The sequence below is a fragment of the Nymphaea colorata genome, chromosome 7 (genome assembly GCF_008831285.2).
Source record: "Nymphaea colorata isolate Beijing-Zhang1983 chromosome 7, ASM883128v2, whole genome shotgun sequence".
In the NCBI taxonomy this organism is placed as follows: domain Eukaryota; kingdom Viridiplantae; phylum Streptophyta; class Magnoliopsida; order Nymphaeales; family Nymphaeaceae; genus Nymphaea; species Nymphaea colorata.
The window spans coordinates 1,586,455-1,730,633 of NC_045144.1; the positions used below are offsets into that span (position 1 = coordinate 1,586,455).

Here is a 144,179-nt window from a genome sequence, read left to right on the forward strand (position 1 = left end):
TGTGAGGGTTTATTTTCATTTGCTTACGGCTGGGAATGATGTCCAGCTAAGGGAAACCTACGCTTCAATGTACATGTTAATGCATAATGCATGCATATGTCGGTTTTTCTTGAGTTGCAAAAAGTGACCAAGTCATATTGCAACGAGAATTTGTAAACCTCACTTAACTTCAAAAGAAAACACAAGCAATGCATTCTTAATCTTGGCCAAAGTGCGTTTGAAAAACAACATGTTTTCTAACAATTTGGAACCTATGTTCTTTCAAAAGAATGAATTCTACAAATCACATGATTTGACAAAAGAAGAGTTCAAAATCAATTTTGATCATAAGATGATCATCATCATCTAGAGTTCACAACAAAGAACTCAATTCCAAATCTTCAAAATCCTCAAGAATTATGTGTTTCAAATAACACCAGAACAAAGGTTTTTAAACCAACTTGAAAACCCCCTAATATTCAAATTCATTTATTCAAAAAAAAAAAATGAATTTCGGTTCTTGAATCCAAAACCTCAATGTACAAGCACATAGGATTTGCATCAATAACTCGTATATGATCCAAATGATCCTTACTCCTTGGTCTAATTACCCCTATTAAAGGCGGCAGGAACGGTTGGACCTCGTACCGATGGGCGGATCCCTTTCTCTTGAAAATTTTCTCAAAACCACAATTTTAAAAGAATTTTGTTGACTCTCATTTCGACCTCCTTAAAAAAGGAAAGGGGTGCGAACTGATGGCACACCCGGTGGGACCCGTCATTATTTGTCTAAGGACTTATTTGAATCATATACAAGTTATTTCACAATGTCGGATATGCATAAAAAATTTTCGCATATACCGGCATCATGTAGTATACATTGAGGAGATTTCATGAACCTCTTTCATTTCAATTTATCCTACCCCTCCTCAATTTAGGGATTGTATGTAGCCCATGTATGCTCTCAAAATTTCAAATGTATCTCTTAAGAATGTATGCAATAGAGCCATCTATTTTGCTTCTTCTCATTAATTTTGAAAAACAAATCCTTACCTATATCATATCCCGGTCATCATGTTGCAGGGCTATTTCTAGGACATTAGTCCAAGATATAGCCTTACAACTAGACCACCCAATTGGACTGAGAAGTTCCCCCATTAGTACCGAAACGGACAATAGTCCCGGTATATCGATGGGTGAACAAGGACAAATGGAGAGCCCAAATCTAGAAAACCCTTGGAGGAATCTATGCCAGTACCATAAATTTGGTGTATAGGCATATCATAAAATTTGGATAAATAAAGAACCATGTACTCATTTATTCTCCATAGATTCCAAGATCAATTTTCAAAATAATGCATATAGGCAAGAGTCCTAGGGATTGCATTATCAATTTTTCATTTGGCTGCTTGTTTGGATGCATGTGATGTTTTACTTTACCTCTAAACCCATGCCCAATGTCAAAGCCTTTCTTGAGTCTCTATTGGGTCAATCCATGTCAAAGTCTAATACTTTCTCTTGTCCAGATGGACTCAGAAAGCATTTTTCCCATATGACCACATCCTATTCGGGTCGTGTCAAGGTCGATCCGGACTTCGCATCATCCCAAGTGGAGTCTACCTACCTTAGTGGTATCTTTCATGGTACCCATCTTTTCAGTGTATGGTTCCGGACCACTTAGAGGATTGCGGTCTTGAAGAAGCAGTCAGTCTTGCCATGCAACCTATCAATGGCAATCTAATCCATGCAATTACTGAGAGATGGAACCCAAGGACCAACACATTCTGGTTTCCATGGGGTGAAATGACAATAACTCTTGATGAGTTCTCCAACATTATGGGTTTGACATAGCCAAAAGGTGATCCAAGAAGTCCAATTAAAGACCAGTTCCTTGTAAACCAAGGTCAAGTCAAAACTCTAGAAGTGATTCGTAAACTCACAGGGAAACAGAGTTGGCCTTTTCTAGAGAAAGATGGACATCAATATCTTTAACTACAAGAGCTTGGTGAAACATATTCCTAATTTGTCAACCCTGCGTCACTATCTATAAGTGTTGCAGACAAGTACAAAAACTCCATGGTGACTTGTACCGTGGGTCTTATCTTCTTCAATAATGAAGAACACATAATGGATTTTCACATAGCTCGCCTCTTTAGAAAATGGGGGCGGGTCAAAGTCCGTCATATTTCCATAGCAATGACAGCCTTGGCATTCCTTTACAGAGGGTTGACCAAATTTTCAATTGGAGATGCAGACTCGATAGAAGGATGTGTCTTCACAATGCAAGCTTGGTTCTACAAACACGTGGGGCCACAATCATGTCATTTTCAAAACACAGACGGTCAGTTATCCAGTATGGAGCACTATCACAGAAAGATGGAGGAAGTTGATGACTCCACCATCATTTGGGACTTCTTTGATCGAGAGGTCATCAAGTCAAGATACACTTACAACCCAGTCAGAGGAAATCTGCTATTGGGACCGTTTTTCATAATCAAATATCATCCAGAGCGTTGCCTCAGGCAATTCTCACTGCGTCAAAGGAAGGCATATCCAATTGAGTCGGTTGAGTCGGAAGGAGCCATCGTGGAGTGTAAACTAGACACTGAAGAGTGGTTCGGGATATACACCTTTGCCCAGCAACGTTGGGAATCATTTGCTCACTTGTATCTTGTCCTTGGTCCAGGAATGGGTCCCGAATATGTAAAATGGTGGGATGAAGTCCGCCCATCTATCCTTCTGTCCTAGATTGTCATGTCTAGTTCAATGTTGTCAAGCCAAAATTTGTCAAGTTTTGTCAAGTTATGTTAAATTTGTCAAGTTTTGTCATTCTCAGCTTTCTTTCAATATGCAATCAAAATTTGTCATCTCTCATCAATTCACATCCTAACATTTTCAATTTTTCTTCTTGCAAGGTGAACATCCACTTTATGGTTGAAACCAGAAGCCAAAGCAGGAGAAGGAGTGAAATGGAGCTTGATCAACATTTTATAGGAGACAGGGGAGAAGAATCCTCCTCAGAAACACCTCCCAAGCTGGAAATAAATGACCCAGAATTTGAGGAATACAGAAGATTCTGGAAATACATGATCATGTTCAATGAAGAACAAGCCCAGGTAGAAAAAGCCAAAAAGAAAGGGAAGAAAACAAGAAAGTACTCATCAAGCAGTTCAGACTCTTCTGAAGACGCTACAACAGAATCTAGTAGTGAGGAAGAACCAAAAACTCTCAAGAAAAAGAAGAAGGGAGAATCCTGGAAAACAAAAATTCAGAAAGTTGAAAAAAAGTTAAATGCAATACAACTTAAAGGCAAGAACAAAAGGAATTTCACTTGCGAAGATTTCTACGAAAGCTTTGAAAATGACAAGCACATAAAAAACTTGCCCAAGAAATTTATCAAATTTGATGGTCATGGAGACCCAAAGGCACATTTGGCTATGTTCTTTGCTGAATGCTACAAATTCCGTCACAATCACAGGGCCCTCTTTCGATGTTTTCCCAGAAGCCTAGAAGGAATTGCAGCACAATGGTATCGGGAACACATCAACTCAGTGGAATTGAAAAATTTTGACATGTTAATCAACCTTTTCATTGAAAGGTTCATTCAAAATGTTGAAACTGCACCAACGATCACCACATTATGCTATCTAAAACAGAGGCCAGGTGAAAAGGTGAGAGGTTTTATTCAAAGGTGGAGGTCTTCTTGCAACAAGATGAGGGACCCAATCTCTCAATCCCATGCACTGGGATTGATCGTAAACAATTTGACAAAACCATTAAGGAGCCTCATTTCCAATGCTCCAATCAAGTCTTTCATCGATCTCATTGAGAGGGCAGAATGCATTGAAGCAGGAATTGAGAATGGAGCTTTTGATGCTGTCATCCTGGTGAAAGTAAAGAAAGATACAAAGAAGAATAGCAGAAGTCAGAATGCTCCAGCCAACATCGTGGCCAACGCTGCAGCCTTCAAGAAAGAAAAGTCCGAATATCCCAAGAATAAAGGGGTAATGGACAGAGCTAGTGGCAGTAGTAGTGGCACAAAAAACAAACATCCTGGATGGGGGTACGATAGAAAATTCGCCCCATTACAATAGATTTATGAAGAGGTCATGCATATGCTAATCGAAAGAGGTACTCTGTTTCTCCCAAAAGTCTCCAACCCCCCACCAATGATGGGAAAAAACAAAGAGCAATTCTGCAAATTTCATCGTGCTCCAGGACATGATACAGAAGACTGCCTTGTACTTAAAAATATTGTGCAAGATGCAGTTGGCAAAGAAATAATCAAAGAGGTCAGTGAACAACCGGACATTCCCAAGAATCCTTTTCCTAAACATGGGAAAGGAATAGTTTCTATGATCAGATTTTCAACAGGTCATCAAATTATGGTGACAAACAAAAGGGATACAGCGTCCCTGGATTTCTTTGGATTACTTTTCAAACATGATAAAGGATCCATCAATGCACAAACCGGACTGGTTAAGCAAGACCATCTGACGGAGATTGATCAGAAGTCACAAGCGTGCGACCCTAAACCGTTGGAATCCATTTTCAAGGAATTAGACCCCTTACCCGAAGTCAGGAAGGGAGGATTTAACCCTAACCAAGGAAATGGATGGACATTTGAACTATGTGAAAATAGTCCGATCATATTCTCTGATAAAGATCTACCAACTGGAGGTGCATCGCACAATAACGCCTTGCACATAGTGGTAGAGACAAGGGGCACCAGAGTCTCCCACGTTTTAATTGATGATGGAGCAAGCCTGAACATCTGTCCACAACAAACAGCTCGTGAGTTGGGCATAAGACACGACTATACTCCATCCACAATTTTCATCTATGGATATGACGGGACAGGACAACCAGGCCTAGGATGTATATGTCTGGATTTGAATATTTCTGAGACGTATCATCGGGTTTTATTTCATGTGGTGGATATAGAACCATCCTTCAACTTGTTGCTTGGCAGGCCATGGATCCATGCTACCAATGCAGTTCCCTCCACTCTACATCAGTATGTCAAATGGACTCACAACGGGAATTCTATAAGCATCTATGCGAAGGATAGGCAAAATCGTCTTGCACACCCAATGATTCCGATGCCAACATATGCAATCGAGGTACCAAGTATTCGAGTCTGCAAAGAAGAAGAGATATCTCAAAGTCTTAGCAGATTGGCCATTCGAAAACCAAAACAACAAATGTGGGTAAAAAAGGGTACAAAACCTGAAGCAAGTTACAAAAATCATCCTTTATTCAAGAAATTTTGTCAGAATGAGAAAGGATTGGATTTGCTCATATGCCATGGCTACCGACCGTTTACTGGCCTTGGCAAATACGAAAATGGAATTTTGGAGCCAATTACCTTGACAGGACAACGAGGCACTCAAGTCTTGGGGTGCCAAAGCTATGAAAAAGTGGATGTTGAGGAAGAATTCAAGCCAGTACCTTTCGTCAAGAGCAATACCATAGGCGGATGTTCACCATCAATTTGAATCAACAAATCCGCCATCATTTTGTCATTTTGTCGTCATTGTACTCCAATATACCAAATGTCTTCATTTTGTAATACCTTCAAAAATACAATGACAAATACAAATTACTTCCATATACAATGTCTCAAATTTCATCTAACTTCTTTACAATCTTTAGGATGACATCTGAGGATCAAACATCAAGAGCTTTTAAGGAGATAAATCCAGAACTCACTGAGGCAGAATGTCCAGAGTTCATCCAAATGAGAAAGCAAGATCAACCGTCACCTTTGATTAATGATCCGATTGAGAAAATTAATATTGGCACGGAAGAGAGTCCAAAGATTTTGCAAATTGGAACAAGTCTCTCAGCAGAAGAAAGGAAAGAGCTGATAGACTTCCTCAAAGAACATCAAGAAGCCTTTGCTTGGACTTATGAGGACATGCCAGGACTTGATACAAAATTAGTCGAGCATCGACTACCATTGAAACCAAAATGCAAGCCAATCAAACAAAAGTTGAGGAAACTAGACCCTCGTCTTGAGGGACAAGTTAAGGAAGGCCTAGAAGACCTACTAAAGGCAGGGTTCATCCGAACAATCGACTATCCTGAATGGTTAGCAAACATTGTGGTAGTCCCAAAGAAAAATGGCAAAATTCGGCTTTGCATCGATTTCAGAGATTTGAATAAGGCTACACCAAAGGATGACTACCCACTCCCAAACATTGACTTGTTGGTAGACAGTACCGCAGGTCACGCTATGTTCTCCTTTATGGATGGATATTCTGGCTATAACCAAATTAAGTTGGCTGCTCAAGAAAGCCAAAACATCATTTACAACCCCATGGGGTACCTTCTGCTATACAGTGATGCCATTTGGTTTGAAGAACGCTGGGGCAACATATCAAAGGGCTATGACAGTTATTTTTCATGACCAAATGCATCAAATCATGGATGCATATGTAGATGATCTACTAGTTAAGTCAAAAACAATGGAGAATCACATCAACATTCTTTCTCAAGTTTTTGATAGACTCTTATAATACAAACTTAGATTGAATCCACAAAAATGTGTATTTGGTGTGGAATCCGGTAAGCTTTTGGGATTTATGGTCAGCAAAAAGGGAATCGAGATGGATCCTTCCAAAGCAAAGGCGATCATCGAAATGTCACCACCAACAAATCTTAAGGAGCTACGCAGCTTGCAAGGCAGAATTCAGTCAATCAGAAGGTTTATATCTAATCTTGCCATGAAATGTGAACCCTTCAACCATTTACTGCGGAAAGGAGTCAAATTTGAATGGGGGCATGAATGTCAAGCCTCATTTGAAAAGATCAAGAAGTATCTTCTTTGCCTACCAATTTTAAAACCTTCAATTTTGGGGAAACCTCTACTCCTTTACATCACAGTTAACGATTCAGCCTGTGGTGGATTTCTGGCTCAATGTGAAGAAGGATGTTGAATAGAACATGTCATTTATTATATCAGTAAGACATTTGTGCAGTATGAAAAGAACTACTCGCACATGGAAAAAAACTTGCTTAGCCTTGGTGTCAATGTGTCAAAAATTAAGGCATTATCTATTGGCTTGCGAAGTTAAAATTTTATCCAAACTTAATCCACTCAAATATATCCTCGAATAGCCATTTCTGAATAGAAGGATAGCAAAGTGGCAGGTTTTGCTGATGCAATATGATTTGGAATATGTGTCACAAAAATCAATCAAGGGGCAAGCCATTGCATACCAATTGGCAGATTTTCCTCTATATGAAGAAATGAGAACAAATGATGATTTTCCAGATGAGCAAATCCTGACGACTGAACCAGAGCCGATTTGGGAGATGTACTTTGATGGATCTAAGAGCACAGTTGGGGCAGGCATTGGGATACTTTTCATTACACCAGAAAGGGAAATGATTCCTTACTCTCTCAAATTGAATATTTCCTGCACGCATAATATAGCAGAGTACGAAGCCCTAATCCAAGGACTCAAAATGTTGCTCAAATTTAAAGTGCAGAAAGTTCGCATTTTTGGAGATTCTCTCTTAGCTGTCAGTCAAGTCAATGGAAATTGGCAAGTCAAAGATCAGAAATTGATCCCATATCAAGAGTTAGCAGTTTCCCTCTTAAGACAGTTCGAGGAATGTCAACTCTTACATGTCAAAAGAGAATTTAACCCAATAGCAGACGGTTTGGCTAGTTTAGGCTCTACCATTGCATTCAAACCTGGAGAATCTATCAGATCTTTTGAAGTCGGAAGACTCGAACAACCTTCTTTTGTCATACCAGAACATGTATTACAAGCAGAAAGCAGAGAAACACCATGGTATCAAAACATCAAAGATTTTCTCCAAACAGGAACACTTCCACCAGAAATGTCTCGAAAAGAGCAAAGAGTTTTGAGACACATGTCTTCAAGATATTTCATTTTAGCCGACATCCTATACAGAAGGGGATTCAACACAGAATATGCTAGATGTCTCGATGCAAATGAGGCACTAGAAGTCATTCAAGAAGCCCATGAAGGAATTTGTGGGGGACATGTAGGGTATCAGACGCTCATCAAGCAGATAGTCAGAGCAGGGTACCATTGGCCCATAATGCAAAGAGACTATCACCAATTTGTCAAGAAATGCATCAAATGTCAGTTGCATACACCATCAATTCATGCTCCAGCAGCGTACCTTCATTCAGTCAGCTCACCATGGCCATTCTCTATGTGGGCCTTCGACGTGGTCGGTCCAATCAATCCACCTGCCTCAAATGGACACAGGTATTTTCTTGCAGCTACAGATTATTTCACCAAATGGGTGGAAGCGATCACTTTAAAAATAGTCGAAGGACGACACGTAGTGTCCTTCATCCACAAAAATCTTTTGTGTAGATTTGGCATCCCACATGATATCGTTTCTGATAACGGTACTCATTTTAAAAATGAGAAAGTGCGCAATCTTTGTCACAAACACAACATACAACATCACTTCTCTGCCCCATATTACCCTCAAGGTAATGGTCAGGCAGAAGCAACCAACAAGATTTTGATTCGTGTCTTAGAAAGGACTGTTGAAACAGGCCGAGATTGGCACGAGAAAATGCACAATGCACTTTGGGCGTATCGAACCACAATTCAGACACCCACCAATGCTACACCAGCAGAATTAGTATATGGAACGGAAATTGTCCTTCCATTACATGTCCAAAAACCAGCAATGAAATTTGCTGCTCTCATTGAACTCCCAATTAGCAAATATCAAAAAAAGAGACTTGCTCAATTAGACCTCTTAGACGAGAAAAGACTACAAGCGGCAGAGCATGCCGAAATCTATCGTAAGAGAGTCGCCCGACATTATGCCAAATCAGTCATTGAAAGAAAATTTCAGGTAAATGATCTTGTTTTAAGATCCATAGTTCCACTCAGGAGTAGACCCAAAAGAAAATAGGCGCCGAACTGGGAATGACCATATGTTGTCAAAGAGGTTCTACCTCACAATTCTTATCGGCTGATTGATGCTGATGGGGTTGAAATCCCTGATCCAATTAATGCTTTGCATCTCAAAAAATTCTATACTTGAATTTGCAATTCAAAAAATTTCAAAATAGTTGTGCTTTGATAAGCACATTTGTAACAATTTTCGAACCAACTAAGGGGCATGGTATCCCTTAGGGAAAAGTTTTAAAAATGCATCAAAATTTTCAAACTCAGCCCATGTCTTGAGGACAATTGCAAGGGCATCGGCTTGAAATATGCAAGAAATTTCACAAACATTGAGGGACTAATGTATAGCAATTAATGTTGGTCCCGACAATCGGCATTTGTAAAGGTAGATGCCATAAGAAAAAGTCTTGTCACCTAAAAGACCTTGGCAAGATGCTAGAAAAAGCTATCAAACGAAATGAGTTGAGCAATGAGCTCGGGGTGAGTGTAGTTGTTCCTCTGGTTCAAAGCTCAGCAGGCGCGGGTGGGCATATGACCTATGCTTACGCCGTGAAGCTAAAAAGCAATCCATGAACATTTTGCTTATATTAAGTCTCCTAAAGCCTTCTGAATTCGAGCAAGTAAGCCCGGGGAGTGTTTTACATTTGGTACCCTGAGGCCAACTGGTCTAGGAGTTACCGGCCCAAAACTCGGTACAAGGGTTCAGAAGAAAGCCCGATATACTTGATATTGCACAAAGCAAACTACACAAAACCATCAAAGTAGTGGAACTCCGTAGTAGCTTTTGGGGTGGTGACAAATTTCTCCCAAGAGTGAAGGGTGGCTCAAAAAGAAAATCAAAATTCAAAAATAGAAGCGAGTATGTGAAAAACTAAGTGAAAGGAAAGAAAAAGCACTTGCCAATGGTCTAGAAGGCATCAAGAGCTAAGTTCTCCAAGCATCAAATGCAAAAACTTTAACAATTGCAAAATTTTTCAAACAACATTAATTCCTCTATAAAGTCTTCAATGAGATGGAGAAAAATTTTTTTATTTCAGGTCTATGCCTAGCATTTCCCCTCGAGCGAGGATGGTTCAACATCATTTGAAAAATGGATTTTCCAAACGATTTCCAAAAATTTGGTGCGTGAATCTTTGCTATTAAGCAAATTATTCAACTTGCTTAACAGCAAAGAGGGGCATCTGTTAACACCCCAAATTTTTCCACATCAAAATTGAAGCAATGTGAAAATTTCACAAAAGAATTGTGAAAATTTGTAATTTCAAAGCCAATTTCGAATCTAAAGAACAATTAGATTCAAATCGTGAATTTAACCTGGGACACGAATCCCAATGTAGGATTACGAGTCCAAATCCAATTGCAAATGTCATTTGAAATCCAAATCGAATTGCAAATGTCATTTGAAATTCAAATTCAATTGCAAATGTCATTTGAAATTCAAATTCAATTGCAAATGTCACTTGAAATCCAAATCCAATTGCAAAATTCAAATTTTGACTTAGATCCAAAAATTGGATCTAATTCAGTCTAAAATGCTATGTGGGACCCACGTGTGGGCCCCACCTAGCCCGTGTGGTCAACAGCCCCCCCAGGGGCCACGCCCCCTCCATTTAAAAAAAATAAATAAATAAAATAAATATTTACTCTCAAATTAATTGAAGAAAAGTCATTTTCAAGGAAAAATGAATGAAAAACCTAGGAAAAGTGAGACATTTATGTCTCTCTCTCTTCTTTAACCACGTCCTCTTTAAAGAGGAGCTAATTTTCAAGGAGCAATAACTAGGCTGGTCAAATTCACCTAACCTAATTAATTCAAGTAGGTTTGACCCGGGTGCACCCAAATGTGGTGCCAATCTTAGCTAGGCTCAGTCAACATGAGCTCATCTTGGCCAAAAAGTAGGTCTGTCTCATGATCCAATTAATGGACGAAAATAGACTTTGACCGAACCAAACCCACTTTGACTAAACTCAGTCAAAGTACAATTTAGCTCAATTAAGAGCTTTCTTGACCCAAATTTATCAAATTACCTCAAACAAAGTCAAACTACTCGCAAATGAGCTTTGACTTTGGTCAGTTGGTCGAAATTGATCAATTTGGACAATTTTGCCCTTCTGCGGTCAAATCGAGATTAAAAAGCCTAAATTGGTTCATGAAAGGAAAATAAACATTTGAATTTGTCAAATACATGAATACAAAACCAAATTTAAATTGAATATTTCAAACGAAAGTTTGATCCAGTTGAAATCTAGTTTCAATCAAGTTTTGGACGAAAATACCCTTTTCGAACCAAATTTGATAAAATTTTCGAATTTTATTAAAATTTAAATTGAATTATCTTAATTCAATAACATTTGGAGCTTAGTAAGTAGGTTTTAACCTTACAAGCTCGATTTCAAACAAAAAATAAATAAATAGTACAAAATAAGGGCAAAACCCTATGCAAGGGCTTTTTCGTCCAAAATTTTGGTCAAGTTGGTCACCTAGGTCTGAACCCATGTTGACCAAACCTAGCCCAGCCTACCTAGCTCGTGGAAATGGGCTGAGAAATGTTCAATTAGAGAGCCTTTAAAGCCTATTTAACTCATTTTACAAGTCCCCAAGGTCTTAAGCAAGTTTTCAAGGTGAGTTAAGAAGGTGGTTGAACACATCTCCTCCTCTATATAAACCTCCCCTTGGCCACCAAGGAGGATGACGAATTTTTGGAGTATTTCATCAAGTGTTGCAGCCAAGGATCTTGGAGAGCCAAGGAGGAGCAAGAAGATTCGTCCAAGCTTTCTTCTCCCCTTTCTCTCATTTTCTTCTTCATTCTCTCTATCGAGTTTGCTAAGTTAGGGTGCTTAAGTGAACCCTTACTTAGGATTTTTGTGGAGAGAAGCTCTCTCAATCTCCATTCCAAATTCCAGCAAGCGAGCTATTTCTTATTCATGCTTTGCTAAGCTTGAATCCACGGTTGGGTTCTTATTTAGGATTGCTCGATTTAGAAAACAAGTGAAGATGAAGGACAAGCATCAAGACCGACCGCAAGGTAGGTGATTTTAACTCACTTCTCTTTTACTTTAGCTTATTGTTGATTTATTTTAATTCTTGCAATTCGTGGGAGGGTTTATTTTCATTTGCTTACGGCTGGGCATGATGTCCAGCTAAGGAAAACCTACGCTTCAATGTACATGTTAATGCATAATGCATGCATATGTCGATTTTTCTTAAATATGAACCCACGTATCAAATTTTGAAATGGGCACCAAGGCCACGTCCCTTTCAAAGGAACCAACTTAATACCATTTTGAACTCCCTACCATGAGAGAATCCCACGGTGAGAGATTGATTTTGCTGCATCATGTATGATGAAAATGCCTATAAGGGATGGATACGTTCTTATGAATGTGATCCACTCTTACATGGTGAAATGATGGACGAATAAGTTTGAGCATGGTTTTATTTTCTTTTTTATTCACAGTCATTTTGATTCATGTCTTTCAATTTAATTAATCAAGGGTAGTAGGGGAGATGTGCAACAAGTTTTCAATCTTCCTACATGAAAATGAATCATCATGATTCATGAATCATGCGGTCCCTTGATAAAATTTCATTTTGAAAAGTAAGGTACGTATATGTATACATTGTTATATATATACATATATGTATCCGATTTCTTGTCAAAAATTACATTCCTCCCTTAAAATCAGGTTGGAACATGTTTCCAGACCAGTTTTTAAGGAAATGAGCAATTTTTATTGATTTTCCTAGTGCAAGGCTATGAATCATTTTCATTTCATTTTTACTTAATTTCAGCAAACCCATACATAAGATGTATGTATGTTGTTGAAATCAGACCATGTTTCATAGAAATTGGTTTAAGAATATCAAAATTTACATATTTGAAATACCAACTATCCTAGAATCATCCAAAGGAGTTGACTATTTCATTATTACCAAATCTGGAATTTGAATCTATTTGAAAGATTTGTCATTTCCAGCTAAGAGACAAGATATTTATTGGAATCAATGTCCACAATTTTCAGCTATTTAAATCAACACAAGGTCTGATTTTTAGCTATTTTGAAACAAAAGTGGATGTCATCCACGTCTCCCATCCATTTCAAAGATACAACTTTGCATCATTTATATATTTTCATCATTTTGAAACACAAGGTCTGATTTTTAGCTATTTTGAAACAAAAGTGGATGTCATCCACGTCTCCCATCCATTTCAAAGATACAACTTTGCATCATTTATATATTTTCATCATTTTGATAATTTTATGTCAAGTCTCAAGCTTATAGACTACATCTCTAATTCATGTGCTTAATCATATAATAAGCACATATAGAGAAAGTCCTACATTTTAATCAATCTTCATGCATAGATTGTATGACGTGCAATATGGACTTTGAGAGATTATGAGAGAGGGAAGAATGTATGTTTTATATGAATGAATCTTGAGGGATTATGAGATAGAGAAGAATGAATATCCATATAGTTTCCCTTCCCGTTTCATGCATTCACCTTCACTCAAAATCTATAGCACCACATGCACATTCTCAAGACGTTAAGTGATTCAAATTTACATTGCAAAAAGTGACCAAGTTATATTGCAAGGAGAATTTGTAAACCTCACTTAACTTCAAAAGAAAACACAAGCAATGCATTCTTAATCTTGGCCAAAGTGCGTTTGAAAAATAACATGTTTTCTAACAATTTGGAACCTATGTTCTTTCCAAAGAATGAATTCTACAAATCACATGATTTGACAAAAGAAGAGTTCAAAATCAATTTTGATCATAAGATGATCATCATCATCTAGAGTTCACAACAAAGAACTCAATTCCAAATCTTCAAAATCCTCAAGAATTATGTGTTTCAAATAACACCAGAACAAAGGTTTTTAAACCAACTTGAAAACCCCCCAATATTCAAATTCATTTATTCAAAAAAAAAAATGAATTTCGGTTCTTGAATCCAAAACCTCAATGCACAAGCACATAGGATTTGCATCAATAACTCGTATATGATCCAAATGATCCTTACTCCTTGGTCTAATTACCCCTGTTAAAGGCGGCAGGAACGGTTGGACCTCGTACCGACGGGCAGATCCCTTTCTCTTGAAAATTTTCTCAAAACCACAATTTTAAAAGAATTTTGCTGACTCGCATTTCGACCTCCTTAAAAAAGGAGAAGGGTGAGAACAACATGTAGCCTCAAAAGATCAAACAGTTGATATCTTTACTAAAGTCGTGCTTATTATGGAGTTCTCTAGATGTTGTGTCAAGTTAAGCATGATTAACATCTATGCTCTAGCTTGAGGGGGAGTGTTGAATAATATTTATGTTAGGTGGTGTTTTGAATATTTAATAGTTTTAGGATCAATCATTTATTAATAGTTGTTTTAGTCGTGCACTTATTTTGTAATTTGTTGGTTTCACCCTAATTCTCATTTAACATGAGATTGAGGTAGATTAATGAGTATCATCAGAGTTCTCTCTCCCTCGTCTCTCTCCCTTGGTCTCACGTAACACATACCATTAATGTTCTTACAATTTAGTGCAGGAAGTACACCCCAAGCTCTGTAAGCAATTGTGGCTGAAATTGAATGAAGCTATTCTAGCATCATTAACATCGCATGCACAACTGTTCAAACAAAACTGTCTCGTCTATAAGATAATTCTTACTCTTAGAGTACGTGGAATTTGTTCATAGGGTTATGTGGTTTCAGAAATGGCACTTTCTCACAATCTAGACCAGCATGTACAAAAAATACCAGGACAAAGCTTCCTCAATGAGGTCAAGCTTCCATAATACCTCCATGCTTACAATTATTCAAAGTCATAAAAAAATCATTATGACCTTGTGTGCTTTTCAACTGTCATACTGGCACTTCCCAATTTAAAGAATTTAATAATACTTTAGAACATGACATCAGGTTTTGCTCCATGAACTGCTAAAGTTGGTTATCAAACTGCGAATTCAACCTAGTGCTTTGAATAGATCGTCAAAGGACCTCAAAAGCAGCTTAAAGAAACATGTAAAGAAACATGTGCTTTGAGAAAGGAATAAAAATTAATAAACTGACCTTGCAATAATGTGTCAAGATGGCATTAGCACCAAACAAACAGATAATGATAACAGGTTTTCCAAAATAATAATGAAAAGGAATCAGGATACACATCACGGCATACCTGCAATGGCAGGATGATTCGCCATAGTGTCTTCAGAAAAAAATAACGAGAAGATAAATAAAAAATATGAAATGGAAATATGAGGACCATAAAAGCAGCAGTGTACAGGAGTACCTGAAAAGGTTCAGAAGAATGCTTAAACAAATCAAGTATCAAAATTAAAAAAAAAGGTTAAAAAACAGTTAAATCAAATTTATTTAACCACTTAAACCGGTTTAAGATTCAAATCAAATAGAATGAATGCTACAGAACTATGACTGCCACACAGAAGTATCATTTCAATGAGCTTATACCTTAACTTGTAAATATTATGTCCTGCAGCTGAATTCTATAATTTCAATAAACACAACCAAACAGTGCAGCACTGTGAAACATGTTAAAGGACTTTTAGGGCTGACAGTCCAAAGCTCAAAAAGTAGTTTTTTCCCAGATTTATGTATTAATCATTTTTTTTCTTTAACCAAGCAACACTTCCTAGGTGCATTTTTCATGTAGATATGATGTAAATGTCATATCCTGCAATGGAATTATATAATTTCAATAAACACCACCAGATTGTGCAGCAATGTGAAACTTGACGGAAGTCACTTGAGGGTTCATACTCGAAAGCCCAAATGTCTAGTTGTCTTTTTCAGTTTTGTGCAGTAGTTTCGTGCACTGAGAAAGTAAAAAATGTGATACAGTGAATATATGAACTGACTTAGACAACACCCTACTGAAATGTAAAGCCCATCTCAGGTATATTTTGCAATCTAGCAGAAAATTTCACAAGTCAAAGATATGAGAAAAGTAGAAGACTGATAATTGCTTTAGTAGCAAAGATGTATGAAATAAGGAACTTAAAGCAGTGCTGGAGTGGCATCCTCTAATCAGATAGATGGTGAACTGCTAATCATTCTTGAACCTATGACTTTTCGGAAGAAATAAGACAACAAGACCAAAAAATCCAAACCTTGTTGAAATTTGACACAGAAAAGGAAAAAATGTCTTCCTTGCCTGAGATGACATCTTTTGTAAAGGTTAGACCCACAGTAGCCAATATTGCAAGTATTGAGTGCATAAATCATTCTTCAGCATCATGAAAACATCTCATAAAGTTGATGGGTCAGCGAGTGATTTTTCAGGAGACAAGGTTTGAAATTTGAATCAAGAAAAATTAATACGGCTACTGTTTTTTAATGTTGCCTGTGAACTGTGAAAGTAAAACACAAGAACAAGATAGCCAAAAGGGAAGCTTACTAGCTTAGAGAAACAACAATGAAGTATGAAGAAAAATGGTTTCAAGGCACATCTGAAGCAGCCAGCTATGTGCAAGTAAGAAGTTAACAAAAACCCTTTAATATACGAAGTTAAGATCTATGTAAAACTAAGTACATAATTTTCAATTATATATGTATTTATATATCATTAGACATTTAAGAAGTTTTTTCCAGATCTCCCCAGACTGAGCAAAATAGGGGGGCATGTAACAGGAATGCATCAATTTGACCTGTTCCAAACACAATACATGTTGACACAGTCTGATAAACAGGGGATATGATTAAATCCTTTTTGTCTTAGCTTTTCCTTTTCTCTTATTTCTTAATGTAGAAACAAAATTATTTTGAATCTTTGATTGTCACAAGTATTCCCACTTCTCAAAACTTCAGACTAAAAATGAACCAAGGAAAGTGGGAAAAACATCAACTAAACGCCAATCTTAAGATTGTCACGTTTTTCACGTTTTTCACAATGCGGCTGGAGGTGGAGCCAGGGGTGCGGCTTTGACATGCTAGTGGATGCAGATAATGAATGCCCGGCACGGTCAGCTGCACCCAGACCTAGACCCAACGTTGTCTTCTTTTGGATGTGGTAATGTCACATCCTGCCTAATTTTTTTAACTTTTTTCTCTTCCCTTCTCTTTTTTTTTTTCCACACACTTTCTTTGCCTATCACTGACAATTCTATATCCTTTCTAGACTCTTCACTCCCTCTTTCTCTAACATTATTGTGATTTTTTTTCTGTCTTGAGGTTTCTCTTTATTTTTGTCTATTTTCATGTCTGACCGCACTATATCCTTTACATAGAAGAAGGCAGAGGTGTCTTTTTTAAAAGAGACCAAAAATGCACCCTATCAAAAGACTGACAGGGTGCACCAGGACACAACCTATTTAATTGAAAAGAGAACCCTGTCCTTTTCTCTAAAAGCACAATAACGATACTAATTTCTAAAAAGTGACAACCAATTTTATTTTAAAAAAAAAAGATTTTTTATTGAGTGTTCAATTTTGAACTAACATAGCTTTATATAAAAAGGTTGACTAAAAACTTGAAAAGAAAATATTGTAAAATTAAGACAATGTAAAAATGCGTTATTTTTGAAAAAATGCGAAATTAATTGCTGTTTAAAACTTAAAAAAATGCGCTAAGAACAAAAAAACCGTGTTTTTAACGTGTTTTTTCACGTTTTTTCTCATTTTTTAATACCAAACAGTTTTTTTTTATTTGTTGCTAATCTACTTATCTTTTGATGTCTATGTTATTATTTTCTCACTTATTTTATTTTTCCTCCATTTTTAGTTTTTTAAATTCTTAAAAATTTACCATATTTTTTTCATATTTTTCCCATATTTTTCAAGCTCGTCGTATTATGCCTGAGAAAAATATTGCTGTTTAAAACTCCGGAACATTTTTGTAACTATGCTCTTTATATCCTTTCAATACAAGAGAAATAAAAAAAATAAAACAAAAATATATAGGCATTTTGGTGTACCAAATGCAATTTTGATAGCCAGCAATTTCAAGTATCTCAACAATATTTATATATATGGCAAAAAAAATGTTGGATATTTTGAAGAAAATTTTACAACTAAAACACTCATAGGTAAGAAAGAAGTTTATAGTGACGAAAAGAAAACAAATATACCAAAATATTCAGAGATATTCGTGCGTGACAAAACTGGAATTAGTATTGTGAAACCTGTTCAATTGTTTCTGGTATTTATAGTATAGCTTACATCTGAAGATTATCGTGCTATTCTCAGTACATCACAATGCCAGATACAAAACAAATTTAAAAAGATGACAGTCAATGAACATATACATGTACATGTCTCTATAAGAATATACCAAAGTTCTGAAAAGCTTGTAAGACCAGTACATCACAATGCCAGATACAAAACAAATTTAAAAAGATGACAGTCAATGAACATATACATGTACATGTCTCTATAAGAATATACCAAAGTTCTGAAAAGCTTGTAAGACCAAAATAAAAAATGTCATGTTATTTAACATATCAAATTTTTTATCAATGTCCAACAAGAAACTAAACTTACACATGTTTTATGGTGTCCTATGGCTGCACTTTCCTATTCTAAGGTTATAATTTATTTTAACCATTAAACGAACATACTTGGTACCAATGCAGCAAAGATACATTAGTTTTATGGGTTCAAGGAGAGATCCTTACACATTGTGTGTGTGTGTGTGTGAGTGAAGACAAAATGAACACAAAATGTGTACAATAATTACCCGTATAAGCATGTCGAGCATGCAACGGACAAAATGAAGCAGCCAAAGACACTTCTCCATGAGTATAAATAAAGGTATGCAATCATACTTGTCGGAACAATAATGGTCATTCATGTTGCACACTGCAAATATACCAAGAAAAAAGCATACTTAAAGTGCACCATTGGAAAACTTCATCAATTGTAACTTAAGCTGCTAACTAGCAAAGAAAGATAAGAGCCAATATTGCAGACAGCAGATAAAAACCATGAAATAGCAGAACTTTACCAGTCAGTTGCATAAAAAAAAATGAAGACAATGAGATAAGAAATTCTGGCACAAAAAAGATAGAACACCTTCAAAGAAGAGCATTAGCTAAAATAGAACAAAACAATTGTTGTTGTGTACTTATAGTACCTGACCTGGCCAAACAAGTACTATGGGACACTTGAGCAGCCAGTCTAGGCATTGCTTGGGAAGGAAGGGAGATCATAATTGATGTAGAGTTGAGTAGAAAGAGACGAAGCAAATAAGTGCAGATTGACAGTTTCTTGGGCTTTGATGTCCCATCGAATGGTGTAACCCTCATTGCATTAGGCTTTATGTAACACAGAAGAGAGTACCCGCACCGTTCTAGTACGATACCCGTATGGATATGGGTACGTACTCGGGTATGCCCTGGGTACTGATTGACCATATGTACCCGAGTACGTATCCATCCATTTTTAAACTCGGTCAAAGTTGACCAAGTCCAAAAACGACCACTGTTAGGATTTAAATTTTTAACGTGGTTTACATTTTTTTACGTTAAAAATATCATAAACGTTAAAAGATAATGCAGAGCCTTCGACGGCTCTGCATTGTCACCCATAACGACTGACGGCAATGGTGATTATCTAGTGAACGCAAACAGCGAGAACAAGCTCCACTCTGGCGTTTTCACCCACAAGACCGACGACAAGAACAAGCTCCACTCCAAAGATTCTCCAGCGAAAGGCGAACTGTGGGAACAAGCTCCACTCTGACAATTCTCCAACAAACGATGGGAACAAGCTCCACTCCGATGTTTTCACCCACAGCGACCGATGGCGGGAACAAGCTCCACTCCGGTGATTCTCAAGCAAAAGGTGGGAAGTCGGAACAAGCTCCACTCTGGAGTTTTCACCCATAGCGACCGATGCCTTTTTTAATGTTTTATGTGTTTCACCCAAAGCAGAGTCATCGACCACACCGATCGAAATAAGGTTCTCCATCGCCTCACCCGCCGTCCGACGGCATCCCCTATCAACCGGTAGTAGGTATTTTCATCCTTCGTCGACTTTTTTTAGATGGTTTGTGTGTTTTTCTAGTCTACTATAGATAATTTGTTTTATGTTTTTTTAGTCGCCTAATATGACATGCACTTACATGATGGAGCTCCAACAGCTGCTTGTGGCAGCTCCAGACCAACAAAGCTACACCATTTTTTTTTACGTGCTTGAACTGCTGATATATATTTCCCATTATTGGTTATAGTTTTGGTTTTTCAGACATAAGTTGTAATGGATGATAAAGGAAAAGGAGCGATGCCTACAAGTGGAAGTGAAATATGGCAAGCAATAGTAGTGTTAATATCGTTGTTGCAATAGAAATGGATTCATCTCAGCTTCTTTGGCGCTATGTGACTAAACTAGGAAAAGCTAGTGATGGTGGTAGGAATACCATTTTTTTTTGCAATTTCTGTCATAAACATTTTACTAGCTCTTATATGTGTTACAAGACATATTTATTGCATATCAAAGGCCATGGAATTAGAGGTTGCAAAAAAACTAACAAAGAATCAATGAATGAATTGAAAAAAGAACAAGATGCAGTCGAAACGAAAAAATCTTCAGTCATGTCAAGTGAACTATCTGTTCCTCTTTATGCTATCAAAGGAGGTGAAGATGCTTCAAAGAAAAGAAAAATAAGTATGGGGATGAGACCTACCAAAACATTAGCACAAACATTCAAAAATATTGGAAGGGCAAAGATGCATAGAGAGTTGGAATGTTTTTTTTTGAAAGTTCACTTCCTTTTAATGTAGCCAGAAGTCCTTATTGGAAAGATGTTGTTACAGGTTTGACTAATAGCATCTTGGTTGGTTATGTGCCCCCGAGTTCAGAGAAGTCAAAAACAATAATTCTTGTAGAAGTGAAAGCAAACATCAAAAAATAAAGAAGAAGAAATTTTCATGAACACAATACGGAATATCCATTGTTTCTGACGAGTGGACTGATATACAAAGATGGCCACTGATAACCTTTATGGCTTACTCACTTAATGGACCAATCCTTTTGAAGTGTGTTGATGCATCTGGGAGTATAAAAGATGTTGAGTATTTAAAATTGCTATTTATGAAAGTCATCAAAGAAGTGGGTAAAGACAATGTTGTGCAAATTATTAACTAATAATGCTCCAGTTTGCCAATGAGCAGAGATGAATTTGGCAAGTGATCCAAGTATAGTCACATATTCTAGACTCCTTGTGCGGCACACAGTATAAATCTAGCACTTAAAAGTGTTTTCAACCCATCAAAAGAAGATGCAAACATTGTTAAATTGCGTTCATGGATTGAAGAGCTTGAGCATGATGTCAGAAACATCAGAAATTTTGTTGTAAATCACTACAATAGTCTTGCTATATTTAACAGCATTCTGATTTGAAATTGTTGAAGGTAGCAGAGACTCATTTTGCGTCCATTATTGTAATGATGAAAAGAATAAAACAGGTGAAACAAACATTAACACTTATGGTGATTGACAATGAATGAGAGTTTTATCGGAGTGATGGCATTGTGAAGGCTCAAGAAATTAAAAATTGTATTTTAGATGATGAATGGTGGGATAAGATTACATATTTTTGCAGTTTACAAAGCCTATTTAGCAAATGTTGAGAGAAGTTGATAAAGAAGGGCCCATGCTTCATAGAGTTTATGATATGTGGGATAACATGATTTAAAAATTTCAAAACATCATTTTTTAACATGAGAAAAAGAACGTTGCACTTGATGATTCCAAGTTTTTCGATCATGTGCATAAAATTTTAGTAAGAAAATGGAATAAAAGCAATAACCCTTTGCATTGTATGACACACTCCTTAGTTCCCAAATATTATGGACAAACGTAGTTGACAGGAGGTACTCGTCGTGTTCCTTATAATCGAGATCCAGAAATATCAAACAATAGGAAGATATGTTTAGGAAGACTATTTTCTGATTCTCGTCAGTTGAAGATAATTAATAATGAGTTTGTGAGCTTCTCTGGTAGAAGAAGTGATTCATTGCAAGTTGCAATGGCAAGATATGAAGAAGATCATGTCAATTGGTAGTTATGTTTTGGAGCATGAACACCAACAACAGCTTGCATTGAAGTTATTATCTCAACCTGCAACCTCTTCATGTTGCGAAAGAAATTGGAGCACTTATTACCAAATTCACAACATCAAGAGAAACAAGCTAACAAATAAGCGAGCGGGAAATTTAGTTTATGTTTAATCCAACCAAAGCTTACTTTCACATACTAAAAAACTAAAAATGGAGGAAAAATAAAATAAGTAAAAAACTAATAGGACAAATATCAAAGAAAAGTAGATTTGCAACAAATAAAAAAAGAAAATAAAAAATGTCTGGCATTAAAAAAAATGAAAAAAAGAAAAAAAGTGAAAAGAAGAAAAAATGTTTTTTTTTCATTTTTAACTTTTTTTTTAAGTTTTAAACATTTTTTTTATGTTTTAAACGACCATTTAATTTATTGCGTTCTTTTCGAAAAAACACATTTTTTGTGACTATCAACTTTAAATTTCGCATTAACTTAAATCATATTGTGGTTGTGCTGCAACCTGCGGTTCAAGATCATCAAAGTATTGGCATGTTAATCCAGAGGACGTTGACATGGAACTTGAAGGAGAAAATTATTTTTGCATCCTCTTAATATGGACCTTACAGAACCAATTGTTCATTCTAATCTTGATGATGCGACTGAGAAGAATCAACGAAACTGATATATTTTGTATGTTAATTACTTCCATACCTGCACCAAAAGTGCATGGATTGGGCTAATTCCTCATCTTGACGCATGCATGAGGCACATGGTTGTACAAGTGAATGTTCAGCATCAAGTAATGTGACAGTCAGCATTTAGTTGGTAGCTAGCTTTGGTCAGAGACTTCCTCCCAAGGAAGTCTACCCCCAACCAGATTTCATATGGAAGTACTTGGAGGAATGACATATTAAGACCTGGCAGGTGTTATTCGTCAATAGTCACTATGGGAAAAAAAAGCTTTCTGCAACTTTGAGGGAGAGACAAGCTGGCTGAAAAATTGGGGCAACCTTTAGCACCACATGGACCAAAATTCGGCTTAAAGTTTTGGCCCATAACAATTATTGCATAACCTCTAAAAACATGACAATCTATAATATCTCCATTTGCAGCATGCTTGAGAAACAAAAAAAGGCATGTGAGCTATGAAATTACAAGAAAAGGGAAGATCAAGCAATGCAAATATCGACTCATCGTATTCTATAATATGTGCTTCAAACCTTCAGCTCTGAAAATCACATTCAACTATTCAAGAGAGAACCTTTGTAGAAATACATTGATGGATCCAAAGCCTCCCCTTCATCAATAAGGTGGGCCAAGATATCAAGGAGCTAGATGTGGATGAGAGACATCAAGCACTCCAACTAATGTGTTAGATCATCTTTAATAGCATAAAATTGAGTATCTGTGTCAATCTATGTAACACTGACACCCTGCTTAGAAGGAGTGCCTGTGTCAACACGAGTCCACCTGGGTACCAGTACTTGTACACCATCGAACACGGCCTAAACATTGGATTGTCCGTGTTCGGTGTAGTCAAACCCTGGACTGTGTCCATCCTTTTTTGAACTCAGTCAAAATATCTTAAAATTGGGGCCCTTTTTAATCACACCGTTTATATATGTATGACAGCTTTGCTTATATTTTCTTCAAATTCCTAGATAAATAAGTTTGTAACTGTATCACAAATATCACAATATTTTTGAAAATATAGTGATATTGAAGAGAAAATGAAAAAAAAAATGTGAAAAAACCACAATATTTTGAAAATGGGAAATTATATTGACCGCATTAATTCACGTTCTTTTCACGACTTTCCCATTTTTTTCCATTTTTCTCTTTTTAATGTTAACATCATCATGGATTCAAATTCAAACTTAAACTAAATTATTTTTCATCACTAAAACATTCTTTTATCACTTTTCTTGTTAGCTTCTGATTTATTTCATTTTTAAAGTTTTCCAAGTTTTTCCCAATGTTTTCCCAAGAATAACAACTTTGGAGAAAATATTCGAGAAAAATCCCGCTGTTTAACCATCTGATAACGATATTTGTGACAACAATTTATAACAAGGTTTGGCATACATGACTGCTGCTACTGTCATGTATGTTGAACCTTCTATGTTAGATGAACTAAGCTTATTTCCCCATCACCATCTTATGATTCTACTCCATACTTTGTTCATTAATTTCTTCATCGTAACTTATAAGTTACAAATCATGAATGTATTTTGTTTTGTCTAGTTGAGATCATATTTTTTGTTATATATATATATATATATATATATATATATATATATATATATATATATATATATATATATATATATATATATATATATATATATATATATATATATATATAGATATATATACTAGTGAAACATGTTACATAAGATTATCTTCATAAGTACTAGAAAAGATATTGCATACCAATGTTATTCAGGAAGAAAATTCTGTGCCACTAAGCAAGGTCATGTGTTTTTCGTCTCTTACTAGGTTGTGAGATGAAATGTCTTTGCTTGAGCCTCAGGATTACTTGAGACCTAAAGTTAGCCAACATCAAACTAAGATGCAAAATCTTCCAATTTCTTAATGGTTAGACCAAAATTTGAGCAAGCTTGCTTAAACTTGCTCCACCGATCCGATCTTCCCTATACAAAAGAGGATTTCTCCAAGTTGTCTATGGAAGACATTAGAAGAACTAGATCTAGAGAATTTTCCAATGGTAGTGGAGATTCCATTACAGCCTTTCCATGATCTAGAAATAATGTGAGACATATAGGCTGCCCCACTTCAACAAAAGTTATGACTAAAGTTGTACCTATCGTATGATTTGGGGCCGTATCATATGATACGTACCGTATCATTTGTAACATACGGTACGATACACCTCCCGTATCGTAAAGTATCGTTCCTATATCGTGCGATACATGACCCGTATCGTATGATACAGGATGATTTCGCAAAAGGGGGCCCAAGGACTACTTATTCGACTTTTTTTTTAAACACGCTCTGTTTTTCATTTCTCACGTTCGGATACTGCCGTCAAGATGCTATGCACAATGAGATGGATCTATATGATAGTTGTTTTCGGGACATGGGAGAACCTAGCACCGTCCGAGCCAGGACAACCATGCGTCCAGGTAAATACATAGAAATTTTTAATTTACTTTGCATTTGTTACATTTGATTCTTTTAGAACTTTTATATTGATTTGTTATATTTTTGTTTAAAATTGTGGTGGAATAAGTTTGGGATTGATTGTCCAAACCTAGCACGTTTTGCAATCAAAGTCTTCAACCAGACATGCAGTGCTAGTGGATGCGAAAAGAACTAGAGTGTGTTCCAACATATCCATAGCAAAAAAAGGATTAGGCTCGAACATAAAAGGTTGAATGACCTTGTCTTTGTTCGATATAATATGAGGTTGAAAAAAAGGTAATATAGCTTAATATTTATATTTTTTGTACAATATATTTATATGTAATTATTTAACAAGTTTTCTCTTATTTAACATAGAGATTTACAAAAATCATTAGCAAGGAAGCACACATCTCAGTTCGATCCTATCAGCTTAAAAAATTTTGATGATCTAGAGCCATGGATTGAGGAAGAACCAACTACAATATTTGATGATGAAGATCTTCAATGCTTCAACCTTGAGGCTAAAGCAACAGAAGGATTTGTTGATGAAGGACAGTCTGCTGGTGGTGAATATGTTGGTGTGGATCTTCAAATTCTTGAAGATGAATATGAAGAAGAAGATGGAGATGAAGATGATGACGATTATGAATCATGAATGAGAGTCAAGTCAAGAGTGCTTTCATTTCATTTTATATGTATCGAACGACTTATGAATCTATGGTTGTTGAATGTTTTATGCTTTGTTGAATGACATTGTTATGAATTTTGATGTCTAAGAATGATGAACGCGTAACTTTATAGCAATAATAAGTCTTATCATTATCTAAAACATGCCGATACGGCTTACGATACGCTTGGTTTTCTAAACTTATATGATATGTATCGTACGATACGGATAACATTGTCTAAACCATGAACAACACCTTTGAGCTATGAAACATTGGTGCACCTCAAGTTGAAGGCGTTCCGCTACGCAAAGAAAATGAAGGGCCTTTGTACTTCATCCGAGTGATGGATAACCTCTCGTTAACCTATAAAACTTTTGGAAACTAGCATAGACATGTTTTAAGTAAGGTTATGACCAGTCATCCATTGGAATCCAGATGGATATTGTGCTAACCCATCCAAACTGTTGGTTCACATGCTGCGGAACATAATATTCACACTTGATTTTGACATTGCCAAAAGCTCAGTATTATAACTTTTTTTTTAATAAAAGTTTTGAAAATTGTAAGTTGGGTGCTTTTTTGAAGGAGGGGAAGCATGAAAGGAGAAGTTCAACTTTTTATTGTAAAAAGGTCGTTCATTTAAAATGAAAAATTCATCTTTCGTTAAATTTTGTCATCACTCACACTTTGTATTCGCTCCATCATAACTATCTTTCTTTTCCATTATGTTACTACTTTTTTCTTTATTATATTTTTTGGAGCAACTGAGTATGAGTTTATTATTGAAAAAAAATTGATTATAAAGGACACTTAGCAAAAAACTACTCCAACTATTTAAAAAAAAAAATCACCCAACCTGTGTTCTTGTCCTCTTGCATTAAATTTGCGAAAGTAAATAAAAAAGTTCGACAAATATTTTTTAAAACCATTTCATCTTCTTGCTTATTGAATCAAACAAATCTTGTAAGTAATTGTAAACAGGAGCACGTTTGAGTGGGTATACGAAATATTTCAAAATGCATTTGGTGAAACTTTAAGTTGGGGTGGCACTTCTTCGGAGTGGTTATACAAAATATTTCACAATGCATTTAAAGGTTAACATCGAATAACTTACCCCACTATTATTCTTCTTATTATTATCTACAAAACGGTACGGTATTCCTCATCTTTATTCATCTGTTTATTAGAAAGAAAGATATGTATCCTGACCACCACTTTCTCTTCTCAGCTAGACAAGATTCTCGTCTCCAATCTTTCAGCTAAGTAAAAAAACTATATGCAAGAGTGGGATATCAAACTCCAAAATACAGATATATCCAAAGTCTGGGTTGCAACCTTGACACCAGAGGCGGCTTCAATTCCAATACCCAAGCTGATGATTGTGAGTAGGATTCGGACACAACACCATGCGTATATTAGCTAGGAAATAGATCTAACAACATTTTCTTCTATGATTTTCTTTCAACTCATTCTTTTCTCATGCAGTTACAAGCTTCCAGATGACCACCCTCTTCTAAAAGGGGTGGCAGCCACACTGAATACAATCTTCATCTCTTATTTGATAGTTTCATTCTTGAGTTGATCGCTTAACTCTAGGGCTGCACACGAGCCGAGTCGAGCTCGAGCTTGCCCAGCTCGAGCTCGACTCGGCTCATAGAGGTCGAGCTTGAACTCGACTCGAACTCGAGTCGAGCTCCTTGACACAAACTCGAGCTCGACTCGATTGTACAGAGTCGAGCTCGAACTCGACTCTCTTAACTCGAGTAGAATAAAAGGAACCAACGCAGAGGAGGCAACGAAGCTCGTCGAGCTCAGCTGGTGGCTTCCGGACTTTATTCCCAGCTTCGATGACCTGTTCCTCCAGATCCTTCTCCACGGCCGATGCCATCTTCCCTCCGGCGACCACGCGCAAAAACTTTCACCCTGACCCACCCACTCTTCAACTATCAGGCTTCCCCTAACGCCATCCCCAATGAGGAAGCCCTAAAAGCACTAAAAGAAAATGGAAGTCCTAGTGCAACAATCAGAAGTGAACGGCAAAACAGCAACAGGGTAAAAATGTGGGTTAGGGTTTCACAGAGGTAACTCAGCATACGATGGAGATCGAGTTTGAGAGAGAGAGCGGAAGGGCAAAGAAGAAGGAAAAAGGGGTTTTGCCCCTTTTTTTTCCTTTGTGCCGCTCGCTGGGTGGCTAAATCCTCCTCTTCATCTGTCTTCCGGCGACCTCCGTCTCCACTTTGTGGCGCCCCTCTTCTCCAACGCGATGGAGAAAGAAAAGGTGGTTAAGGGCTGTGATTCCCGTCTTCTCTAGACGCAATAGAGAGAGGAGGGAGGACGGCAGTGATGAGGGAAACCCTTCCCCTCTGTCTTTCTCCCTTCCCGCCGCGGTAGAAATGAGGGAGACAAAGGGAGAAGTCGAAACAAAAATGTAAAAAGTGAAAACAAAAATTTAACCTAAATCGGTGAATCGGTTTTGGTGTCTCGGTGAACTGATTCATATAATTTAATCGATTTTCAATAATCGAGCCGAGCCGAACATAAACGAGTCGAGTTCTTACAACTCGAACTCAACTCGTTTAATGTTTCGAGTATAAGTTTAAACTCGAGCTCGGCTCGTTTATAAACGAGTCGAGCTCGAGTCAAGTTTTGCCGAGCGAGTTCGAGTCGAGCCCGAGTTGGCTCGACTCGTTGTGCAGCCCTACTTAACTCACCAAAAGCGTTTTATGATAACAAGTAATTTCTGATGAGAATGATATCAGGGCGTTTTCCTTGATCTTTGTATGATGAAGGTACTTTCAAATTCTACGTGTTGTGATGGTTCATGTCTAGCTTGTGTATTGTGATTTTTGTCGATGTGGGTGGTCAGCATGTGGCCATGGAATTCAAGGAATTTATAATATTAAAAATACATGTTTTAATCTAATTGTAAGTCATCACTAATTTGTAATTTTTATTATTATTCTAGCTGCTGCTTTTGTCAGTAACAAGCCCTAATTTGCAGAGACTATGCACTTAATAGAGAAGGCTAATTAATTCAATCACTAAAACAAACCTAAAGTGACTGAAACTGCCATCGCAATAAGTGCCAGAAAATGGCTACGGCCTACATCATTGCTAGTTTCAGTGACGGGATCTTTAGCACAGGAATTTTAGTCATAGCAAGTTCTCAAGAGCAATGAATAGCAATGGTTTTTACCATCACCAATATTGGATAAGAGAAAGTTGGGTTTATGGAGAGAGGGTCTCTAACTTACCGGTTAGAGAGCTTAGGGTTTTTCGTTGTTTTGTTGGGCATAAATCAGGTGAAGGTTGCTCATGTTGCAGCAGAATAGCATTCTATATCTGATCTGTGTTTTCTCCGATGGATGGTGATGGACCTCGTTGTTTTGTTGGGCATAAGTCAGGTGAAGGTTGCTCATGTTGCAGCAGAATAGCATTCTAAATCTGATCTGTGTTTTCTCCACAAATTTACCAGCGGCATCTCCAGGATGAGCACGTGAACGTCAAGAGGCAGCTGCAGCAATGACAGAGAAGAAGAAGAAGAACAAGAACAAGACAAAAGCAGGAAGAAAGTTAGTTAGGTTTGCTTGTGTGAGGCACCCACTGGGGCAATCAAATGTTAACCCTAAATCGTGAAGTGCTGAAGAACAAGACAGAAGCAGGAAGAAAGTTAGCCGGTTTGCTTTTGTGAGGCACCGACTAGGGCAATCAAATGTTAACCCTAAATCGTGAAGTGTTGGGCATATATAAGCCGCCTCACAGGTTTTCCCAAAGCCTAACGAATGGTTAGGGCCCGTGAAAGATTATCAAAGAGAAAATAGGTAATGTAAATTTTAGATTTTATTTAATAAAATCTTTATTTGAAAACAATTTGCAAGTTGATCTCGTTACTACGAGTAGGCCTTCTCACAGTTACGAGATGAAGGGACAAGGCTCAAAGCTCAAGGCCAATATCCAACATCACTCATTTGGCCATAAGACTGTCAGTTTGGTTTCACTATGTGTGAGTTTCCTTAATCTTTAGTTATATGATTTTTCATAATTGGTTTATCCATCGTAACTTGAATTTGTTATAGGTTTACAGCAATGTTTTGCTTTTAACGGCTTTCTATCGCAACCTTTTAAATATATCTTACCCCCATATAGGCTATATGCTTCGTAAACAAATCTTTAGTTATTCTTTTCGTAAACTTATTTTATATTTATTTGTATTTTTTTACTGGATGATTCTGATTTGCCTGCAACTTCACTTGAAGAGGTAGCACCATTTTCATCCACGTATATTTGAATAGATTAATAAATTAGACATGTTTATTTTGTACTTACTTGCTTTATTTATAACGAAGAGCTATATTTTACATTTGTACAAGATATTTATTCCAAACTCATTAATTTAATCACCTTTATCCTCAATATGATGCAAACAAGATCGAAATAGGGTTCGAAAGTGACGAACTTATCTATCATTTACATCAGAAGTTTTTTCATTAAGCTTATTGCCATGTTAGAGTGCTGATTGAAGTCCGAGTTAATAAAGCTGCTAGTTTGCTCAACAAAGGGAGAGTTGACTCTCTCTTTGTGGATGGTTAGTCTATCTACAAGCAAAAAGCTCTTACTGCACAAAAAAAAGGGCACCATATTTGATCAAGCTGTTGGGAAGGAAGGGTTGAAAGATACCTAGACAGACTACGCTTTCTCCTTATCTCCAGTTTATTTCACACAGATCAATTGTTTATTGCGTCTATTTTTGTTATTCTTTAACCTTATCAGATGCAACAGCAGTTATTATTATTAACTCATAGCTATTGTTAATTTACAGATTTTCATTCTTTTTTAACTAGCAGTAAATAATAGGTTATAGCTTATAACACAATCTTTAACTTCACTGGTGCTGGTCCCAAGATCCAACACAAAAAGAAGAAGAAATTGCGTCACATCTATACACCTCCTTGGGCTTCCCTAGTCTCTGCTTATGCAGCATTATCTAAAGCATATACATAAAAGTATTCTGTGTAAACTTTTTGTGTTAACTTTTTCCCCATACACTTTATTATTAGCTTGGAAGATTACGTTTTTGTTTTACATTGTCAAATTTGTCAGTATTCGAATTTTTTTTATTTGGAATCTAGATTCGAATATTCCAAAAAATCAGCATTAAAATTAAATTTAGGACTCAATTTCATTTTTTAACAATCGACATCCACATTAAATTAAGGGCCGAATTCAATCATAAAGTTAACGAGTTGGATACGGATTTGATTCCAATGTAAATTTAAAAGACAGACTCAAATAAGTTTTATTTATCCACATTCGAATTCAAACTCAAATGGAATATGTGAACATTCGTTAAAATTAGTATGTTAAATAATACATCTGGCTTGAATCCAGTTAATTGACATCACCACAATACATTCTAAAACTTCACAAGGGAACAAAAAAATAAATCAAGAAAATTAACTTCATTGCTATTTCTAGAAAAGTATAGCTTAACTATATAAGGAATTAAAATTTTCAATATTTTAGAATTAGTAATTGCCTGCCGTTAATAGGGAACCACGGAAACAGGCAGAGAGGGAGAGGGAAGTTAAAATTCACTCTGAGAATGAATAATTTAATATAGAAAATCTTCAACTAGAAAACAAAAGAGCCTACTTATCTTCCTGGAATCTTCATTTTCCGAACAAATTATACACAATGCACGGAACGGGATAACCATAATTTTATGGAGGATCATCTGAAACTGATTCCAACCATCAAAAAATAAAGAACCGAGAAAAAATATAAGGTATGAGCTTAAACATTGTGGTTGGTCGAGCCAAGTAGCTTATCTTCCTCAGTCGGAAGTTCACTCATGGATGCCTGCAAACCTTGCTTCATAGCCATTTTGTTCCACTCATTCTCAACCCGAAAGAAAATCCATTGGAACCGTCGGAATATCTCCAGGGCTGTTATGGTGAAGACAGTCAGGTAATTATGTCGAAGATGTGCAGAAAGTTTGTATGTCCATGTACACCGGAGTATGAGATTGCTACCTATTGCCCAATAATAGACCTGAAAAGGGTGAGAAACGGAAATATTGATGAGAGCCCAGAAAACCAACTTGAAGCAAAATCAATTGAACACTTCCAGTTGCTAACTAAAAGCTGCTCAAAAAGTAGGAAACAGAAAAAGTTATAAAGAAAGAAGAATCAGAAAAAAAAACGATAAGTGGAATTCCCATCAAAGTTTCAAATACAACCTGTTCCTTGAGTTGTAACAGCAAGCAAATAATAACCATCATGAAGAATAAGAAACTGAAGTTTGGGTTTGCAGAAGTCGACACACTGCTAATTCAATTAGAACCAGCAAATTGTGATAGCTGGTTTGGCTAGAAATGGCTGGAGAGAGAGAGAGAGAGAGAGAGATCCTTGGTCATTTGGCAGTCACAAATTACCTTACCTGGCACCACAAAGAAGTGGGCCACCTGATTCAGTAAGTGGGAAATCACAAGTCGCTGTTCTATTTGGTAAAAAAAGGTGTGGCATATTCTGCCACTTCTGGCAGGTAATTAATTAAGGAACGGCTATTGCATTTGCCCAGGCTGGGCAACAAGCAGGCACCACCTGATTCAGTAAGTGGGAAATCACCAAGTCCCCGTTTTCTTGGGTATAAAAAAGGTGTGGCATACCCTGCCACTTCTGGCAGGTAACTAATCAAGAAAAAGCTACTGCATTGCTCAGGCTGGCAACAAGCAAGCAAGTTGCTGAATTGGAATAGGTATGGACATTTTTCCCATTCAGTGGTAGCAAATGGAGTTAATAAGTAACAACCAGCTCTCACGAGAAGAAATCAGAACAAAGAAGGCAAAAAATGTTGCCGACAATTAACAATCCATCAAATTAAGTGGACAATAACATGCCACAAATTAAAAATACAAAAATACACCACACCTCACATGCAATGCAACTAGTAGATGACAATTATAATGTCTTGAACAGCTCAAATTGCAAATCCACAAACATTCAGAAGAACATGATAAAAGGAAAAAGGAATGAAGGCGGCTAAAATACTCACCCATTGATGTCCATATAACAAGTTTGAGCATATGGTAGGTGCTTTGAACTTGAAAATTTTGGAGAAAACACTAGATGATAAAAGAGAAAAGAAGTCAAATGCATAGAAAATAACCAACAAATAATTTTACACCACACGATGTCATCTTTTACATAGATAAAGCACGTACCTCAAATCCCAATCCTGCTTCACATCCCAGTAAAAAGAATAAAGTGAATTTACAACACTTGAGAAAAGCCACATTGGGCGATAAAAGCTCACCCAGCTTTCAGGAAACACATGATATTTGAGTGCAGAAAGGAATACGACTGGGACTGCAGTTGAATATTTCAGAGCTGACAAAATAAAAGCAAGTTATTCATAAAACAATGGGAAATCCTCAGGCAACTGAAAGGAGCTCATAAATAGATAAGAAAAGTATAGCTAAATAAATTTACGCCACAAATACCAACAGAAAGATAGCATAAAGCCGCTAAAAAACTCATTTACGTTGTAATTTTCTTGTTTTTAGAAAATTTGATAGGCTATGGAAGCAATCTAAAGCCAATCAAGAAGAAAGGTTCTTTTAATTCTCAATCATATCATACAGACACAAAAGTGTCATCTAAAGTCAATGCAGCTACCTATTTTCTCTCATAAAAATGCACCTTGCTAAATTCATCTAAATTTTATTTCCCCAGAAATGGGAAAAGACTATATTGATTCACTTTTTATAATATAGCTCACAAAATAAGGGAAAAGACTATATTGATTCACTTTTTATAATATAGCTCACAAAATAAGAGCTTTTTTTTATGATTAAATTTTTAGTAGCCTACAGCAGTGTTGTTAAGATCGGCTTGAATTGGCTTGCATTGGTTTACAACTGCATCAATAGATAAAAGAAAATGTAGTTCCTTCCATAACAGCTTTTGGGGAAGCCCTCATCATCTGCTGCCCCTTTCATCCCCTTGCTTTGCCATTTCACCAGATGTGGACATACATGCCAGAGGTCGCACAGCTGCTAAGGTAGAGTTTCCTTGTGTGTCCATTCCCGATTTTTCTTTTTTATGGATATCTGCCAATACTCATGAGAAATATGGCTTGCTAAAATATAATATATATATATATATATATATATATATATATCACTGACAACAGCATTGGTGACTGTGGCCCATATGTTTCCTACATGGCCAAGTAATTTGATTTTTAAATAAAGGAATGGAAATATAAGTCAGAAAACATCAGAATCAAATAGTAAAAACATAGAACCTAAGTCATATGAGTGCTAACTCGGTAATGTTGAAAAATATGGGTATTGGGCATACAGCAGAATTGAAATTTGCCTGCAACTGGATGTTGATGAATAGTTAAAAATTTGAAAAATGTCACCGAAAAAAACATAAACTTGCTGCTAAAACCACTATAGCCTGTTTTCATTACACTATAAACAACTATAACCCCAGTGGTGAGTGTTTTCTAACAATAGTTTTTAAAATTTTAGTCATCTAGCAACATCCGGAAGCCAGCAGATTTCAATCACCTAGATATATAAGAGATTTGAATTTGGTAGCTGCTAGATGTTGCTAGATAGCTAAAAATTTGAAACTATAGATGGAAAAAGCTAAACTGTTGCTACAATCACCATAAACTGTCGCTATACTATATTGTAGCTAATACCTCTCACCGACTGTTTTTTAGTAATGGATTTCAAATTATTGGTCATATGGCAATTGACAAATTTCAATCGCCTATATATATATATATATATATATATATATAATTACAATCACTCAAATAAATCTCTATAGATATTATTATAAGTTTATCTCATTAATCAAACTGTGATTTTACAAAGGACATAGATCTTGCTCATTTCATTGCGTACCTATCATTACAATCCTTCAAAAGAATCTCTATAATACATAATGAAATGAACAAGATTTAGATCCTTCATTTGCACAATTGTAACTCGTCTAATGAGATTAACTTATATTCATATATAAAAACATTCATTTGAATGATTGTAACTACAAGTATATTTAGTCCTACCTTCAAAAGTGCTCCTGATCTTTCCATAATGAGTTCTGACCTTTCCATTTTTGTGAGAGTCAGTCCTATGATTGGTATGATTAGCACTAATGGCATCTCGGCATCTTTCTTAGGATGAATGTGAGAGTCAGTACTCTGATTGGTATGATTAGCACAAATGGCATATGCGGCGTTTTCGCCAGACGGTCTTTGCCAGTAGTGCCATCCTCCCTGCTGGCTTGATGGGTTGTCCTGAGTCCAGTTCTCGACTCATTGAGCGAGTGTTAACGTATAGTAAATGTACAAGGCCCGACGGTAAAAATAACATGGGTGTTTTGTATTGTATCTGTTAGAATGTATTGTAATAGGGAACCGGGTCCAGATATGGACCCGGTCCCATGGGCACGGGTACCGAGGCTGGCTCGGTACCCTAGGCGGGTCTTTCTATCTCTCCCTCTTATATTCTCCACTTAAGTGTAATTGTTGATTAAGTTGGAATAACATTTTCTCTCTCCTAGGGTTGCGGTTGTGCCCCTAGGTTAGAGCTTCTCCGTGGTTTTTCACCTCTCTTTGAGGTTTTCCACGTATATCGTGTGTTTCCTCTCTTTCTCTCTTTCTTGTTACGTGTTTCTACATGGTATCAGAGCCACCGCGTGTGTGGTTTTTTGCTCTGTGATCGTGCGTTTCCGTTGTTTCCGCCACTGCCGCTGTTTGTTCCAGCGCCGCCGCCGCCGCCAGTTCTAGCCCCGCCGCCGCTGCCGCCGTTTGTTCCAGCACCGTCGCCGGCGTCAGTTCTACTGCAGCCGCCCGTCCCAGCGCCCGTTGTCGCCATCGCCGCCAGTGTTTTCTCCGCCTCCGCTGCCTCTTGTTTGTCGTCTCTGGTGCTGGATACTGCTTTTCTTGGGTGATTGTTATGGCCGAAGCAATGACTCCCAAGATCGATGATGCCCTAGACACGGGCAGCAATACCAAGAGCGAGAACTTGCCTGTTCAAGTCACCTCTATCCGGCTGAACAAGGACAACTATCTCTCTTGGTCTGCTGCCCTAGAAATCGGGATAACCAGTCGTAGTCGCCTGTCATATATTACTGGGGAGAAGCCTGCACCTTCTAAAACCAATCCGCGATGGGCAACTTGGGCGTTGGAAGATAATCAGGTTAAAGTATGGATTATTAGCTCTGTTTCTGCAGATATTCAGCCTTTGATCTTGCGTAAATCGACTGCATACGACATGTGGACTATGCTTGCTCGGATGTATGGCTGTAAGAAGAGAGTCTTGCGTACATACCAAATCAAACGCAGCATCTACGCTCTTAAACAGGGTGACCTGTCTATTGCCTCTTACTTTGCAGCCCTGAAGACTAAATGGGAGGAACTAGACTACCATGTGAATGATGACTGGCATTGTGATTCGAATCATGCTTGTACTGGGACAAGGAATGGATGGACAGGACTTTTATTTTCCTTGGAGGCTTACGCGATGAATTTGAACCTATTAGGAGCCAAATTCTTAACTGTGACGAGATCCCCGGGATTGAAGAGGTGTATGCTCGTGTGGAATCTGAGGAACAGCGACGCCAAGTGATGCACATTGACTCCAGTCAGGGAAGTTCTCCGTCAGCCTTTGTTAGTCGTGCTTCAGGGATTGGACAGCGCCCTGCTCGACGGTGTAGCCATTGCAACAAATTGGGACATTCTGTTGATTTTTGTTGGGATCTTCATCCAGAGAAGCGTCTTGTCCGGGGTCGTCCCCCTCCTAGTCGGCGGAGTCCTTCTGTGCCTGAGCCTAGTCAGAGTGGTTCGTCAAATGTTGCCAAATCGAAGCTCTCTTCCGATCAACTCAAAGAACCGCAAGCTTATATCAGCCGACTGTCTACTACTCAGGAGGATGCCTCTACGTCTGAGGGGGCTAAGTTAGCCCAAGCTCTTGTTGCCACTAGTGATCAAGGTAATTCCTCACATGGTGATTGGATTGTTGACAGTGGCGCTACGCATCATATGACAGGGGACCCTACGATGTTCCAAGAATACAAATTGTCTTCTGGGCAGCAACATGTGTCTATGGCTGATGGCTCTTCTATCTCTGTGGCTGGGAAAGGGAGTTTGTCCTTGTTCAATAAATATTCTCTTCATAATGCTCTTCATGTTCCCAATATCCCTGTGAATTTGTTGTCTGTCAGCAGTATTACCAAAGAACTAAATTGTAATCTGATTTTTTCTACTGATCGATGTTTCCTGCAGGACTTGGTGACGGGGCAGAAGATTGGGATTGGTTCGGCTACTGATGGACTCTACAGACTGCCTGTGCAGGTTGCGTCTACGCTTATTTCAGCCACTAGTGGACAGTTGTCAGGCACGGAAGACAGATCTACTATTATGCAATGGCACGAGCGGCTTGGTCATCTTCCCTTTCAGTTGATTAAGAAGTTGTTTCCTAGTTTGTTTCATTCTATGTCCATGGACTCCTTCACCTCAGTTGGCTAAACATGTTAGGGCCTCGTACCCTATTTCATTCAATAAAACCACTCGTCCATTTGCTTTGGTTCATTCTGATGTTTGGGGTCCTTCGGAAGTACCCACTTGTCATGGTTTCCACTACTTTATGACTCTTATTGATGATTACTCCCGTTGTACGTTCGTGTACCTGTTGAAAGAACGTAGTGAAGTTCCCGTTATTGTCAAAAACTTTGTGGCTTTTGTTGAGACTCAGTTTCAGACCTCTGTCCAAGCAGATGAGTTCTTGAAGAGCAAGGGTATTGTTCATGAAACGTCCTGCAGTTACACACCTCCCCAAAACGGCGTGGCTGAACGTAAGAATCGCCATTTACTAGATGTTACCCAGGCTATTATGTGCCATCGACGGGTTCCTAAGCGCTATTGGGGTGATGCACTTCTCACTAGTGCCCACCTTATTAACCGTATGCCTACCTGTGTGTTGCAGGGTCATTCCCCGTATTCCATGCTTTGGCCGACTCAGAATCCTTGGCCTCTTACTCTTCGGGTGTTCGGGTGTGCATGTTTTGTTCATGACCATAGTTTCACTCTTAAGAAACTTGACCCTCGGTCTATCAAGGCTGTCTTCCTGGGGTATTCCTCCACTCAGAAGGGATACAAATGTGTTGATCCTACCACTTCTAAAGTCTATGTCTCCCGGGATGTTACTTTTCATGAACATGAGGCATACTTTCATGGGAATCCGGGGAGTGTCTAGAGAACAGTAGTGAAGAGTATTCCTCAAATCAGTTGATTCAGTTTATGGATTTCTTGGACTACAAGGCTAGTGACAGTGTGGCAGCTACAGTCAGAGATGATAGAGACAGTCACATGGACGGGGGCCGTGCTGATAATCAGCCTACAGCCCGTGATCACTTGTTTGGCAAGGTGTACGAAAGGAAGAAGACTGATGTGGTTGAAAATGTTGGTGTAACCAATCCCAATCCTGCGAGTTCCTTGGATGACCCAAGTCTGATCAAGGAAGAGCTTCCTATAGCCCTGCGCAAGGGCACCAGGTCTTGTACCTCTCATCCTATTCAGAGATTTGTCTTTTATGCGAAACTGAGTAAGAATTACAAATGCTTTATTACATCCTTGTCTAAGTCTGTTATCCCCAGGTATGTGGAAGATGCTAGAGAAGATCCTAAATGGCTACAGGCCATGACAGAGGAGATGGATGCCTTGGCGAAGAATGAAACTTGAGAAGTTGTTGATATTCCCAAGGGGACTCATTTAGTTGGTTCCAAGTGGGTGTTCAATGTGAAGTACAAACCAGATGGTACTGTGGAAAGGTATAAGGCTCTGCAAAAGGGTTTAGCCAGAAATATGGTATTGATTATCTTGAAACTTTTGCTTCTGTTGCCAAACTAAAAACTGTGAGGGTTATCTTAGCTCTTGCCGTGCAAAAGAAGTGGAGTATGGATCAGCTTGATGTCAAGAATGCATTCTTGAACGGCCATCTAGAAGAAGAGGTATACATGAGCATGCCTCCTGGATATGTTCAAAGCGGGAAATGCTGTCAGTCCCCTAGAGCATGGTTTGAAAGACTGAGGATAGTGATGAAAACTAATGGATACAAACAGGGGAATGGTGATCATACCCTTTTCATTAAGCAGAGAGATGGCCTGGTGAGTCTCCTTCTTGTGTATGTTGATGATATGATAGTCACAGGTGACGATGAAGAAGAGAAAAAGAAGATGAAGGAGAGGTTAGCTGCCGAATTTGATCTTAAAGATTTGGGTAAACTAAGGTACTTTTTGGGGATAGAGATTGCTCGGTCAAAGACGGGGCTGGTTATGAGCCAAAAGAAATACACTTTGGATCTGTTAAAGAAGACAGGTAAACTTGGATGTAGGCCCTTTCTAACTCCAATGGAGTCTGGCACAAGGATAAGCATCAAAACTGGCACAATCTTAGATGAGGAAGGAAAAGGGAGGTATCAGCAGCTAGTCGGTAAGCTTATCTATCTTACTCTTACTCGCTCTGATATTACATATGCTGTGAGTGTGTTAAGTCAGTTTATGCATGCTCCTACTGATTGTCATTGGAAGAGTGCAAAAAGAGTGTTGAAGTACCTAAAGAATGACCCAGGGAAAGGATTACTGTATACTCAGCAAGATCAACTCAACATTGAAGGATACTCTGATGCAGACTGGGCAGGATGCACAGATATTAGAAGGTCTACCACAGGGTACTGCATATTTCTTGGGGGTAACTTGGTGGTATGGAGGAGTAAAAGACAGGAAGTCTGTTCCAAGTCCAGTGCTGAGGCTGAATACAGGGCTGTTGCTATGGGAGTTACAGAAATGTTATGGCTCAAAATTCTTCTAGCAGATATTGGGGTTAAAATGAAAGAAAAGATGAGGATGTATTGTGACAACAAGTCTGCGATTAACCTGGCTAATAATCCAGTCCTGCATGACAGAACCAAACATGTGGAGATAGATCGTCACTTCATACGGGAACGCATAGACGCAAAAGAGTTGATCCTACCCTATATGAAATCTGAAGATCAAGTTGCAGATGTCTTAACTAAATCCTTATGTACATCTCAATTTGAAAAGAATGTTAGCAAGCTTGGCATGTTCGGCATGTATGCCAAGCTTGAGGGGGAGTGTTAGAATGTATTGTAATAGGGAACCGGGTCCAGATATGGACCCGGTCTCATGGGCACGGATACCGAGGCTGGCTTGGTACCCTAGGCGGGTCTTTCTATCTCTCCCTCTTATATTCTCTACTTAAGTGTAATTGTTGATTAAGTTGGAATAACATTTTCTCTCTCCTAGGGTTGAGGTTGTGCCCCTAGGTTAGAGCTTCTCCGTGGTTTTTCACCTCTCTTTGAGGTTTTCCACGTATATCGTGTGTTTCCGCTCTTTCTCTCTTTCTTGTTACGTGTTTCTACAGTATCGAACCTCCCCACATGGTAGCGGTCCAACTAAAGATTTTGATTCCCATCCTTCGAAGCTCTTGTGCGTTGGGGGACTGGCTTGGGCCTTGATCCTCCATTCCATTTCATTAAACCTTGATGTCCTGAAACAACCACTATCAGAGTGATTGTCTTAGTTTCAATATCCATCCAAACCTCTCTTGAGAAAGCATTTATGAGATGAACGAAATTTAGGCCCTCCATTTGCACAATTACAATTCTTCTCATGAGATTAATTTGAATGTTTGTAACCACAAATACATAATGAAACAAATAAGATTATATATATATATATATATATATCATTGTCACATAAAATGAGTATTATTAAAAAAAAAATCCAATAATACTCGAGAAATAAGTCAGCCGTATAAAACAGAAATTAGACGCGTCTATTTAAAAAAAAACGTGAAAAAACGCATATTATACATGTTTTTTTGCTTTTTTTATTAATTTTTATTTTTTATACTTTTTAGAATTTATTAAATCTTTTAAATTTTTTTTTAAAATTTGCCGAGATTTTCCTAAGACATTCTCGAGATATACAACTGCCGTATTATACTTGAGAAATTCCTCGCCATATAATACCCGTACATGATATATGTGACAATGATATATATATATATATATATATATATATAGTAAGTGAATGGTGACCGACTATCTAGAGTCACCTAACCATCTAATCAAGGCCGTCGATCGTCCATCTGATGCAAAAGGATGGTTGAGGGAAAAACACAGAGAAAAAGGTAGAAACTAATACTAGATGATGAAAATACCCATCACCTTTTTCTCCATGCTTTTATCTTAACCGTCCACGATAGATCAAACGACTTCTATTAGATGGCAGGGCAACTCTGAAAAGCAGAGTCACCATTCAATGAAAAGGGCAAGGTATCCCTCTCAACATGACCCAACATGGGTATGGATGTGGGTATAACTATGGACACAGCTTGGGTCTGACGTTAACCATGTTGGTGTTAGAATTTAAGGTTTACTTTAAGTTTCTTGTACATATGCATATTTATATATACCAACATATGGTGCATATATATAAATATTTATGTGTGTGCATAAAATCTTCACCTATTTTTCTTTTTCTTTATGTATTTTTCTGTTTCTTTTATTATTTTATATTTTTGTATATGATAAAGGAGAACTAGATGTTAGCCAGGTCCCAACGGCTAGATTTCTAGCCATTGGAGTTGGCCCAACAGCTATCACTTCTTCTTGTTTTGTATATATATGGGACTGTAGTCCCTTGTGATGTATGGGCTTTAAGCCCTGGTTTTGTGTATCATTTGATCTTTAATACAAGTTTTTCACCTCTAGTTTGTGATTTCTCATTGTGTGATTTCTTGGAGTGGCTGGTATCTTTAAGATTGTGACTCTTGTAGTGTTCCTATCATTGAGCTCAGGCCTGGTTTACATATCAGAGATGTGGTTTGGCTCTTCATTTGTTGACTTTCAAAGTCTTGAAAAATCAGTCTTTGCAGCCTATTCGTAGCTGTGAATCACACCAACTGTTTGATGAAAGTATTACATGTTGTTTTACATAAAGCAGAGTTGTCTTCTTGCTGACCATTGGTGACTATTTTTTGTGGATATCTCCTTGACTTTGTGACTGTTTTGGTGCTGTCACAAGATTCTATCTTGCTAATTTTTGTGGCTGATTTCATGGATTTCTCTCTTCTGGTGTTCTACAACTTAATCACACTATAAGGTACATACCATGGATTACAAAGCTATCTCCATTCCTCTCCCCAAGTTTTATTCATATAATGATATTCAATAGGTAATAACAAGGGAACACTTCATTGAAACTAAAGGTTTATAGGGATGGGTCTAAAAGTGAACCACAACTAGTCTTGATTAAAACCATAGATGGAAAAGCTCATGAATTAGATGTAACAAAAAAAGATAGATGAATATCACAAAAAATGAGAAGAATGAAAGACAGGACATCACAAAATCATTTTATAGATTATTTTTTGTGTTGATACGACTATGGGTCAAATAGTCAAACATAACTATGTTCATGAAGCTTGGGAATTCCTCAAGAAAACTCATACCATAAAAGATGTAGCCTACATGTGCAACCTTCAAGGGAAATTTGTAAATCTCCAACAAGAAGATAAATCCATCAAAGAATATGTTGAAGAGATTGAGTAACTATAGGATGAACTTGTCCTATTCAAACCTAAATGGTTTGATCTAAGGGACATTGTGCTAAGAGAAAAACAAATTCAAAGGGAAAAGTTTCATAAATTTATTCTTGGTCTTAGACTGGAATATGACGGGGTCAAAACTTCATTGCTCCAAATACAAAAAGTGGCATCCATGAATGAAACCATAAGGGAGCTACAAATGGAAGAAAATCGACCTAACTTTTTTAAAGAAAAGAATGAAATTGTTCTTGCCACATCAAGACCCAGTGCTCATATGAAAACTTACAAGCCTCTTCATTTCAATCAAAATTATGATGATAGAAACAAGATCATATGTTTCCACTGCCAATAAGGCCCACATAAAATCTAAGTGTCCCAAATTGAAGAAATTTGACAAGAAAACAAGTATGGCGGGAGTGATGCATGAGGAAAGCAAAGAAAGATATCATTTTAATCTAGACAAGCTTGTGAGTTGACTCCAACCAAAAATCATTGATGCTCTTCAACCATTTTCCAAAGGAGAGGCTTCTCCAATTTCTGGAGCAACGATGGCATCCGCATCTTCAAGTACGTACTCTTGAATTCCTGATTCCAGAGCCTCTTTTCATATGACTCCTTGTAGTTCTATACATTCCGAACGCACTAAGAAGCGTTATGCCTTTTTGTTAAAACAACCGATGGAATACTTCTTGATATCAAATGTATTGGAAATCTTAATCAAAATTTTAATTCAAAGGATTTCAAAATAAAGTTAGATTTATTCCCAAACTTAATTTGAATCTTTTGTCGGTTTCTCAGTAACCGATCATGAATGTGATATTGTTTATTTTTTTTATGTTTTGACGGACCCAGAGCAGCAGATTGATCAGATGGCTTAGCTCACATCCTATTGGGGAGATTTTGGGTGTATCGTTGTGCCTGCACATGAAGTTTGGTGTTATAGATGTCTGATTTTTGTTTAGACATCGATGTTTTGTTTTGGAGGCATTTTAGTCATGGGTGTCATTGATAAATGTTAAGTCACTTGCATCAACTAATTTTGATACAGAAATAAATTATTCGCCCCACTGTTAATTGATTTGCATTGCTCCATTTTGATTGTTGTGTTGTCGCACCTCAACGAGTTACGTTGAAAGAAAAAAAAAATTAAGGGTCAAAAGTCAGGGTGTGACATTTGTTTTGTTGTCTTTGCTCTAGTAACAAACATCAGCAAAGAAGAAGTGCTTAACAAATTAAGAAAATGTCTACATAGAACCGTAAGAGTATGTGACAAACTGCTTGGCTACATCTCAGACTTGAACACAAAGTGTATTCTTAGTGCTTTAGCAAAATTCCCTGGTCCATTTTACAATATTTATAAGCAATAGGATCATTCTAAACCAGAAAAGGACTCTGCTTCACAGCATTCCTGCAGACATGGATTTTCATTTACATGGATGAACATATCTTTGCGGCTAAAAATATAGAATGAATAAAAATTCTTACCATTAAAAAGACATGTTTTTTCCTTAGTATCCTTGTATTGCCGAATGCATTGGAAGAAGCGGCATATGTAAGGAAGAACCAGCACCAAAGGAATTGCAACAGAATGACTACCGCAAACAGAATCAGCTTCAAACCATGCTATTGTTGCAACCTGGAAGCAAAGTTTTCAACAATTTAGCCAATATAAATAAATTAGCATATTGTATGAACCATAAGGCTCACGTCTGTCTTGCTCAATTCATACATAGAATGAACAAATTGTATACAAATCATAAATTCTTCACATAGGCTAAGTTCATATTTTACATATAAGAACATGCAAGAAAAGATGACAGACTTCCAAAATAAAGGCACTGCTTTCTGTCAACAAAATTGAATTCCTTTTTAAGTTATTAGTCAGAATACAAGCAACCAAACACGTATAAACATGTTCTCTAAGTTTCTCTTTATTTTAAATTGTGATTTTTTTATTTTTACTTTTTTTTTCTCAAATGACAGGATGTGCTATTATTGGAAGATTACTGAAGAATTAAAGACACTCAGCTCTTTGTACACGCGGAGAGAAATGAAAGTTGCAATCTCTTTGTACACGCAGAAAAGCAAGAGACATGCACGAATAGCAGATAGAAATGTTCTCTTAGGTATTTACAGAAATGATAAGCAGACTTTCTTCTTATTTTACCTCTGTCCTATAACTTCACAGAAGATAATAATATACATTTTTTTTTTAGAGCCAACATTTCCTAACATTCTTGCAAGAAATATGATGAAAATTAAATATCCTTGGGATCATTCTTGTTGAGGTACAGATGAAACTGATAGAAATCTAGCACCAATATCTAAGTCTAGAAATCAGTATTCATGCAGGAGGGTAGAGAGAGAAAGAATGAAACAAGAAGAAGCTGAGGAGAAGAAGCCATGACCAAGATGGTCTGCACGGTTCCTATTTACAATTCCAATTCCAGAATTCTAAGAGTCTTCAATTGTAGAATCCTAGGAGACTTCACATATTACAAGGACATTAAATACAACGCAGAATCCTAATAGACTCTTCACATATTACAAGGACGTTAAATACCTCAACACACTTTACAAGAACGAGGAATCCTAAGAGACTTTTCTTCAACGTGCTGGGATCCAGATGAAGGATCCGAGATCTTTATTGTTTAACACCCTCTCTCAAGCTATGCATGGTTTTGAACCATGAACAGCTTGCTCTTCAAAAACCAAAAACAATACTTTGTCAATCCTTTAGTAAATATGTCAGTAGCTTGTTCATTAGTTCCAACGAAGACTGGTTCTATCTCTTTATTCTCCACCTTATGCCTGATAAAATGCTGGTCAATCTCAATGTGTTTGTTCGGCCATATTGTATAGGATTGAAAGCAATGTTGATGGCGCTTTGGTTGTCACACATTAGTACTGAGCTTTTTATTTTTTCTCCTATATTTCTAGCAAGTGTCGAATCCAAGTCACTTCTGCCGTCCCTGCAGCCATACATCTGTATTCAGCTTTTGTACTTGATCTTGCAACTGCTCGTTGTTTTCTACTACTCCAAGATACCAAATTTTTGCCTATAAAGATGCAAAACCCAGAGATAGATCTTCTTTTGTCTGGATCTCCAGCCCAATCAGCGTCATTATATGTGATTAATTCATGATCAGCAGCTTCATTTTCACTTTTACAATACACTAATCCATCTCCAACAGTTCCCTTGAGATACCTTAGTATCCTTTTAACTGCATTCATATGTACGTCCCTTGGCGCATACATAAATTGAGACACTTGATTACCGCATAGGTAATATCAGGTCTGGTAAAAGTTAAATATTGCAAAGCACCAACAATGCTGCGATATTTGGTGGGGTCTTCATATGTTTCCCCATAATTTATACTCATCATTTGGTTCAGAACACTCGGTGTTTCAGCAGGCTTACAATCTATCATGCATGTTCTATCCAATAGGTCAAGAGTATATTTTTGTTGTATCAAGGTAATATGATCTCCTTGCCTATCAATTTCAACCCCAAGAAAATATCGCAGGCTTCCAAGGTCTTTCATCTTAAAGTTTCTCATCAACAGACCCTTTATCTCATCAAAATGTTTTTCTGGGCTCCCTGTAATGATGATGTCGTCAACGTATATAAGGAGGAGGGTAATAACATTTTCTTTCTTGAAAATGAAAAGGGAATGGTCAGGAGGACTGTTTCGAAATCCGTATTCCTTAATTCTGTTTGAAAAACTATCAAACCATGACCGTGATGCTTGCTTAAGTCCATACAAGGATTTTTTCAGTTTGCAAACTCATTCGCTAGAGTCCTTTTCAACAAAGCCAAGAGGCTGCTCCATGAAAACTTCTTCCTTTAAGTCACCATGAAGAAAGACATTTTTAACGTCTAATTGATTTAGCTTCCACCCATATTTAACAGCAAGGGATATAATTACGCGAATGGTTCCCATTTTGATTACGGGACTGAACGTCTCATCATAATCATGCCCAAACTGTTGAGTAAATCCTTTTGCTACCAACTTTGTCTTTCTATGCTGCCGTCAGGTTTGTATTTGACTTTGTATACCCACTTGGAGCCCACTATGTTCTTTCCGTGTGGCCTTGGACTGATCTCCCATGTTCCACATTCATGCAAGGCATCCATTTCTTCTCTCATAGCCTTTCTCCAATGGTGTGATTTTGATGCTTGTTCAAATGAAGTAGGTTCTTCCTCGCCAACTTTTGGAATGAATAACTGAAAATCAAGTGATAAAGAATCATAACTAACTCACTTGTGAATAGGATGGCGAATGCGTTGGGATCTTCTAAGGTGGGGTATGTCGTCTTCTCTGTGAGCACTTTTGTCCCTTAGTCGTCGATTGTAGATAAGACCCGAATACCGATGTGAGTTATTGCTTTCGTGATGACTTGATGACTGTGTTGAACCCTCTTGATTTTCACTTTGGGGCACATCAGATGACTGTATTGATCTTTCTCGATCTTCACCCTAAGGCACATCATTTTCTGAAACAGGATCTGCATTGAATAACTGTGAACTGGTCCAGGGATCATAAGATTCAATGGTCATAGGAATTTCATTAGTATCATCAAAATTATGTTCATCAAAGGTAACATTTCTTGAGGTCTTGATACGTTTAGTTGTTGGATCATAGCATCAAAAACCTTTATATTCATCAGCATATCCAACGAATCTGCATTGAATAGCTTTGTCTTGAAACTTGTTCCTCAAGGCAGCATCAACGTCAACATAGCATACACAGCCAAAAACCTTCAATTTCTTATAATCATGTTATTTGCCTAAGAATGTGAAATATGGCGATTTAGACATCAAGAGTGTCATAAGCAAACAACTTATTATGTATACAATTGTATGGAAGGCTTCAGTTCATAAGGAAATGGGCACATTAGTATCATGCATCATGCTCATGGCGCTTTCGACTATATGTCGATGTTTCCGCTCAACTACACCATTTTGTTGTGGTGTGTAAGGACAGGAGATTTGTCTAGTTTTCCATTTTCCATGTAGAAATTCAATAAAATCAATAAAATCAAGTGAAGAATATTCTCCCCACCATCACATTGAAAACGCACAACATTGTATGAAAATTTGGTTTGAATCATGGCATAGAAGTTTCGAAATATGTGGAGTACTTCTTATTTGTGTTTCATGAAGTAAATCCAGGTAAAACGTGAGTAAGAGTCAATGAATAAGACATAATATCATGAACCAGACATAGAATCAATAGGGACTGACCCCCAAACATCAGAAAAAATAACTTCAAAAGGTTTGGAAGCCCTTTGATTTATATATTAGAAATGTTATTCCCTGAGGCAGCAAGTTGGTCTGCGACAACTTTAATACGCCCCAAATAATCCATGATAAATGTTGAACCTTTGCTCAAATTCTGAAATTCTTTCTTTAAATACATAATCCGAGCTTCTGATATTTGGAAAAAAGTATCAGCAAGGGTTTCCCATAATTCTTTCGCAGTACAGTCATCAGAAACTAAAAGTAACACTTGTTGAGATAGAGTAGACAAAATATATGCAACCAGACTTTGGTCACGTCTCATCCACAAAACATGTTCAGCGTTGCTGTCTTCTTGAACAACAATGACCTATCCTGCCTCATTCTTTATTTCCTGCAGAACAGATAATGGTGGAGCCTTTGTTGAACCATCGAGATGTCCAAAGAGGCCTTCACTTTTAAAAGACATGATCTGCCTTTTCCAAATCAGATAATTCTCATGATTGAGTTTTTCGGTAATAAGGTGAGGAAGAGAATTTGAGGACATGCCAGAATAAGAAAGGTTTTCCATGACAACAGAAAGGAAAGGTATACAGGTAGAAGATGAGAGGGAAAAAAGACACGATATAACAAGATGTGTCCTTCGGTAAACAAGAATTACGCAAGAGAAAAAGTAAATTCAGGATAGAGACAAGATGAGAAAAGAGTTATAACCAGATCAGACCTGTTTGGGCGTTTCGTTAGGTAGAGATAACGTAACCTTTTTCTGATACCATGATAGAAATCTAGCACCAATATCTGAGTCTAGAAATCAGTATTCACGCAGGAGGGTAGAGAGAGAAAGAATGAAACAAGAAGAAGCTGAGGAGAAGAAGCCGTGACCATGATGGTCTGCACAGTCTCTATTTATAATTCCAATTCCAGAATTCTAAGAGTCTTCAATCGTAGAATCCTAGGAGACTTCACATATTACAAGGACATTAAATACAACGCAGAATCCTAAGAGACTATTCACATATTACAAGGACGTTAAATACCTCAACACACTTTACAAGAACGAGGAATCCTAAGAGACTTTTCTTCAACGTGCTGAGATCCAGATGAAGGATCTGAGATCTTTATTGTTTAACAGAAACCGGCAATAACATTGAGATTAATTGAAAAATAATACTTCATCCAATAAATCGCTCTCCATAAAGTAAGAACAACAAACATAAACAGAAAACGGATGCACTTAGGCATGATCTAGAAAACCTCGGATAGATCAAGCACCTCAAGTGACTATTTTGTATTACATAACATGATGCATTATACACTCTGTAGAAATAGTAAAAGTGAGAAGAACAACTGATGTAACGTGGAAAACTCTCAACAAGAGGGAGAAAAAACCATGGGTGAGGAGGTCGGTGCTCACTAGCCGCCAAACACTCTCTCTCTTAAAACTTCATTAACCATAGAAGTTAGGGTTACAAGTCTTTAAGTAAGGCCCAACAAAGACTACAAGCTGGATCGGGTCTGGACCCAGACCCGGTCCCATGACTCATCCTTACATGCTTCAACACTCCCCCTCAAGTTGGGCATCCATATCAAACATGCCCAACTTGGATACATTTCTGTCAAAAGAGGTTGAAGATAGAGCTTTAGTCAGAACATCAACGGTTTGGTCTTCAAACTTCATATAAGGTAAGATTAACTCTTTAGCATCAATCCCCTCACGGATAAAGTGGCGATCAATCTCAACATGCTTTATTCTATCATGTAGTACAAGATTATTGGCTAGGTTAATTGCAGACTTGTTGTCATAGTACATCTTCATAGGTCCTCCAATTTCTATCCCAATATCAGCTAGCAATATCTTCAACCATAGTAACTCCGACACTCCCATAGCAATAGCTCTATACTCAGCCTCTGCACTAGATCGAGAACACACATCTTGCCTCTTGCTCCTCCAGATAACAAGGTTTCCTCCCAAGTATACACAGTACCCTGAGGTAGACCTTCTAGTATCAGCACAACCTGCCCAGTCAGCATCGGAATACCCTTCGCTCTCAACAGGCTCTTGTTTCACATATAAGAGCCCCTTGCCAGGATTCCTCTTCAAGTAACACAATATTCTGTCCACAGCCTTCAAGTGTGCATCAGTAGGGGCATGCATGAATTGACTCAGTACATTCACAGCAAAATAAATTAACTTCCCAACAAGGCGTTGATATCTCCCTTTGGCTTCTTCACAGAACAACTCCCCATCTCTAAGACTCAACTTGTGCCCAGCATCAAGAGGAGTAGAAGCTGGTCTACACCCCAGCTTACCGGTCTCCTCCAATAGATCTAGTGTGTATTTCCGTTGATTTAACACAAGGCCGGAACTGGACCTAGCAATCTCAATACCAAGGAAGTACCTCAATTTACCAAGATCCTTGAGATCAAATTCGGCAGCCAACAACACTTTTAGCGTTGTAATCTCATCCTCATCATCACCTATAATAATCATGTCATCCACATAAACAAGTAACAGAGTGACTTTCCCTTCTTTCCTCTTCACAAAGAGAGTGTGGAATCCATTCCCTTGATTGTAGCCATAACGTTGCATTACTCGCCTGAGTTGTTCGAACCATGCTCTGGGCGATTGCTTGAGGCCATATAAAGCCTTTTTTAGTTTACAGCATTTTTCTGGTTCTTCATATCCTAGGGGCATACACATATACACCTCCTCTTCGAGATCACCATTGAGAAATGCATTCTTAACATCCAGTTGGTACATCCTCCACTCCTTCATCACAGCTAGGGAAATAACAACTCTAACTGTCTTCATTTTCACAACTGGAGCAAAGGTCTCCAAGTAATCAATTCCAAATTTCTGACTAAACCCTTTGGCCACAAGACGAGCTTTGTATCTCTCAACACTTCCATCTGGTTTGTATTTGATGGTGTAGAGCCACTTGGATCCAACCAAGCGAGCTGCCTCAGGGATCTTTACAACTTCCCATGTCATGTTTTTTCTCAGGGCTTCCATTTCTTTTTGCATCGCATCAGCCCACTTGGAATCACCTTGAGCTTCAGCAACAGTCCTGGGAATCATAGCCAAAGAAAGAGAAGATACAAAACACTTGTAATTCTTGCTCAGTCTAGAATAAGATACGAAATTACCAATCGGGTGCTGAGTACATGACCTGACACCCTTTCTCAGAGCAATGGGAAGATCTTCATTTTCAGCTTCATCTTGAGTCTTCAAAGCATGACTCGGTTCATCCAGGGGAGGAATAACATTGGTTGGGATTGGAAGTAGATTTCGCACCACCAGTCACTTCATCTGTACAAGCACCTCGTCTAGAGTAGACCTTTCCAAACAAGTGATGGCCTTCTCTCTCAGTCCCGGTGGAACACCCTTCCTCCCTCTCATGCTGATCAACAACTGTAAGAGGTGTAAGAGGTTCTGAATACCCCTCCTCCCTCTCATGCTCACCAACAACTGTGAGAGGTTCTTCTCGTTTGTAATCCAAAAAATCTGTAAATCGAACCTCCTGACTCTGAGAATATTTTTTCCTAGACACAGACTTCTTCCCCTGAAGAGGATTCTCACAAAGGTAAGGGGCATGTTCCAAAAAAGTAACATCCTTTGTAACATAAACTCGACCAGTGGTAGGATCAAGGCATCTGTATTTTGTACCCTTTCTGACTAGGAAAATACCCAACAAATAACACCCTTAATGGACCGTGGATCAAGTTTCTTAACATGGGGACTGTGATCATGAATAAAACACACACAGCCAAAGACTCGAGGGAGGAGGAGAAAAGGTTGACGACTTCCCGGAAGTAAAGAATGGGGAGTCTGTCCATTCAACACACAACTATGCATGCGATTGATCAGATACGCACTAGTGAGAACAGCATCACCCCAATAGTGTTTGGGAAGATTTCTCTGAAACAAGAGGGCCCTGGTGATATTAAGTAACTGACGATTTTTCCTCTCAGCCACTCCGTTTTGTAGAGGGGTATAACTGCAGGACGTCTTATGAACAATCCCCCTTTTTCGAAAGAAATCCTCAATAGATTGACACATAAATTCACGTGCATTATCAGATCCGAAAGTCTTAACAGTCCCACCATATTGAGTTTCCACCAGTATAATGAAGGTCTCTATGACATGAGACACCTCACTACTGTCTTTTAACAAGTATACAAAGGTGGTTCTGGAGAAGTCATCAATAAAGGTTATAAAATATTGAAAACTTTGACGGGTATGAATTCCCGAAGGCCCCCACACATCAGAGTGAATCAAAGAGAATGCTTCATTAACACAACTAGTAGAAATAGGGTACGAAGCCCTAACATGTTTGGCAAACTGACATACATCACAAGAAATCATAGATAAGTTCAAACTAAAACACAAGTCGGGAAACAACTATTTTAAAATCCCAAAAGGTATGTGCCCAAGGCGTTCATGCCAATACAAAAAGGACTGAAGACAATCTTCTCTTCTCTTTTCTGTCCTGTTGATCGCTGTCATAAGAGCTGTGGCCATGCGAATGGGAAGTCGGTATAAGCCTTCAGACGCCAAACCAATCTCAATCCTCTTCCCTGTCACCAAGTCCTGCAAAACACAACGATTTGCAGAAAAAATGAGTTCACAATTCAACTCTTTAGTAAGTTAACTAACTGACAAGAGATTTAAGGGAAGTTGAGGAACATGTAATGCTCCTTGCACATGAAATTTGTTCAACAAGGACAGACTCCCTTCTCCTGCCACAAAGGTGGAGGAACCATCTGCAAGAGAGACACGTGCCTTTCCAGATGACAGCTTATACTCATGAAACAACTTAGGGTTACCCGTCATATGGTGAGTAGCACCACTGTCAACAATCCATCTCCCACACAAGAGTTACCTTTATCTCCTAAAGCAGCAAGAGATTGGTTAGCCTTCGTATCATCTGATGTCTCGACCTGATTGACATCAATCTGACTTAAATAAGCCCGAAGTTCACGAATCTGTTCAGCAGATATAGAGGCCTTGCCTCCACTAGATTTGGTATCCTCCGACACAGGCATCTTCCCACTAAAAGAGAGACATGTGCCTTTCCAGATGACAGCTTATACTCATGAAACAACTTAGGGTTACCCGTGATATGGTGAGTAGCACCACTGTCAACAATCCATTCTCCCACACAAGAGTTACCTTTATCTCCTAAAGCAGCAAGAGATTGGTTAGCCTTCGTATCATCTGATGTCTCGACCTGATTGACATCAATCTGACTTAAATAAGCCCGAAGTTCACGAATCTATTCAGTAGATATAGAGGCCTTGCCTCCACTAGATTTGGTATCCTCTGACACAGGCGTCTTCCCCCTAGAAGATCTCCCCTTGTTACCCATTTTTTCCGGATGAAGATCCCAATAGAAATCCACAGTATGGCCAGTCTTCTTGCAGTGAGTGCATCTACGAAGAGGTTTGGGAGCACCTCCAGCACCACGACTAACAAGTGCAGACCTCTCATTATAGGATATGTGATCCCTCTTTCCCCCAGTAGTAACAAGCCTTCTCTGTTCTTCAGCCTCAACACGGGAGTAAACATCTTCAATACTGAAGGATTCTTCAGAATTAAGAATTTGACTCCTTATATTTTTGAATTCATCGTTTACTCCTGCTAAGAATAGGAATATCCTATTCTCCCACTCTTTGGCCACATAATGCATCTGGTCTTGAGGACAGTTCCAAGTATCATCTGAATGGTAGTCAAGATCTTCCTATTTGAATTTTAATGCGGCATAGAAATCTGCGACCGAGAGATCCCCTTGCCTTAGAGCATACACATCCTTCATCATTTGATACACATGAACCTTCCTCTTCTTCTGGCCATACATTTGTTCCAAAATAATCCACATATCCCTCGCCGTCTTCTTACGAAGAATGAGAGATTGAATATTAGATGACACCAAATTTATAATCCAAGTTTTCACTTGGTTGTCCTCAAGAAACCAAGTATCCCAAGCCATACTATTTGCAGCAGGTTCAACCTTACCCCCATTCACATATGCAATACGGCCTCGACCAGCTATACCCATGGTGATGGCGGCAGACCACTTAAGATAGTTTTCCTTGGTAAAACGAATGGTAGTGACCTGAACAGGAACACTCTCGGTTCTATAAGCCCCGATGTCAGTCTGATCAGTGTTGACGGTTGAAAAGGAAGACGTTGCCATGATCACCAACCAGTCGGCAGCAACAAAAGGGAGACACCGACGTCAACAGAGGGCACTGTCAGCAGCAAGGACACCAGCGGCAGCAGAGGAGCGGCGAGAGCAGGACAGATGATGAAGGCAGGACGACGATCAGCAATGAAGGCAGCGGCAGCAACAAAAAACAGGACGACAATCAGTGGCAGGGAGCTATTGCGGGCATTGCCAAGGTCTGGCGATGAAGGCAGCGGGCGTTCGGTGAAGGCAGCAGCACACGACAGCAAAAACAGGGCTGAACCAGCTTGCCGGACGATCCAGGGGTGACGCCGGAAGCAACGACAGATTAGCAGCAACAAAGATCTCTGTGACAGATGAGCACCACCAGACGAAGGCAAACAGCAAGAGAGCCTCGGGCGACAACGGAGCACGGAGTGGCGGGCGATGGTGGTCGCTGGTCAACGGGCGACGTTACGCGCTGGCAGAGGTAACAATGTCGGGGGAAGGAGAACGTCAAGCATGAGTGGGGCAGCGATGCTGGGCTGTAGGCAGAAACCAACGGCAACAGCAGAAGCGGCGGCAACAACAGGGGGCGCTGGGGGCAGAGGTTCCTTCAGCGACAGCAGCGGAGGAGCTTCACCGTAGACTCCACCGAGTGTTGACGAAGGCAAAGAAAGCGAGCGGCAGTCTCGGGCGATGCTCGCAGAAGGTGCACCGTCGGGCACAGCAAACTTCGTCGGGGTCCATCGGAACTTCACGGGGACAGAAAACTTTCACCAAACAGAGTCGAGAATTTTTTGTCAAATCTGAACAGTGATCTCAGAAACTGTTCGGCTCTGATACCATGTAGAAATAGTAAAAGCGAGAAGAACAACTGATGTAACGTGGAAAACCCTCAACAAGAGGGAGAAAAAACCACGGGTGAGGAGGTCGGTGCTCACTAGCCGCCAGACACTCTCTCTCTTAAAACTTCATTAACCACATAAATTAGGGTTACAAGTCTTTAAGTAAGGCCCAACAATGACTACAAGCTGGATCGGGTTTGGACCCAAACCCGGTCCCATGACCCATCCTTACATGCTTCAACACACTCCAACTGATAAGTGATTATTCACACAAGGGTTCCAGCATAAACAAGCATGATAAACTGTGGCACAGGGTTTAATGCCTACCTTAGCAGCCAATGACAAGTTATCTCATAAGATTGTCATGTGGACATTCCTAAGGTGGTCTCTGATGCATGAGAATGCGAGATCAGACCAGCTTTATACTGCCACATGTGGGACCCACTGTGTGCAAGAAATTTGACTCAAAGCAATGCCCGGAACAGTGAGTGTCAATGTTCCTTCAGACAAAAATTTGTTGTTCCACCAATTAGCCACAGGTCCACAGCAAAACCATGGAGACAATTTTTGGATGTCTGGTTATGCATGTACAGCTAGGCACACAAGCCAATAATCAAGCTCAAGCAGGGCCAGCCAGAACTAAGCTCAAGCTAGATTTGATAAACAGTAATTATTCCCAAGCTCCACTCATTTAGGCACATAAATTATAACCAAATAAGCTCAACCTTGAGATGGCTCAACAACAAGCTTCTCAGGTTCCTACGAATGTTGGAGTTCATGTAACAGAGGAAAAGCAGGAAAGTAATGAAGATTCTAAAATGAATAAATAAAAAAAGAAATCACTGTCACAGACATTAACTCACTAGAGATTAGCAGACATATAAAAGATTATTCTGGAAAGTCATATAAAAACAGCAGGAGAACTGAATGCTAAAGAGACAAAAGAACCAAAAATGTTAATCAATTTCTGACACTAAAGAATCATTGGATGCTTGGTGTGATTGCAGAAAGACAGATAACCAAAGAACTGAAGATCTGCATTTTCCTTGAACAGCAAAAGTCAAGGTAAAGGTAGGCCTTCTTTTGCAGGAAACTGATTGTGAAAGCAGAATGATAAAGGATGGGAACAAGATACTTTCTTCAAGTTCGTATGCAATTTCTTCATGTTTGAAACCAGCAAAATTGACAACGTTCAACACCATTAACATTAGGGCTTTAAAGAAGATTACAGGAGGAAGATGTTAGCGTATGGGGATCGGGTCTGTTCAGACCCGATCCATTCTCCTTGTATCCACACGCCTAAAGTTACTAGGCGGTGGCTCTCTTGTAATTTTTTATCTTTTTATGTACAAATCTGTTGTACCCTATTAGGGTTATTCTTTAATTAAAGATTAAGGAACGCAGGGCTAAGTTAAGCCGGCTGCTCCCTTTCCTCCATCGTCTTCTTTCATCCTCTCTTCTCAACATATCTGTTTTGCATACGGAGAGACAAGTACTTTGTGAAGATTCTTACATGGTATCAGAGACAGGTTGCATCGTCCTCCGGTGAGTGATTTCAGTTTGATGTGATTAGCCCTAATCTGCCCTAAATTCTTTCTTTTCTGGCGTGATCATCCCTCTTTTCAGTTTCTGCCCTAAATCTTGCGTGATTTGCCCTAATTGATTTGCCCTAATTGTCGTTGCCCTAAATCAATTATGGATCAGCCGACCCCCTCTCTTCTATCTTCCAGCTTTCTCTCCCAACTTATTTCACAAAAGCTGAATCATAGTAACTATTTGACTTGGAAACGTCAAATAGTCCCTTTTATCAAAAGTCATAGACTCTACGGGCATATCGATGGGACCACTCCAGCACCTCCTATGTATATTGACCGTGAAGTGAAGAAAACCGTAGTGGGAGATCAAGCTGCTGGGGCTGCGGCTATGAGTGAAATCAGATTTGAATATGAAACCATTACTGAAAATAATCCTGAGTATGAAGCTTGGCTGGCTCACGACCAGTCTCTTGTTGCCTATATTACTTCTACTTTGTCAGAGGAAGTATTAGGAGGTATTGATGATGATTTAACAGCCCTAGAGTTGTGGTCTACCCTTGCCACCACGTATTCTCAAGTATCCGAAGCACGTTTTCTGCAGTTAAGAAGGCAATTTCAGGACATCAAGCGTGGGACGCGTACTGTTTTGGAATATTTGAATGAAATTAAAAGTGTAAGTGATCAACTTGCTGCCATTGGACATCCCGTCAGCGACAAGGACAAAGTGCAACAAGCCTTGAGTGGATTGGGAACAGATTTTGATATTTTTTGCACAGCCTTGGAAGTCCTACCTATTCTTCCATCTTTCGAAGATCTCAAGGCTAAGTTATTTCAACACGAAGCTAGTCGTGTTCAGCGACAGAATTTGATTCCTTCCAACAGTCACAATGTACTGATCACAGGGACACATGCATTGGAAGGGAATCGCACTCGTACTTGGATTCCTCAGGCAGGAATGGGAAGAGGGATTCTCCCAACACCACAGGGCATGAATACTACATCTGCCACATCTAGAAGGGTTCCGACTTGTTTCTATTGCAACAAGAGGGGGCATGTAAAGTCAGAATGTTGGCACAACCCGCAGAACAAAAATAATCAGATTAGACGTGAGAACAAGGCAGCAGCAGGGTCAGCTTCATCATCATCTGGATCTAATGTTTCAGCAGACGTACAACAACTCCTCATGACAGCCCTGTCTAAGCTTCATTTGAAACAAAACGAGCAAGGAGAATGGTATGTGGACTCTGGAGCAGCAGCCCATGTTACTGGTGACGCAGGTAATCTCTCTAGTGCTCTCCCTTATTTAGATAAAGGCTCAGTTGTCACGGGAGATGGTTCCCATCACACAATATCACACATTGGAAATGTACAAATTTCTATGGGCTCTTCTTCGATTCCATTAAAGAATGTTCTTGTTGTTCCAAGTGTCAAGAAAAATATTATTTCAGTGTCCAAGCTTATTGATGATACTCAATCCTCTGTTGAATTCACACCCTCTTCTGTTTATGTCAATGATGCTCGAACCAAGAAGACATTCGCTGAGGGCACTCGCAAAGGAGATATGTATGTCCTTGAAGGAGCTCCACAGATGTCAAAATCTCACCCTTCCGATTCATGTTTTCCAAGTCATAGTGAAGTCAATGTCACAGAGTATAATAAACCATCCATTTGGCATGGTCGGTTAGCTCATTGTAGTCAATCTTTTGTTCGAAGTCTTGTTGCAGACGGGCTCTTAGATAAGTCCAGTCTGAGTTCTGTCAGTGAGTCCAGCATGTGCTCGAGTTGTCATATCTGTAAGAGCCATGCCCTTCCTTTTCAATTAATAAATAAAAGAGCTCCAAAGGTTTTTGACACCATATATTCTGATTTTTGGGGGCCTGCTCCAGTTCCTTCTTCTTCTGGGAGTAGATACTATGTCATTTTTGTTGACTCATATTCCCGATATACTTGGATCCATTTCATGAAACACAAATCAGAAGTTTTTCGCCTATTCACTCAATTTCATGCCTTAGTTCAAAATAAATATTCCAGTAATATTGTGCATTTTCAATGTGATGGTGGTGGTGAATTTATTTCTAATGAATTTACTGAGTACTTACTAGATAATGGGATCACTAGACAAATTTCATGTCCGCATACACCTCAGCAAAACGGAATTGCTGAAAGGAAACATAGGCATATTGTTGAAAGTGCACTTAGCATGATGCATGAAACAGACTTACCTATGACATTGTGGACCGAGGCTTTCCATACGGCTGTACATGTTATAAATCGATTGCCATTGGCTTTGCTTGATGGAAAATCACCATTTTTTCTTTTACACCAAGAGCAGCCACGTTATGAGGAGTTGCGTGTTTTTGGATGTGTGTGCTATGTGCATGTTGATGTTTCCTTGCGAAACAAATTTCAAGATCGTGCTGTTTTATGTAGATTTATAGGGTATGCTGAAAATTACAAGGGTTATAGGTGTTACAATCCTAAAACTGGGCGTGTACATATTTCACGGCATGTTGTATTTGATGAGAACAGGTTACAGGATCCCAAGGCTACTTCTGTGACACTCAAGGACAAAAATGAAGTTTATGATACTTGGCTTCATGCTGAAATCTTAAGACAAGGGGCAGCAATGTTGACTGAGCACAATGAGCAAGTTGTTAATGAGCCCGAGACATCTGTAAGTAGTTCCTTGGGCAGCACTACTTCCTTGGACAGCATGCCTTCATCTTCTCAGCCCAGTGAGCCACCTATGCATAATCGGTTCTCAGGCCTGGTGTATTCTAGGCGATCAGTTCCTACTGCAGTTCCACGCCAATCACACCGCGTGCGACATCCTATTGATAGATGGGTGAGCTATAACAGTTTTTCTTTGGATTTTCAGCTGTTTATGACAGAAGTCAGCAAAAAGGTGGAACCAACATCTTATCACAATGCGAGTAAGGAAAAATGTTGGGTTGAAGCTATGAATGAGGAAATGGCAGCCTTGCATAAATGTCAGACTTGGCAGATTGTCCCTCGTCCAGCTGATAAGAATGTTGTGGGATCCAAATGGGTTTATAAACTGAAATATAAACCAGATGGTAGCATTGATCGGTATAAAGCACGACTTGTGGCGCGCGGTTTCACTCAGCAATATGGGGAAGATTATGATGAAACATTCAGTCCAGTCATCAAGATGGGAACAATCCGTGTCATTATTTCTCTTGCAGTCTCGTATGGATGGTCTCTCTATCAGTTAGATGTCAAAAATGCTTTTCTTCATGGAATTCTTAAGGAAGAGGTATACATGGAGCAACCTCCCGGCTACACTACTCATGATTCTCAAAAATGGGTTTGCAAATTACACAAGTCTCTATATGGGTTGAAGCAAGCTTCTAGGTCATGGTTTGATCGTTTTTCTCATCACATACAACAAATTGGTTTTCTCCGCAGCTCTCTCGATCACTCTTTGTTTATCTATCGTACTGGAGAAGCTACCACCTGGTTACTTATCTATGTTGATGATATTGTTATAACTGGGAATTCTTCTTCACATATATCTTATGTTAAAGGTATGTTGAAGCAAGAGTTCAAGATGAAGGATCTGGGAGAATTACGATATTTTTTGGGTGTCGAACTTGACAGGACGAATGATAGTTTGACTCTTACACAGCACAAGTATACCCTTGATGTTTTGGATAGGGCAGGTATGACTAATTGCAAACCCATCACTACCCCCAGTGTTCTGAATACTAAATTGACTGCATCTGATGGAACTGCTGCATATTCCAATCCCACATTCTATCGCAGCATTGTTGGTATGTTACAATACCTTACCTTTACTCGCTCAGACATAGTATATGCTGTAAATCAGATTTCTCAGTTCATGCATGCACCCACTGAAGGGCATATGGATGCTGCTAAGCGGATCCTACGGTATCTCAAAGCTACTCTTGGAGATGGACTAGTCTACACCAAATGTTCCAATGTTTCTCTTGGACATAGCATATATACATATACTGATGCCGACTGGGCAGGCGATCCCGATGACCGACGATCAGTTTCAGGTTTCTGTCTCTTTCTTGATTCTAATCTCATTTGTTGGAGCAGTAAGAAGCAGCGTGCTGTTGCACGATCTAGCACTGAGGCAGAATATAGAGCAATGGCTGCAGGGACGGCTGAAGCGTCATGGTTACGTCATTTACTTGGAGAGCTCAATCTTCCTATTGTTCGGTCATCATTACTATGTGACAATCAAAGTGCGATAAAAATTGCTTTCAATCCCATTTTGCATAATCGCACCAAACATATAGAGATTGATCAACATTTCATTCGACAGAAGGTTGAAGAAGCCGAGATCTTGCCTACTTATATATCTACCAATGAACAGATAGCTGATCTTTTTACCAAAGGTCTCACAGGGCAGCATTTTTGGGATTTGAAGAACAAGTTGTGCATGATCAAATCTCATGCACAACTTGAGGGGAGCTGTTAGCGTATGGGGATCGGGTCTGTTCAGACCCGATCCATTCTCCTTATATCCACACGCCTAAAGTTACTAGGCGGTGGCTCTCTTGTAATTTTTTATCTTTTTATGTACAAATCTGTTGTACCCTATTAGGGTTATTCTTTAATTAAAAGATTAAGGAACGCAGGGCTAAGTTAAGCCGGCTGCTCCCTTTCCTCTATCGTCTTCTTTCATCCTCTCTTCTCAACATATCTGTTTTGCATACGGAGAGACAAGTACTTTGTGAAGATTCTTACAGAAGAGAGAGGGAATGGAGAGGGGCAGGATCTAAAAGAAGAAAAAGGGAGAAAATGCAGCCTAAGATGAATCATTCATGTTTGCATGTGAGAGAAAAAATGAACGGTTTCCCTTAAAATTTTAAAACAACATATATAACATATATATATATATATATATATATATATATATATATATATATGTATTTTTTTATTTATATTTCTTCAGTTCATATAACTCAAACTTGGTGCAATAAATTACTCAAGCTCGACGTGCTCAAGTGGAGTTGAGCTCAAATTACTTGACCTATCCATGAGTCCTACTGCTAGGAAAACCTGCACCAAAGGATGATCTGCCACACCGTCTGACAGCCCAGTGCCAAGGTGAGTACTCATTCCTCTTCCTTCTTCCTCAACCTTGTTACATTAGTTGATATAACAGATGTCCTTTTTATTATTCTGTGTGATTATATTCCTTTGATCTTAAGCAATAATCTAGATTGTTTACATGCAGTCACTTGGTGAGTTGATTCTTGAAGCCTCTACTTTATCCTTTGTTTCAAGGCTTCATACTTTAATGATAGAAAAGAATTGCATGATTGTCTTCACAGTTCAATTAGAATGTAGCTTACAACAAAGAAGATAAAACAGTTCACTCATCCTTGGTCATGCTAAACTAGTTCATATCAATCTAAGACTTTGTCAAATAAAGTGACTTTATAGACAAACCTGACGATGGACCATCCTACATACTGAACGCTCTAGGTCTGACAATACCTGCAAAATCAAGTAGGGACCAATAGATGTAAAATAAGGTACTCAATTATGTTAATTCTTAAAACATGATCAATCGTATAATATGAAAAAAGAAAATACCCGAAGAAGATACGAACACATTAGGACTCAATCTGCTATAGTGATAACAAAATTTTCTACAGTAATAATAAGCAAGCCAAGCTGTTCATGAATACTAGGAGTGACCAAAGTTTTCCTGTTCAAATAATACTGATGAATGAACAAATTATGCTCACACTATAATATTTCTCACAGACTACTCAACCTTTCACAGGGTATCTTATCTTTTCGTCACTCATTATGTTTTAGCAACCAATACAAATCTCACTACGGGCAACCATAATGAGTTTATGAATAAATTAAACATGTGCATTCCCCTTGTCAACTCGTGACTGCAAGTAGAAATATTGCTACTCCTAAAGCTAACTTGAGGTAACCAGACAAAAGGAACAGAAAAAAGGTCACCATACCTTTGACATGGAGGTTAAAATGTCGGCAATAAAAAAATCTGCAAATGTTATTGGCTGCATTAGCATAAACAAATTCATAATACAAAGTGAGACAAGCCATTCCTAAATGAGAAAAAAAGAGCTACTTATGAACATAGTGAATCTAACAAAGAACTGAATCCAACAAAAAGAACCAAATTTCTTACAAGCTAAACATGAGAAAGTCCAAGAATTGATGAAAAGTCAGTCATCAATTAGTGATAAGTATGAACGAACAGCTGTCAATGACAACTCAATGATCATAATCAAATGTAATACTCAAAAATTTTCTCAATGGAAAGGAGGAAACATAGACCAAAGGAAAGAAGCACAAACTCAACGTAGAATAGAAATCATGCATACTGGTCGTCTTTCTACTCTCCCTTCAATCTCAACTATTACCTCCATTTACAGCACTAACACGTGAAGGATTGAAAATTCCCAGAAAACAAAAAGATAGGAATGCAGGACACAATTTTTCCTCTTTAACTAACAAAATTAAGAGAACTTAATTGATAGATTTTGGGTATCGAACTATAACCCAACCCATGATCAGTTTCAGCAAGGGAAATGTTAAGAGAGAGAACAAGAAAAGAGAAACGAGGAAGGGAGGTGAGTGCACACATTCTCACGCAAACCCATTTATATAATGATCCTTCTACACAATTTACAAGAATCTAGAATGAAGCAACCACAATAATCTAGAGTGTAGAGTGAACTAAACACAATACTCTACAGTCTACAATGAAACAATTACAAAAGTTACAATCATGACCCTGCCTAGATAAATGTGATCAGACATAGTTAGACGTGGTGGATCTGGATCAAATTAGACCCAACATCTTATCATCCTCCCTCAAGTTATATATGGTTTTGCACCATGTATGACTTGCCTTTTAGAGACTAGAATCATTGCTTCGTTAGTCCCTTGGTAAATAAGTCGACGACTTGTTCATCTGTACGAACATAAATAGGTTGAATCTCCTTGTCTTCCACCTTTTGTCTAATAAAAGGATAATCAATGATCAATCTCAATATGATTTGTTCAATCATGTTGTATGAGATTAAAAGCAATGTTTATACCACTTTGATTATCGCACATTAACATTGATATTTTAATCTTTTCTCCAATGTCCTCTAGAAAATGTCTAACCCATATAACTTCAACAATACCTGCAACCAAACATTTGTATTTAGCTTCAGTGTTGGATCCTGCCACTGCCTTTTGCTTTCAACAGCTCCAAGACACAAGGTTACGTCCAACGAAAATACAAAAAGCCAGAAAATAGACTTTCTTTGATCAAGATCTCCAGTCCAATCTGCATCTATGAATGTCATAAGTTGATGTCCAACAGTTATATTTCCACTCTTACTATAAACTAAGTCATCTCCTGCTGTCCTTTTTAGATATCTTAATATTCTTTTGACAGCATCCATGTGAATGTCTGTAGGTGCATGCATAAATTGAGATACTTGATTCAAAACATATAATAATATTTGGTTTGGTGAATGTAAGATATTGGAATGCCCCAACAATGCTTTCATATTGTGTAAGATCTTCATATAACTCCTCGTCCTGAGCACTTAGTCATTGATTTAAAACACTAGGAGTTCCAACATGCTTACAATTAGACATCTGTTTTTTCAGTAGATCCAACGTGTATTTTTGTTGTGTCAATGCGAGGCGATCATTGTGCCTATCAATCTCCACTCTAAGAAATAATCGTAAATCATCAATCTCTTTAATTTTGAAGTTTTGCATAATCAAAGCTTTAGTGTCTCATATGTGTTTTTTAGAATTTCCTATGATAACAATATCATCAACATATATAAGAAGTAAAGAAAATATGTTTTCATTTCGATAAATGAAAAGAAATGATCTAGAGAACATCTCTAAAAACCACATTCTTGAATCTTACATGAGCAACTGTCAAACCATTTGTGTGAAGTCTATTTGAGTCCATAAATATATTTTCTTAGTCTACAAACCCACGCATGAGAGTCACCTTTCATATATCCTGGAGGTCATTCCATATATACTTCCTCCCTTTGTAAAGAAAAGCATTCTTTCTGTCCATTTGATGTAGTATCCATCCATATTCAACTAGCAATGATATAATCACGCGGATCGTTCCCATTTTGATCACAGGGCTGAATGTCTCATCATAATCTTGTCCATATTGCTGTGTGAAGCCTCGTGCCACCAATCTTGCCTTGTATCTTTTAACATTGCCATCAGGTTTATATTTGACTTTATAAATCCATTTCGGTCCTACTATATTCTTTTCTTTGGGTCTAGGAACAATTTTCCATGTCTCACATTCATGGGGTGCATCTATTTCTTCATTCATTGCCCTGATCCAATGTGACGGCTTGGATGCTTCCTCAAAAGAAGTAGGTTCATCTTGCTTTATAACTTGAGGTATAAAGAGCTGAAAAACTAAGGAAAAACTATCATAACTTACCCATCAAAGAATGGGGTGTCGCACTCGCTCAAATCTTCCAACAGGCTGATCATCATAGACTTTATCAAAAGAAGAGATCAGATTGCCATCTATCCCTCTTTTCTGACGAGTGTAAACCTATCCTGAAAATCGACATGAATCATTGTTTTCTCCTTCTTTCATAGATGGAATGTGTAACGCTCGTTTTGTTTTTGGACAGGTCGGGTCGGATCGGGACCCAGACCCGCAATTTACCCGCGTAAGAGCCCGACGAGGGCTGTTCTCCCTCGTCCTCCTCTCGCTCCCCCCCTTCGTTGCCTCTCTCGTTGTTAGGGAGTTCCACGCGAAAAAGAAGCAGGCGGTCGCGGGTGACAGAGGCGACGCGCGGGCTAACGGAGGAAGGGCGGCGGCGGTGCTGCTCTGGTAAGCCCTCCCAACCTCTCTCTGCCTCTTCTTCGCCTCTTTTCCTTCTTCTCTTTCTCCTCCTCCCTCTCTCGTTGCTTTCTGTCGACTCCCCTTCTGTCCCTCGCTCTTCTCTGTCATCTCCCTCTCTACTCCAAGCTTCCTCATGACAGCTCTCATGTCCCCTCACTCACCCTCACTCTCCCACCTGCTCTCTCTTTTCTCTCACTCACTCTCACCCTCACTGCCCTTCTTTCCCATTTCAGTCCGAACCCTCCCTCTCTGCCAGCGCCTTTTTCCTCATTCGTTTTCAGTTTCCCACACCACCACCGAGGGCCTCTTATAATGACAGACCCCTTTTTGAACTCCCTTTGGTCGATTTTTGACTCGTTATGGCTTTTTGGTCATTGTGCAGCTTGAGAATGCACCTTTCCCCTCATAGGAGTGAGGTGAATGCGTTGGTGGTGGCAGCATTGAGGGATTCTAGCCGTTTGGGGGCCTTTCGAACGCTTGAGGTGGCTGTCGGGAGGATTACAGCAGTTTAGACTAAAATTGGGGTGAGCAAGGCCTAATCGAGCCTAGATTATTGAATATTATCTATTAGGGCATGTATAATTATTGTGTAAGCATGCTAGAATTGATGATTTGGGATGCATGTTAGCGACTTTGCTTTTTGGGGAAAGTGTAGGATTAATGTTGGAGAAGCGATGATTCATGTCTATAAGGATCTTTTAAGCATGATGAGTTAATTTTCGAAGCAATAGGGAAGCATGGTAGAGGTTGTGATGCTGTGGGGAAAGATTTAGAACCGTCTTAGTGTGCTCGTGGCACATGCCTTTGTGAACGGGTGTATCTTGGAGTTATTTGGGGGAAAAGTATACGTTAGTTGGATGTGACTGTGGGGTTGACGTCTAGATTAAAGAAAGCATTTAAGAATGTGTTGTGATGGATTGATCGATGCTTTGAGTCTTGATGTTTGGTGGCAACGTCTAGAAGTTGGTGGAAGCCTATTGGAGGGCTTGTAGGTCGACACTACCGTGGACACCCTCTTGAGGCGATGACATGTGCCTTAATGAATTTGTTTTATATTTGTTTGGGTTGCTTAACTAACTAGTAGAAATCTGATCTTTTGTTTATGTCTGCAGGTACACCGGGCCCGTCCCGTCGACCTTGAGCTATCGGATTCGAAGCTCGAGGAATTTTGAAGAGTTTGTGAGCGCGCCACAGGTATGGCGGCATTCCAGGCAAATGTGTGAATGTGTGTTCTTAGGAACGTGGGATCCTAGGATTGTGATGTGAATTGATTGATTGTTGTGTGAATGAATGTATGTATGCTTGCACATGATTTGATATATGATATGATTTGTTTTGAAAGGCTATTAGGAGTTTGTTTTGAAAATGTTACGTATTTGCATGTGCATGCTAGAATTGACAACTGTTTAGGACAGATGAGGTGGGGTATCGAGTCGAGTGTCTCCTCGACCCCAATTGTGCATTAGAGAGCATCCTAGAATGATAACTGCATAGGACAGCTACGAGCCAATCACAGATCGAGACTACTCTTTGTGGTTTGGCTAAGTTTTTCAAAGATGTGATTGATGTGTTAGTGATGCGAATGTTTTGTTTTGTTGCATACACATTGTTGCGAGCAATGATGCAAATGAATGAATTGGAGGGTAGTTGTACCCGTATTGTATGACGGCTAGCAATGACTGTTAATGTTATGTGTAGACCTCGTGGAAGGCAATTGGAGGTGTGGGTGCACTCGTGAAGTGTAGCAACCTCATAAGCTAGCCAGTCATCTTGTGAATGTGTAATTATAATGATAAGAATGAATGAATAAGAGATGAGAGACCAGTGGGATGTGGCTATGTGTTTGGGAGACGTCCCGCTTTTGCCACTGGTCTCGCATGTTCGGAGCGCAGGCGGTGCAAGGCCCCAGGGTTCGGTTGTGTGTTGTGCTTGGAGCGTTGGGCTCCCGCCTTCCCAACCTGAGTGTCCTAGGGAAGGCTGAGTATCTCTCCTTGGAATTCACACATCCATGGATGAGTGCTCTACCGCTGCAGTGGGTGAATGGATCCATACTGTTATGGGCCACCACGGGGGTTGTCTCTCGGTTGTAGGTCGCCCATGGTGTGCACGTGTCTGTGTTTTGCACCCACAGGAACTGTTAATTCACTAAAGTTAATGAAAATGTAATGTATATGATTGAATGTATGAGATTGATGTGCATGTAAGTGTTGTGCTTATGAGTGCAAATGAAATGTTTAAGCATGCCTTGCATGTGATTGAAATTGTGTTATTGTGGCCATTGAGTGGCCTCTACCTGTCGTGCCTTGACACGACATGATGACAGATGGTTTTAATGTTTATTCTCATATTTGAGCCCTACATAAGAGGGTTTGGTATTTTTCCTGGCTTGTTGCCATACTGCGAAGACTAAGCCTTCAGTTATTTACTTTTTCAGGTTTTGGTGGACCAGGGGCAGCAGGTTGAGCAGATGGCTTCACTCACGTCCTACTGGGGAGGTTTTGGGATTTGTCTTTTGTAGTGTCGGCGCGTCTTATTTTGATTGTATTGATGTCTTGTTTTTGTTAGACATCAATTATATGGTTTGGGGCATTTTTGTCATGCACATAGATATGATTTTGTATGAAACTAAGTTGTTATATAAATGAAAGTTCGCCCCATTGTTTTGAATGACAGCTCCAATTGTCTTTGAATTGTGGTATGGTCACACTTCAAAGCTTTAAGAAAAAAAAAAAATTTGTGTTTGAGGGTCAAAAAGGTTGGGGTGTGACAGAATGAGTTTTCCTTCTGTTTGTGTGATAAAGGGAGATCCTATCTCATCATGTGGATGAGATTCTAGACTGCCTCCTACAAATAATTCAGCGCTTACCCAAGGATCATATGATTCCAGGAGTCGAGAATTCTCAATAGAAATGTTAAAGTTGTGTTCGTCAAACATAACATTTCTTGATACTTTGATGTGTCTGGTTGCATGGTCATAACATATGAAACCTTTGTATTCATATACATAACCAGCAAATTGACACTAGACTGCTTTAGTTTGAAATTTATTTCTTAGTGATGAGTCAATGTAAACATAGCACACACATCTGGAAACCCTTAAATCATTGTAATTTGGATTTCGACCAAAAAGAGTGAAGTAAGGAGATTTTGAATCCAAAACTGTCATGGGCAGAAGATTTATTATGTGTACAGCAGTGTGAAAAGCCTCAGTCCAAAGTAATATAAGTATTACTATCATCTATCATGCATCATACTCATATAGTCATACCACTTTTTATGATGTGATAATGTTTCCGTTCAGCTATGCCATTTTGTTGTGGGGTGTATGTGCATGAAATCTGTCGAGTCATCCCATTTTCTCGTAAAAGGTTAATCAAGTCATGTGAAGAATATTCTCCCCCACCATCGCACTAGAAATGCACAACCTTAGACGAAAATTGCGTTTGGACCATGGCATGAAATTCTCGAAAGACACTAAACACTTCTGATTTTTTGTTTCATGAAGTGAATCCAAGTATATCAAGAATAAGAATCTATAAACAAACATAATAGCAAGAGACAGACAAGGAATCAATGGGAGTTGGCCCTCATACATCAAAATAAACAATCTCAAAAGGTTCACAAGCTCTTTTATTTATATTATGAAAATGAAGTATATGACACTTACATGGTTCACGACTAAAACATTTTTTTGTCATAGGAATCAAAAGGTACATTGGATTTTGGAATGAGATTATCTGATGCAAGTTTTTCCAAAAAGTCATGACAACAATCTCTCATACGACCATGTCATAAAATTTGGCTTACTAACATCTGATTGGGGACAGCTAGAGCTTGGAATTTGTGATGTGTTGGAAGGAAAGTATGTCAATTGAGCAGGACTTGGAGAGAACTGTAAGAAATAAGGACTTTCCTTGAAGACATGCATATTTCCTTGTTGTTCCCCTTTAGTGAATGTTTTCTTCGTTAGCATATCCTTGACATACACAAAGGAAGAAGTAAATTCCACAAATGAGTTTGTATCATCTATAAGTTTAGAAATGAAAATAATATTCTTTTTGGCATTTGGAGCAAAGGCAACATTTGACAAAAATAGTGGAAATGGTGATGTTGGAAGAGAAATTTATACATTTCCAATATGTGTGATAGGATGAGAACTTTTGTCACCTATAACTATATTACTTTGACCAGCATAAGGAGAAAGCATGTAACTTACCAGCATTTCCAATTACATGAGTAGCGGCACCTGAATCCAAATACCATTCACCTTGATCATTATGTTGCATCGTCATCATGGAGAGAGCAGTCATTAATATTTGTTGCACATCGGCTGGTAGGAGTTTGAGATTCTGTTCAATTTCAGGTTTATTGTCTCTGTTTCGTGGGTTGAACCAGCAATTTTCTTTGATGTGACCCTTCATGTTACATTGGAAACACGTTGGCACTTTCTTTGTTGTATTGGTCTGGAATCTTTCTGTAACACTAGGTGTTGGCAGAATACTTCAACTATTTTGTCCAATGTACCCACGATTCATGCCTCCTTGATGAACCCCATTTCCTTTTCCATGACCTGCAGCACCTTCAATAACTAAAACATTGTGAGCATTACCTTGGTTTGTTCCTCCTATCAGTTGTTTCATGTTCATTTCATGTTGAAGCAGCTTGCTCTGAATTCATTGAAGGAAGGCAAGATAGGCAAAACTTCAGGAGCAGTAGTGAAGGCATAAAAATCTGATCCAAGACCGCTAAGACTCTGTTGGACTTCTTTGTCGGTGTAGAAACAGTAAAAACGAGTAAAAACAGAGAACGAACACTGATGTAGCGTGGAAAACCCTTTAACACAAGGGAAAAAACCACGGGTGAGGAGGACTAGTTCCCACTAGCGACCAGACACTCTCTCTTAGATTTTTCATTCACACAAGAAAATGAGTGTTACAAAGACATAAGTAAAGCCCAATTAGGGCTACAACCTGGACCGGGTCCAGGTCCAGACCCGTTTCCAGGACCCGTTAATAAATACTTCAACACTTCACTACGGTCTTTGACCAAGTATACAAAGGTGCTCCTGGAGAAATCATCAATAAAGGTTATAAAGTATTGAAAACTTTGACGAGTATGAATTCCCGAAGGCCCCCACACATCAGAGTGAATCAAAGAGAAAACTTCATTGGCACGACTGGTGGAAATAGGGTACGAAGCTCTAACATGTTTAGCAAATTGACTTACATCACAAGATATCACAGACAAGTTCAAACTGGAACACAAATCAGGAAATAACTATTTCAATATTCCAAAAGGAAGATGTCCAAGGCGTTCATGCCAATACAAAAACAACTGAAGACAATCCTTTCTATTCTCCTCTGTTCTGCTGACAGCTGTCATAAGAGCGGTGGCCACACGAATGAGTAAAACGATATAAGCCTTCAAACTCCAAACCAATCCCAATCCTCTTCCTTGTCACCAAGTCCTGCAAAACACAACGATTTGCAGAAAATATGAGTTCACAATTCAACTTTTTTGTAATTTTGCTGACAGACAAAAGATTCAAGGGAAGATGAGGAACACGTAAAGCACCATGCACAGAATTTGCTTAACAAAGAAAGACTCCCTTTTCCTGCCACAGAGGTAGAGGAACCATCAGCAAAGGAAACACGTTCCTTTCCTGATGAGAGCTTATACTCATGGAAGAGCTTAGGATTGTCCATCATGTGGTGGGTGGCATCACTGTCAACAATCCATTCTCCCATACAAGAATTACCTTTTTCTCCAGAGATGGCAAGAACATGGTTAATCTTCACATCATCTGACGCTTCGTCCTGACCAACATTAATCCGACTTAGATAAGCACGGAGCTCACGAATCTGTTCAACAAAGAAAGAAGCTTTCCCTCCACTAGAGTTAGTAGTATCAGAAACAAACTTCTTCCCACTAGAGGACCTCCCTCTAATATTCTTTTCAAGATGCATGTCCCAACAAAACTCCATGGTATGACCTGTTTTCTTGCAGTGCGTACATTTCCGAGGAGGTCGGGCAGCTCCCATAGGAGCACGGCTAACCAAAGCAGACCTTTCATATATGAGGTATGATCCCCTTTCCTTCCACTTATAACTAGACGCCTTTACTCTTCAGCTTCAACACGGGAGTAAACATCTTCAATACTACACAATTCTTCTGAATTAAGAATTTTACTCCTTATACCTTCCTGAATTAAGAATTTTACTCCTTATACCTTCAAATTCATCATTAAGACCAGCTAAGAATAAGAAAACCCTATTCTCTCATTCTTTGGGTACATGACGTACCTGGTCTTGAGGGCAATTCCAAGTATCATCAAAGTAGTAGTCAAGTTCCTCCCATTTGGATTTCAAAGCCGCGTAAAAATCTGCCACAGAGAGATCCCCTTGCCGTAGCGCATAGACATCTTTCATTGGTTGATAGATTCGAACAGTTTTCTTCTTCTGGCCATACATTTGTTCTAAGATAACCCACATATCTCTTGCAGTCCTCTTACGAAGGATAAGGGCTGAATATCAGAGGATATAGAATTGACAATCCAAGATTTTACTTGGTTGTCCTCAAGGAACCAAATGTCCCAAGCAACACTAGTCTCTACCGGTTCAATCTTCCTCCCATTTACATAAGCAATTCGGCCCCGACCAGCAATCCCCATAGTGGCAGTAGACCATTGAAGGTAATTTTCCTTGGTGAGGCGAATGGTAGTAACTTGAACTGGAACATTCTCAGTTCTATAGGCCCCCCTCCCATTTACATAAGCAATTCAGCCCCGACCAGCAATCCCCATAGTGGAACATTCTCATTGAAGGTAATTTTCCTTGGTGAGGCGAATGGTAGTAACTTGAACTGGAACATTCTCAGTTCTATAGGCCCCAATTTCAGCCTGATCAGTATTAACAGTAGAGGAAGAAGATTCTGCCATGATCATGAATCAACACTGCAAAGAGAAAAATAAGGGGACAAGAACAGCTGTGCAGAAAGGCAGCGAACACGACGGTGGAGGGCGACCCGACGCAGGAAGCACGGGCGGCGCTAGGAGGATCAGGCGATGCAGGACGGCGACACTAAGCAGTGCTAAGGAGTAGGCACTGCAGGAGACTGGCAACAATAGGGAACAACGGCAAAAAACTGGCAGTGGTCGACTAGGAGCAAGGTCAAAGAACACTAGGAAGCAGTGGACAACGACGAAGCTCCACAGACTCCACGGGATAGCAGAACAACGGAGCTAGTCAGGGCACTAGGTGGAGCTTGGCTTCGCTGAGCGGCAATGCTGCAGGATGATCAGTCAACGACAACAAACAACAGCAGATGATGCAGGGACTCCACAGACGCCGGAACTCCACAGCAAGATCAAAGGAGCACTGCCCCGCATGAGGAACAGCGACAGGGAGAAAGCGACGGTAGAAAGAATCCCCAGCCATAGAGAAGGCAAAGCAATGTACCTCAGGCGACGATAGAATCTTGGCGACGCTGGCGTTGGGTGATGAAGGCACAATGTCGGGCGATGAATGCACAGCGTCTGGCGTCGGGTGATGAAAGGCACAACGTCGGGCGATGAAGGAACGTCGAGCGGTGAAGGAACAGTGTCGGGCGATGAAGGAGCGTCGAGCGGTGAAGGAACAGTGTCGGGCGATGAACAGGGTCGAGCGGTGAAGGAACAGTGTCGGGCGATGAACAACGTCGAGCGATGGAGAGCATCGGCCGAAACTTCACGGCAGACTAAAACTTTTTCCAGAAATTTAGCTCTGATACCATGTAGAAACAGTAAAAACGAGTAAAAACAGAGAACGAACACTGATGTAATGTGGAAAGCCCCTTAACAACAGGAAAAAAACCATGGGTGAGGAGGACTGGTGCCCACTAGCAACCAACACTCTCTCTTAGATTCTTCATTCACACAAGAAAATGAGTGTTACAAAGACACAAGTAAAGCCCAATTAGGGCTACAACCTAGACCGGGTCCAGGTCCAAACCCGGTTCCAGGACCCGTCAATAAATACTTCAACAGTCGAAAACAAGATATCCAGCAACTTCCAACTAATCAGCTATCCCTTTTACATGTCCCAAATATTCCATAATCGACATTGACCCTTTACTGAGATTCTGACCCTTTACTGAGATTTTGAGCCCCCTTCTTAAAATATAAAATACATGTCTCTGAAATCTGAGAATAGGTTTTGACAAGTTTGACCCATAACTATCATGTTGTACAGTCATCAGAAAGAGAAAATAACACTTCTTGAGAGCGCGTTAATGTGATATATGCAACAAGACTTTGATCTCGTTTCATCCATGTTATAAATTCCGGATTACGAATTTCCTGAGTGGAAATTGTCTCTCAGTCCCCTCTTATTCTTAATGTCTTGTTGAATGAATTGTGGTGTGATTGGAACCATCAAGATGCCCGTACAGATCTTAACTCCTTATGACAGGAGTGATCTGTCTTTTCCACGTAAGGTAGTTGGAGTAGTTCATATTTTCAGAAATAAGGTATGGTAAGAAGTTGGATGAGATACTGGATTAAGAGAAATATCCATGAGAAGTTACATATCTATTAACGTAGGTATATACTAAGTACTAACAGAAATATAAGCATGTTGTCAAGGTAGATGAAGAGTTATGAGCATAATGTTAGAATGGGTATAAGAAAAAACCAACCAGGAAGTTTCAAGTATATTCATGCATTCTCTTTGGTAAAACCAGCCAAACCTAACTCTGAGACCATGATAGATTTTGGGTACCGAACTATAACATACAATCAGTTTCAGCAAAGGAAATGCTAAGAGAGGGAACAAGAAAAGAGAAATGAGGAAGGGAGGTAAGTGTTCACATTCTCACACAGCCCATTTATATAATGATCCGTCTACACAATCTTCAAGAATCTAGAATGAAGCAATCACTTATAATCTAAAGTCTAGAATGAAGTAAACACAATAATCTAGAGTCTATAATGAAACCGTTACAAAAATTACAATCATGACCCTACCTAGATAAATGTGATCAGACCCAACATCTTATCATTAAGAACCACTAAAGCAGATTAAATGCCTTAATCTTGTTTCGTACTGTTGAATAATATTTATGTTAGGTGGTCTTTTGAATATTTAATAATTTTAGGAACAATCTTTTATTAATAGTTGTTTTAGTCTTGGACTTATTTTGTAATTTGCTGGTTTCACCCTAATTCTCATTTAACATGAGACTAAGGCAGATTAATGAGTATCGATCAAAGTTTTCCCTCTCTCTCTTTCTCAACCCTGTATCTTCTTCCTTGGTCTCACGTAACATGGTATCAGAGCAGGTCCTTCCTGGTTCTGTCTAACGCCTGCTACATCTCCTTTCATCTCTCGTCTTTCACCTTCTCCCTTCTCCTCTTTATCTTCTCCTCTTCATCTCTGTTCTCTTGCTCAGATCTGCTCATCCTCTTCATCTCTGTTCTCTTGCTCAGATCTGCTCGTGTGTAGCAGTTTGCCCTAAGGGACTGTGATGTGTGGTAGATCAGGGATCTAATCACTACTGACCATGTCATGGTAGTGATTAGATGCCCTAGATCTGGTCGTTGCAGAGCCTAAAGATTGTTGATGATGTGAAGATCATCTTCAGAGTTGGGTGTGACGCTACCATGTTGTTGCAGTCAAGGCAGGCTACTATAATTTTTCCTTTCATTTGATGGTTCGTGGATGTAGGAAACAATTATCAGCTGATGCAGCATTGTCAGATGCATTCAAACCCAGTCTTCGTTGGAGGTGACAGCACAAGTGGTCGGGAATTAGAAGATTCGCGAGTTTGTAGATGACAGCACAAGTGGTCATGGATTAGAATATTCACGAGTCAGAATTTTTTTGTGGATTAGTCGTGGTGTGGCAGTCAGCAGGCAGACAGCAGTCGGATGTGAAGGTATAGTGTGTTTGTGAGAGTTCTTTCTACAAAGATCTAACTGGATTTGTTCATTATTTCAATAAATTTATCAGATTAAGTATTGTGATTCAGCAGAAGTTTAATCTGTCATGACGAGTTTTTCCATCCATTATCTATAATTTGTTATGTGTTGACAGTCAATGCAATATTGTTTACTTCTGTTGTGTGGTGATAGTCGATGGTTCATTTCGGATCAGCATTATTCTACTATATATATTCTCTTTTGGCTGAATTCTTGGGGATAAATTTACAATGGCTGAAAATCCCAAACCTAATTTTTTCCATGAGTTTAAAATAGGAGGCAATCCATTTTCTTATGGTTCTATAGTTAAGTTGAATGGTCTTAACTATGAAATCTGGTCAAGGTCATCCATGATGTCAGTCACTAGACATCGAAAAAAATATTTATTTGAGGAAGATGAACCAGCAATCAAGACTGGAAAGTATGCTACTTGGGAAGAGGATAACAACATGCTTATGTTTTGGATAATGAATAGTGTTGAATCTTCTATTTCTCCTACCATTGCATATTACACCACTGCTAAGAAGATGTGGGATTCTTTATGTGAGACTTATTCACATGATAAGAATATGAGTAAAGTATTCCAAGTAGAGGAAGAACTATACAAACTACAATAGGGTGATATGAGTTTGCCCCAATATTTTGCAGCTGTCAAGGCCACTTTTGAGCGACTAAAATCCCTTCAGCCCCTATGTAAGTCGTGCTATAAGACTCATTATCAGCAAAGTATAGTTTCCAAGTTTGTGGTAGGTCTTTCTCCATAATATTCAGTGGCAAAGGCACAAATGCTCACTGGGAGTGATATCCCTGGTTTGGCAAAGGAATATAACAGGCCAAGTCATCTGGCTATTACTCTACCTCCGTCTGTCAGTGACACACCCACATCGGCATTGGCGGCATCCAATGGGTGTGGGTCAAGTTCTTCCACTGTCTATAGAGGAAGAGGTACAAGTTGGGGGATAGGAGGACGTGGCCGATTTCAATGTACCCATTGTGGAAAAATGGGTCATGTTGTGAAAAGGTACTGGGATATCTATGGTAGATCATCTGGAGGCTCACAGGGAAGAGGGTTTAGGACTCTCACAGGCAGAGGTACTTCATCATCAATCCCTACATGAATGGCTCAGGCAGCAGCCGTTGGAGAGAATCTAACTACATTTGAGTCTTTATCTCGTAGCATGAATAAGGCAAAGTACCAGCATATATTATCTCAAAGAGTTGCTTCATCTTCCTCATCAGTCTCTACCTCATCTGGAATAGTTGGTTCTCCTCCACAATTTCACATGACTCAAGTACAGTTTGGATGATTGATTCAGGTGCATTGAAGCATTTTTGTAGTTGATCATATTTGTTCTCTTCCTTGACCAAGTTTGATCAGCCACAGTTTGTTAAATTAGACGATGGCAGATTCTCTCCCATTCTGGGAAGTGGTGATCTCCAGAGTTTCCTACAAACCTGTTGTCAGTGCAGCAACTAACCTCTTGTTTGCAATGTAAAGTCATGTTTGACTCTAATTCTTGTGTATTTCAAAACTTACAAAGTGAGAAGATGATTGGTGGAGGCCATGAACAAGGAGAGTCTACCTATTGTTGATGATTATTCTAAAGTCAATTGGGTGTTTTTGTTGAAAAAGAGGTCTGATGTCATATGTATTCTCAAAAATTCCATTCTAAAAATAAAGACTCAATTTTCTTCTGCTATCAAATGCATTCGCACTGATAATGCCTTAGAATTCAGAGCCTCCAATTTAATGCAATTTTACAACAATCATGATACTCGACAACAGTTTACATGTCCCCACACGTCTCAACAAAATAGGGTCGCTGAGAGAAAACATTGCCAACTTCAAGACATGGCTCGTACCTTTATATTGCACACTCACCTTCCTGCAGGTTTCTAGGGAGATGCCATACTGCTGATCAATCATTTACCATCCTCAACCATTCAAAATGAAATCCCCATCCAACGAATGTTTCCAAATCGACCTTTATTTGAGCTTCCTCCAAAGATGTTTGGTTGTACCTATTTTGTTCATGTTCTTGGCCTACACAAGGACAAACTTGTTGCTCAGTCCATCAAATGTGTTTGCATTGGCTACCCTTTCTATCAAAAAGGCCACAAACGTTTTGATTTCTTAACTCATAAGGAATTTATCAGTGCGGATGTTGTCTTCTTTGAGTCTGAACCATACTACATCTCCACTTGTCCTCCAAAAAAGGTGTCATCTTCCGTTCCCCTTCCTATTCCTCTCATCTAATTGGAGTCGGTTCCCTCTCACTTTGAGTTTGTTTCTCCTTCCAACAGTTTGTTTATGGATCATCCACAAACTTATATCCGTCGACATGAGGTTCCCATTGCCTCTCCACCAGTGTCTCCTCAAGAGGCAAGCTCCCATGAAAACCTGCATTATGGCACTCATGGCTCTGATGGGGTTGATGACCTTGCCATAGCTCTTCGCAAACGCAAACAATAGTGTACTCTTCATTCTATATCCTATTTTGTTTCTACTAATAATATTAGTGGTTGCTTGCAGTAGTTTGTGTCAACCTTGTCGGTGCACTATGTTCTCTCTAGTCACCAACAAGCATTACTTGACCTGAAGTGGCAGCAAGCTATGCAGGATGATATGGAGACTCTACTGCAACAAGGGACATGGGACTTGGTTGATCCTCTTGCTGGTTGTGATGCCGTTGGCTCCAAATGAGTTTTTACCATAAAGTATCTACCCAATGGCTCAGTTGAGCGCTACAAAGTTCGCCTTATAGCAAAATGGTATACACAAATATATGGTGTTGATTTCTTTGAGACTTTCTCTCCTGTGGCAAGATGGGGATCATACGTCTTATTGTGTTAGTCACAGTGCATTATGATTGGCCCTTATATCAGTTGGATGTCAAAAATGTTTTCTTATATAGGGATCTCGATTAGACTGTTTATATGCAGCAGCCTCCTGGCTTTATACGTCAAGGGGAGTATGGTAAGGTATGCAGGTTGAAAAAAACTATATATGGCTTGAAACAAAGTCCTCGTGCTTGGTTTCACAAATTCTCCGACATTGTATTAGAATGTGGATTTAAAAGGTCCCAGCTAGACCATTCATTGTTCATCAAAAAAGGATCTAGAGGTACAGTTGTGCTAGTAGTGTATGTTGATGATATTGTTTTGACAGATGAATGTGAGCAGGAGGTAGCTCTAACAAAGAAATTCATACAAAAACACTTTGTTACCAAAGATCTTGGCTAGCTACGTTATTTTATTGGCATTGAAGTTGTTCATACTAAGGAAGGAGTGGTGTTATCACAAAGGAAGTATGTTCTTGATCTTTTACAAGACACAAGGATGCTAGGAGCTAAACCTACAACTCTTCCTATGAACCCATGACTACATCTATATGATGATGACTCGGAAGAGATAGCTTCACAAGCCTACAGATTGTTGATTGGTAAGCTTCTTTAAGTGACAGTGACTCGACCAGATATTAGCTTCGCTATGGGAAAATTAAGTCAATTTATGAAAAAACCAAAAATGTCATATTGGGATGGAACTATGTTGATTCTCTATTTAAAATTTAATGTCCTACCCTGGTAAAGGCCTTTTCTTCAAAAAGGTACATCTCTTGATGTTGAAGCTTATAGCGATGCAGATTATGCATGCCCAGTTGATGACAGGAAGTCTACCACATGGTTTTGTGTGTTGGTAGGATGCAGATTATGCAGGCCCAGTTGATGACAGGAAGTCTACCACAAGGTTTTGTGTATTTGTGGGAGGAAATCTGATTTCTTGGATGAGTAAGAAACAAAATGTTGTTTCTAAATCTAGTGCGGAATCAGAATATTGTGCTATGGCTCAAACAGCTGCCAAAAATGACTTGGTCTAGATCCTTACTTGAGAGTCTTGGTATTTCTGCTTCTCTACCTATGAAAATGTTTTGTGATAACAGAGCTGCCACTCACATTGCCAATAATTCCATATTTCATGAGAGGACAAAGCATATTGAAGTAGATAGCCATTACATTCGTGATATGGACTCCATGTTGTAAAACGCGTATCGTAAGCCGTATCGGTCGGGCTTTAAGATACGCCGTATCGTAACGTATCGTAACGTATCGTAAATTTTTTTCAAAAATTATTAATAAATCAGAAAAAATTTAAAAAAATTCGGAAAATTCATAAAAAAATCAGAAAAAATTAAAAATAATAAATTGTTCATAGAAAACATGTTTGAGATAATGATAGACTTATTATTGCTATAAACTTACGCGTTCATCATTCATAAACATCAAAATTCATAACAATAATACAATATCATTCAACAAAGCATAAGGCCATAAGCCATAAAGTGATAAAGTCATAAATGATAAAACATTCAATCAAGTGTTCAACAACCATAGATTCATAACTCTTAAGTTTTTGATGCATATAAAATGAAAGCACTCTTGACTTGACTCTCATTCATGATTCATCATTCATAATCTTCATCATCTTCATCTTCATCTTCTTCTTCTTCTTCATCGTCAAGAATTGGAAGATCTTCACCAACATATTCAGCACCAGCACCAGCAGTAGCAGACTCTCCTTCATCAACAAAGCCTTCTGTTGCTTCAACTTCAAGGTTGAAGCATTCAAGATCTTCATCATCAAATATTGTAGCTGGTTCTTCTTCAATCCATGGCTCTAGATCGTCAAAATTTTCCAAGTTGATAGGATCGAACTGAGATGTGTGCTTCCTTGCTAATGATTTTTCTAATTCTCTACATTAAATAAGAGAAAATTTGTTAGTATATAATTTCATATAAATATATTGTACAAAAAATGTAAACATTAATTAAGCTATATGCCTATATTACCTTTGTTTCAACCTCATATTATATCGAACAAAGACAAGGTCATTCAACCTTTTATGTTCGAGCCTATTCCTTTTTTTGTTATGGATATGTTGGAACACACTCCAGTTCCTTTCGCATCCACTAGCACTGCATGTCTGGCTGAGGACTTTGACTGCAAAACGTGCTAAGTTTGGACAATCAAACTCATACCTATTCCACCACAAATCTAAACAAAAATATAACAAATCAATGTGAAAGTTTTAAAAGAATCAAATGTAACAAATGCAAAGTAAATTAAAAATTTCTATGTATTTACCTGGACGCATCGTTGTCTTGGCTCGAACAGCGGCAGGTAGTCCCATGTTCCGAAAACAACTATCATATAGATCCAACTCATTGTGCACAGCATCTTGTTCTGTAGAATCTTCCACTAACACATTAATACAATCTAACAAACCATGCATGACTTCTCTGTCCTTAAATGTAGGAGAAAATCTAATTGCAGGATTTAGATAATAAGCTACTGCATGAAGAGGTTGATGAAGCTGTCCAGTCCACCTTTTATCTATAATCTTCCATATGGACATATATAACTTTTTCTTTTCCTTTAAGTTGTCTCGAATTGCCTCTTTTGCTTTGTCCATAGCCTCATATAAGTACCCTATAGAAGGTCTGTCCTCGCTGTCAGCCAACCTGAGAACCTTAACTAATGGAACACAAACCTTCAATAGCTTCACACATGATTCCCAAAATAGGTTATTGAATATAATATCCACAACTAAAGAAGCATTTCTTTTATGAGCATGTGGATATGCAGCCCATTCTTCACTAGCAAACATCTGTCTCAAAGGAGTTCTTTGTTTCACCACACTCTGCACAGTCAATACATTTGTGGCAAATCTAGTTTGTGCAGGTCGTATTAATTCAACTCCTTTTGTAAATTTTCTCATCAAACTCAATACATATGCATGATTATAGATAAATTTTGTTACCTCTTGACATTGGTCAATGGCTGATTTCATATCATGCATCTCATTAAGATCTTGAAGCATTAGATTAACACAATGAGTGGTACATGGACTCCAATAAAATGTTCTATACTTTTGAAATAACAAATCTCCTACAGCTCTATAATTTGCAGCATTATCTGTAATAAACTGTACAATGTTTGCAGGTCCAACTTCTTGTACGACATTATCAAAAACATTGAATAAAATCTCAGCAGTCTTAGGAACATCAGACAAGTCAAGAGATTTCAAGAACATTGTACCTTTAGGGCAATAAACAAGAAAATTTACAAGTGTTCTTGACCTTGTATCAGTCCAACCATCTGACATAATGGAGCAACCTGTTTCCTTCCAACATAATTTCAACTCATCGCAATGCTCAGACACTTCTTTGACTATATCCTGAAGAATTTTGCCCCTCAACTGATGATATGATGGCATTTTGAATCCGGGGCCTATAGAAGCAATTGCATCTGTCATGGCTTGGAATTGAAAAGAATTAGCTGCATTGAATGGAATACATGCATCATAAAACCATTTCCCTACCTGCTTTTGTGCATGATATAGCATATCTTTAGATGTCATAGCAGCACGAATCTGCGGCTGACCACCTGGGCTGGTATATGAAGGGAGAGCCAACACTAGACTTACCAGTAGGAACTCTACCACTAGGTGGTCGCATACCACGCCTGGCCCTAACATCTGTTGTGCCTCTCCTCTTCCTTCCCGTTATGCCAGATCGACCTCCTTCATACATAATCCCTTTTCCTCTACGATCTCTACCTCTTGAGGTCTCCAAATCTGTTCTTAGACTGCTATCGTCTTCATCATCACATTCATAAGCTTCTTCCTCTTCTTCTTCATCTCCCAAAGGCACATTATAGCCTACATCTGCATCTTCAATTTCTTTTTGTATTCTCTTTTGACGTAAAGCATGAAGCATATCTAAACATTGTTGACGCACAAATGGAGGCAAAGGTTTGTTTGGTCCTCCAACACAAGGAGACGCATCTTTGGAGGTCCCTGCCAAATGGTGTTTCATTCTAATAATCCCTCCTGAAAGTGTATTCCCACAGAAGCCACATTTGAGTTTCAAACGGTTATTCTCCTTCACCCTTTCGCACCATTGCTATGTAGGATCCATATCTTCAAAAAAAAAAACGAAATCCTATGGTAAACTTAATGAAAAACACTCAAAGTCTTCAAATCTACGATTATACGGTAAAAAATTAAGAATACATGGTAAGAACATGAGATTTCATACCTTACGAAGAAGAAATGTCTGAAATGAAGAAAACCCCTTTCCTTCCCACGAAAATCAAGCACCCACACACAAATCGACCACTTAATCTTCGATTTGACGATGAAAATCAAGTTTTTCACGGTAAAAATGAACGATCGCCCTCCCTCACGGCACTATCCAAGCGTTAGAAATGAACGGAAGAAAAATTTGAAAAAGAAGCCGAATAAGTAGGTCTCAGCCCCCTTTTGCGTTTTTAGGCCATATCGTACGATACGGGGTGTATCGCCCCGTATCGTACGATACGGGCCCTGTATCGTACGATACGTGCGATACAGGGCCGATACACCCCCTTTTTACGATACGGGGGGTGTATCGTATCGTTTTCTTCAAACGATACGACCCTGTATCGTACGATACGACCCCGTATCGTACGATACGTACAACATTCATATGGTTCAAGAGGGAATCACCTCCACCATACATGTAGCCTCAGAAGATCAAACAACTGATATCTTTACTAAAGTCTTGCTTATTGCAGAGTACTCTAGATGTTGTGTCAAGTTAAGCATGATTAACATCTATGCTCTAGCTTGAGGGGGAGTGTTGAATAATATTTATGTTAGGTGGTGTTTTGAATATTTAATAGTTTTAGGAACAGTCATTTATTAATAGTTGTTTTAGTCGTGCACTTATTTTGTAATTTGTTGGTTTCACCCTAATTCTCATTTAACATGAGATTGAGGTAGATTAATGAGTATCGATCAGAGTTCTCTCTGGGGCCTTCGTTTAGGCAGTGGATCATGTCGCTTGTCACTGGGGCCCAGCTTGCGGTCTCCTTCAATGGGAAGTGTGGTGATTTCTTCTGTCTCGAGCGTGACCTCCGTCAAGGTTGCCCGTTATCTCCCTTGCTTTTCAACTTGGTTGCTGAGAGCTTTTCTGCGCTTTTCCATCACGCAACGGTCGTTGGCTTCCTCACACCCCATTCGCTCCCCCACTTACCGTCCTTCTCCACCCTTCAGTATGCTGATGATTTTCTTCTGTTCGGCAGTGCTTCTCGCCAGCAGGTTGTGAGAACTTGTCTCATCCTTCGGGTCTTTGAGCTCATCTCAGGTCTTTCTATCAATTCCGCCAAATGTCACCTCTCCTTCATTCACGCGGATCCGGCCACGGTACTTCTCGCGGAAGCTTACTTTGGGTGTAAGGCTACTAGTCTGCCCATGGACTATCTGGGGCTTCAGATTACGTTGTCGCCTCCTGCTCCTTCTTTTTGGGATGGGGTGGAGCAGAAGCTTACGGATCGCCTTCAGTGTTGGCAGGGAAAGCTGCTTTCTCTTCCAGGTCGGATTACTTTGGCTAAGCACTGCCTCGCGTCGGTTCCTCTCCATGCTTTGTCTGTCTTTCGGCCTCCTGTGGCTGTCTTGCGTAGGTTTGATAAGCTTATTCGTAAGTTTGTTTGGGATGGTGATCGACCTTCAGATCGCCTTGCGCATTGGGATGTGGTTGCCTTTCCGCGTCTTCTTGGGGGTGCTGGGGTTACCAACCTTAGTCGGGCTTGTGAGTCTTCCCTGTGTTCTTGGTGGTGGCGGTTAGCTACTGAACATTCTCCCATCACCCAGTTCATTAGTTCAAAATTCGACCTGCCTTCCCCTAGCGTCTGGCATAGTTCTATATCTCACATCTCCCCTTCCCACTTTTGGTCCGACATGCTTTCTGTCCTTCCTCTTTTCCTCCGCCTTGCTGACCTCTCATCGTTCACGTCCCCATCCTGGCCCCTTTCACCTACCCGTGAGTTCACTTTTTCTTCTTGCTACCTGGCCTCCTTTGGTCCCTCTGTCGCGTCACTCCCCCCCCGGTCTCTTTGGTCTCCTGGCCCATCTCCTCGAGCCATTGCTTTTGTCTGGCTTCTTCTGACTGGCCATATCAACACTTTTGATCACATACAGCGCCTTGGCATCAGTTTGGCTAACTAGTGTCCCTTATGTCTTGTTGCGACTGAGTCTAGGGTCCACCTTTTTACTTCTTGCCCTTTTTTCTTTAGTGTCCTTGCTTCTACTTGGCCTTCCCTTGTTAGTAATCTTCCAAACCCACCATCCATTCGTCTTTTCTTCCTCTTTTGTCCTTCCCCCCACCTGATTGCTTCTTGGGGTCATGTCTGGAGGCCGTGGCTCATTTCAGCTTGGTGGCGCATTTGGGTGGAGCGCAACAACAGGGTCTTCAGGGGCACCTTCTCTTCACCAGATTCTGTGGCTCGTCTTGTGCAAGGGGATATCCAGTTCGCCATTCGGATAAAGCGCCGCCGCCTGACTGCGGTTGGGTGACTGTGCCGTTTCGTCTTTCTTCTTCTCTCTTATTTTTCTGTGCATTGTATTGTTTATTTGTTCCTCCTGCTTGCGTAATTTTGTTCTTTGCGGATTGTTTTTATAATTAGGGGACCTCTTGTCCCCAAATTTTGTTATATATTCCCATTTTATCGGCTCTCTCTCTCTCTCTCCCTTGGTCTCACGTAACACATACCATTAATGTTCTTACAATTCAAGCTCTGTAAGCAATTATGGCTGAAATTGAATGAAGCTATTCTAGCATCATTAACATCGCATGCACAAAACTGTTCAAACAAAACTGTCTCGTCTATAAGATAATTCTTACTCTTAGAGTACGTGGAATTTGTTCATAGGGTTATGTGGTTTCAGAAATGGCACTTTCTCACAATCTAGACCAGCATGTACAAAAAATACCAGGACAAAGCTTCCTCAATGAGGTCAAGCTTCCATAATTCCTCCACGCTTAACAATTATTCAAAGTCAAAAAAATCATTATGACCTTGTGTGCTTTTCAACTGTCATACTGGCAGTTCCCAATTTAAAGAATTTAATAATACATTAGAACATGACATCAGGTTTTGCTCCATGAACTGCTAAAGTTGGTTATCAAACTGCCAATTCAACCTAGTGCTTTGAATAGATCGTCAAAGGACCTCAAAAGCAGCTTAAAGAAACATGTGCTTTGAGAAAGGAATAAAAATTAATAAACTGACCTTGCAATAATGTGTCAAGATGGCATTAGCACCAAACAAACAGATAATGATAACAGGTTTTCCAAAGTAATAATGAAAAGGAATCAGCATACACATCATGGCATACCTGCAATGGCAGGATGATTCGCCATAGTGTCTTCAGAAAAAAGTAACGAGAAGATAAATAAAAAATATCAAATGGAAATATGAGGACCATAAAAACAGCAGTGTACAGGAGTACCTGAAAAGGTTCAGAAGAATGCTTAAACAAATCAAGTATGAAAATTAAAAAGAAAAAAGTTAAAAAACAGTTAAATCAAATTTATTTAACCACTTAAACCGGTTTAAGATTCAAATCAAATAGAATGAATGCTACAGAACTATGACTGCCACACAGAAGTATCATTTCAATGAGCTTATACCTTAACTTGTAAATATTATGTCCTGCAACTGAATTCTATAATTTCAATAAACACAACCAAACAGTGCAGCACTGTGAAACATGTTAAAGGACTTTTAGGGCTGACAGTCCAAAGCTCAAAAAGTAGTTTTTTCCCAGATTTATGTATTAATCATTTTTTTCTTTAACCAAGCAACACTTCCTAGGTGCATTTTTCATGTAGATATGATGTAAATGTCATATCCTGCAATGGAATTATATAATTTCAATAAACACCACCAGATTGTGCAGCAATGTGAAATTTGACGGAAGTCACTTGAGGGTTCATACTCGAAAGCCCAAATGTCTAGTTGTCTTTTTCAGTTTTGTGCAGTAGTTTCGTGCACTGAGAAAGTAAAAAATGTGATACAGTGAATATATGAACTGACTTAGACAACACCCTACTGAAATGTAAAGCCCATCTCAGGTATATTTTGCAATCTAGCAGAAAATTTCACAAGTCAAAGATATGAGAAAAGTAGAAGACTGATAATTGCTTTAGTAGCAAAGATGTATGAAATAAGGAACTTAAAGCAGTGCTGGAGTGGCATCCTCTAATCAGATAGATGGTGAACTGCTAATCATTCTTGAACCTATGACTTTTCGGAAGAAATAAGACAACAAGACCAAAAAATCCAAACCTTGTTGAAATTTGACACGGAAAAGGAAAAAATGTCTTCCTTGCCTGAGATGACATCTTTTGTAAAGGTTAGACTCACAGTAGCCAATATTGCAAGTATTGAGTGCATAAATCATTCTTCAGCATCATGAAAACATCTCATAACGTTGATGGGACAGCGGGTGATTTTTCAGGAGACAAGGTTTGAAATTTGAATCAAGAAAAATTAATATGGCTACTGTTATTTAATGTTGCCTGTGAACTGTGAAAGTAAAACACAAGAACAAGATAGCCAAAAGGGAAGCTTACTAGCTTAGAGAAACAACAATGAAGCATGAAGAACAATGGTTTCAAGGCACATCTGAAGCAGCCAGCTATGTGCAAGTAAGAAGTTAACAAAAACCCTTTAATAGACGAAGTTAAGATCTATGTAAAACTAAGTACATAATTTTCAATTATATATGTATTTATATATCATTAGACATTTAAGATGTTTTTTCCAGATCTCCCCAGACTGAGCAAAATAGGGGGGCATGTAACAGGAATGCATCAATTTGACAGAGTATCTGTTCCAAACAGAATACATGTGGACACAGTTCTGATAAACAGGGGATATGATTAAATCCTTTTTGTCTTAGCTTTTCCTTTTCTCTTATTTCTTAATGTAGAAACAAAATTATTTTGAATCTTTGATTGTCACAAGTATCCCCACTTCTCAAAACATCAGACTAAAAATGAACCAAGGAAAGTGGGAAAAACATCAACTAAACGCAATCTAAGTCACATGGGTGCATCAAAATGGCCCCCGCACCCATGTTGACACAATGCGGCTGGAGGTGGAGCCAGGGGTGTGGCTTTGACATGCTACTGGATGCAGATAATGCATGCCCGGCATGGTCAGCTGCACCCAGACCTAGACCCAACATTGTCCTCTTTTGGATGTGGTAATGTCACATCCTGCCTAATTTTTTTAACTTTTTTCTCTTCCCCTCTCTTTTTTTTTCCACACACTTTCTTTGCCTATCACTGACAATTCTATATCCTTTCTAGACTCTTCACTCCCTCTTTCTCTAACATTATTGTAATTTTTTTCTCTGTCTAGAGGTTTCTCTTTATTTTTGTCTATTTTCATGTCTGACAGCACTATATCCTTTACATAGAAGAAGGCAGAGGTGTCTTTTTTAAAAGAGACCAAAAATGCACCCTATCAAAAGACTGACAGGGTGCACCAGGACACAACCTATTTTTTTGAAAAGAGAACCCTGTCCTTTTCTCTAAAAGCACAATGACGATACTAATTTCTAAAAAGTGACAACCTATTTTATTTTCAAAAAAAGATTTTTTATTGAGTACGCAATTTTGAACTAACATAGCTTTATATAAAAAGGTTGACTAAAAACCTGAAAAGAAAATATTGTAAAATTATGACAATGAATAACTGAAAAATAAATTATATATATATATATAGTCACAAAAAATGCGTAATTTTTGAAAAAATGCGAAATTAAATGCATTTTTAAACTTAAAAAAATGCGTTAAAATCGAAAAAACGTGTTTTTAACGTGTTTTTTTCACGTTTTTTCTCATTTTTTAATACCAAACAGTTTTTTTTTCATTTTCTATTTTTTATTTGTTGCTAATCTACTTATCTTTTGATGTCTATGTTATTATTTTCTCACTTATTTTATTTTTCCTCCATTTTTAGTTTTTAAAATTCTTAAAAAATTACCATATTTTTCTCATATTTTTCCCGTATTTTTCAGGCTCGTTGCATTATACCTGAGAAAAACCTCGCTGTTTAAAACTCCGAAACGTTTTTGTGAGTATTATATCCTTTCAATACAAGAGAAATAAAAAAAAATAAAACAAAAATATATAGGCATTTTGGTGTAGCAAATGCAATTTTGATAGCTAGCAATTTCAAGTATCTCAAGAATATCTATATACGTGGCAAAAAAAATGTTGGATATTTTGAAGAAAATTTTACAACTAAAACTCATAGGCAAGAAAGAAGTTTATAGTGACGAAAAGAAAACAAATATACCAAAATTTTCAAAGATATTCGTGCGTGACAAAACTGGAATTAGTATTATGACACCTGTTCAATTGTTTCTGGTATTTATAGTATAGCATACATCTGAAGATTATCGTGCTATTCTCAGTACATCACAATGCCAGATACAAAACAAATTTAAAAAGATGACAGTCAGTGAACAGATACATGTACAAGTCTCTATAAGAATATACCAAAGTTCTGAAAAGCTTGTAAGACCAAAATAAAAAATGTCATGTTATTTCATATATCAATCTTTTTATCTATGTCCAACAAGAAACTAAACTTACACATGTTTTATGGTGTCCTATGGCTGCACTTTCCTATTCTAAGGTTATAATTTATTTTGACCAATAAACGAACATACTTGGTACCAATGCAGCAAAATACATTAGTTTTATGGGTTCAAGGAGAGATCCATACACATTCTGTGTGTGTCAGTGAAGACACAATGAAAACAAAATGTGTACAATAATTACCCATATAAGCATGTCGAGCATGCAACGGACAAGAGAAAGGATAGATATTATACTGGTTGTGAAGCAGCCAAAGACACTTCTCCATGAGAGTATAAATAAAGGTATGCAGTCATACTTGTCGGAACAATAATGGTCATCCATGTTGCACACTGCAAATATACCAAGAAAAAAGCATACTTAAAGTGCACCATTGGAAAACTTCATCAATTGTAACTTAAGCTGCTAACTAGCAACGAAAGATAAGAGCCAATATTGCAGACAGCATATAAAAACCATGCAATAGCAGAACTTTACCAGTCAGTTGCATCAAAAAAATGAAGACAATGAGATAAGAAATTCTGGCACAAAAAAGATAGAACACCTTCAAAGGAGAGTATTAGCTAAAATAGAACAAAACAATTGTTGTTGTGTACTTATAGTACCTGACCTGGCCAAACGAGTACTATGGGACACTTGAGCAGCCAGTCTAGGCGTTGCTTGGGAAGAAAGAGAGATCATAATTGATGTAGAGTTGAGTTGAAAGAGACAAAGCATATAAGTGCAGATTGGCAGTTTCCTGGGCTTTGATGTCCCATCGAATGGGGTAACCCTCATTGCATTAGGCTCTATGTAACACAGAAGAGCAGTACCCACACCGTGCCGGTACGATACCCGTATGGATATGGGTACGTACTCAGGTATGCCCTGGGTACTGCATTGACCATATGCACCCGAGTACGTATACGTCCATTTTTAGACTCGGTCAAAGTTGACCAAGTCCAAAAACGTCCACTGTTAGGATTTAAATTTTTAACGTGGTTTACATTTTTTACATTAAAAATATCATAAACGTTAAAAGATAACGCAGAGCCTTCGACGGTTCTGCATTGTCACCCATAGCGACTGACGGCAAAGGTGATTCTCTAGCAAACGCAAACGGCAAGAACAAGCTCCACTCTGGCATTTTCACCCACAAGACCGACGGCAGGAACAAGCTCCACTCCAGAGATTCTCTGGCGAAAGGCGAACAGTGGGAACAAGCACCACTCTAATGATTCTCCAACAAACGGAGGGAACAAGCGCCACTCTGGTGATTCTCAAGCGAAAGGCGGGAAGTCGGGAACAAGCTCCACTCCAGAGTTTTCACCCATAGCGACCGATGTCTTTTTTAATGTTTTCTGTGTTTCAACCATAGCAGAGTCGTCGACCACACCGATCGAAATCTGGTTCTCCATCGCCTCACCCGCCGCCGTCCGACGGCATCCCCTATCAACCTGCAGTAGGTATTTTCATCCTTCGTCGACTTTTTTTTAGATGGTTTGTGTGTTTTTCTAGTCTACTATACATAATCTGTTTTGTGTTTTTTTAGTCGCCTAATATGACGTGCACTTACATGATGGAGCTCCAACAGCTGCATGTGGCAGCTCGAGACCAACAAAGTTGTTACAGCCGGCAGTCTTTGAGAGAGAAAAACTTAACTCCATTCACTAACCCTAATCTCCATAATAAAGAGGTTAGGGTAGAAAAGGGATTTACAAATTACATCAACCAAAAATAAGGAAATGTTTAAAGAGACCTCATAACTATTAAATATTACAAAGAACCACCTAGAAACATAAACTCTTCTAATTCAACACTCCCCCTCAAGCTGGAGCATACATATTAAACATGCTGGAAAAGGGAGTTTATCATTACTGAACAAATATTGTCTTCATAATGCCCTGCATGTTCCCAATATTCCCGTAAATCTGTTATCTGTCAGCAGTATTACCAAAGAGCTAAACTGTAATCTAATTTTCTCAGCTGATCGTTGTTTCCTGCAGGACTTGGGGACGGGGCAGAAGATTGGGATTGGTTCGGCTATTGATGGCCTCTACAGACTGCCCGTACAGGTTGCCTCTGCTTTGATTTCAGCCACTAGTGGACAGTTGCCTGGCGTGGAGGACAGATCCGCCATTATGCGCTGGCACGAGAGACTTGGTCACCTTCCATTCCTGTTGCTTAAAAAGTTGTTTCATAGGATGTTTCATTCTGTTTCTTTAGACACCTTCGCCTGTGAAGTGTGTCAGTTGTCTAAGCATGTTAGGGCCTCGTACCCTATTTCGTTCAATAAAGCCAACCGTCCTTTTGCTTTGGTTCACTCTGATGTTTGGGGTCCTTCCGGAGTACCCACTTGTCATGGCTTTCATTATTTCATGACTCTTATTGATGACTACTCCCGATGTACGTTCGTGTATTTGTTGAAAGAACGTAGTGAAGTTCCCGACATTGTCAAAAACTTTGTTGCATTTGTTGAAACTCAGTTCCAGACCTCTGTTCAGGCCTTCCGTACTGACAAAGCCCGAGAGTATGTCTCTCAATCCCTTGATGACTTCTTGCGAAGCAAGGGTATTATTCATGAAACATCCTGTAGCTACACCCCTCCTCAGAATGGCGTGGCTGAAAGAAAAAACCGTCATTTGTTAAATGTTACCTGGGCCATTATGTTTCAACGTCATGTCCCTAAGAGGTACTGGGGGGACGCACTTCTCACTAGTGTTCATCTTGTTAACCGTATGCCTACTCGTGTGTTGAATGGTCATTCCCCTTATTCTGTATTGTGGCCTACTCAGAATCCCTGGCCTTTGAACCCTCGGGTGTTTGGGTGTGTTTGTTTTGTCCATGATCATAGTCCCACTCTCAAGAAACTTGATCCTCGGTCCATCAAAGCAGTCTTTTTGGGGTATTCCTCCACCCAAAAGGGATACAAGTGTGTTGACCCTAACACTTCTAGAGTATATGTCTCCAGGGATGTTACTTTTCATGAACATAAGGCATACTTTCCTGCGAATCCTCTTCAGGGGGAGTGTCTAGGTGACAGAAGGGAAGAGTATTCTTCGCATCAGTTGATTCAGTTCATGGATTTCTTGGATTATACGGTTAGTTCTCCAAGTGTGAAAGACGCAGTCAGTGATGACAGAGACAGTCAGATGGAGGGGGGCCCTGTGGAAGAACAGTCCCTTGATCACTTATTTGGTCAGGTTTACAACAGGAAGAAGAAAGATGTGATGAAGGACGTTGATGTTACCAATCCCAATCTTCCCAATCTTGTGAGCTCCCCGGATGATCCAAGTCCAGTGAATGAAGAATTTCCCATAGCCCTGCGCAAGGACACCAGGTCATGTACTTTTCATCCTATTCAGAGATTTGTTTCGTATGCAAAACTCAGTAAAGACTACAAGTGCTTTGTTACTTCTTTATCTATGGCTGTTATTCTCAGGTCAGTGGAAGATGCCAAGGAGGATCCTAAATGGCTACAGGCCATGACAAAGGAGATGGACGCCCTGAAAAAGAACAATACGTGGGAGGTTGTTGATATCCCCAAGGGAACTCACTTAGTTGGTTCCAAGTGGGTGTTTAATGTGAAGTACAAACCTGATGGCACTGTAGAACGCTATAAAGCTCGTCTTGTTGCTAAAGGGTTTAGCCAGAAATATGGGATTGACTATCTTGAGACGTTTGCTCCCATGGCAAAACTGAAGACCGTAAGGGTCATCATAGCTCTTGCAGTGCAAAAGAAGTGGAGCATGGACCAACTTGATGTCAAGAACGCCTTCTTGAATGGTCACCTTGAGGAAGAAGTCTATATGAGCATGCCGCCTGGATATGCTCAGAACGGGAAGTGTTGTTATCTTAAGAAAGCTTTGTATGGTCTCAAGCAGTCCCCTAGAGCTTGGTTTGAAAGACTAAGGGTTGTAATGAAGACTAATGGATATAAACAGGGAAATGGTGATCACACCCTCTTCACCAAGCAGAGAAATGGTCTGGTGAGCCTTCTACTTGTATATGTTGATGATATGATTGTCACAGGTGATGACGAAGAAGAAAAAAAGAAGATGAAAGAAATGTTAGCTGCGGAATTCGATCTCAAAGATCTGGGTAAACTAAGGTATTTTTTGGGGATTGAGATCGCGCGATCTGAGACTGGACTTGTTATGAGCCAAAGAAAATACACTTTGGATCTTCTAAAAGAGACAGGTAAACTAGGATGCAGGCCCTTTCTTACTCCAATGGAGTCTGGCACAAGAATAAGTATCAAAACTGGGACTATCTTGGATGAGGAAGGAAAAGGGAGGTATCAGCGACTGGTTGGTAAACTTATTTATCTCACTCTTACTCGCCGGATATTACGTATGCTGTGGGTGTGTTAAGTCAGTTTATGCATGCCCCTACTGATTGTCATTGGAAAAGTGCTGAAAGAGTATTGGGATACTTAAAGAATGACCCAGGGAAAGGACTGCTCTACACTCGACAAGATCAACTCAGCATTGAAGGATACTCTGACGCCGACTGGGCAGGATGCACAGATACTAGAAGGTCTACCACAGGATACTGCATCTTTCTTGGAGGTAACCTGGTGGTATGGAGAAGTAAAAGACAAGAAGTTTGTTCCAGGTCCAGTGCTGAGGCTGACTACAGGGCGGTTGCTATGGGGGTTACAGAGATGTTATGGCTCAAAATTCTTTTAGCAGATATTGGGGTTAAAATGGAAGAGAAGATGAGGATGTATTGTGACAACAAGTCTGCTATTAACTTGGCAAACAATCCGGTCATGCACGACAGAACCAAACATGTGGAGATCGATCGCCACTTCATACGGGAATGCATAGATTCAAAGGAGTTGATTCTGCCCTATATGAAGTCTGAAGATCAAGTTGCTGATGTCTTAACTAAGTCTTTATGTACATCTCAATTTGAGAAAAATGTTAGCAAGCTTGGCATGTTTGACATGTATGCCAAGCTTGAGGGGGAGTGTTAAAATATATTGTAATGGGGAACCGGGTCCATATCTGGACCCGGTCCTATGGGGCACGGGTACCGAGGCTGGCTCGGTACCCTAGGCGCCACTCTTTCTCTCCCTCCTATATATTCTTCACTTACGTGTAATTGTTGAGTAAAGTGAATATTATTTTCTCTCTCCTAGGGTTGCGGTTTGCCCCTAGATCAGAGCTTCCCTATGGTTTTTCACCTCTTTCAAAGGTTTTCCACGTATATCGTGTGTTCTTTCTCTGCTCTCTCCTTGTGGTTCGTGTTTCTACATGCATAAAAGAAATGCTTCTTTAGTTGTGGATATTATATTTAATAACAAATTTCGGGAATCATGTGTGAAGCTATTGAAGGTATGTGTTCCATTAGTTAAAGTTCTCAGGTTACATGAAAGTGAGGATAGACCTTCCATAGGGTACTTATACGAGGCTATGGCTAAAGCAAAAGAGGCAATTCAAGACAACTTGAAAGGAAAGAAAAAGTTATATATGCCTATATGGAAGATTATAGATAAAAGGTGGACTAGACAACTTCATGAACCTCTTCATGTAGCAGCTTACTATCTAAATCCTGCAATTAGATTTTCTCCTCCATTTAAGAAGGACAGATAAGTCACGCATGGTTTGTTGAATTGTATTAAAGTGTTAGTGACAGATTCTAAAGAACAAGATGTTGTGCACAATGAGTTGGATCTATATGATACCTGTTTTCAGAACGTGGGAGAACCTGGCGCCGTTCGAGCCAGGACAAACATGCGTCAAAATACATACAAATTTTTAATTTACTTTGCATTTGTTACATTTGATTCTTTTAGAACTTTTCCATTGATTTGTTATATTTTTGTTCATATTTGTGTGGAATAAGTTTGGGATTGATTGTCCAAACCTAGCATGTTTTGCAATCAAAGTCCTCAGCCAAACATGCAATGCTAGTGGATGCGAAAGGAACTGGAGTGTGTTTCAACATATCCATAGCAAAAAAAGGAATAGGTTGGAACATAAAAGGTTGAATGACCTTGTCTTTGTTTGAATATGAGGTTGAAACAAAGGTAATGTAGCTTAATATTTACATTTTTTGTACAATATATTTATACGTAATTATATATTAACAAGTTTTCTCTTATTTAACGTAGAGAACTACAAAAATCATCAGCAAGGAAGCACACATCTCAGTTGGATCCTATTAGCTTGGAAAACTTTGACGATCTAGAGCCATGGATTGAGGAAGAACCAGCTACAATATTTGATGATGAAGATCTTCAATGCTTCAACCTTGAAGCTGAAGCAACAGAAGGATACCAGCTACAATATTTGATGATGAAGATCTTCAATGCTTCAACCTTGAAGCTGAAGCAACAGAAGGATTTGTTGATGAAAGAGAGTATGCTAGTGGTGAATATGTTGGTGAGGATCTTCAAAATTCAAATTCTTGAAGATGAAGATGAAGAAGAAGATGGAGATGAAGATGATGACGATTATGAATCATGAATGAGAGTCAAGTCAAGAGTGCTTTCATTTTATATGTATCAAACAACTTATGAATCTATGGTTGTTGAATGTTTTATGCTTTGTAGAATGACATTGTTATGAATTTTGATGTGTATGAATGATGAACATGTAACTTTATAGCAATAATAAGTCTATCATTATCTAAAACATGTCGATACGGCTTACGATACGCTTTTTATAACATAAGAGACACAAGCATCAAAATATTCATTATAGAAAGATATATTGTCATAATTGTGCAGAACCAAAACATGTTATAATTTTCTTGTTCCTTATCATTTTTGAATTTATCACAATTTAATAAATTATGTTAAACCATACGTACAAACTAATCGGTTGTTCCTCTAGCCTTGATGTGCCACAGGCCCACAAGATAAATGACATATTTTCACTTAAATTGATGGCATAGGCAGATTACATAATCTTATTGTTACAAATCTTGCTTTTGCAAAAAAAACACTAAAGATTTTTTAACCCATCAAATTTGAATGCTTTGTCAACCACTGATTTCTGACGTCATTGAGTTTTATTTTCACACATCCAAATAATGTGCTTCCTTCCTCATTGAATGCTCACTATAAAGCATTCCATATATGTGTCGTCAGGTGGATCTCCATGTACAGTGGGGATCCAGTCCACGAATAGCTGCCCGATTCATTCTGTTGAGCTGTTGTTATCACACACACACACTCCAATGCATTGCATCGGGACGTGTGTGAGGCACTGGAATCGGAATCCAGCCTGGCACAAGAAAATATAAATCTGATGCCTACGCTTTCAAGAGTGAATTTGCCAACTCACAACAGCATGGTGAAAAGCATCTAAGGCCTACTCATAAATTAGACCCAGGTGGAATTGTAAGTCATAACATGTCAGAGACGCTAAAAAAGAATGAAAAGTTAAGGGCTTAACACTTCTACTAGACACTAACATTTGAACTCGAGAAAAAAAGATGCTACCTTCCACATATCGCTATGAGTGAGATGAGTATGATCAAGATCAAAAATTTTTGCATAGTTTGCAGGTGACTGAGAAAAGACCCATAAATTTATTCCCCATAGCCAAACCATCATAGTCTGAAAAAAGGTAATTAAAGTAAGATAAATGGAAAAATCAGCAATCAAATGCTCCTCTTACAAAAAACTGAAGAGTGCCATCTTGAATATGTCCACCAAGGAAGGTGCATACGTACCACAAGAAGCATAGGGTTATAATACAAGAAGACTTCATACAGAAATAGATCACGTAAATCTGCATTCATCCTTATCACGGAGTCCACCCCAATCTGGAAATTTAGAAAAGCAAATTATCCTTAATCTTTCGTTTTCCGAGCATAAACTCCAGTTTAGATTGCTAGCCATAGCAAGCGGTATACAAGTCGCAGGAAACAAACTAACAACAACAAAGAAGAAAACAGAAATGAAAACTCTACCTTGCAGCAAATAAAACCCCAAAGCAGAAAAAGAAGCACCTGAAAATACCAAGACACACTTGTAAGCGACACTGGCAAGATATATACAAATTTCTGGTCCAAAAAATGCCACACTTTATTATGTTTACTTTGCCAGCTCTTGACATCTTGTCATAATTCTATATACTACTCTGGATGACAGGCAAACCAATTCAGGATTATCATTATAATAACTGGTATCAGGTAAAGGCATCTTAAGACAGAACTTATGTCACATGAGAGCTTCATTTAGCAAGTATATTTTGTTTTGGCAAACAACAAGCCACTTGGCTATGTCACATATGCACTTCTAAAAGGCAGACGTATATGTGCTGATGGACCGGACACAGGTGTGGGTACAGGACATGGCTTGGACACAGCAGTTCTAAGTTTTGCAATTTCTTTGAATATTTTAGTATTTTGTATTATTTTGGAATATTATAGTATTTTTTGTTCAATAACATATATTTTTAGAATATAAACAATGAATTTATGTGTTTATTTGCTAAAAATATTGTTATAATATATGTAGATATACACACACAAGTGTGTCCCTGCACCAAAGTTTTTTTAAAATGTTATGCACCGGTGTCTTTACCAGCACCTATGTTGGCACCCATACCCACACCCGTGACATAGCCACTTAGACACATAAAGGCACGTTGTGAACATGTCTTGGACAGTCAACACCATGTGATCTGACTATATATGTTTCCTTTTGTCATAGTCACATATATCATGTACGGGTATTATAGGCGAGTTATTTCTCAGGTATAATACGGCAAAATTATATATCTTGGGAAAATCTCAGGAAATTTTTTAATAAATTAAAGAAATCCTAACAGTTAGGCAGAAGTAAAATAAATAAAAAAATTAATAATAAGACTTTGAAAAATGATTAGATAAAATCACAAACATGATAGGATGTAGGTGAAAAATAGTACATTAAAAGCAAATAATAGCCATATGTAAGATTTACAAAATAATAAATTTGATTGGTCTCCATGCTAGACCCAATTTACTCAGCCGCATGATATGAAGCTGAGTTAATGAAGGAGTTAATGCTATGGGTTAGAGGTTTTGTAGGAGCAGCTGGGCTCTCTCTCCCTCTTCTTTATTGTATTATATTTTCTGTAAACCATCTCCCTCTCCTCTTTATTACATAATTAATCTTCATTACTACATGAACCTTTCAGCACTCTCTCTTCTTTATTATGCTTAATTTTCTGGTTAATCACCTATCTTTCTTATTTAATACAATTAAAAGATAGAAACTCACGGTTTGACTGAACACTTAAAAAAAGAAAATCTAACATCCAGTAAAAAAAACGCAACAAGATGAAAAAAAATGTCTTTTCCCGTTTTTTATTTTCTGATGTCTTTTTGAAAAGGATGTGTTTTATTGATGTTTTATACGGCTGACTTATATTTAACGTATTTAGCATTTTTTTTTTTAATAAAATGCGATATTAGCGATGGTGTGTCATACTGTCTTCTCTTGGAATTTTTATCATTAATTGCACTATATTTTTATTCAGCCTAGTAAAATTAGTTTAAAATTTTTAACCCTAACAACTTTGTGGTTGTTGTTCAAGAGTTGGCACTTCAAATACGGCAAAATTATATATCTTAAATGACACTGGATGACCTCATTTGCACTACAGCCTACAGGTCATATCCTAATTTTTAAAAACTTCCATGGGGATGTAGTACTACTGAGTATGTGATAAAGTTGCCAATTGTGGGAGTGGAAGCATGAAACAATGCCCAACCTGAAAGCAGGAAGTGAGGTAACAAGCATTTTCAATGGGAAGCTGGTTGAAAATTGAAAACAGAACCAAGAACAAAAAATATAGACAAGCAAGAAGTGAATTAAGCACCAAAAAATAAAATAAAAAAAATCAGGCACCAAAAGAGAGAGAGAGAGAGAGAGAGAGAGGAACCTAGAGTGGTTTAGTAGAATGAGTAGCCAGTATACCCAAAGGCCAAAAACCTATAGGCCCAACAAAAACTCCAAACTTTGATTTTTCCCAGATGTAGAGTTTTCAGATGGTTCTTGAAACTTTGAAAGCATATTGCATTTTGCCCTTAAAACTGAAAAGCTCTTGAGGGAATTCAGATTACCAAAATTCGGAAATCTTGATTGTCCTTCAGGGTGCGTTTGATGCACAAGGAAGAATTTAACGTGGTAAATTTACCACGGTAAATTTTTCTGAAAAAAAATACGGGATGAAATTTAACCATCTTCCGATTTGAGGTCATGTTTGATTGCAGGGAAGTTTTTTGCACGGTAAATTTAACTGTGTTTGATGCACATGGTAAAAATTAATAGAGTTTTTTTTCCTGACCCTTAAAAATTGTTGTGTTATTGGTTCTCCTCCAATTTCATGTCAATATAAATTGAAACGACCTCTAATGTGTATCAATGACTTCGAGCATAAGTCGATGGCTACAGTAGAAACCCAAAACAGAGAATGCTACCAGCTGCTTCTCACAATCTACAATTTCTAGAAAATCTGCAGGTCCTTCACTGCACTTTTTAAGTTTAGCGAATCATCAGAAACATGCAAAAAAGTTCCTCTGACGATGACTCCTCCTGCATCTCTCCCAAAGGCAAAGGCGTGCTCTCCAACTTGATAAAGTTCCTCCTCATTCCTCTCTTCCTCAAGCCCTTCCAGGCACCCACCAAACAGAGCATTAATATGGAGAGTCCCTCCTCCCCACTGGGTGCCGCTTGCATTGTTGAATTCCATCCAAGCGCGGTTCTTGTAAAAGCAAGCACCTTTCCATTCCACAGAAGAGTTAGGGGAAGAGACGGCACCAACAAAGGAAGGAAGCAAGTCAGCCGCACCATAGACGGTGTTAAGGATGACCTTCGACATCTGTCTTGGTAAGAGAGGAAGGATGTCACTGGAGCGGAAGGGCAGTTTGAGAGGGTACCCATCTGAGAAGGGCGCCGTAGAAGCCAAGACCAACAAAAGGATCAAGGACCAAGGACAAGCTTCACGATTGCCCATGGCAGCAGTCTGAAGCACTGTACCAACCAGACAGATCAGAACAATCACGCTACTCCGCTTACCGGCAGTTCTCCTTCGTTTTTCCCCCCTTCGCCTCTCCTGCCTCTTCAATGGAAGTGAAAAAAGGGGAATCGTGAGAGAGGAGAGGAACGAGAGAGGGGAAGAGGCTCTGAGAGAGGCAGCGAGAGAGGAGAGGCTCTGAGAGAGGAGAGGAACGAGAGAGGAGAGGCTCTGAGAGAGGAGAGGAACCAGAGCGGGAAGAGGCTCTGAGAGAGGCAGCGAGAGAGGAGAGGCTCTGAGAGAGGAGAGGAACCAGAGAGGGGAAGAGGCGACAGAGGGGAAAGAGGCAGCGAGAGCAATGGAAGTGAAAAAAAGGGGAATCGTGAGAGAGGAGAGGAACGAGAGAGGGGAAGAGGCGATGAGAGCAATGGAAGTGAAAAAAGGGGAATCATGAGAGAGGAGATGAACGAGAGAGGGGAAGAGGCGACGGAGGGGAAAGAGGCGGCGAGAGAGGAGAGGCTCTTAGAGAGGAGAGGAACGAGAGAAGGGAAGAGGCGACGGGAGGGGAAAGAGGCAGCGAGAGAGAAGACGCTCGAGCGGGTGAAATAAGCTCGAGAGAAGACGGAGGGGGCGTTTACAGGCATGAGAGAAATAAGCTCGAGCGGGTGAAAGTTCACCCGCTCGCTTAACACGACAAACTGGTTAACTTTAACTCTGTTTGATACGTCGTGCGTACGGGCAGGTGAAAGTTCACCCGCCCGTACAATTTTTCCCCTCCCCTTTCGTTTTATCTGTGCAATCAAACGCACCCTCAAGGGAAATACAGACCCAACAAGAAAAAGACTCACCTCCTTAAAAACAATAGCTTTCCGTTTTGAGATGGGTACTTTCAGAAATCTTGATTGCCCTTCAAGGGAAGTACAAACCCAACAAGAAAAGGACTCACCTCCTTAAAACCAACAGCTTTCATTTTAGCGATGTGTGCTTTCTTCATATTTAGTGCAATTCTCCCCGCTGTGTGGGTGTTTTCTCAGGCAATACAGAAGTGCAGCATTTCTCAATTCTAACTTTTGAAGCTTGCTTCCCATGTGCACTAAGTGCTTGCAGAAAACTCGCCACATGCATATTCATCCATGTGAGTCTTTGACATAGCTGCTCACATTTTAAATGGAGATTGCATTAAGGGCATTTTTAGCAATAATTTTATCTGAAGTCATTTCGTAACACATGCAAAAACATGAGTTCTGAAGTCCTTTTGATGGTAGCAGAGCCCCTATCTACCACATGAAAATAGCAGCAGGGTAAAATTTCGCCAATAAAAGTACAACGTTATGTTGTTTCCATGAATAATGAGACAAGATCATATATTCAAATCAAACAAAACATTTTATATGCTTGAGCCAACTTAGAGAACTGTATCTCTCACTGTTGGAGCCTATGGCAGACTCATCTGAACACCCTAGAAGATCAATTGCACTAGAATCTTTGCCCAATCTATAATCAATCCAATTTAATATTCTCAGGGTGACATTACAAATTTTCCCCTTTTTCAACATTAACATGATATGCTGTCCTTTGGTCATTTTTCAAACGTAATAAGCTTCCACAATTTTTTTACTGTTAAGTGTAGAGGTCATCCCAAGTCACACGAACAACTAGAATGTCAAGAAAGAAAAATAGAAAAATGAAAGCTACCAGGACCTTTAATCTCCACAGCAAGGCTGAGGATGGCATTATTGTAGCACCATGCTTAGGAGAACCTGCTGACATCATTTCGCTTGTTTCTGTTGGAAAGACAAAATTTTCATCAAAATGCAGAACCTGCTTCTCCTGAACCTAAGATATGCCTTAGCATTAGATAAAACGCAATGCCATTTTTAAATGTAAGCAGTTTACCTAACATGACCAGTATGAAGATTGGGAAATAGTACGAAACTCAAGTATAACAGGCCTGCTGGCTGAGCGCCGGAGAAGAGGACTACTTGCAGGCGTCGTTACATTAGCTCCAAGCATAGGTTGATATATTAGTAATGATGCCTTCTCAATGTGGGTGGAACCAATCCCTCCTATGACAGTCCATATAAAAACAAGTTAAAAACAGAGAATGAACATGCTCAAACAAATTTTGCTGAACTCGTTGAAGTTATGTATGCCAGTCATATATAAGGCCGGACACTGTCACTACATGCATTGTTTATTTCAGCAATTTTCCTATGAATTCTTGCTAGACATATGCATGATAAGATAGAAAAGGCATGATGCTGTTAGCTTCATCTGTTAAAGTAAGCTTCCAAGGATGCAGAATTGTCTTATGAGTTAAAAGATCACTTAAGAGTCCTCATAAGACCATGATGGCAAACAGAGTTTCAAACTTAAACAGATGATACTGCTGTATGATTTAGTACTATTCATCAGAAAAGTTTAGGACCTAGATGTCTGCAACTTTAGTAGCATGACTACACATTGTCGACAAAATGCTTCCACTGATTTGTGTTAGATCTTGGTGTATTGAACTGTCTTCATTTAGAAAGAAGAAGACAAAAGAAGGAGATTTCCTCAGCAGTAAGGCTGACCAATCTAGGTATGCCTTATTCTTCTCAACAATAAGTTTATTTTTCACTGACTTCAGAATATGTAAAGAAACACAAAAATAACAGAACTCTGCCACCCATACACACGCAGGGCTATAAATACAAGATTTGGACCTAATTCAGATCCAAACTGAATACAAAAACAACATGTCTCATCCCTCCTTCAAGTTGTACATGCCTCTAAACCCAATGTTATACAAGGCGTAGCGTATCGCGTATCGGTCGGGCCGACCTATATGCCGTATCGTAACGTATCGCAAGCGTAGCGTATCGTAAAATTAATTTTTTTATTTTAAAAAATATTTAAAATCAGAAAAAATAAAAAAAATCATTAAAAATCTGAAAAATGAACAAAAAATCAAGAAAAATGTATTCACATATAAAAAAGATCATCATACATAAGGAACATTCATGTGTATTAACAACACATTCAAAAATAAGAAATCACATATCAAAAATAACATAATAAGCATCCATCACAATTTTAAACTTAAAAATTTTATAGAATCTTAGGACTTAGAGCCTTAGGACTTGGAATTTTAGGTCTTAGATTACATCACAATTTTGTAAGTTCAAAACATATAGTTATCATCTTTCATGATTCGACAATAATATCTCCCAAACCGATGAATCCTCGGTTATTTTTTATGAAAATGGGCAAAATCTCTCCCTCCTATGTCTCTTGGAGTCTTTAAGTACAAGAAGAGAGAGAGGGAAGAGTGTTTAAACTTTAAAAAATAAAGAACTTTGTGTTTTAACCTGTATCGTACGATACGGGGGTGTATCACCCGCATAGTACGATACCAGGGTGTATCGATACGCTTACGATATACGAGGCATACCGTATAGGTTTTCTAAACTTATACGATATGTATCCTACGATACAGATAACATTGTCTAAACCATGAACAAACCCACCTTTGAGCTATGAAACATTGGTGCACCTCAAATGGTGGCATACCAGTGTCGACAAGGGTGTTGGTACAGGTGCACACTTCGACTCAGTCCAGACACGTGTCAACCGTGCTGGGTGCGTCAATGCAGCCAACACCGTGTCCGACCATTTTTGGGACCAGGTCAAAGTTGACCGAGTCCATTTTGGTTTAAGATTTAGCTTTTTCTTTTCACCATGCATATACACAGTGAATAATGAAAAGCAGCCTTTGACCAAACAAAGGCTGCTCTCGTGCACTTCTGGAGAACTCTCTAGCAGAGAATGCACAGAGACTTCTCCTGCAAGCAGCTAACATTTCCGGCAAAGGGAGTTGTCTTCAGTAGATGGCAGATGCACTTTCCCTTTTATTTCTGGAAAACCCCAATTTATCCAGCGGCTTCCACATTTTCTCCGGTGACAGATAAGTAGATCTTCGTTTTTTATCATTTTATGATGTCCTTTTCCTCTAGTCTTCTACGTACTAAATGTTGCCTGTTTTGACGCTGGCAAGATTGTGCATTTGATTTTATGCTGGTAGTGTGGGATAGATGAACATGTCATATTTTTCGTCTTGCTGAACTTTGCAGCCCATTATTTGATTTCTACTTCATCTTTGCCGATTTTTGCTCTTTGAATAGTCAAGTGACGATTTCATTCGCGTGGAAGCTGAAATACTACCACAGATTCGACATGAAGAATAGACCCGCCCATTAGAAACTAAATTCGTCCTTGTTGGGAGGTAACTGCACTAGAGTTGGGCATTTGCACAACCCAAGTAAGCAGCACCCAAATATACTTCCCAATCATTCTCTCCATAGTTAAATCGAGCAGGAAAAATGCAAATCGACAAACTAAGTTTCCTCAGAAATGACCATAAGTTAGCCATCCGGGAACAAGATACTGACAAAAAAAATGCATATCTTTAGCCAGGAAGGGAAAAAAATGCAACGACAACCCTGGTCATATCAAAGAATCATCGCTCAAGGTATTCAGATTTGGATGTGTTACAAGAAGCAGGTATTCAGATTTGGATATATTCAACAAGAAGAAACTAGCAATGTCCAACACCCATCACCAAATCGCAATTTAAATGGCATGAATCATCGAGAAGAGAGAGAGAGAGAGCAGACATGTACCCGTACTACATCCGATGCAACTGGCCGTGCTTCTTCCTTCACAGAGAGAGAGGGAGGGAAAGGCGAACCGTTTTTGGAGTTCCCTTCCGGCTAACGCTCGGTTTGTGCTCTTGGAACAAGGCTGCTGCTGCTCTTTGCCACGTTTTGTGTGTTTTTATTTTACCGTGCGCTACCTGCATACATTGCTTCTCCATTCGAGCAGCTGGACTTGATTTTAAAATTGTTTTCTTACTCCTCGAGGACGGAAAAAACAGGTGAATTTCGTTGATATAATCGTTACTGTTGGCGGTGTGCAGTAACAGCAATGATTTTGACTTCAATTATACGATTTAAGAACGTGTCGCACACTTGACTTAGTGCGTAAGACCCCGCCAGACTCGTTATAAATCTATTGCTGCCGATAGTTACCTGCCAAACGCGGAAAAATGTCATGATATTCCAGCGTAAAATTTTGAAGGTGAATGCTTTCGGAAACGAACGGCATAGTTGGTGGGCATGGGATCGTGTGGATGGTGCGTCTTAGTTCAAGGGGTTCCGCTAGGCAAAGAAAATGGAGGGCCTTTGTGCTCATCCGGGTGATGGATAACCTCTGGTTAACCTACAAAACTTTTGGAAACGAGCATAGACATGTTTTAAGGAAGGTTATGACCGGTCATCCATTGGAATCCAGATGGATATTTTGCTAACCCATCCAAACTTTCGGTTCACATGCTGCGGAACATAATATTCACACTTTGATTTTGACGTTGCCAAAAGCTCAGTATTATAACTTTTTTTTTTAATAAAAGTTTTGAAAATTGTAAGTTGGGTGAAGGAGGGGAAGCATGAAAGGAGAAATTCAACTTTTTATTGTAAGAAGCTCGTTCATTTAAAATGAAAAATTCATCTTTCGTTGAATTTTGTCATCACTCACACTTTGTATTCGCCCCATCATAACTTATCTTTCTTTTCCATTGTGTTACTATTTTTTTCTTTATTATATTATTTGGAGCAACTGACTGTGAGTTTATTATTCAAAAAAAAAAATGATTATAAAGGACACTTGGCAAAAAACTACTCCAACTATTTAAAAAAAAAATCATCCAACCTGTGTTCTTCTTCTCTTGTATTAAATTTGAGAAAGTAAATAAAAAAGTTCGACAAATATCTTTTAAAACCATTTCATCTTCTTGCTTATTGAATCAAACAAATCTTGTAAGTAATTGTAAACAGGAGGACGTTTGAGTCGGTATACAAAATATTTTAAAATGCATTTGGCGAAAGTTAAAGTTGGGGTGGCACTTCTTCGGAGTGGGTATACAAAATATTTCACAATGCATTTAAAGGTTAACATCGAATAACTTACTACCCCACTATTATTCTTATTATTATCTACAAAACGGTACGGTTTTCCTCGTCTTTATTCATCTGTTTATTAGAAAGAAATTTTTTATTAAGCATGATGATATGTATCCTGACCACTACTTTCTCTTCTCAGCTGGACAAGATTCTCGTCTCCAATCTTTCAGCTAAGTAAAAAAACCATATTCAAGAGTGGGATATCAAACTCCAAAATACAGATATATCCAAACTCTAGGTTGCAACCTTGACACCTGAGGCGGCTTCAATTCCAATACCCAAGCTGAAGATTGTGAGTAGGATTCGGACACAACACCATGCGTATATTAGCTGTACTTAGGAAATAGATCTAACAACATTTTCTTCTATGATTTTCTTTCAACTCATTCTTTTCTCATGTAGTTACAAGCTTCCAGATGACCACCCTCTTCTAAAAGGGGTGGCAGCCACACTGAATACAATCTTCATCTCTTATTTGATAGTTTCATTCTTGAATTGATCGCTTAACTCACCAAAACGCTTCGAAAAGCTGCAGTTGGACAAAAGCAAACTGGCTGAAGGCGGGGCTTAGATAAATTAAAGAAAGATTGTATATGATAACAAGTAATTTCTGATGAGAATGATCTCAGGGCGTTTTCCTTGATCTTTGTCTGATGAAGGTACTTTCAATTCTACGTGTTGTGATGGTTCTTGTCTAGCTTGTGTATTCTGATTTTTGTCGATGGGTGGTCAGCATGTGACCATGGAATTCATGACATTTATAATATTAAAAATACATGTTTTAATCTAATTTGTAAGTCGTCACTAATTTGTAATTTTTATTATTATTCTAGCTGCTGCTTTTGTCAGTAACAAGCCCTAATTTGCAGAGACTATGCCACGATAATCAGGGAGAGGACGACAATCAAGGAGAGGATAACACCAATGCTACGTCATTCAAAACTGAAGGATCTTCTCTTGATAAGCCAAGATCCATTTCTAAAACAGTCTCCTGTAATCTTGCCTTAGTCTATCCAGATCCTAAAATCATGGATCTCAACTGTACACAGTGACTATAAATACTTGTATTCTCTCTTGGTTGATGTATTGAAGTATAGAGAGAATAGTTGGTGTGGACGTAGGCTTTGTTTAGCCGAACCACGTTATCCTGTGTGTCATTCTCTTCCTCTCCTCTCTTCCCCTAGTATGGTTTAAATTCTTTAACTCACTTAATAGAGACGGCTAATTAATTCAAACACTAAAACAAACCTAAAGTGACTGAAACTGCCATCGCAATAAGTGCCAGAAAATGGCTACGGCCTACATCATTGCTAGTTTCAGTGACGGGATCTTTAGCACGGGAATTTTAGCCATCACAAGTTCTCAAGAGCGATGAAAAACTAGGTGCTAGCAATGGTTTTTACCATCACTAATATTGGATAAGAGAAAGTTGGGTTTATGGAGAGAGGGTCTCTAACTTACCGGTTAGAGACCTTAGGGTTTTTAGTGTGTGGGGGAGGTGGTGGGTGGGTGGGGTGCTCGTTGGGCAAGGGATGGAGATGGACCTCGTTGTTTTGTTGGGCATAAGTCAGGTGAAGGTTGCTCATGTTGCAGCAGAATAGCATTCCAGATCTGATCTGTGTTTCCTTCGCAAGTTTACCAGTGGCATCTCCAGGATGAGCACGCAAACGTCAAGAGGCAGCTGCAGCAATGACAGAGAAGAAGAAGAAGAACAAGAACAAGAACAAGACAAAAGCAGGAAGAAAGTTAGCCAGGTTTGCTTCTTGTGAGGCACCGACTAGGGCAATCAAATGTTAACCCTAAATCGTGAAGTGCTGAAGAACAAGACAGAAGCATGAAGAAAGTTAGCCAGGTATGCTTCTGTGAGGCACCGACTGGGGCAATCAAATGTTAACCCTAAATCATGAAGTGCTGAAGAACAAGAACAAGACAAAAGCAGGAAGAAAGTTACCTAGGTTTGCTTCTATGAGGCACCGACTTGGGCAATCAAATGTTAACCCTAAATCATGAAGTGTTGGGCATATATAAGCCGCGTTTTCCCAAAGCCTAACGAACGGTTAGGGCCCATGAGAGATTATGGAAGAGAAACAGGTAATGTAAATTTTAGATTTTATTTAATAAAATCTTTATTTGAAAACAATTTGCAAGTTGATCTCGTTACTACGAGTAAGCCCTCTCGCAATTACGAGATGAAGGGATAAGGCTCAAGGCCAATATCCAACATCACTCACTTGGCCGTGAGACTGCCAGTTTGGTTCCACTATGTGTGAGTTTCCTTAATCTTTAGTTATATGATTTTACATAATTGGTTTATCCATCATAACTTGAAATTTGTTCTAGGTTTATAGCAATGTTTTCCTTTCAACGGCTTTCCATCGCAACCTTTTAAATATATCTTAGCCTCATATGGGCTACATGCTTCGTAAACAGATCTTTAGTTATTCTCTTAGTTAAAGGATTAGCTTACCATATCATTTGTAGGCATGTAATCAACTGAGATTTCTTTTTTCTCAATCATTTCATGAACATAATGGTATTTCACCATTATATGTTTACTCTTTGAGCTAACAACTCTATTTTTCATAAGAGATATCGCTGCCTGATTATCACAGTATAGTTGAACTGGTTCATGATCAAGATCTAACTTCAAGTCTTGCAGGAGCCAATTTATCCAGATAGCAAAAGGTGGTTATGATATTACATGCTACATACTCTACTTCTTGTGTGTGATGAGCAACACATCCTTGTTTCCTACATGACCAGGTTATCACTCCACCTCCAAAGAGAAATACATATCCAAATGTGGACTTATTGTCGTCTCTACAGCCAGTAAAATTTGCATCAGAATAGCCAACTAGAGTTATCTCATAAGCTTGGTAGGACAATTTCAGTTCTTTCATTCCTTTAATATACCAAAAAATTCTTTTAATTGTTTGTCAATGACGCCAACCATAATTACTTTGGTAGTAGCTCACAAGACCAATTAGGAAAGCTTATGTCCGGTCTGGTGCATAGTATTAGATACATTAAACTGCCAAGAGCCTGTGCATATAGAACATTTAATTTATGTTGTCCTTCACTAGGACAATCACTTCTACTTAGATTTATTCATTTAGCTATGGAAGTTCCAATAGGTTTGCAATCTTGCATTTGGAACTTCTTTACGATATAATCAATATATCGTTCTTGGCTTAAACTCAAAATTTTCGAGTCAATATCTCGAGTAATCAGTATTCCTAGTATATAGGTTGCTTCATCCATGTCTTTCATTTCAAAGTTATCATTCAGCTAAGTCTTTGTTTTAAGTATCATATTGTTATCATTTCCAGTCAATAAAATGTAATCAACATTATTGATAGGATGCAAAAGAGACTCTCACTTTTCCAGTCATATACACAGTGGTATACAGTGGTCTAGCTGATATGCTACGTTCTATGTTTAGTGATGGCCATATTTGACCAATGTTTAATGGAAATGCAGATGTTCACATCCTTAGGTGATGGCCATATTTGACCAATCTAAAATGACACGCATCTTCCCCATTGATAACCCGATTTGCCTGCTTTCTTATGGACTGCAAATGAGCTTCAATGGCAGTGCACATGAAGCCACGTTCAATGTGATTGTGTATTATGTACATAATGTTCCTGGATGCAAAAAAAGGAATGTGAAAGATATGCCAACAAAATCTACAAACTCTCACAGGACCTGGAAGCCTCCCTAGCAAAAGTGTCAATTTTGGAGCTTGTGCAGCATGATGCAGGCATAAAGGAGGAAAGGCTAAAGAAAGATCTAGCTTTAGTTGATGTAGAGAAGGAAAATTTGAAAAGAAAATCAATCAATTGCAAAGTCATCTACGTAAGTAAACTTTATGGAAGTTAGAACTAGAACAAGAGCTAAAAAGTGATCTCAAAGAAATGTTCAGAGATCTCTCTTTGGGTGAACACAAACTTCTTTCCAGGTCTTAATCTTCTCAAAACTGATTATGAAATTCTAATCCAAATCGCCACTTTAAAAGTGGATGACTTCATCAACGTTGGGGTTCAGATATCTATCAAAAGACAGATTCAACACAAGGAAGCACTTACTGGCTTCTTGTTCAGGTTCTATTCACAGTCTTCATTCCTTGAAACTTCTTGTTTGGAGCATATACTGTCCATGTTGCAGATGGAGGGGCAGAATGTACAGGTTCTCTCTAACAACATGCAGTGGATTAAAGTCATGTGGCAAGTGTTTCGCGATCAAAAACACTTACAACTGGGCTTCCAACACATACGCAGGCTGAAGTCGCACCTCAAGTTTTGTTGTCGTAACCCATCTAGGGAGATGGGTGTCATTTTGTCTAACTCTTTGTATTCCAATGTTCTCCTTCATTGGGACCCCTCCTCTTGTGGTTGGAAGTAAACTCGTCGCTTAGCCTTTCTATAAGTAACGCTTTTGGGTCTTTTGTGTAAATTCCTTCCACTCTTTTGTATCCTTGTTCATAGTTCTTTAATAAATTTTGGTCGGGGGCCTCCCCCCAGCAGGGTTGCTTTGGAAGAAATGTTCAGACTCTTCAGAGTACGAGGGTCTTGCTAACACAAATGAAAAGAGATGTCTTGAGCTTGAAGGGCAAAACATGAAACATATGCTTCCAAGGTTTCTGAACTTTTGAGATTCCTAGAGGCTTCTGTAGCAAAATTGTCAAAGTTTGAAGTGCTCATGGCATGATGCGAACGCTAAGGAGAATGATCTAAAGGAATGTTTGGCTCTTGTTGTGGCAGTGCATGGGAATCTTGATGATAAAATCAAGGAGTTTGAGTTTGAACTGAATCAATCAACTTTGAGAAAATTGGAGCTAGAACAAGAACTGGAAGCCGCAAGGGAAAGATGCAATGAACAGGAAGACACTACTAACAAGAAGCAAAACCCATTTCATTTATCCATGGTTAGGAAGCTGGTAGATAGCATGAGACCAAAACTACCACAGTGGTCAGAGACCACACTTGTCTACGATCTCAACTATCACGTGACCAGCCAAACAAAAGGTTTTGAATTTCAACAGGGGATGAAAACTAAGTTCCTACAAAACAGAGTCTCGGCCTTCAATTGCCAAAGACATGAAAAAATTGAAACTTTGGATACCCAAGATAAGTATATTCTCTTTCCCAAGTATGCAAAGATTGAATATAGAAAACAAACAATTGGGGGCACAACAAGGTTTTAAAATCAAGCAAGTTTGTTATGGTGCTAACAAACAAATTGACAATTACAAAAATAGTCCCTTTCTAAAATGCTGAACTGGTTACTATGTCCGCATCAAGAGCACCATGAAGCCAAGTTTCTGATGGCGGTTTTTATCAAACAATTAAGGTGACAACTATACAAGCTTACTAAGGTCTACAAGAAATGTAATGTCTGGTGGTTCAAACACTGATATCCATATCGTTGTTCATCACATTAATGAAACTGGCAAAGATTTCAACAATAAAAAGAGGTGCAATTGACAGAAAAGAGATAATCTATAATTTGTAATAAGCAAAACATAGTTAACCGAGCTTACCTGTTAGCAATACGTCAATGTGTCAGTGGAATCCCCAATTCTCCTGCTATCCCAGAAGCAGCAGTAATCCCTGCACCATCATTATCCATCATGAAATTTATTCAACAAAATTTGAAGACAAAGAAAAGTAAAGAAAACAGATTTTTATGCAAGTGATACGCTCAGCATTTGCCAGAATCTCTTTCAGGAGTCAACACACCCTACACCAGTTCTGGCAGAATTTGACTCCTAGGAGACCCCAGACCTCTCATGATCAGAGAACTATTAGAAGTTGGTCGTGCTACTATTGTTTGGATTCGAACAAAGACATAGTTCTCCTACTCTGTGTGATCACTGTTATAAGCATAACAATCATAATAGGAAAAAGGGGGGAAAGTCACAATAATCATGATCGAGCATCATCACGCTCACAAAATGGCAGAACATGGAAGCGAGCAATAATTAGCAAAGAGGAGCATTACACCTTTTCTGCGAAATGATTTCAGACGTCGTTTGGGAGCTCCTCCACTCCTTTTCACGAAGTACAACAGCTAGAAGAATGTGAAGGTGAAGAAAATAACTGAGGTTGAAGGATAGGAAATTAGGAATGTCGGGGCGATGGTGAGGGGAGCCTCGTGGAAGTGAAATGCCAACAATACCAAATCAAAAATGGCCGGAGGCAAGGGCAAGACCGTAGGCAAGGGAGCTTCACGAGAGTGAAACGCCGGTGACAGATCAAAATTGTAGACAGCGAGATGAGCTTCGGGGGAGCGTGATTTTTTTAGTTTTCGTGGGAGAAGTGCTGGGGTTTCCTACCGCAGAGAGCCAGAGACATACCTGATACCTCGTTAGAAAATGTGAACAGTTCCTAACGCAAATTGTATTTTTGGTTGTAAAAGGACATGTGAAATAGGTTTTTTAACGAAGTAGACCGATGCGTTCTAGAAACTCCGAACACTACGATTTATGGTATTGCGTTTGACAATCCACGCACTAACTCAAACGAATCTCTTTTATGGGTTTCTGTATATGATAATTGTTGTAGTATATATTATAGTAGATCCTTAGCTTATAGCTAGCGTTCTGGTTAACATTTATGTTTCTTCTCTGAAACATGAGTTTGCATATACTATGAATCAAAAACCATCTTTTACTTGAGTTCTTGCTGCATTCTGTGAAAGATTCTCATATGTATTCATGTTGCTTCTTATCTGCGTGTGCTATTTTGATTTTTTTAGCGCAAGATTTTTTAGTTGCTCTTGTTGAACTCATTCATTGAGGTTTGTGCATGGGGTGGACTCAGAAACTGAAATCATGGGCATCGACTACCCAATGATAATAGAAATAAAAGGAGGCTTAGCCGTTGCCTCCCCTACTATTAGGGGTTGGCATGGAGCCCAGGTCAACCCAGGCCCGGCCAGCCCCATTTTGGTGGCCTGCTCAGTTCAAGCCGTTCATTTTTTTATACAAAAATTTAAAATATAGATATCACACACACACACATATATATATATATATATATATATATATATAAATATATATATATATATAATTAAAATTAATTAAAAAAATTATTGTGCCTGGCCCAATGTCTTCGCCTCGTTAACAAACCATGGCCTGTTGCCTCCTTGCGCTACTTGATAAGATCGGGCACGGCCGCACGGGCAGCATTCTCCCCAATGCCTGCACGTCGGTCGAGCATCTTTTTCTCTAATCCTTTTTTAGGCCCAAAACACTTCAGATGCTTGCACGGATGGGTTGACATTATTTTTTGAGTTTTAATAAAAATCAATTATTTTTTTAAAATAATTTTAATTTTAGGTTGAAATAGTATCTATAAATACAACTATTTGATTTAAGTAGTTTGATTTTAAGTAGTTTGATTTTAGGGTTTATGACTGACTTAAATGGGATATACCAGGGGACAAAAGCCAGACCACTTAAAGCATATCAACATAATTTTTTTCCCTTCAAAAACAAATAAAGATATATTTTATGTTGAATTATATTTATATGATTTGATTTAAGTGGTCCGGTTTTTTCCCTGTGGAATATATACGACCGGCAACACTCTCCCACCGCCAAAATCGTCACTGACCTCAGTGACTTTGCCCCGAGCGATAGAAGTTCAGCTACCGTTCATTTGATTTCTTTTGAACTGAGCCTTCATCCGTTCGTCTGGTTGACGCACCCGTCACGTTGTGGCTAGCTGTCTTATCGGGTGTTTTGCCTCTAGTCCATTCCTTAGCATCATCCAACTTTTTTATCACTATATACACTTTTTCTTAGTAAAGTCCGGAACATATCCGACGACCACTAAGTTTCAAACTTCCAAGCTGTGTTGCCAACCCATGCGCATGCTCCTTCCTCGAGACATGTCAACACTAAGGGCACTTGCCCTTCTGGACAATCCTTTTCCACGTCGGGTCTCACCCTATCTGTCTCAGCGAGCGGCTCTCTTGGCCCTTCTGCTCCTGACGCCCAGACACAATCTTCGGAACGTGTGATCTCCATCTGGCCAACACCAACGCGGTCACCTGAACCAGTGTCCGACGAACATGCCCGAACCCTTAGGGCACCAAACGAGCCAACGTTTTTCTTTGAACCACTTGTTTGTTATCATCGCAGCGTTCTCATCTTTCAAGTTCCCTTCGAGAAATCGTCTGCTCTGATACCACTTGTCACGGGCCGAGTTTCTCCAGCCCGCGCGGCGCCGAAGGCGTTCCCCAATGCCTTCGGCCAGCCATCTCTCTCTTAAGCTAGCGGAAGCATTCATCTTTTCTTCGGGACTGTGGACTAGACAATGAGTGCTAAGCACTCGGCACACCATTACCCAGGTTTATCCCACTGTCGACCATCGGCAAGCCGTGGCCATGAGGCCCTGTCAAAACTTCGTCATTCCTCCAAGTGCCTATCTACATCCAAACGAAATCTGGGTGGGGGTAGACTTCCCTTGGGAGGAAGTCCCCAGCCGAAGCCAGTTGACGACTATATGTCATTAAGTAAGGCGGTCGACCATCGCCCTACTCGACGATGAGCATTCACTTGCTCACCACCGCGTGACTCTACGCAGCATATGCGCCTATTGGGGGAATTGCCCATAACCCACGCGCACCCCCTTATATATCCAAACACTACGCGTGGGGAACCCACTGGATTCCCCAATGACGGACTTGCACTTCCAAAGGGACTGCTGATCTTGATGCATTTAAACGCCTTGTCACTGCACCACTGCGCTGCACATTCCACGTGCATTACTTTCTGCTTGACTCGGCGACCGATTGATCCCACATGCCTTCTAACTATGCCTAAGCTGGCCAAGCAGCATCACCTTTTACTGGCTTGGCCGGGCCAGACATAGTCGACCGGCAACACATCCCATACTCCCTTAAAGTCAGGGAACCAATTAATTATTTGTTTATTTGAATGTTTTGTACTTGTTCTGGTTTGCGCCGTCCATGCGTAAGGAGTTGATATGTTCATCTGCAGAGGATGTCATCCCCTCCCCCATTGTATATATATATATATAATTTTCGTACTGATCGAAAGGTATGGTTTACACCACTATTGTATTAAAGCTTATTTCTTCTTAGCTTTTCTGTTGGGAATTAATGTAGACGTGGGCCGTGAAGTTCAAAATCGGTTTTCTAGATGAGGGATGAAATTATTTTTTTACTTACGTTCCTTATAGTTTAGCACCTATACAGAATTCAAGTTGTTATGCTACAATCTTCTTCCTCTTCATTTTAAGTAGTATATTAGCATAAGAGAGAGAAGGATGAGATACTGCATGCCAAAGTTTAATACGACATGACGGTCACATTAAGGACCAAATATGGACAATAAAATTTATACAAGTTAACTTTTTGAATGCCAATCAGAAAGCTTCTTTCACGTACCAAGTACTCAGAGTAAGGGCTAAAGATGATGGATATAATTGCGTTACAAAAAGGGAATGCAATGGCTTGTACTCGTCCAAAGGACTGGGAGAGAGAGAGAGAGGTTTTTTGAGCATTATGGCGATCTTAAGCTCCATATACATTTGCTCAGATTACATGACCACGGTTGATGAGAATCACAGGTATAGGCCTCCAGCAGTATAAATATACAACATTAAGCAACAAAATCTATACCGGTGCCGACAACCACCGCTGTAGCTTTCGCGGATGAACCGTTTTTTCTAAGAAAATCTTAAAAGGATGAAGTGGAACCACGTTGAGCCCAATTTAATTCCCCAGTTCCATGGTATTGTGTTTGAAGAAATTGGTTTTAACGAGAGTTTTGCTGATAGCTTCATGTTTGTATCACTTAAATCTATACATATGAACTTCTATTCTATTGGTGTATATTGATCAAATTATCCTTACATAGCAAGTTTGTATTATTGCAAACCTAAAGCATTTTCTTACCATTGAAGATGCTTAGTGAAACAAAATGGCATGCTTACTCAGAACCAAACCATTGAGACAATCAATAGACTAAAGAAGAAAGCTACTGGACATAGTTATATATAGCGACCACATTTATGTCACTATTAGACCATTTGCCTCCATGTTTTTCTGAAGATTAAATAATAGTAGAAAAAAAGGGGCTTAGCCTTTGCCTCCCCTACCACAAGGGGTGAGTTTGGGCCTCATGTCGGCCCAGGTCCAGCCAGACCATTTTGTCTATTTTTAAAAAGGAGTATTAAAATTATATATTATATATTTATATATATATAATTAAAATTAATTTTTTTATTGTGCTTGGCCCGGGATTGAGCCTAGCTCAATGCCCACCCTGCAACGCCCTCCCTTCATTAACACACAGTTGCCTGTTAACCCCCTGCAATGCCCCCGTCCCTCTACCAGATCAGATGGTGTATCTGATGCAAGCTGCAGTCTCCCTACCGCCCACCTGTCTCTCGAGCTTTTTTTTTAACCTTTTTTAGGCCCAAGCCGGTTGAGATGCTTGGATGTATGGGTGGGTTGACGTTACTTTTTGAGTTTTAATAAAAGCCAACGGTTCTTTTAAAAATAATTTTAATTTTATGTTGAAATAGTATTTACACATACAACTATATGATTTAAATGGTCAGCTTTTAGGTTTAGGACTGACTTAAATGGATATACCAGAGAGAGAAAGAGAGAAAAAAAAAAAAGACAGACGGCTCAAATCATATCAACAAAAAAAATCATTTTCCCTTTCAAAATAAATAAAGATATATTTTATGTTGAATTATATTTATAAGATGTGTTTTAAGTGGTCTGCTTTTGTTAGGACCACTCCAGGTAGGGCTAGAGAATCCTAACCAAGAGCGCCCTAAATTCCCAGGTCTCTTGAGTACTTCCAAAAAAACCAAAATCCTAAGACAAATTAATACAGATGCTCTACCCGGCCGGACAAACCCCGGTGCAAAAACCCTTAGGACTGGAATTACAGGTGCGGAAAACCCTTGTTCCCAATTCCTAGCTACGGGCAAGACCTACTACAAAAGACTACAATGGGTTACATGGTTTTACAAACGCGAGCGATACAAGAATTCTCTCAACTCACTCACAAGCAAACCATACAACCATGCACACACTCTAGCGAACAAACCACGCCCAACAGTAAGCAAATGGGTGGTCTACTCCTTGTGATCGTGTCTCGGGCAAGATGGCTCTCGAGGTATCACAGCGAGGAGTTAGGCCGAAGCCTTGGGCTAAAACAACAACGAAAGTAAACTAGATGATTTCCTAAAACAAAAAGCAAATGACACCCTCCCCGGATCTGCAAGAGGGACTAAGACTTTACCGGCCAAGGGCTAGCCTTGGCTGAGCCGAAGTAGCCACGGGGTGAAGACCGATCCCCGGGCAATGCAGCTACGGGCCGGCGTGAAGTGCGCGGCCTGGACAGCCTCCTGCTGTCGAACGGAGTTGGCAGAACGCGGGCCGGGAGCAGCCGCCTGCTGTCGAGCGAAGACCGGTGGGCGCGTAGCCGAGACAGCCGCCTGCTGTCGGGTGCGGGCCTGCCGGTCAAGCAGCCGAGAGAAAGGCGACGGGCTGTCGCCGAGGGCGCTGCCGGGAACCACCTGCTGACGAGGGACGGGTCGGCGAGGGATTGCCGACCTAAGCAGCCACCTGCTGCCAAGAGCCGAGAAGAGAGGGTGACCGCCTGTCGCCGCTAGGATGGACGAGAAGCCGCAGACAAGACGAGGGGGGCGAAAGCCGAGTGCGGCAGTGCCGACCTGCCTATTCTCCGAGTGGCTCGGCCACGGGCGTCGGCTGATATCCGACGACGGAGGAAGCGCGGCCGAGGTGCTGACCGAGAGCCGCTAGCAGGACGCTAGCGTCGCCGGCTGAACCTGGTCCCTAGCTACGGCTGGGGTTGGCTTGGACTGGCGGGACTCTAAGGGTAGGCCAGTCGGGTTAAGATGGCTCGGGCTGGGGTAGGCCGAGGGGTAAGCTGGCTTAGGTGCGGAAGGGGGATTAACCTAACTAGTAGGTGGGTCTGGTCGGAGGGCTGAGAGATAGATAGAGAGGTTAATGCGAGGCTCGGTCGAGAAATCTTAAGTGACCGAGAGGGGTTTGGTTTGGTCAAGAGGTTGAGCTCGGGTGAGGTAGGTTAGCTGAGTCACTCGAGCTACGCTCGAGTCAACTAAGTTGGTCCTAGCTGGACTCGGGTTGACCGAGTTCCTAATGAGCAAGGGTGAGTCGAGACAAGTAGGCTTAGGTCAAGCGACGCGAGGATTGACTAGAAATGAGGAGTCCGGTCAAGGTCTAGCTGGGTTAAGGTCAAGTAGGTCTGGTCGGGTTAAGGGAGACGGTCTGGATTCTTACCACGTGGCAAGATCTACGGACTGGACTGAGCTTACTAGAGGGGTCCCTAGCGACAAGGAAAAGAAGAGTCCACTTTCCTAAAACTAAGGGGAGTGGGCTTAAGGACTAGAGTGCGAGAAAGAAGGGAGTGGAGCGACGTGGCTTGATGGGGTTTCGCAGTGAAGGGGATGTTGACACGTTACCAGATGAAGGGCCACGATGAGCTGCGGTTTGAGGTAGTGGAGAGGTGGCCAAGGGTTGTGCGAGTCCTAAGGGACTTGTGCTAAAAGTTAGGAAAAAGAGGGCGCAAGAGAGGGAAATGGTGCGCAAGAAGGGGGAGTGCGAGGGTGAGGTGCCAAGCTGAGAGTGTCAGGTGGAAAAGGTGGATGGCGAGCTGGAGGGGGACCTGGTCGTGAGCAGGGAGATGCTGCCACGTGGTCTGATGAGACGCTGGTGTTACGTGCGAGTAGGAAAAAGACTTAGTAAAAAGAGGAGAGGGCGAGGTGGCGTCAAGGGGTCCTAAAGGCTAGGGAGACGTGGTTCTAACTGGTTTCGGATGGGGGACACGTGGGGCCAGCTGGAACTCGAGCTGGAGAGGATGGGTGGATGGGTGACACGTGGCCAAAGCAACGGAGATGATTGGACTTACCTGGTCCGAGTCGATCTCCAAGTGGGCTAGCACCGAGAAGGAAAACCGGTCTAGCTTGAGTGGTGACTCCCCGAAGACCAATTCGCCCTTTCCAATTCCACGCGGGCTTCAACACACATGAGGGCAAGACTGTCCTAGGATGCCGGAATCTTTGGAAGAGGCCGGAACTTGCAGACTTGGCCGGAATTGCAGACTTAACCGGCGGGAAGGACAACTTACAAATCAGCCGTCCGATTTAGCCTGAAAATAGTTATTTTGAGTCTCTTGAAGAGGCGATTTCAGTGGGCTATCATTCGCAGAATTCTCACGGCCAGATCTTAACTAATCTTAAGATTTGACTGGCTGGACCGAGAGAATTTGGGGAAGAGACCGAAACCTTCAAGCTTGAAGTCGGACTCTTACCACCGTCAAGGCACGCACAGTGTTGGTTAGGTTGAGTCTAGCGAAATCAAGACTCTTCCGCAACGGGTAAAGGAAGTTCTACAAGAGGATTACGCCGTGATCTCGGCTCTAACCTCGGGTATGCCAAGGACAGAACTGGGATGCCGCAAGCCCCTCCCGTAGAACAATCTCACACAATTCACGAAGAAGTACTTGAAATCAATTAACCAACCTATTTAGCCGTCGATGTTGAATCATAAAGCAGATTCAACCTTCCCTTTAGCAATGGCAGTCTCTCAACTTCACCATGGTCGAGAAGAAGGCACCAACCTTGCTGTATTGCTGTTCGAATGGGGAAGAAGCCGTGGACGAGGGAGGGATCGCCGCCGGTTGGAGGAGATCCGCCGCAAGCCTTCGTTGCTTGAGTTTCCACCGGAATATCTCTGATGCCCGAAGCCTTCAATGGAGGAAGAACCGTCACAGGCCAAGGGGATGCGAGGGGATGAGAGGCACCGCACTTTCATGCAAGGGAGAGTCGGTGATTGACGTAGAAGATGGAGAGCCTCACCTCTAGATCAAGGGAGAAAGAGACAAGCCTCACGCGGAGAAGAGAGAGAGCAAACTCGCAAATGCTTTCCTTAACTTCAAAATTCGATTCAAACAACTAGATCCAAAACAATATATACTTGTCCTAAATGATCCATCCACAATCCGGATTAGATCTCTACCCAAATCCCATTTACAATTGGCGCCTAGCACAAACCTGCTAGGCTAGGTCCTTATTTCAAAACTTGCTGAAAACAACCTACTTGCTAACTTAAATTACTTAAAACAAACTCGGGCCTAGTGCCCAACGCATGCAGAAAAGGTTCAAACCCCTGAGCCTTTTGAGCCTAGGGTGGGGACCTTGTGAGGGGACCCGCCCTCACTTCGGTTGGCTGGATGCAAGGGCTCGGTCAGGTTTGACCGAACCATTTGCCTAAGACTTTGGTCTTGGCTAGCCTCAAGGGACTTGTAAACCGGACTCACTTAGGTTAGACTCTACTAGCTCGGTGAGACCTACACTGGATCCAAAGACACCCTAAGACTTACCCAGTTCAAGCACCGTTTCTAACTCAGCTGTTCCTCCCGCTGCAACTGACGTTGGTGCAGAAACCTCCTCCTTGGGAATGACTTCCATGTGCCGTAGAGAACGAGCCCATAACTCTGACGCTTTCCTCTTCCGCCGACTGGGTTCGGCCTGGTCTGTCTCTACTGGGTCGGGACCTGGAAAATGGTCTGTAACAGATCCCCCTCCCTACCTTGCGCTTGTCCTCGAGCGCTGGAAGAGGGAAAACGATGAACGATCGACCCGAATTCTTCCCAAGAAGTACCCCTGTCGGGTCCTTCCCATTCCACGAGCACCTCATGCCTGGTTCTCTCCTGCCGTTGAGCATACCTGTGCTTGAGAATACGGTAGGTAGTTGGTAAACTACCCGGTACCTATTCAATCAAAGTGGGTACATCTCCCTGGTGAGGCTTAAGCCTGGTGACATGGAAGACTGGATGTACCAATGCTGTTCTTGGGAGACCAAGCCTGTACGCGGCCTTCCCTACCTTCTGAATCACCGGATAGGGTCCATAATAACGAGATAGCAGCTTTGAATAGGGTTGACCCATCAAGGATTTTTGCTTAAGAGGCAACCTCTTAAGCCACACGTAGTCACCCACCTCAAATTCCCGGTCTTTCCTGCCCTTATCATACATTTGCTTCATGCGATTTTGCGCTTTGACGATATTTTGCTTGAGGGATTCCAAAACATCTTCTCTCGTGCGCAATTCACAGTCCACCGCATCATCTTCTGTCGTGCCTCCTTCATACCTTGGTATTGTTGGAGCGGGAAACCCATAAACACCCTCATAAGGGGTTATGCCAGTAGACGAGTGAAGACTCGTGTTGTACGACCATTCTGCCCAAGGCAGATACTTTACCCAAGTAGATGGTCGCTCACCTGCGAAGCTCCGTAAGTAGGTCTCCAAAGACCGGTTGACAATTTCACTTTGCCCATCCGTTTGGGGGTGGTGGGCGGTACTGAAGTTTAACGTCGTACCCATATTCTTCATGTATTCCTGCCAGAATGCACTCAGGAAAATGGAGTCCCTGTCACAAATGACGGACTGTGGCATTCCATGCAGTTTGCCAATATGCTCTTGGTAGACGTTGGCCACAAGTGGCCCTTGGTACAATATCGGCAAGGGGGCGAAGTGACTATACTTCGTGAGCCGATCCACGACAACTAATACTGCCTCCTTTCCTTCCGAACGGGGCATGACATCGATAAAGTCCATCGTGACATCAATCCACGGCTTGGTTGGTATAGGCAGAGGGTTCAAATGACCTGGAGGCTTGATTGCCTCGTACTTTTCCCTCTGGCAGACTATACACTTCTTCACATAGTCCTGTACTTCCGCCTTGATTCCTCGCCACCAGAATTGGGCTTTGATCCGCCCGAGGGTCTTAGCGACCCCTTCATGACCCGCTGCAGGGGTATCATGAAAATGTTGCAGGAGTTCCTGCTTAAGCCCAGAGTTAGGAGGGACTACAGCCTTGTCCTTCCTATACAAAAGATTCCCTTTGACTGAATACAAGGGAATGGATCTGGGGTTCTGCTGAACCGAAGCTTTGATTAGTCCAAGAGATTGATCATTCTGCTGGTCATGGGCTAATCGGTTCCAGATGTCCGTTTCCACCACAAACAAAGTCATTAACTGTTCAGTCAAGCGGGAGAGAGAATATGCCGCTTTGTTCTCAGGACCTTTCCTGTACCCTATTTCAAAGTCATACCTAAGAGCTTTGCTAGCCATCTTTGTTGAGTAGGGGTAGACGCACGCTGTTTCAACATGTACTTCAGGCTGTTCTGGTCGGTCCTGACGATAAACTTGCGTCCAATCAGGTAAGGACGCCACTTCTCCACCGCGATGACGATCGCAAGCAACTCCTTCTCATATGTAGAGAGGGGTTTGGCCCAGTTAGTCAAGGCCTTCGACATATATGCGATGGGATGACCATCTTGTCCTAGCACTGCTCCAACGCCGACTTCACACGCATCTGTCTCAATGGTGAAAGTTTTGGAGAAATCGGGGAGAGTAAGTACTGGGGCGGTCATTAGAGCTGTCTTAAGCTTCTCAAAGGCAACTCTCGACTTCTCAGTCCAAGAGAAAGCTCCTTTCTTCAGCATCTGGGTAAGGGGTTGGGCGATAATGCCGTATCCCTGGATAAATCTTCTGTAATACCCAGTTAATCCAAGAAAGCCTCGTAGACTTTTGAGGTCCTTAGGCAGGGGCCACTTTTCCATGGCGTGCAACTTTTCGGGGTCTGCCCGAACCCCCTCTCGCGACACAATGTGCCCGAGATATCCAATGGAAGATTGTCCAAAACTACATTTGGACATCTTCGCAAAAAGCTGGTGCTCCAGAAGGATGCCTAAAGTTATTTCCAGATGCCTCCTGTGTTGCTCTTCGTCCTTACTGTAGATGAGTATATCATCGAAAAATACAAGGATGAAGTCTCTCAAGTGAGCTATGAACACATCGTTCATACATCGCTGGAAGGTAGCCGGTGCGTTGGTCAGGCCAAAGGGCATTACTAGAAACTCATAATGCCCATCATGTGTTCTGAAAGCTGTCTTCAACACATCTTCATCGAACATTCTAATTTGGTGATAACCGGCTCTGAGATCAATCTTTGAAAATATTGTGGCGCCGGCCAACTCATCTAACAGTTCATCAATTACAGGTATGGGGTGCCGATCCTTGACGGTCACCTCGTTCAACGCTCTGTAATCTATGCAGAATCGCCAGGTGTTATTCTTTTTCTTCACTAAGAGAACAGGTGAGGAAAAAGGACTGCAACTGGGCTGAATAATTCCGCTTTCCAACATTTCTTTGACAAGGCGTTTGATTTCCGCCTTCTGGCTATGTCCATACCTATACGGCCTGACATTAACAGGCTCTGCACCCTGTGCAAGGACGATATGATGATCATATGCCCGTTTTGGCGGTAGGCCTTTGGGCTCATCAAAAACCTCTGGAAACTGGTCTAGGACCATTTGAATTCTTGGTGGAATCGGTTCTTCCACCTTCTCTTCAGATACCGGTACATCCGTAGCCAATGTAAGTACCCAACAGGCGGGTTGCTCATGCTGGATGGACCGCAATGCAACTTTGGGACACGTGGAGCTAGCAAGTCCCTGAAGAGTAATCGATTCCTCTTCTCCTTCTGGGATGAAAGTCATAGCAAAGTTCTTTACATCCCAACGAATATCCTTTCAAGTCAGGAACCACGCATACCTAGAATCAAGTCAACTCCTTCCAAGGGGATGACTAAGCAATCCACTTTGAAATTCTGCTTCTTGATGCTGACGTCTATGCCTTTACCCTCATGCATGCACTTGAGCCTATGACCCCCTCCCACGATTATGGTCTGTGGGCTGCTCTCAGTGAGGGTGACCTTGCACCTCTCAGCGGCTTCCTCGGTGAGGAAATTGTTGGTTGCTCCGGTGTCGAGCAGAATCAAGACTTTTTGGCCATTGATGCGGCCAAAGACACGCATAGCGTTAGCCTTATGGGGATCCTGGATAGAATGTAGAGATTCGACCTCTTCTGTCTTTTCTTCTTTGGTCGAGGTCTCTTCCTTACGTGTTTCATTAGGCTCAACTCTCTTACCTTTCCTCTTTACTTGGATTTCCTCATCAGACGAGGAACTAGAATTTGAACTGGAGGAAGAATCACTATCTGAACTAGAGCTGGTCTCTGGTTCATCGACCACCACTATGTTGAAGAGTGATCTACACTGGTGGTTTTTCTCCCACTTACCCTCACACCTAAAACATAATCCTTTCTTTCTATACTCCTCTATTTGCTTAGGAGTTAGGTAACGAGTTGGGAGGTCACGGCCCGGTCTTGGGTTGGGCCTAAAATCATTCCATCGATTATAGGGAACTAATTCCTTCCCTTGGGGTCGGAATTCCCTACCCTGACTACGAGAAGTAGAGGAGAATGAGGGTTTCTTCCTCAACTTATCACTCTTACGAGCCTTTCTCTCTCTTTTTTCTCTCTTTTCTTCTTTTCTCTCTTCAATGCGCTCCTCATACAATCTTGCCATAGCAAAACACTCTTCTAGACTACCGAAGCGATGAATCTTCATTTCTCTTTTGATGTCGCTTCGGAGGCCACCCTTGAATGACCCTATGGGGGCCTTCTCTGGCCACTGCACCATACTGGCCAATCTCTCAAACAGCTTTTGGTAAGCAGGCACGGTTGTGGTCTAGGTTAGGTTCTTGAGATTCTCGTCATAATCTATGAACGTGGAGTCTCCGAACTGCAACTGCAGACTCGCCTTATACTTTTCCCATGTTGGGTCGGCCGTCTTATGCTCAAACCAAAGGTAGTGAGTTGTAGCTTCGCCGGTCATGTTGGCCGTGGCGATTTCGATCCACTCTTCTTGTGGAACGTGGTGACACAAAAAGAATCGTTCTGCCATGAATAGCCATTCTCGAAGATGTTCCCCATTAAATTTTGGGAAATCATATTTGACGGAAGGGGTCCATCTTTCTTCAAAACGTGTTGGCTCTCTTCGAGTTCTTCTAGGACGAAGGGGTGTTTCGTCCTCTCCTTCGGAAAACTCATACATTGGGTTCCGAATGGCTTGGCCGGTTCTTTGGCCATGAGGAGTCCTATAGTACTCGTTTGTAGGCTCGGCTTGATACCTGTCAGGAGGAGGTCCCATGGCTCTACCTCCTTCCATACTCGTCCCAACATGTAAAATGTTGTTGGGGTTCACCTCAGTATCAGTTTGATAGCCAGGTATAACTAGCAAACCTTTTCCCTTCTGTGTATTCGGACCCTGAGTGGTCCTCTGCTCTACAACAACTTGGGCCTGGTTGGTGGCCAATTGTCGGAACATAGCCCGTACTTCTTCCATTTCTCTTTGTCGATCTGCGTTTTGACGGTCCATGTCCTTTTTCCTAAAATTCTCCACCTTAGCCATGTCGCTACACATTTGTAGCAATTCCTTCTCTATGCTTAGGATTCTGCCTAAGGCATAGTATGGAATTTGCTCCCTTTGGGTTGTTGGGGCATCTCCTGCTTGATCCTGAGGAATGTCCTCAAGAACAGGCTCATCGGAGCTCACGTTCTTCTTGGATTTACCCATGACGATACGTGAAGACAGGCGCCAAGTATACACGACAAAATCAACTAACGAAACTGGCTACAAGTAAGCAGACTGAGAAGCAAAACTTAAAAGTTATTGCACGCGGAAACAAACTGCCGAAGGTCTGAAATCAAACACTGTCCGTCTGCGCTGCTCTGCTGAAGCTGAGTCTTCGTAGAACGGGTGCTTAAACTGACAGAAAAGCCTCAAGTCGGCTATGATACCAACTGTTAGGACCACTCCCGGTAGGGCTAGAGAATCCTAACCAAGAGCGCCCTAAATTCCCAGGTCTCTTGAGTACTTCCAAAAAAACCAAAATCCTAAGACAAATTAATACAGATGCTCTATCCGGCCGGACAAACCCCGGTGCAAAAACCCTTAGGACTGGAATTACAGGTGCGAAAAACCCTTGTTCCCAATTCCTAGCTACGGGCAAGACCTACTACAAAAGACTACAATGGGTTACATGGCTGTACAAACGCGAGCAATACAAGAATTCTCTCAACTCACTCACAAGCAAACCATACAACCATGCACACACTCTAGCGAACAAACCACGCCCAACAGTAAGCAAATGGGTGGTCTACTCCTTGTGATCGTGTCTCGGGCAAGATGGCCCTCGAGGTATCACAGCGAGGAGTTAGGCCGAAGCCTTGGGCTAAAACAACAACGAAAGTAAACTAGATGATTTCCTAAAACAAAAAGCAAATGACACCCTCCCCGGATCTGCAAGAGGGACTAAGACTTTACCGACCAAGGGCTAGCCTTGGCTGAGCCGAAGTAGCCACGGGGTGAAGACCGATCCCCGGGCAATGCAGCTACGGGCCGGCGTGAAGCGCGCGGCCTGGACAGCCTCCTGCTGTCGGACGGAGTTGGCAGAACGCGGGCCGGGAGCAGCCGCCTGCTGTCGAGCGAAGACTGGTGGGCGCGTAGCCGAGACAGCCGCCTGCTGTCGGGTGCGGGCCTGCGGTTCGAGCAGCCGAGAGAAAGGCGACGGGCTGTCGCCGAGGGCGCTGCCGGGAACCGCCTGCTGACGAGGGACGGGTCGGCGAGGGATTGCCGACCTGAGCAGCCACCTGCTGCCAAGAGCCGAGAAGAGAGGGCGACCGCCTGTCGCCGCTAGGATGGACGAGAAGCCGCAGACAAGACGAGGGGGGCGAAAGCCGAGCGCGGCAGTGCCGACCTGCCTATTCTCCGAGTGGCTCTGCCACGGGCGTCGGCTGATATCCGACGACGGAGGAAGCGCGGCCGAGGTGCTGACTGAGAGCCGCTAGCGGGACGCTAGCGTCGCCGGCTGAACCTGGTCCCTAGCTACGGCTGGGGTTGGCTTGGACTGGCGGGACTCTAAGGGTAGGCCAGTCGGGTTAAGATGGCTCGGGCTGGGGTAGGCCGAGGGGTAAGCTGGCTTAGGTGCGGAAGGGGGATTAACCTAACTAGTAGGTGGGTCTGGTCGGAGGGCTGAGAGATAGATAGAGAGGTTAATGCGAGGCTCGGTCGAGAAATCTTAAGTGACCGAGAGGGGTTTGGTTTGGTCAAGAGGTTGAGCTCGGGTGAGGTAGGTTAGCTGAGTCACTCGAGCTACGCTCGGGTCAACTAAGTTGGTCCTAGCTGGACTCGGGTTGACCGAGTTCCTAATGAGCAAGGGTGAGTCGAGACGAGTAGGCTTAGGTCAAGCGACGCGAGGATTGACTAGAAATGAGGAGTCCGGTCAAGGTCTAGCTGGGTTAAGGTCAAGTAGGTCTGGTCGGGTTAAGGGAGACGGTCTGGATTCTTACCACGTGGCAAGATCTACGGACTGGACTGAGCTTACTAGAGGGGTCCCTAGCGACAAGGAAAAGAAGAGTCCACTTTCCTAAAACTAAGGGGAGTGGGCTTAAGGACTAGAGTGCGAGAAAGAAGGGAGTGGAGCGACGTGGCTTGATGGGGTTTCGCAGTGAAGGGGATGTTGACACGTTACCAGATGAAGGGCCACGATGAGCTGCGGTTTGAGGTAGTGGAGAGGTGGCCAAGGGTTGTGCGAGTCCTAAGGGACTTGTGCTAAAAGTTAGGAAAAAGAGGGCGCAAGAGAGGGAAATGGCGCGCAAGAAGGGGGAGTGCGAGGGTGAGGTGGCAAGCTGAGAGTGTCAGGTGGAAAAGGTGGATGGCGAGCTGGAGGGGGACCTGGACGTGAGCAGGGAGATGCTGCCACGTGGTCTGATGAGAGGCTGGTGTTACGTGCGAGTAGGAAAAAGACTTAGTAAAAAGAGGAGAGGGCAAGGTGGCGTCAAGGGGTCCTAAAGGCTAGGGAGACGTGGTTCTAACTGGTTTCGGATGGGGGACACGTGGGGCCAGCTGGAACTCGAGCTGGAGAGGATGGGTGGATGGGTGACACGTGGCCAAAGCAACGGAGATGATTGGACTTACCTGGTCCGAGTCGATCTCCAAGTGGGCTAGCACCGAGAAGGAAAACCGGTCTAGCTTGAGTGGTGACTCCCCGAAGACCAATTCGCCCTTTCCAATTCCACGCGGGCTTCAACACACATGAGGGCAAGACTGTCCTAGGACGCCGGAATCTTTGGAAGAGGCCGGAACTTGCAGACTTGGCCGGAATTGCAGACTTAACCGGCAGGAAGGACAACTTACAAATCAGCCGTCCGATTTAGCCCGAAAATAGTTATTTTGAGTCTCTTGAAGAGGCGATTTCAGTGGGCTATCATTCGCAGAATTCTCACGGCCAGATCTTAACTAATCTTAAGATTTGACTGGTTGGACCGAGAGAATTTGGGGAAGAAACCGAAACCTTCAAGCTTGAAGTCGGACTCTTACCACCGTCAAGGCACGCACAGTGTTGGTTAGGTTGAGTCTAGCGAAATCAAGACTCTTCCGCAACGTGTAAAGGAAGTTCTACAAGAGGATTACGCCGTGATCTCGGCTCTAACCTCGGGTATGCCAAGGACAGAACTGGGATGCCGCAAGCCCCTACCGTAGAACAATCTCACACAATTCACGAAGAAGTACTTGAAATCAATAAACCAACCTATTTAGCCGTCGACGTTGAATCATAAAGCAGATTCAACCTTCCCTTTAGCAATGGCGGTCTCTCAACTTCACCGTGGTCGAGAAGAAGGCACCAACCTTGCTGTATTGCTGTTCGAATGGGGAAGAAGCCATGGACGAGGGAGGGATCGCCGCCGGTTGGAGGAGATCCGCCGCAAGCCTTCGTTGCTTGAGTATCCACCGGAATATCTCCGATGCCCGAAGCCTTCAATGGAGGAAGAAGCGTCACAGGCCAAGGGGACGCGAGGGGATGAGAGGCACCACACTTTCACGCAAGGGAGAGTCGGTGATTGACGTAGAAGATGGAGAGCCTCACCTCTAGATCGAGGGAGAAAGAGAGAAGCCTCACGCGGAGAAGAGAGAGAGCAAACTCGCAAATGCTTTCCTTAACTTCAAAATTCGATTCAAACAACTAGATCCAAAACAATATATACTTGTCCTAAATGATCCATCCACAATCCGGATTAGATCTCTACCCAAATCCCATTTACAATTGGCGCCAAGCACAAACCCGCTAGGCTAGGTCCTTATTTCAAAACTTGCTGAAAACAACCTACTTGCTAACTTAAATTACTTAAAACAAACTCGGGCCTAGTACCCAACGCATGCAGAAAAGGTTCAAACCCCTGAGCCTTTTGAGCCCAGGGTGGGGACCTCGTGAGGGGACCCGCCCTCACTTCGGTTGGCTGGATGCAAGGGCTCGGTCAGGTTTGACCGAACCATTTGCCTAAGACTTTGGTCTTGGCTAGCCTCAAGGGACTTGTAAACCGGACTCACTTGGGTTAGACTCTATTAGCTCGGTGAGACCTACACTGGATCCAAAGACACCCTGAGACTTACCCAGTTCAAGCACCGTTTCTGACTCAGCTGCTCCTCCCGCTGCAACTGACGTTGGTGCAGAAACCTCCTCCTTGGGACTGACTTCCATGTGCCGTAGAGAACGAGCCCATAACTCTGACGCTTTTCTCTTCCGCTGACTGGGTTCGGCCTGATCTGTCTCTACTGGGTCGGGACCTGAAAAATGGTCTGTAACAGCTTTTTTCCCTTTGGGATATAGCAAGGGATATTACAACCGGTATGTCCGATCAGGAGACCCTTAAATCTTATCAACATTTTTATCAATACTAATTCAACAGAAAATACATCTTAGTTTTTTTGAAGAATTTTTACATGTTCTTGTTTGGGTCGTCCATGTAGACTGCCCATGTTTTATTTAACAAAATAAAATAATGAAAAAGGCACTAGGGTCGACGGTAGGGCGGGGAGGCGATGACTTCATCCATGGGGACGTCATCGCATCCCCAGCGTTTGCCGGGCAAAGGTGGCGGATTGTCACTGCCCTCCATTTTCGAATAAATAGACAAAAAACAGAGCTTGTGGTCTGCTTCTCTTATGGCTACTAGCAAGATTTATGCTTGTAGAATTCTCTGTGTATATCTATTTATCTATCTTACGAATATTTAATTTTAGCTGCTATACATAATTCAAGTTGTTATGCTACAATCTTATTCTTCTTCACTTTAAGGTAATATAATTAGTATATTGGTGGGAGGGATGACATACTGAAAAGCAAAGTTTAACACGGCATAAACATAACGATCACTTTAGGGACCAAAGGCGAACAATAAAATTAAATAAAAAAGCTGCTCGATTATTTTAGATGAGAAAAATCGTACGGATTTTATGAAATCATGTGCTATGGTCCTACACCCAGGAGAAGGGTAAAAGATGATGGACGTAATTGCGTTACAAAAAAGGAATGCAATGGCTTCTACTCGTCCAAAAAGGATTAGAGAGAGGGAGAGTTGTTGTTTAATTAAATATTTTTATATGCCTAAAGGCATATTGTTTAGAGATTTATTTGGGAAAATTAAATGGTATGCTTAACTAATTAGAACCAAACCCATTGAAACGACCAATAAATTAAAGAAGAAAAATAAAAATGAACTGCATAATTTGTTATGAAATTAAAGAAGAAAATAAAAATAAATTATGAAATTATTGCTAATTTGTTACAGGAATATTAATGAACTTTCATTTTTTTAAGCTATAGAAAAATAAAAATGAACTGCACACTTAAAATATGTAAATTAAAAACAAAGTTCTTGTTTCTCATAAGAAAGATGTCGTGATATTGTTGTAATATCATATTTTATTTGCTGGTTATACTTTGAAAATGTTGTGATATTTTCCTTATAATATATTGTTTCTCATAAGAAAGATGTCGTGATATTGTTGTAATATCATATTTTATTTGCTGGTTATACTTTGAAAATGCTGTATATTCTCACATATCAGAATAATATTATTGCCTTCACTTCTTAATAAGTTCTTCTAGCATTTTAAATATACGTGCTCCAAGAGAAGCAACTGTTTTTATTGGGTAAAATTCCATCCTAGCACTAATGGAATACGAAGAGAACATCAAATCTCATTGTCTTGATCGTCCACGAGGACAACCTATCGGACGTTCTCCATCTTCTTACTGTGCCACACGACGGCGACGGGATTATTGTGAATGTGCAAAGAAGCAAGGAGCATCCGTCAAAGATCGTCGAACAGGACTATTGATTTCCCGATTGCATTTCGTGCCCAGAGAAATATCACTAAAACCGCTTCATCAAGGACCATCTTCTCCAGGCAATGGCAATGAAGAAAGAAAATAACAGAAGAGACGATCATCCGTCAAAGATCGACGAACATCCTTCCTGACGAACAAATTTGGGAAAAAGAACGGCAAGTAAAACTGGCAAATGACTTGCACCGATGGACCAAATTGGACGTCAAGGCAGCAGAAACTCGAAATCATCGTCTATCAAGAGTCAAAATCTTAACAAACTGCTCATAAAACTAACGCGCACGTAACTAGAGAAGGATAAAACGGAAAAACGCGCTTCGAAAAATTCCGATCACGAAAACGGTAAAAAGGATCAGGAGAGCTTGATTGGGCATAACAGCATAAATCCGCTGCCATTTCTTCGATCGGGTAACTTTCCGGCCATGGGGACGGGGCAGATCTCTCTCCTGTATCCTCCCTTTTCGTTTTCTTTGGATTTTTTCCTCTTTCCGCCGCCATGACCCGCCATGGGCCATGACGAACGAGGAATTTGTAGATCTCCCAAGTCGAGGTGGGTCTCATTATCCCACGTGTTAAGCTGGCGTGGCTACCGCTCGACGAAGCGGTACAAGTGGAACTTTATCCTTCTTTTTCCTACACGGAACCCGATTTGAAGGTTAAACAATGGATGATCCAATCATTGGAACTGGATGATCCATCAGTGATCGGATCCACGTGCGAGTCCAGTCCATTTTTCAATCTCATTTAGGGAAGACAGTATGGATGTGTTCGTTAACTAATGACCCTCAAAACTTTGAGGATCTTAAATCCATAAATTTGAATTGGGACCTCCTTCCATCCGACCTCAAAACATAAGTTTTTAGGGAGAAACCTGGATTTAAGATCCACATTTTTCACTCACGTGGAATCCACTGTTTGAACAGTGGATCATATAGAAAAAAGATTTGAGATCCAAGGGGATCTCAGATCCACGGGCAAATAAATGCTTCCTATTGGATGCCAATTCGAGTCGAATATCGGGTAGTCTCCAAATCCTTTGTCACATACTATACTTGAATAAAAACTAATTAGTGATTTGGATTCAAATTTATCATTGATTCTGAGTTCAAATTCAAAGCGAACCTGAACCAAAAAAATTTATGGAACTCCTCTAAATGCACATCTAACTTATAGTGGTGCATTAAAAGCACAAGTTTAGATTTCTCTTGTATTCAATTTGAGGAAGTAAATAAAAAAGTTCGCAAGTATTTTTACAGCCATTTCATCTTCTTTCTTCTTGAATCAAACCAGTCCTGTAATTATAAATAAGAGCACATTTGAGTGGGTATACAAAATATTTTAAAATGCACTTGGTAACTTCAAGTGAAAGTTTGGGTTGGGGTGACACTTGGGTATCCAAAATATTTCAAAATGCATTAACGGTTAGCTGCTCAACTTAGTACCCCTGATTCTTATTATTTATCTACAAACCCACAAACCACGCGTTTAATCGACGAGGAGTTTAACTGTTTACTAAACCTGCTAATCCTTCGATACTAAGTTTCAGTCCGAGAGTTATAAGTTCATGACGAGATGAAGTTACATTCAGGTATCAGGGATGACGCGCCTTCCGATTCTCTTTTCCGTCTTCTTCGTCCACTGCTTCTTCTTCCTCCTCCTCCTCTTCGTTTCCTTCTCCTTCAGCTTCCGTCCGACTGCCGAGGACGACACCCCCTTCCTATCGCTGCAGGTACCGGAGGAACCTGAGGCCAAAGTAGGTTTGAACGCTGAACCATCCCCGTCGCCTTCGCTTGTACCTGAGAGGGGCAAACAAGACGAGGGAAACGAAGGTTCAAAGGACCCTGCAATGGCGGCCTCCCCAGACGACGATGCGGTCCTGATCCACCCACTATACCCACTCTACTTCGGCTGGCCAATTGATCGGAGTACCAACTCCCAAGCACCCCGGCAACTGTTCCCAGGCTACCCCTTCGCTGGAATAGTCATGGGCTTGGTGGTGGGTGTGCAGATACCCTTTTGCTGGTCTGCATCTGCATGAAGGGCACCATTAATCTCTCCATCATCTGAATATCCGTGTAAGTAGTGGCAAGTCTCTTGTTTTGCAGTTACCTCTGTTTTAATTTTCTTTGTTATGGAAGCGCCCCCTTGTTTTGGTCGGAGCCAAGGACACCCTCGGGTCGTGGCTAAAAATATGTAATGAATAAAATTCTTACCATTAAAAAGACATTCTTTTTTCCTTTGTATCCTTGTATTGCCGAATGCATTGGAAGAAACCAGCAGCAAAGGAATTGCATAGAACGACTACCGCAAACAGAATCAGGTTTAAACCTGAAACAAGTACTGTTCTGTTGCAAGTTCTGAAACAAGTACTGTTCTACCGCAGAACGACTATCTGCGGGTCCTTTTTGTTTAGGTGCATGCTGAATATATTTTTCAAGTTCAACAAACAAACATACTATACACCTGATTTGGATTTCCCAAACATATACCCAATCAACAGTGAAAAGCAACAAAGTAGCTGAATTCCTCAACTTCGCGCAGAACTGAAATTTTATATCAGCAAGAATATTTTCATGCAGTGTCTAAATATGTTTAAAGCAAAATGTATACAGCCACCGAAACTACTCCAGACCATGTATTTGTCCCCCCCTGCTTTGAGAGAAATGGAACTACAAGCCTTGAAGACACTGCCGAATGTCAACTCGTTCACATTCACACCTGCTGTCATCATTTCCTTGGTCTCGCAGGGAGTTTACATTGTTGTTCTGTGTGCTACAGTTACAAATTGATTGAGACATTCATAGAACAGAATGAAAAGTGAGGGAGTTTAGGAGATCCAACCAGAGTAATATTTGGGTATGTTCATGGAACAGTTATAAACTGTTTTTATTGCTAAACGGCCCCTTAGAAGGTGTTGGACATCCATAATACATGCTTTGTAGATAATAACAAGAATCTTAGTGGGGTACTAAGTTGAGCAGTACAACTTTGAGGCTAACCTTTAAATGCATTTTTGAAATATTTTTGGTACCCACTCCGAATAAGTGCCACCCCAACCGACTTTGACTTGGAGTGACCAAATGCATTTTAAAATATTTTGTATACCGACTCAAACATGCACTTGTTTACAATTACAAGATTGGTTTGATTCAACAAGAAAGAAGATAAAATGGTTGTAAAAGACATTTTCGAACTTTTTTATTTACTTCCTCAAATTGAATACAAGAGAACAAGAACATAGGTAGGATGATTTTCTTTTTAAACAATTTGAGAAGTTTTTTGCTACCCTGAAAGTTTAAGTATCCTTTATAATTGTTTTTTTCAATAACAAACTCACATCTGTTGCACCAAAGAAGAAAATAATGAAAAAAATAGTAAAACGATGAAAAAGAAAGATTAGAGATTATGGAGCGAATACAAAGTATTGGTGATAGCAAAATTTAATGAGAACGATTTTTTCATTTTAAATCAAACGAGCTTTTTATATTAAAAAGTTGAGTTCCTCCATTCGTGCTTCCCCTCCTTCCTAGAAGGACCCCCAACTTAAATTTTCAGAACTTCTATTTAAAAGAAAAAAAAAAATCTAATACTGCGCTTTTGGCAACGTCAAAATCAAGTGTGAATGTCATGTTTCCGAACAGATCTTTAATTCAATGAACCAAAAGTTCAGATGGCACAATATCTATCTACATTTTGGCCAATGGATGGCTGGTCATAACCTCCCTTAAAACATGTCTTGCTTGTTTCCAAAAGCTTTATACGTTAACAAAGGCCCTCCATTTTCCTTGCTTCCAGAGTTTTAGGCTACATCAGGGTTTGGGCCCCCACCTTTATTAAACAAGATTAATTATACAAGGAAAATGTTAGCACTATACAAACCTTCACAGTCATTAACAGCAAAGGGCTGCTCAGTCCTCAAGAGAACAAGAAGAAAACAGAAATGGAAAATCAAACTATAGACTGCTGATAATCTGCACAAAAGAAATCACCACTCTGCTTGTAATGGGCAATGATGAACACACCAAAATCAACCGTAGCGTCCTCTTTTGCCACCTTACCTCTGTTTCTCAGTGCCTTCTAACAGACTGCTGAAATTACCCCACACTTTCCTACCTTCGAGATGCTGATGGAGCCTCCGGATTAAGACATCCACAGAAGAAAAGATAGTTATCTGACCACCATAATCCTTGTGATAATTAAGGATTTTTTCAAGAACCTCTATCTCTCCCTCCTACACTCCTCCTCTTGGAGTTAGCAGAATTTTCACACCTTTAAAACCATCCCCAAAATAAGATTGTCCCGCAGCTCTGTTACAGCCTGCCGCCTTTATAAGAAAGATTTCGATGATCAGCATGTCTGCTGAGCCTCTACAGTTGTCTACACAAACCAGCCTAGTTTGAATCCATAAGCGCAACTTGCCTTCAGCCTCGTTCGACCATTTAGTACCACAAAAGAGTCTATACAACTCCTCCAAATGTCTTCCTTCAGCTTGCTAACTTGCAAGGAGATTTCCTCATGCACTAGCTTGTTCTGGTACCACCACAGGTGCCAGCAAACAAGTAGACAGGTAAGCTTCAAGCATTTCCTCCCTCATTTGCTGTGAATCTTTGTTTGCATCTACCAACAAATATCATGTGGAAACCTCCTAGAAGGAAAAAGGGAGACTCCAAATTTAGGTAATTCCCGGCTTTTACCCAGGCACGGGCTTGCCCGTGTTGGAAAAACCACGGCCGGCACATGGAAGGGCCGGTAGAACTGCTACTTTTCAACGGCTCTTGCCAAAACTTTTTTCCTTTCTTCTCTTGCTTTATTCAGGCACGGGCTTGCCCGTGTTGGAAAAACCACGGCCGGCACATGGAAGGGCCGGTAAAACTGCTACTTTTCACCGGCTCTTTCCAAAACTTTTTTCCTTTCTTCTCTTGCTTTATTTTTTATAGAATCCATCAGGCAGAATCACAATGAGGACGAACGGTAGAAGCTGTGGAGCCACAACTTGCCTTTGTCATATGCTTCCAAGCTGTAACATCCACTACCAGTTATTACGGGCCTATAGTGCTCTGTTGTCGTGATATCAATATTGCCAATACCATTTACATATGCAATGTTGGAGATGTAGGTTCCTTGCCATGTCCTTAATCTACAAAGTCACTACTTTCTATAGAAGTAGTGGTGTGGAACCCTTCAATCTTTTAGTTTGTGATGTCCCCACCATACTGATCTGAGGTAGCCCAGTTCATCAATCTGATGAAAAGAGAGGTAGGCCAATATACGTCTTTTCATTGGAAGCGGAACTACCAATCGTGTGTTTCTTTATCCTGTTCACAATCACTCTTTGAGAACCTTGTTGATATTGTTTGTGATAATGATAGACAAACTAATAATGTAGTTACCTGCGATATATCATGACAGTTATATATTAGTGCATAACTGCATAAGCCATAGAACTGGTGAACCCAAGCCCAGAACCACCAAAAGAAGAACCGCCACTGCTTCTCAAAGATTAACATTTCTCTTAATTGCCAGAGCTTGTCCTTAGCCCACTCCCTGACGTAATATCTCATCTATGAGCCCTTTCTTAGTCTAAGTTGGTTGGCATCTGAGGTAGCATCTATGAACAAAATTTTTACCATTTAAATTTTCCAAAAATTATAATGTATCTCATAAAAGTAATTTAAAAAATAAGTTGGCTTCTATGAAAAAAATTCAGAATTTTTATATATGCCAACATATTTTTTGACCGTAAACAACACAATACCTGGTAACTGCCCTAACCAATGTTGGAAGGATTCCAATTGAAACACCACCATCAATGTTGGAAGAGCCATCCAATGGATAAAAACCAACACATTGCCTGCACTAGTTGCAATAGTTTGAGAATTAACTAGATTAGTATACTAATTAGATAGCTTCAATCCAAGCAAAAGTTTGCAATCGACGGAAAGATACTTTCCTTTTTTGATAGGGTTTCAATGAGGACTTTGCAAGGATATGAAAATAGACACAAGCTGGTATTAAACAACCCAAGACTCGAACCTTGAAGACACTTGAGAGTCAAACAAACTATAGAAGCTCACCAACAGCACAAGAAATTGGATGAGACACTATTCAGTGTCAACATTTTGATACCAATCTACGTGGCCATACCATGCCTTCAGCGGAATTGACAACTGCTATACTGAGGGAGGGAGAGACACCTACCATATAAGAGGCTCATTGAAGCGCATGGTCCACGTGATGTCCCATGCCAAACAGCTTCCCCATGCACTCACACACACACACACATGGAGAGAGAGAGAGAGAGAGAGAGAGAGAGAGAGAGAGGGCTATGCCTCATAAGAGGCCTATTGAAGCAGAAAGTAACATAGTGGCAAAGTTCATTTTATTTATTTAACATGGCATAGCTGTAGAGTTGCTTGCCCAGCAGCAAAACTGTGCAAACACTCCACATGATTGGGAGCTTCATGGTTCTTGATGTTATTCTCAAGCAAAGTTGACTCATAGATTCATCAGCCCTTTGTTCAAAAATCCCTGCCTGCATAAGTGGCTATATGTCACTCAAGTTATAACTGTAGGAGTAGAGTGACTGGTGAACTCTTGCATCTTGGAAAGCTTCAACATGACTTCCACCTAAAATTTCATCACATTAGAAGGCATACCAGCAATTTTCAAACATGTGAAACATGTTTGTAAGATATTCGTGAACTTCTTGTACCATATGAGCCAATGCTTCTTGAGAATCCCGTCCTATCTTTGAGGGATCCGTTTCATATTGTTATGTACAGGCAGATGGTTGCACCAACTGAACCAATTCCAGAGAGACGGGAACACCTACATGTTCACAGAAGCAACTTAACTAATAAATTCCATGAAGCAGTTGGCGTTCTAGTCCACAGAGCCAATTTTCAGCAACAAAAGCTTCACCAGCATTTTGCAAACTTAACGCAATAGGTGCAACAAGTAGATCGGCAGGCTGTTTACCAATCGCTCCTCATCTTCTAAGAGATATTGTATGCGCTGGTCCTATGAAACAGAGCTATCAACAGGATCCTTGCACTCAAACTCATCTGCTTGAACAACAGTTGATACATCTGATATTATATCCTTTATCATCCTGCAACAACAAAAAGCCACCAAATTCTAATTTAATCCCATACAAATATCTAGAAAAATGGATTTTGGTATTCATTTCTCGATACTCTTTTTACTGATACTTGTTTTTTTTTTTTTTTTGCATTGCTTTTATAGCACCTATTCTCATGAATCCACATTCATCACAAACAGCAATGGTGTCACCTTTATACCATGTGCACTCTACATTAAGATTTTCTTTCCAACCCTAGTAGCAAGCATGTGAATAGTGAATGGAACCAAACCAGGTAAAAGAAACACATACGAACACAAGAAACATGCTTGATCATAGTTGATGAAACCAAACAATGCTGACAAGTTAACCAAACAATATGTGTCTAATCCAACAAACACAGGGTACTACTTATCAGTCATCAATAACACTGCACACAAAATGCAATACTATGAAATACAATGCAGAAATGCAAATCTCAGCCAGCTTAAACTATTCCATCCACATCATCTCAGGGCTCATTCACCGACAAATAAAACTATTTCAGAAAAGAAAAGTTTGTAAGCTTATCTTTAAGAGGACAAATTACCACATTCCTTTTAAGGATCTCATCTCTTCCTGTAGAAAAAAAATTGAAGGAAATTGTTTGCTTTAATTGCTTCCCCATTTTGGAAAGGGAGGTACTTAATCCTGATTGGTGATTCTAAAAATGGATTTTATCAACTATGATAACAAATAAGCAACATGGAATGATAGATGCAGGAAATTCGAGCATGGAGGCATCAACATTTACGTCTGAAACAAAAAACCAAAAATAGCATGGTAACCGTGCTTGTTATCCAAAAGGTTAAATATAAGCGATCTTTCATTTATACTGAAGGCTTCATGCTTTCTGCTAAAATTGTACTCACACACACGCAGAGAGAGAGAGAGAGAGAGAGAGAGAGAGAGAGAGAGAGAGAGAGAGAGAGAGAGAGAGAAAGAGAGAAAGGGAGAGAGGCATCTGCTTGGGTGTAAGCACTATCTCGTCAATAAACAAGAGAGAGAAAAAAATGAAGATGAGATCAAACTTGGTGAATCTCGTCATAACAATCCAAGATTGCAATCAATCCTAACTTGCCTAACAAATCTGACAACCCAAAGGATATCATGCCCCTATCTCTAGCATCCGTGCTCCTGATCATGCTTCCTTCTCAAGGGGACTCTGCACGATGAAACACTAATGGAAACCTGTGTGTCATCGAATTCAGATGCCCTAATTTCTTCTCAATATTTAAATTCAAGAGACTTTGCACGATAACAGTTTTTTACTGATCAATTGATGCATAAAGGGAGAACTTACCATGGAGCAACAAGTCAACAATTAGCAAATTGTCAATCACAGTATGTGTCGGTAGATCGATCCATCATCCAGCAAAAAATGGTGAGAGCATCGTTGCATCACCTGTAGGTAAGGAGATGTGTTCGATCATTGAGGCAAAAAAATGGCAACAATATTGTCGCTAATAGAGAGAAATGGAGAGAATGAGGCTAACTTTTGAGCATTACTGAGCATGTAAAAGGGGTCTATGGAAGAGCACGGTGATGTAAAAAAGTGATGCAAAGAGGGAAAGGATGGATAGAGAGAGAGAGAGAGAGAAAGAAAGAGAGGGAGGGAGAAGAGAACCTTTATGAATTTTTGAGTATGAAAAGTAAGCATACAGAGGAAAAAGGGCATCAACTTAAATTGCGGGAAAGGAAAAGCCTGCCAATATTGGAAGGCCATTTGGTTTAAGAGGTCAGTCTCGACCCGTGGCTTTGAAAGTGCCGAACTAAAGCAACTTCAGAACTTATTTGTGTGTTGTGATTGGTAAACTTCCTTGTATATTACTTCTTAAGTGCAATGATCTTGAAATCTATTGATTTGTTTGAAATTCAATTTTAATAATAAAAAACTTGAATTTGTTTGCATCAGAGATTGAGAATTGATCACAAATTCTTTCAAACTATGGTAAGTTTGAAAATTGGTTAGGATTTCGATTGAAAACTTGAATTAGTTTAAAATTTTGATAAAAAATTCTTCTGAATTCTAGCAGTTTTGAAGATTTGCATTGGGACTATTGTTTTAATCTCAGAATTGACATTGGAATTGCGAATTGGTTTTTGGATACTTGAAATTGAGGAGTTGAATTACTACAATTTTGAAAAAAAATTGATTTGATCCCAAGATAGGAATTGGTAGACTTTAAAGGTGGCAGGAATGATCGGGCCTTGTACCAGTGGGTGGGAGAAGTCAAGGATGATTGTCATCATGCACTTGCATGCAAATGGATGAATAAATCAATGATGCGTTTGTTAGTAGAAGCTGATAAGAATTGAAGTCGTTTATTCTTTATTTTTTTTGTACTGAATTGAAGTCGATAAGAATAGAACGTGTTCTTTCTGTAGGAATGGAGTTCGAGATGGAGGACACAATATATAGTTTCTACAATTATTGTGCTTTTCGCCACAGTGTAAGGAAATTTAGGATGGATAGAAACACATAGGGTGTGGTTGTGAGAAGGTCATATGTTTATTTGAAAGAATGATTGGATTAATTGAAACTTTCCTCAAGTTCACAAAATTTCTCTTCTACATATTCCATACGACAGACAATTAACTCTGTTAGAATACCGTGTAATAGGGAACCGGGTCCGGATATGGACCGGTACCCATGGGCACGGGAACCGAGGATGGGCTCGGTTCCCTAGGCGGGTCTCTCTTCCTTCCTCTTTTATTCTAATCACTTATTGTAATTGTTGATTAAGTGAATTAAGTTTTCTCTCTCCTAGGGTTGCGGTTTTGCCCCTAGGTTAGAGCTTCCCCGTGGTTTTTCACCTCGTTCCGAGGTTTTCCACGTAAATCCTGTGTTTGTTTTTCTTCTTTTCTTCCGCTGCGTGTTTCTACATGGTATCAGAGCCAAAATCGTGCTGTTTGGCCTCTTCATTCATGTGTGATTTAGGGTTTTTTTGGAACCCTAAGTCTGACTTTGCTGGAGTTCTATCTCCGACGTCGCCCTAAGTCCCGCCGCCGACGCAGCATGCCGTCCCACCGCCGCCCGCCGTTGCCTGGAGTGCGCTGCCCGATGCCGCCCGACGCCACCCAACGCCGTCCGATGCCGCCCGACGTCGTCCGATGCCGCCCGACGTCGTCCGATGCCGCCCGACGCCGCCCAACGCTCGCTGCTCTGCTGTTGCCCGTCCTCGTCGTTCTCTCTGGTATTCTCTGATTGTTGGATTTTTTGTGGTCGTTATGGCTGAAGAGATGACCTCCAAGACCGATGTTACCTTTGACACGGGCAGCAATACCAAGAGCGAAAATTTGCCTGTTCAAGTCACCTCTATTCGGCTGAACAAAGACAATTATCTCTCTTGGTCTGCTGTGCTTGAAATTGGGATCACTAGTCGCGGTCGTCTGCCCTATATCACCGGGGAGAAACCTGCGCCTAGTAAAACTGATCCTGGATGGGCGACTTGGGTGTTGGAAGATAGTCAAGTTAAGGTTTGGATTATTAGTTCTGTTTCTGCTGATATTCAACCCCTTATTTTGCAAAAGTCGACCTCATATGACATGTGTACTGTGCTTGCGAGGATGTATGGCCGTAAAAAGAGAATCCTGCGTACATACCAGATTAAACACGACATTTATTCTCTTAAACAGGGTGACTTGTCTGTGGCATCCTTCTATGCAGCCCTGAAGACTAAATGGGAAGAACTGGACTATCATGTGAATGATGATTGGAATTGTGGTTCTGATCATGAACTGTACTGGCAGAAAGAATGGATGGACCGCACTTTTATTTTTCTGGAAGGTCTGCGTGATGAGTTTGAATCCATTAGGAGTCAAATTCTCAACTGTGACGAGACCCCTGGAATTGAGGAGGTGTATGCCCGGGTGGAATCTGAGGAACAACGTCGTCACATGATGCATGTTGACTCTAGTCATGGTAGTTCACCCTCTGCTTTTGTTAGCCGTGCTCCAGGGACTGGGCAGCGTCCTATTCGGCGTTGCAGTCACTGTAACAAGTTGGGACACTCAGTTGATTTTTGTTGGGATCTTCATCCTGAGAAGAGGCTTACCCGTGGTCGTCCTCCCTCTGGTAGGTGGGGTCCTCCTGTGCCTGATACGAGCTCTCCCAGTGTTGAAAAACCGAAGCTTTCCTCTGACCAAATCAAGGAATTACAAGCTTATATCAGCCGGTTATCTACTACTAAGGAGGACGCCTCTACGTCTGACGGAGCTCAGTTAGCCCAAGCTCTTGTTGCCACAAGTGATCAAGGTAATCCCTTGGTGATTGGGTAGTTGACAGTGGAGCTACTCATCATATGACAGGAAACCCTAAGATGTTTCAAGAGTACAAATTGTCTTCAGAGCAGCAACGCGTATCTATGGCTGATGGGTCCTCGATCTCTATGGCTGGAAAAGGGAGTTTGTCCTTATTAAATAAATATCTTCTGCATAATACTCTTCATGTTCCCAATATTCCTGTGAATTTGTTATCTGTCAGTAGTATCACCAAAGAACTCAATATCATTGTACCCTGCAGGACTTGGTGACGGGGAAGAAGATTGGGATTGGTTCGGTTATTGATGGCCTCTACAGACCCGTACAGGTTGCCTCTACTCTCATCTCAGCCACTAGCAGACAGTTGACGGGCGTGGAGGACAGGTCTAGCATTATGAGATGGCACGAGCGCCTTGGACATCTCCTATTCCAGTTGATTAAGAAGTTGTTTCTTAGGTTGTTTACTTCTGTTTCCATGGACTCATTCACATGTGAAGTGTGTCAGTTTGCTAAGCATGTTAGAGCTTCGTACTCTATTTCTATCAATAAAACCACTCGTCCTTTTGCTTTGGTTCACTCTGATGTTTGGGGTCCTTCGGGAGTACCCACTTGTCGTGGTTTCCATTACTTTATGACTCTGATTGATGACTATTTCCGTTGTACGTTCGTGTACTTGTTGAAAGAACGCAGTGAGGTTCCTGTTGTTGTCAAAAATTTTGTTGCCTTTGTCGAAAATCAATTTCAGTCCTCTGTTCAGATTTTCCGTACTGACAATGTCAGAGAGTATGTCTCTCAATCCCTGGAGGACTTCCTACGGGGCAAGGGTATTGTTCATGAGACGTCCTGTAGTTATACTCCTCCTCAAAATGGCGTGGCCGAACGTAAAAATCGCCATTTATTAGATGTCACCCGAGCTATTATGTTCCACAGGCACGTTCCTAAGCGCTACTGGGGCGATGATCTCCTCACTAGTGCCCACCTCATCAACCGTATGCCCACTCGCGTGTTGAATGGCCGTACTCCTTACTCTGTGCTTAGTCTCACTCATAACCCCTGGCCTCTTACTCCTCGGGTGTTCGGGTGTGTTCGCTTTGTTCATAACCATAGTCCCACCATCAAGAAACTTGACCCTCGGTCTGTCAAAACTGTCTTCTTGGGGTATTCCTCCACTCAGAAGGGATATAAATGTCTTGATCCTACTACCTCCAAAATCTATGTCTCCCGGGATGTTACCTTTCATGAACATGAGGCGTATTTTTCTGTAAATCCTCTTCAGGGGGAGTGTATAGGGGACAGTGTGGAAGAGTATTCTCCAAATCAGCTTATTCAGTTTACTGACTTCTTGGACTACAAACTTAGTCACAGTGTGGAAGATACAGTCAGAGATGATAAAGACAATCATGTGGAAGGGGGCCCTGTGGATGATCAGCCCACATCTCGTGATCATTTGTTTGGGCAGGTTTACACTAGAAAGGAGAAAGATGTGGTTGAGACTGTTGATGTAACTAATCCCAATCCTGTGAGTTCCCCGAATGAACCAAGTCTAATGAATGAAGAGCTTCCCATAGCCCTGCGCAAGGGGACCAGGTCATGTACTTCTCACCCTATTCAGAGATTTGTCTCATATTCAAAACTCAGTAAAAAATACAAATGCTTTATTACCACTCTGTCTATGTCTGTGATTCCCAGGTGTGTGGAAGATGCTAGAGAGGATCCTAAATGGCTACAGGCTATGACAGAGGAGATGGTTGCCTTGACAAAGAACAACACTTGGGAAGTGGTCGATATTCCCAAGGAGACTCACTTAGTTGGTTCCAAGTGGGTGTTTAGTGTGAAGTATAAACCTGATGGCACTGTGGAACGGTATAAAGCTCGTCTGGTTGCAAAGGGGTTCAGCCAAAAATACGGAATTGACTATCTTGAAACCTTTGCTCCTGTTGCAAAACTGAAGACTGTGAGGGTCATCTTGGCACTTGCAGTGCAAAAGAAGTGGGACATGGACCAGCTTGATGTCAAGAACACCTTCTTGAACGGCCATCTTGAGGAGGAGGTCTATATGAGCATGCCTCCCGGATATGCTCAAAGTGGAAAATGATGTCATCTCAAGAAGGCCCTGTACGGCCTGAAGCAGTCCCCTAGAGCATAGTTTGAAAGACTGAGGGTGGTAATGAAGACAAATGGGTACAAACAAGGAAATGGTGTTCATACCCTATTCATTAAG

The 144,179-nt window shown here is 40.2% G+C and overlaps 2 protein-coding genes across 13 annotated transcripts; both read right to left on the minus strand.

The window, feature by feature from the left end:
- Positions 1-31,316: 31,316 nt before the first annotated feature.
- On the minus strand, positions 31,317-111,854 carry LOC116258037 (uncharacterized). 11 transcript variants are annotated; one of them, XM_031635101.2, is made up of 18 exons: positions 111,444-111,848; positions 110,981-111,050; positions 106,983-107,119; positions 104,101-104,508; positions 101,336-101,505; positions 101,141-101,223; positions 100,386-100,591; positions 96,405-96,443; positions 96,165-96,257; positions 95,932-96,048; positions 88,733-88,828; positions 85,217-85,330; positions 62,149-62,202; positions 61,613-61,660; positions 43,858-44,008; positions 32,942-33,107; positions 32,773-32,842; positions 31,317-31,770 (listed from the first exon to the last, which is right to left on the minus strand). In XM_031635101.2, the coding sequence occupies exons 7-18, from the start codon at positions 100,431-100,433 to the stop codon at positions 31,513-31,515; spliced, it is 1,254 nt and encodes a 417-aa protein (XP_031490961.1). In that variant the 5' UTR covers positions 100,434-100,591; positions 101,141-101,223; positions 101,336-101,505; positions 104,101-104,508; positions 106,983-107,119; positions 110,981-111,050; positions 111,444-111,848; the 3' UTR covers positions 31,317-31,512. The 11 variants fall into 11 exon arrangements, with proteins under 11 accessions (XP_031490961.1, XP_031490956.1, XP_031490966.1 ...); XM_031635096.2 differs by lacking the exon at positions 100,386-100,591 and having other exon boundaries at positions 111,797-111,854; XM_031635106.2 differs by lacking the exon at positions 95,932-96,048 and having other exon boundaries at positions 96,110-96,257; positions 111,444-111,851.
- Positions 79,403-82,319, minus strand: LOC126410254 (uncharacterized). Of its 2 annotated transcripts, none has more exons than XM_050078849.1 (3): positions 80,143-82,319; positions 79,848-79,998; positions 79,403-79,751 (listed from the first exon to the last, which is right to left on the minus strand). In XM_050078849.1, exons 1-3 carry the CDS (start codon positions 81,533-81,535, stop codon positions 79,463-79,465), a joined length of 1,833 nt encoding a protein of 610 aa, XP_049934806.1. In that variant the 5' UTR covers positions 81,536-82,319; the 3' UTR covers positions 79,403-79,462. The 2 variants fall into 2 exon arrangements, with proteins under 2 accessions (XP_049934806.1, XP_049934805.1); XM_050078848.1 differs by having other exon boundaries at positions 79,406-79,751; positions 79,848-80,052; positions 80,143-82,310.
- Positions 111,855-144,179: the final 32,325 nt, after the last annotated feature.

Bases quoted from the DNA above. Each gene is read 5' to 3' on its own strand.
- LOC126410254 (XM_050078848.1), bottom strand. From the start codon at position 81,535: ATGTTAGGGCCAGGCGTGGTATGCGACCACCTAGTGGTAGAGTTCCTA. The intron at 80,053-80,142 runs GTAAATACATAG...ATTTTTGTTTAG, and splicing joins CAAGACAACGATGCGTCCAG to ATTTGTGGTGGAATAGGTAT. The intron at 79,752-79,847 runs GTAATATAGGCA...TATTTAATGTAG, and splicing joins AATATGAGGTTGAAACAAAG to AGAATTAGAAAAATCATTAG.
- LOC116258037 (XM_031635096.2), bottom strand. The intron at 85,331-88,732 runs GTATAATATCTA...GAACCTTTTCAG, and splicing joins CTTTGGCTGCTTCACAACCA to GTACTCCTGTACACTGCTGT. The intron at 61,661-62,148 runs GTATGGTGACCT...TTGATTTTGCAG, and splicing joins TTTTAACCTCCATGTCAAAG to GTATTGTCAGACCTAGAGCG.